Raw genomic sequence first — 144179 nt, 5'->3', positions numbered from 1 at the left:
CAAACAAGTTAGCGGTGGCGTTACTCATTCGCTCGCTCCTTCAAACCAGAATTGGCTTGTCTAAAAGAAGCATAAGTGTCTGCTGGGCATTTGTTCATCTGGTCAGCGTCCTGAGACCTGGGTAGCAATATCTCTAGGACTGACATCTCTTTGTAAGGGAGAGTGGACGATACAGGATGTGTCAGAAATGGTAATGAAGCCTAGATTGGAAGGGTGGCCACCAAGATCACAGGACACTTGCCTGCCGAAGAGATTCCCGTGGAAGATTAATTTGCATGTTGTGCAGAGTTGTTCAAGGATTCTTTTCTAAGGTGTGCTGTATTACTAATGACTAGAGATGAGTGAGTATACTCGCTAAGGCACATTACTCGAGCAAGTAGTGCCTTAGCCGAGTATCTCCCCACTCGTATCTAAAGATTCAGGGGCTGGGGCGGGTGACAGGTGAGTTTCGGCGGGGAGAGAGGGAGAGAGAGATCTCCCCTCCGTTCCTCCCCGCTCTCCCCTCCCTCACCGCTCACCGCCCTCCGCCGACCCCCGAATCTTTAGAGACGAGCGGGGAGATACTCAGCTAAGGCACTACTCGCTCGAGTAATGTGCCTTAGTGAGTATACTTGCTCATCTCTACTAATGACACATATGTATATGTTCAGAAAGTTCCCCTAGCCCCTGTATAGCCCCTATAGTGCTAGTCTGCTTCACTCTATTTTTTTTAAATAACTAATTAAGGCCGGGTTCACATCTGCGCTGGAACCTTAGTTTGGAGGTTCTGTCGCAGATTCGGCACAAAAACAGACAAGACATAACAAAGAGAGGGGTATGCAGACAATATTATCACAATACATATTACACATCATTGTGCAAGTACAACCGGACGTGTCCTAAGAAGGTTTTTGGACTTTCAAGGTGTGACCACATAAAGAAAGTAGGGTATGAAATAAACTATGCAGCACCTCTTATAAACTTTTTAGCCCTATGCCATCAGCACCGCAGGCCTTCTCGTAAGTTTTCCAATAAGTACCATTCCATGACAGTAAAGTGCATCATCAGTTATACCTCATCATCACTAACAAACTCTGAAATAGAGGCCCACCATTTATTGAAGAAATGTTCTGTGTGTTTACTCTGTTCTGACTCAATACATTATAGAGACATTAAAGGGGTTGTCTCGCGAAATCAAGTGGGTCTATACACTTCTGTATGGCCATATTAATGCACTTTGTAATATACATCGTGCATTAAATATGAGCCATACAGAAGTTATTCACTTACCTGCTCCGTTGCTAGCGTCCCCGTCGCCATGGTTCCGTCTAATTTCGGTGTCTTCTTGCCTTTTTAGACGCGCTTGCGCAGATCCGTCTTCTCCCTTCTTCTCCCTTCGGCTCCGCTCGGCAGCATCGACATTTTGGCTCCGCCCCCTTGTACGCATCATCGCGTAGCTCCGCCCCATGATGTGTGCCGGTTCCACCCTCCTGATTTGCTTGAATCGGCACGTGATGGGGGCGGAGCTACGTGATGATGCGTACAGGGGGCGGAGCCAAAACGCAGATGCTGCCGAGCGGAGCCGAAGGGAGAAGAAGGGAGAAGACGGATCTGCGCAAGCGCGTCTAAAAAGGCAAGAAGACACCGAAATTAGACGGAACCATGGCGACGGGGACGCTAGCAACGGAGCAGGTAAGTGAATAACTTCTGTATGGCTCATATTTAATGCACGATGTATATTACAAAGTGCATTAATATGGCCATACAGAAGTGTATAACCCCACTTGCTGCCGCGAGACAACCCCTTTAATTAAAAGATGATTTAAAACTATTTGTATGGTGGGTTTTGTGGGCTGCAGCCAATGCTGTGGTATGCATCTCTTCACCACTTAAAAGTTGGGGTAGACCCTTCTTGTTGTTAGGCATGTCAGTTTCTTCCATCTTTCCAAAATGGAAGCAGTAAGATATCGGATGAAGGGCTATTGAGAGCCTTCAAAAGCTTAAATATTTAATATTTTTCTGGTTAGGCAATAAAGCCATCACCTCTATAATAATTTAGGTTTTTTCATAGAACAGTTTTTAACATTACTCAGATTTTTCTGGCTAGCACGGTACTACACTATTTTTGCTCTATAGACCACGTTAAAGTTTTTGGCACAAGTCAAGAAAAGATAACTTTTTTATTTTGTTTGTCACAGCTCTTGATGGCACAGTGCAGGACACTGACTTTGTCTTCCTGGACCGTGTACTTGGACTAGTCACTCCAACTCCACATTCAGTCATGTTACTCTCCAGTCATTATCTGACCCCCGTTCCTGGTGAATACTTTGTACACAGTGAAACAGGGAAGGTGCTTCCAATTGCTGGAAATGTTGGATATGATCCGGTCACCTCGCAGCTGATCTCAACTGTTGATTCAGCTTCAAGTAAGAAAGATAATCAATCCTACACATTTCTATATGCAGCTGCTGCTACTGGCAGAGTAATGAAGGATGAATGTATAGATATATGGATGAATACTTGATTAATGGGTGGATGAGTAGACGGTAATGGACAGATTGATGGCTTGATCTACGTACGGTTCAAGGGCTGGATTTTTAAATTAATGGATTGGTTCTTCGGTGACTGGACTGGTTAGTTAATGGATGGTTTGATTGATGGCGTGATGTATGGCTAGATTAATGGTTGGATGTTCTTTTGTATTGCTTTATAGATAGTTGGATTAGTAGGTGGAAAGCTAGATGCAAGGTTCAGTAGCTCATTGCAGATCTTCAGGTATTTTGTCCGTAACACATTTGCCTGTATTCCTGTGTTTGCTATTGCCATGCAAATAGCATTCTGGAGACTTGATCACTTGTTCAATCGATCAGAGTACCCAACTTTTCAATGAAGAAGTCTATAGTCTGTGCAGGAGAAAGAACCAAGCCGCGTCACATGCATGTATCCCCCTGCCCAAAAAAATAGTTGATTCAGAAAAACTTTTTTTTTCATAATAGTCTACCCTTTCATGTTAGCTCCGCAGTAAAAGAAATGAAAGCTGCGCTGTGATTGGTTGCTATGGGCAACAAAATCAGATTTTCTTTTAGGCAGCTTTCATAAGAGTGTGGTGCTGGCTTACTTTTCTGTGGCCCACCCTGTACATTTAAATTAATTTTTTTAAATTATTTTTTGTATTATCTGGTCCTGACCATAAGAGAATCAGAAAGTGTAATAAAAGTACAGTGCTCCTATTGATTTCAATGGGAATGAAGTCAGAGCTTTCACTTCCTCCTCTGAACAACAATGAAGACATCCAACCCCGCTGCAAGGTTGGGAGATCAGCTGATCGATGGGGATCCCGAGTGGCAGATTCTTGTCCCTCAACTACTGATGACCTATTCAGAGGATCATCAGTCCGAAATGACCTAGTAACATAATATAAAACTGAAAAAAGACATATGTCTATCCAGTTCAGCCTAAAAGTTTCTAAAAGACTTCTGAATTGGGTCCCTGTAGTAAAATCAGGGACTACCACATCTGTATAAACAGCTCTAATCACAAGAGAGGTAACTAAGAGCTTCAGACATGGCCCATTTATAAACTCATCTGTTTTCTCAGTTGTGGTCACTAAGAACTGCACACAATCCTTACTATGAAAAACTATTGGTTGTCTGTACGGGGGTGCTAAATGATGGATAAATGCCATGCCAATATTGGGCAACTGTCCCAACATCTATGTAGCTTAAATAATCCTGATAGTCAATAACTGTTATAACAATATCTAAGTATTAAATCCAGTACAGTTATGACTGGGAACGTTCATAATGAAGTCAAAAGTATTTTGTATTTAAATAGACAGTGTCTTTTCATGCAACATATAACCATCTAATAGCTTACGCCTGTATCATCAATCTTGTAGTATGTTTGCAGAAAAAACATTTTTACTTTACCTCTGAAAATCATTAGGTGGGCTTCCTTCCTGCTCCTTTGCAATCCAATGACTGTTTTTAGGCATTGGCTTCTCTAGTAACAGGGACATGGGGACACTGCTAGTTACTACATGTAATAGCAGACGTTCAGATGTTGCCTTGCTGCAGGGCTATGCAAGGCAGCATGGGAAGTGTGGGAGAGGACGTCGCAGCCAGTACAATACTGTCAGAAAAGCTGCTTCGGACCTGTCCCTTGCCTGTAGGTGGATTGCAAACAGCAGAAAAATAGGAAAATCTACATGGAAAACTGAATTGATAGAGCTCAAACTTGATGCAAACCAATAAAGCAGAGGCCAAAGGGGACCTGCGCTACTTTTGACAATTTTTAAAAGACTCAGGTATGCTTTAAAGTATTAAAATTGTCAATATTTTACAGTCTGCAGGATGTCAAGGACTTTACATATACATGACTGATATCTCACATTCTTAATCATTTTAGGAAACATCTGGAAGTCGGGTGTGGCCATATTACCATATATCCCATACCCTTTAAATCTGAGTACAGGTTTACCAGTAGAATGTAAATTCACAGATATACATCAAGCTCCATGTGAAAACTATACTGTAATGCTGGATCCAATATCAGGTTTGGAAGTTCCAATTCTCGCGGTAACAAGTCATCCAAAAACGCAGCAATGGCTGGCTCTAGGAGGCACATATCTCCATCCACTAACAAACTTATTGTCACCTATAGAAATTGGAGGTCCTATGATAGGGGCTAGAGGGAAAATATTTCCCATTTTAGGCATTGGCATCGATAGAAACACAGGTGAGTAATTCTCTTGATGCGTGTTACATGGAATTGTACCATGCAGGGTTATTGTTACATATGTCAGGTAAAAGCTTTGTTTGCTGAACCTGAAATATTCTTTCGGTGCAATATTGCTCAATAACAGTAAAAATGATTTCTAACAGGAAATATTTTTAATCACATAGAAGTTATGTCAAATCCTTAAAAAGTGATGCTTTGACCCTAGTGGAATCAAATTAAAACAGATTTCATTCAGGCAGGTTTGCAGATGAAGAGGGCTTTCTTTTTTAGCTAACAGAACCCATTGCATTTAAACAGTTCTCCATTGAATAGTAAAGAATTGGTAATAAAGGTAAACAAAGGTGAAGTAATTACTGACTATAACATGTAATATTGTAACGCTCAAGAAAGGTATCCAGGCGCCTATTACACTCTTTTATCGAATTTGCTATCAGCAAATCCTCAGGCAGAGAGTTCCATAGTCTCACTGCTCTTACAGTAAAGAACCCCCTTCTATGTCGGTGTAGGAACCTTATTTCCTCTAGTCACAGTCCTGCTAATACATAGATGATGGGAGACATCTCTGTATTGTCCCCTTATATAGTTATATAGTCATTAGGTTGACCCTTAGCCTTCTTTTTTTCTAAAGTGAATAACCCCAATTTTTATAACCTCTCTGGGTATTGTGGTCCGCCTCTTCCATTTATTATTTTAGCTGCCCACTTTTATACCCGCTCATGCTCTGATATGCCCTTCTTGAGTACCAGTGCCCAAAACTGTACACAATATTCCGTGTGTGCTCTGACCAGTGACTTGTAAAGAGGAAGAACAATTTTCTCATCATGTGCCCCTAGACCTCTTTTGATGCACCCCATGATCCTATTTGCCTTGGCAGCAGCTGCCTGACACTGGCTGCTCCAGTTAAGCTTACAGTTTACTAAAATGCCCGAACCCTTTTCCATGTCAACGTATCCTAGTGGTTACCCATTTAGTGTGTAATGGTGACATATATTTCCTCTGTCCATGTGCATAATATTACATTGTGTTTAACCTGGTTTGCCATTTTTCTGCCCAAGCCCCCAACTTATCCAGATCCATTTGCTACTGCATTCTGTCATCTTTTGTGTTAACTACTTCACATAGTTTTGTATCATCTGCAAATATTGATATTTTACTGCACAATCCTTCTACCAGGTCATTCACAAATATATTAAAAATGCTGCCCCCTGTAGTACCCCACTAGTAACGGTGACCCAATCAGAGTATGTACCATTTATAACCCCCCTTTGCTTTCTATCACTGAGCCAGTTACTTACCCGATTAGACATATTCTCACCCAGACCAAGCATGCTCATTTTATATACCAACCTTTTATGTGGCACAGTATTAAACACTTTGGAAAAGTCCAGATGCACAAGATCCATTGACTCTGCCTGGTCATAGAAGCTGATCAGGTTGCTTTGACAGGAGTAGTCTCTCATAAACCCATGTTGATACGGCGTTATAAAGCTAGTTTCCTTGAGGTACTCCAGGATAGCATCTCTTAGAAACCTTTCAAACATTTTACCCACAATAGAAGTAAGACTTACTGGCCTGTAGTTACCAGGGTCACTTTACAAATAAAAGAAACACTGGTCTGTCTATCACATCATTTAATTCCCTTAGAATTAGGGTGTATGCCATCAGGCAATTTGTCTATTTTAATCTTTTTTAGGTGGCTATGCACTTCTTCCTGTCTCCCTCATACTTGATGTATGTGGACTGGAAAATATGTTCTGGAAAATGATGACCATAATGTCTCACTAGGAGATATGACATAAGTAAGAATTATATCTTCAAAATTAGGTTATCCTGCATGTAATGAGCCATCCGTTCTCACATGACTCAGAGGGGGTTATGGGGATGTGGCTACAATCCTTTAAAATGGAGCTAACAACCAACAACAAGTATCAGACTCAAGAGCCTGCAATAAACCTTTACAGGACTGCCTGAAACTTCAACATATTTCCCCTGATCTCAACAAATCTAATTAGTTAACGGTCTGATATTCTTTCATTTAGTCTCTTTAATTTTGTAAATAATTTTGCCTTTTATTGTATGTCATTCTTATTTTACCATTTTGTAAGGACTGTAACTTGTGTTTTAAAGCTTAAAATTTTAATAAGCTTGGTCCTTGTATGTTCTATGGAATGTACAGTCGTTGGTGGCATGTTACTCTCTAATTGGTGGAGCATAGTGAGTGCTTATGTGCATCGGTACAGTCCCAGAATGTAGAAGGCATTGGGCTTGCCATATAATTGGAATGTGGTGACAGTATGTGTTTTGGAGCATGTAAGACAGTGTTGAGTTGTGATTTATGCTAAGTCTTGCAACAAGTGCAAGATCGAGGAAGTGGCAGTAGATTAACCTCTTGCAGTCACGTCCACATCACATGCTTGGGAAAGCCTAGTACATGGCACTAAGGAGGATGAATGGTGTTGCCTTTAAAAGGATTGTCTCATGAAGACTACCCCTTTTTAAGAAGAAGTCTATATAGCGATCAGCTGGATCCTAACTCTATTGTAAATGTATTCTGCAATCAAAGTCAATTAATACCATGAAATAAATGAAGTTTATAAAACTGAGTCAGTCAAGATTTATAATGAGTTTCTCTTAATCTATTCCCTTTATTGATAGGTGATGTTATTCCACTGGGGGGTGTAATGTCTTCCTCAGGCTCCATATTTGTTTTAGGGGACACATTCTCTGAGCCACTGAGTGGGAAGAAAGTTCGAATTCAGGGAGCAGTTCTCCATCAGGATAAAGTGGTGCCTCATGCGGGTGGCTTCCAGGCTCTCTTAGATTCAAACCTAATGATGGCCCAGATCACTGTTATTGACGCCATGAAGGCACACAGGGACCTTTTTTCAGAAGAGCTGCCCTTAGTAAAAGACGATTTTGAACATGCACATAATACTCTAACTGAGGCATTGGAAACCATGGAAGACGCATTTTCAATAAGGAATCAATATATGATGGCAAGGCTGCACAATGTTACTGGCCAGCACAAAATGGCAGTAGATATCAAATGTTACGGAGGAAGCTTAGGTAAGTCATGGAATATTATTCTAACTAACACTCAGTGCATATTGTCTTTTATCTGTATATTTATGCATGATGGGACAGCTATTTAAAAACACAAGGCATATTAGAAAGTTGCAAAGTGAATATGCTTTATTAACCTAAAACGTAAAACCGTGTGAGTGGCAAAAAGTAAAAGTTAGGCTTAGATTCAAAAGTCTGCAATCAAAGTTGAATTTTCTAGAGTCTTCCATGAAAGCAACCCTCTGGTTTTGGAAGATCATTCTGTCCCAGGTCCAGAGGGGGAGGTGGCATATTACCTGCAGTTCTTCTTCTGTGCTGTCCCTCTGATCCGTTGGTTTCAGGTCCTGCAAGATGGCCGATGCAATCTTCAGATTAACTAATCCCAACAGTGCATTGGTAGTGTTAAACTACTATTGCACGATACCTTCTCTCATGTGAGCAACATTGGCCAATCACTGGGCAGTGCACAGTGCGCATCAGGTAGATAGAAGTTTGCTGCAAACATCTTCGATGGCCAAAAACAGAGCCCAAAACCAGCAGATCAGAGAGGCGGTAGAGAAGAACACTTGCAGATAATAAACCGCCTTACTCCTCCTGTCCGGGGATAGAAATTTGTCTTGAAACCAGAGGGTCACTTTAAATGTAGTACCAAGAAAGGTACAGTATACTTAGTAGGCCCATAGCCGAATATCCCCATTGAACAATGCCACACATCATATTAGCACTACACTAGATAGTAAACTGTAATTATTTCATACAGCGACTAAACTCAATAAGCACTAATTAGTATTAGTTTTCATAACATATTGTAAAGAAGGTCAATTATTTTCCTCTATGTCTCCTGCATTAGGATTGATTAGGTATAATAAGACAGAACTATGGATCCCTGCAGTACTTGGGATGGAGATCCCGGATCCTGGACCTTCAGACCTGATGGTTCCAGTACTTGGAGTTGAACATGACTTTAATAAAGGTCACTTAATTCCATTGGCTGGTACTATGGAGGATGCCGAAGGCAGAGGTATATGAATTTAAACCTGTAAATCACCATACTATAGTTAGCTATATTTGAGCAAAGAGTTGGAGTGCCTGATCATACACTGCTTCTCCTCCTCATTCTCTATGTATATGTGTACTATATGGGTTTGTTCTCTGATCCTCTTTCTTTATTAATACCTATGGTCTCAGCCACATCATTGCAGGAGTTTTCCCAGAAAAATATTTATCCCCTATCCATAGTTATGTAGGATAGCAGGCAGATCAACCTCTGGGCCCCCCAACGATCATGAGAACAGTGGTCCCCAGGTCCTCTGTGACTGATGGAGATAGCCAAGCATTGTATTCCCTGTAGACCTAAAAAAACAGTCTAAAAGTGAGGAAAAATGCAACAAAAAAACTATGTTTGCACAGTTTCCTAACTCCCTATTGATTTACAGCCAACATCTGGTCATGGCCTTTTTTGCCAAAAGATCTGGGCCATATATGCTTCAAAAACATGACATTTTTGCTAAAAGCACTATGCGTGAAACCAACCTTACACAACTTTTTGAATAAGACTCAAATTTATATCTGCTACTAATCTGGTGTGTCATTAGTCTTCTAGATTCCCGACTAACAGTTGTATCTTCTTTCATGTCCTCTTTCTTCCTCAGTCCAAATGCAACCAGCAACCTACGTACAAACGCTCTCCTCTACTCTACATGCCTTCTTCACTTTTCCTTCCTTTGGAAATCTCTTTAATATGTTATATTAACATATCATATTGAATAGCTTATGCTTTTTTTTTCGCCTTTACCTTCAATGAACAAAGGGGTTTCTATGACCTTCCAACTAATGTTTCCATCTTTACAAGGGCTTATTCCTATCACAATTGGAGGTAAAACAATTGACCCAGTTACAGGGTGCAGCTGTGCAGTGGTGGGTGCCCAAACGAATCCACTAACGGGGATTATAATGCCAGTTCTGCAGCCACATGGGATAAGAAAAGAGAGAGATTATTATCTGGTATGTATTTGGAAATTATTATCTGGTATGTATGGAGTAAATTAATCTTGAGACTTTGTAATAAAAAACCTTTATCATGTACTAATTGCATCTGTGTTAGTTGGAATCTCTTCAGAATGAGCTCAGCGAAAGGGAGAAATATTGGCAAAGACAGAAGAACAAAGAAGAGGAACTTCTGAAGGAGTTAAATATGCTTACCCATTATATCCTCGATGTAGCCAGAGATGGGAAGATTCATAAGGTAACTATCAGTTTTACATGGTTTAAGGGGGTTGTATCAGAATTTCAAGTTATTCCCTACAATGTTCGTGTGTATGAAGGAGCTGGTGGATAAATAATTGTTGGTGCGACAGTTGTTGAAGGTCGAGAGGGGTAACATCTCTCCTTAGGGAGAACACCCCAACAAGAGATATTACCCCTTCCCACCCACTTGATAGGCCTCTCACTAAGCAAGCCAGGATCCTCCTGCCCACTGATAAGGAGCAAAACCCCGAAACAGCTGTCTGTGTATGGAATCTGGCTTGGTTTTCATTTCCCAATCATTGCTCTACAGACCTGTATAAAGGGTCAAGCATTGATTTGAAGGGACTGCAGAGGTATTGTTTCATCTTCCTTCTTTGCATTATAGTTGTTGAACATGTATGGGCAGTTTAAAGGCTCATTTACAAGCAAAGGCAATCTTTCAAATGATTGAAAGATTGACAGTTCTAGCGATCATTTTGCATAAAGTGTTTATGGATGCTAATGTCCATTAGCACTTTATCAGCTTCATGTGTGTGTAAATGAGCCTCTGGGGGCATTTTGAAGAGCCCAGCATGTGAGCTGGGATCTGCACATAGCTGCATTGTTCTCGCACGGGCTGTCAGCTGAATACAATGTAATCAGCCGCTTCTGTGCAGAACACAGCATGCGGTCTGTGTTATCTACTCTCCAGCTGAATGATGTATTTTAAGCTCACCTTAAAATCATTGTTCAGCCAAAGAGTCAATGATAGTAGCATTTACATACAACAATTATCGCTCATGTGCCATCGTTTGAATGAATTTTGAGCGATAATTGTTGTGTAAATGGGGCTTTAGAACGAATTCTTACAATTCTTATCAGCTCTTGTAATTGTATCTGTCAATTGTATTTTCCATTAAGATTAAACTGAGAGACCGAATTCTTTCTCTGGATGAATCCTGTCAATCCCTTGAAGAAGAATCAGTGTCTGAAGTCCAGCGAAGAGCCAACTGCAATGTAAAGGGATTATCTATGAAGACGAGTCATCTCCTTTTTCTAGGTAGAAAAGAAATGATATTCTCTGGATTCCTCTTACATTTTAGGTGCAGTCATTGTACCACTATATATAGCACTAAACTGACAAAAGAAGATGGTGAATGCAAGTTTGTGAACCCTGGGGCATATTTACTTAGACTGCCATTTCATACCTAATCTAGTGTAACGGACCCAAAGAACTTACTGTAGCATGTATGGCCAGAAGGCCTAGTTTTGTCACGGTGATGCCAACACTCCAAATGGACCCACGGGATGGTATGTCAAAGAAATAAGAGTCGAGTCCAGCAATAGTTTAGAAATCCGGGAGTGTACAGATTTAATAACTTTGATATTTGAAATACAAATTGAATTCACAGTTCTCTGTAAAAGTATTTGCAACAGGTACATGAAATGCAGCGCTAAGCAGGCAATTGCACACAATGGAAAATACAGTGATACTGATTTGATTAAGACCTGACTTCAACACTCTCTTTTTCTTTTCCTATGGATTTATTTGTAAGACAATTTCCTCACTAGCTGCTTTAGATGAAGGATTGATTTAGATTTTAGTGAAGTGTATATGAATTAGAGGGACAAGTGGCTGGAAGGCTAATCCTGGCTTTGAATTCACCGGGTAGTTATGACTGACTATTTGTAGAAGGCTGATCATTTTTTCTGTAGCAAGTTAATGAGATTTCTTGAAATCTCATCAACATTACTTAATCAGTAAAATGCTGCAAAGTTTTTGCAAATAATTCCACAGTGAAAGTCTGCAGTGTTTATGATACTCTTGGACTTACCCTATCTCCATAGTATGCTATACAGATCACTATATGGTGACACATGGCATTCATATGGCCCTATGGTATGGAGCCACATGTTAGATCACCATAAAACCCAATTAAATTTGCAGGGGGTATGGATGGTGGTTCGATACAAAAAAGACCCCAAAACACAGTTTTTACTTCCATGTAAAAGCTAACTCATGTAATTGGACTGTGTATCTATATGTTTATAAGGAGGGCTACAAGGAATTAGTGCGTAAATTAGCAATTCCAATTCATAGCAAGCCTATTCCTGATAGACACAGTATAAAAAGTTTTAGGTGTCCATGCTGCAGCAACTGTTTGCTTTCGATATGCTGCCCACGCCTGATGGGCAATAGCTAGTAACTATCTTTCCAGTATTCTCATCAAGATTGCCTGATGATTGGCTGCCACGGGTGAGTGGGATTTCAAACACATGTCGTTACAGCAGCGTGGAAAGTCAGCTCAATCAGTGGCAGCTTGTTTCCACCAACTGCAGGTTCCACGGTCCATCTATAGCAACCGATTGGTTGAAAAACAAATTACAAAAACACAACGTTGTACAGTAAAACACATGCGATTTTGCAGAGAGGGTTTTTGATGTACATATATGCCATATATGCAGTGGAAACGCAGTAAGACCACAGTTCAAATGCCACGAGGAAACCCAGGCTTGAGATTCTATATTTCACATGAGTGAAGTAATTAATTTCCAACAGGTGATAACACGGAAGAGAAGGAACAGCAGCTAATATTTTCCATGGTTGTCAGAAAGACGACAGAGAAATTAATGGAATTCATTGTCAAAATGGAGCAAGAGTCCGAGAGAGTCAATGTCCAGCTAAGAGAATGGCAGAAGAGCAGGGAGGAAACTAGTGATGTCATCATTAAATCAAGACAAGCAATGGTAAGAAACCAGCTTCTTTTTTGATGACCTCTATTGTGCAGTATGTATTTACAGTTTTTGCTCTTATTTTCTCTTTGCACTACAAGTATATAGGGTTTTTCGAATGATAAAGCCCTTGATAATGCGTATAGGAAGAGACCGGTCAATCAAGCTGAGCTTATCCAGAAGAAGATGAAGGGCAGCCTCCCTGCCAACACTTCTTTCTCTATGCGCCACTCCATTTTAATGGGAACTTATCACCAACTATCAGCACCATAAACTAAGTTATATTGCTTGTAGTTTAGGTGATATGGAATCTGGAGTCCAAGGAGGCTCCTTTCATATTAACCCTGTCCTGTCCTGGATACTGCTGGTGTACCAAGAACCATGTTCATATGATGATGATGATAATGATTATCCGTTCAATCGAGGTCGACTTTTGGTCACTTTTATGGATTATTAATTATCATCCTCCATGCTTTCCTATTTTTGACCGTTTCTTTCAGTTCTTCCATGTCCATGTTTGTATCCGCCTTGATTGCATCCAGCCAGCGTGTTCTTTGATGTCCTCTTCCCCGTGACCCACTAACTGTGCCAAGCATCAATGTTGTTTCCAGAGAATTGGCTTGCATGATATGTCCAAAGCATGAGAACTGCTGTTTGGTGATTTTGCTCTCTAGTGATATTTTTTGTTTGATACGCTCTAAGACCATCTTGTTGGTGACCATTGCCTTCTCTGGTATACGCAGCATTCTTCTCCAGCACCATTGTTCAAGAGCATCAATTTTTCTTCTATCTATCTTCTTGAGTGTCCAAATTTCACATGCGTATTTAGATATCGGAAACCCGATTGCATTTATCATTCAAATCTTTGTAGCAATGCTAATATCTTTGTTATTCCATATCCTTGTCATTCCTTGCATCGCACTGCAGCCAATTGCAATTCTTCGTTTGATTTCTGATTCTGATTCTCCATTGCTGTCGATCTTGGATCTGAGGAAGAGGAAATCTTTAATCACTTCAATTTCCTCATTGTTGATTTTTATACCAGTACTTGCTGTCGTCATTACCTTTGTTTTTTGTATGTTGAGGTACAGCTCCATCTACTTACTTTCTTCTTTAAGGCCTGTTTCACACGGACAATATGATTTCACCACAAGAAAATCGCAGTGATATCGCATTGGTGGTTCGTGCAATATCGCTGCATTTTCTCACAGCGATACCGCGATTTTGTGGTGCTACAAAGTCACACATGGTGGTACAAAGCCGCGTGACTTTATAGCACCACATGCGAGGATTTTCGAGGTTGGGCTTTAAATATATATGCCCTTCCTCTGAAAATATGCCCTAATTGCCCCACGCGTCTTCCCCGGAGATGAATCGCTGTGATCAATGATTCAATGAATGGCTATGATTGGTTCCTTGAGTGCTGACTCTGATTAGCTGAACAGCGCACTCAGGAACCAGTCGGCGTCAGAGCTTCCTGGAGGCGGTGATTTTCAAAGTCCCGACCAGGAAGCTCTGCAGGAGAACTTCAAGCAAGTCTGCTGGAGCTTCAGGGAAGATGACAGAGCTGGAGAGGTGATATTTTCTTTTTTTTTCTTTTTTTTCTGCAGCTAGGGCTTAGTTTAGGGCTTTGACAGTAGGATTTCCTAAAAAACATAGCAAGTCTCGTGCATATTGCGAAACCCGCAAGGTTTTTGACTTGCAATGTCGCATGCTACAAAACATTGCTAATGTGAAGGAAGCCATAGGAAAGCGTGGGTTTCACATAAATGCGATTTGTAGCTTTGTTGCAACGTAAGAAAATCGTGCGACTTTGTTGCCCGTGTTAACCAGGCCTAACTCTTCAGATCAGATATTCCAGGTCCTTTTCACTTTCTGCGACAATTTTGTATCACAGTTTGGTATAATTGGGGGACTGTTGTAATAGGATTGCATGCTGCCACACTATACTGCTGTACCTATTCAGATGCCCCTAATAATCATGCGTTTCTCATCCTTTTCTCTTTTTCTGAACATTGTGGACAGACTTACATTGTGAAAGAAAATTCGTCCATGTAAATAGGCCCATTGCAAATAATGGGTTGTATTTTCATGCAAGTTTTGTACATCTCGCAACGCACAAAACTGACACAATTTTCTTGCCCATGTGAAAGCAACTTCAGAGCGAACTGCTGGGCCTGGACAAATAAAGGTGGCCACACCAGCCTCTCTGGCTATCTGGTGAACACTGTGACCTAGTTCACATCATTAGTCTAAGAGATTACACCTGCTTTGATTGGCCAGTGCTGTCCACATGACCAGTTCTGACCAGTCAGGTCAGCATGTAGGGTCTTAGACTACCAATGCATACTATGCACAGCTTGTATCAGGTAGTCAGAGAAGCGGTATGGCCATCTTTGTTTACCTAGGCCCGGAGGGTCACTTTAACCTTTCAAAAACTCTTTTACAGGTCATGCTGCAGTTCATTAATGAGTTTGAAGACCATATCATGAAGAGATTGACAGGTGTTGACTCTGCCTATTCCCGACTGGAATATGTGAGAAAACAGTGTAAGCTACAAGGAATTATGGCCAAGGTAACCAACGGAGAACTACTCTCAGACTTGGTTGGGGCTGATCTGCAATACCAGACTGTGGACACGTGTTTTGCTGTACTTTTGTGATTGTTCTCAGAGTGAGAAACCAAGTAATTTTGTAGATAAGATACCTTTTAGTGGCTAACAAAAATACATGATGTTATAGCGAGCTTTCGAACCTTTTGTTTGCCATTAAAAGGTATCATATCTACAAGATTACTTGGTTTCTCTTACTGAGAACAATCACATTTTGCTCTACTGGCTAACACCGTATTAAAACTAAAAAAGTACAGCTAAAACATTTTTTGTTTTGCTATGCTTTTTGCACATGCAAAACACACACAACCACACTCCCATCCATTGAAATGGACAACCAGTGTAAATAGTTTAATATGTCCGTTTTCCCTGCGCAAATGTGCAGCAAAAGAGAACATGCTGCATATTTTTTTTTTGCGCAAAGAAAATGCGTGTGTAAAATACATTTTTGTGAATGAACCCATTAAAATCAATGGGTTCTATTCACTGCGTATTGAGTGCGCAAATTTTGAATGCACAAACCCTGTGGAAATACGTTCATGGGAACCCAGCCTAATATTGATCGGTAATGGTGAAGTCTGAATGGGCCCTAATGTATGTGTGCATTTCTCATATAATTAACCCATTCCACGCCAAAGACCATTTTTCTGTTGATTGGAGAAAACATGTGAAGCTAATATCTACAGATACACATAGTGCCTGACATGAGGAGGCTTCTCACCCATGGATTGTATCAGTCCTATTTATTAGGTTCATCACATCTGTATATTAATCTTCACGGATCATACTGGAGTATTACTGGCAGAGAGCGGAGAAATGTTGGAGAAACGCTGATTAGCATGTTAAAGCATTTAATTCAACTCATGGAAGAAAATAAGACACGTGTGTTGTCACCGGATACACAGGCCCCGGTGTCAGGTAATCATCTGCTGCCAGATTAATGTCTTCATACGTATTTCTTCAAATATTATCATATATTAAGCGTCTCAAGATTGTCTAATAGTACATTTGACCTTGTTGCTCATGGCAACCAATCAGAGCTCAGCTTTCATTTTACCAGAGCATTTTAAGAAATAAAAGCTGACCTCTGACTGGTTACCAGGGGCAACAAGGATAGTCTTACTATAAGACATAAATGAGGCCCTCAGATTAAAAGTTTTTCCAGAACCAGTGCCACGGTAGTGTTCAGGTGAGTAGGGCTCAGCGGCTATGCCAGACACGGAATGTGACCAAGAGAGGCACTGTTTCTGAGATAATGCAGACCTTTTTTCTTAAAGCAAGTGGACATCCTAGGTCAATGTAAATGCAACATATTGAACATAAAACTCTCTTCTAGACCCCCTACAGACTGGCTTCCACCCTCTACACTCGATACAAACCACCCTTACAAAAGTGTCAAATGATCTCCTAATGGCTAAATTGAGGGGTGACTACTCCCTACTGATCCTCCTCAATCTCTCCACAGCGTTTGACACTGTTGACCACAAACTCCTCCTCAATATGCTTCGCTCCATCAGACTAAAGGACACTGCTCTCTCCTGGTTCTCCTCCTACCTATCTGACCGTTCATTTAGCGTATCCTTTGCTGGCTCTACCTCCTCTCCTTTTCCACTTGCTGTTGGGGTTCCCCAGGGCTCGGTCCTTGGCCCCCTCCACTTCCTCATCTACGCAGCCCCTATTGGACAAACCATCTGCAGCATCCAAGGAGCAGGCCCAATCCGCGGCAAACCCGCCCTGTGTGACCCCAGCCTCAGTCCTGCAAACATCCAATACACATAAAACCATAAGGAATAAAAAATGGATATAGCGCTCACAGGATCCGGGGTAAACGATTCAGAAGTGGACGAGAGATAATAATGAAAATCCCGTCTTTAATAACATGCTACGCGTTTCGGATATTAAAAGCCTTTTTCAAGCATACAGAAACAAAAAGAAGTGCACATATATAATATACAATCAAACAGGTCCTACCTTGCTGGGCACCAACCTCACGTGGAAGCCAGTAGGAGGAGTTACATCAGTGACATCATTTCCTTGTCACATGATTAATGGTTCACATGGTAGCATAGAATGCAGAGGTATTCATTCCATCATTGCATAATAAGGAATGCCGCAACTCGCATTCTATTAGTACTCAAACAGATCAGACCGTATTCATTCATAAAGTGATCATACAATACAAATCCATAGTCATTGTTCCAAACAATATGTAATACTTACAAAGGACAATAAAATTTAAAAGAAATACTATTATACAGCAATCTGTGAGGAATCATTTTGGATGAGGGCAGGATGATGGATGGGGATTATTTCTATATGCCTACTTGGATAACAGGTGCTAGTGGGTCCCCTTTATATTAAAGGTGTGTCCCACCTAGCACCAGGTGAGTTGATTGTCGTCTCATTGTTAGACTTCTCAGCGCTTCACTGAGCGCTGTTTTAATCCTTAGTTTACATCTAGAGATGAGCGAACGTACTCGTTTCGAGTAATTACTCAATCGAGTACCGCCATTTTCGAGTACTTCAGTACTCGAGAGAAAAGTACTCGGGGTCGCCGGGGGGCGGGGGCGCCGTGGGTGAGTGGGGGGTAGCAGCGGGGAACAGGGGGGAGCCCTCTCTCTCTCCCTCTCCCCCCCCCCCCCACTCCCCACTGCAACCCCCCGCTCACCCACAGCGCACCCGAGTACTTTTCACCCGAGTAGTGAAGTACTCGAAAATCGCGGTGCTCGATTGCGAAATCGCCCTTACCGAGTACGTTCGCTCATCTCTATTTACATCCAATACACATAAATCTAATGCACTCAACAAACAAGACATTGACAAGACAGTGACATAAGACAGACATAAAACATTCTGGAGGGGACCCATTAACTCTGGGCCACTACACATCAGGAGACTTGGCTTTCAGTACCATCTCTATGCTGACGACACTCAGTTATACAACGTCCGTTACATCACAGCACCGTTCCTCCAGATCGCCATCAACTGTCTGTCTGCTGTCTCTAATACTATGTCATCTCTGTACCTAAAACTGAACCTCTCAAAAAACTGACCAACTGATGACCTCCTCCTCACATCTCCATCTCAGTGTGTGGCACCACCATAACTCCCAGACAGCAGACCTGCTGCCTTGAGGTCATATTCTACGCCAATCTCTCCTTTACTCCCTATAGCTAATCTTTCGTACTAACATGTCAGCTGCACCTCAAGAACATCGCAAGAATCCGCCCCTTTTTTACCGTGGACATGCTAAAAACACTCACTATAGCCCTCATCCACCCTCGGCTCGATTATTGCAACTTGCTGCTAATCGACCTCCTCTGCGCTGGACTCGCCCCTCTCTAATCCATCCTGAATGCAGCAGCCAGGCTCATCTTCCTGTCCAGCCGCTGCTCAGATGTCTCTGCCCTGTGTCGGTCACTGCACTGGCTGCCCGTTAAATACACAATCCAATTTAAAGCACTGCACCGCCCTACATTGCTTTCCTCATGTCAATCCACCACCCAGCCCGCGCTCTCTGTTCCACTAACAAAATCAGATTAAGCGCCCCTTTAACCCTTTCCAATCCACTGTCTGACGTCTAAAGACATTCTGATTGAAGCCTGTACATCTCTGATGTCGGAAGACGTCCAGCAGGGTATTCTTACTGTATATTACTGGCCGCTCTGTTGTCAGAGGCCTCTCTAGCATGTCCCATATCGCAGTACTGGCTCTAGCCAGCAGATGGTGCCATTGTATAATAGCAGAAAGAGAAAGCCCCCTAGGAAACCATGAATCAAAAACTGGATTGCAAAGGGTTAACCCAAAACTCTCATTCCTGCCTCCAAGACTTCTCCAGAGCAGCCCCGGTCCTCTGGAACGCTCCTGATAACATGCTCCCTGTCCTACTGATTGCAATTCCTGCTAACCGCCATCAACCGCCCCCTGCAGTCATACTGATTCGACCACTATACGGCTCCATTGTCTGTGTATAGCATCCCTCACTCTCCACCTCGCCATACCTGCACATCTCCAGCCCCTCTACCTTATGTATCACCCCATTACTTGTAGTATGTAAGCTTGTTGGAACTGGACCATCACCCCAACTGTTTCCATCAACTGATTACTATGTAACCGTGGTTTTATTTCTGTTCCCACTGTTTTGTAAGCGCTGCGGAATATGTTGGCGCTATATAAATAAATTATTATTATTATATTGAAGGCCTAATACTACAGCTTTTTACTAGTGAGAAGCAGCAGAATCTACTTATTGTCTAAAAGCAAAAAAGGAGAAATACAGTTTAGGCTGGATTGTTGATCAATATTAACCCCTTTGTGCTGTAGTAAAACATAGATGTATGTCCTACATGGGTTAATATTTAAATGGCACCATAAGCAATCACAGTCACACACAATGAGATCATGTGGTGCGTCCGGGTGACATCACAAGCGGGCTTTCTAAATGTCCACAGAACTCTCATGTGTTTCTGACTTTTAGGGCAGCCGCACATGGGCGTAAGCGCATATACGCTCGCTATAGCGTGACATATATATGCTATGTGGCTTTTTACTGTACTCTTCTAAGCTGCCAGAACCTCTCATATCAGCGTGGTCCCAGCAGCATGTTTGAGTATGCGAAGAAACTTAGTAGGCGCAGAAAAAAAAACACGTGTGAAGGAATCCATTGAGATCAATGGGTTCTATTTGCTGTGCATTCAGGGCACAGCTTTTGCAGCCGTAAATGCGCCTGTGTGTGGCCGCCATTAAGATTTCTTATATGTAACTGTTGGAGCATGCTGCACATTGCAAAAAAAGGCCATGTGCAGAAAAAATGCTGAAAAAAACACATTTGTGAATAAAAACCATTTAAATGTATTGGGAATATTTTTAAAATGGGAAAAGATAACCAAATAAATACGGATCCTTAATACACAAGTGTGACTGCGCCCTGAGCATGACTGCTAAACAGGCAAATGAGGAGTTTCTGCAATTTTATTCCAGGTTATTCGTCTAGAAGTACATTAAAAGCATCAGCTGCTAATTCAGACAATTTTCAAGTTTCCCCCAGTACAACTCAGAAATCTAAACCTTCAACCACTATACCTTGGTTTAACAGCACAGAAATATTTCATAGGCATCAAGGATATTTATTCAGGTATCTATCTATCTATCTATCTATCTTTATACATCATATCTATCTATCTCCTATCTATCTATCCATCTATCTATCTATCTATCTATCTCATATCTATCTATATCATATTTATCTATCTATCTCATATCTATCTATCCCATATCTATCTATCTATCTATCTATCCCATATCTATCTATCCCTATACTATCTATCTATCTCTATACCATATCTATCTATATCATATTTATCTATCTATCTCACTATCTATCGATCTTATATCTATCTATCTATCAATCCCATATCTATCTATCTATCTATCTATCTATCTATCTATCTATTAACTATCTATCTATTAACTATCTATCTATCCCATATCTATCTATCTCTATACTATCTATCTATCTCTATACCATATCTATCTATATCATATTTATCTATCTATCTCACTATCTATCTATCTATCTATCTATCTATCTATCAATCCCATATCTATCTATCTATCTATCTATCTATCTATCTATCTATCTATCTATCTATCTATCTATCTATCTATCAATCCCATATCTATCTATCTAGTATCTCTCTATCTCATATCTATCCACCTATCTATCTATCTATCTATCTATCTCATATCTATCTATTAATCCCATATCGATCTATCTCATCTTTTATACTAATTTTAAAGTAAGTTGTTGTTACTGGACTGTTTCATTTAATTCCTACATTCCTTTAGGTTTCTTACAGAGAAGCAAGCAAGTGAGCTCATTCATCTAGAACGCATTTTACTGACGGAGGAGATAAGCCGAATCTGGAACTTTTATGAATCATACAACATTAAAGCAAATATACTGACTTTAATTACTGAGGAGAAACAGGTTGTTATGTGATATATCCAGTTTTAAAGCAGTCAACAGTAAATAAAACTGGCTTATTTACAGCAGATTGGCATTGTGTACCTTGTACTTGTAATATATTGTACTGCATATTTTAGGTGATATGAACCTAAAATTGCATTCACTGTAGCAGGAAAGGACTAGCTCAAAAAGTGCTTCACTGTGTAACTAAGTTTCTTCCTAAAATATAACATTTAATACATGCATTAAAAAATAGCCCAAGGTCAAAAAAACAAGCGAACACAAAAAACATAAATCATGGGCTAAATAGCCAATTCCTGCCCAAGGAATAATGCCACAGGGTATATTAGATTGGTGCACGGAAAATATAAAAGAGAACTTATATATATAAGTTCTAAATATGAAATTAAGGATGATTTTCCGTTACATAATGGTTAAAAAATAGATTGGTCTGATGATAACAGTTCACGGTTAACGGTTCAACGCGTTCCGGTTATGGTCTCATAACCTCATCAGGAACCACTGACCCCAAAAGTTAAATACTTAAGGAATATTATAAATTTCTCTTAGAAAATCATTCGAAAATGTTCAGATATGGGGATGGTACAATCACCAAGGCTCAATATGTTAAGTCTATGGTAAAGGAGAAAATGAACCCCTAACCTACAGTCCCCCCATAAAAGACACAAAAATAACAAACAGCATCTCCAGCCTTAAAGGTAGACTGGGGATGAATGAAAATTGTATTCAGAATTCTGTTGGCTTTTCTATAAAGCTGAGTTCCTAGAAACTTTTGCTGGTTTAATAAGGATGGATTCACACAGGGCATAATGCTATGACACAGACAATTCTACATAATCCAAGTCTTACATGCAGACTTGCTGAACATTTTGCCCTTTGAAAAATCACAACAGTTCCATGGCGAACCTGGATCAAAATCTTAACATATGACATAGAGAAAATTGCTACAGATTTGTCCACGGCATAAAATGACACCCCTGAATACACCCTTAGGGTACGTTATCACATAGCGGAAATGCTGCAGATTTTCTGCAGCGGGAAACTCCTTTGCAAAATCCGCAGCATTTTCGCATCAAAAACAGTCAAAATCTGCACCATGCGCCCACTTCTGCATCACCTAACTGGTGGCCGTGGCACTTTGCAGTGTTTGCCAGGTGAGGGATGTGAGGGCTGCTCTGTGAGCTGCAGTGAACAGCTACTGATTGCGAGGTGAGAGGAAGAGCAGACCAAAATCGGCTGTAGATCCGCATATTGTAACATGTCCGTAACACGGATCTATATTACGGACGAGTGAGGCCCCTTTTACGTCCGCTTGGCGCACTAAAATGCCTTGCCTCAGCAAGGTGATGTCCTAGTAAAACCACAATCACACGCACCGTAATTGCAAGGACCAATTACACCTCTCCAGGGAAAGTTGGAAGGAAACCTGTCTCTTACTAATATGGGGGAGTGGGGCACCCTTGCCTAAAAGCAGGATATGCACCCTTATAAGGACAGCCCCACTGTATTAATCTAGGACCTGGCTATCCCTGATTAGGAACCTGGAGAGATGCACAAATCACAGGACACATCACTGTTCACACAGAATACGACTGTTCATAACTTATGTCTGGCCAACTGCACAAACACTCAGAATACGTCGCTGTTCATACCTATACACACCAGGTAATGCATACCACACAGAACAGCAGAGTTCATACACCACGTCTGGCCACCTGAACAGACTCAATGAACACATCGCTGTTCACACCTACACACCTCAGGTAATTCATACCACACAGAACAGAAACCCCACTCAGAACTCACACGCAAATGGCTGGTAAACAATAGCTAGTTCAAGTGTCCTCAAACCAAGGGGAAAGAGAGTCAGCCACCGTGCTAACATAAGGGGAACCATGTCAGGAATCACCCAGCTGACCACATGTGACATCACACATCTTGAGGCCGCACCTGTAAAAGGTGAAGGGAGAGGGGGTCAGCATAAGATGCAGATGGGGAATACAGGTGTCCAGACTATCCTCGGGGAAGGTAAAAGAGGCACTTCACACTAACATAAATAACACCCAGCTCTGAGTGTATAGAATAGAACAGAATGAGTAAAAAGAGTAAAATGACCAGCATCCTCTAGCAAGAGAAGCTGGTATTCATGTGCACCAGACCATAGGGATTGGCTGGCTTGAGTCCACACCCAGCCAGCTCAATTACGTCACAAGTGAAGGTGTGCTCCTGGAAACCTGTAGAACAACAGGTCACAGCAGCACGACCTAACAGCCCCATTCACTTCTGCTGTATGGCTCCATTAAGGATAGTTTCACCTCCTCCAGTTTTCTGCTCCACGTGCCAAACAGCTCTGTCTTATGATGGAACCAAACAGCACCAAACGAACCCCATTGACTATAATGGGGTCTATTTGCTTTCTGTTCAGCTGCCCGGCTTTTTGCAACACTTTTTTTCCCAATATTTAGCGCTGGATCCTCAATTATCCGGTGGTTCCAACACAGATGTGAAACCACTCTGAAGCTTTTCATAAAACTGATGTAAAATGGAAATAAACGGATCATTTTTTTCCCCGTTGATTTTAATGGGTTTTTTTCAAACAAAACGAAAAATAAACCAAAAGCTTTCAGCTTGCTGCGCTATTTGCTCAGTTTAAAAAACTTAAACCAAATGCAGATGCGAATGGGACCTTACAGATGACGCTACAACCGTATGTCATCAGTATTTTATCAGTCTTCGTATATTTTATTTTCTACTGAGCAAATGCTGATCAGTATTGTATCCCAATAGAAAATACTAGTAACATGGAGGCAACTAAGGGAAAAGCAAGTCACGCTGTGTTTTCACATTCGTGCAAAACACGTCCATGTAAATATTTACATACATTAGCTCCATATTAGGCCGCCTACACACAGGCGTATTTGCATTGCGGAATTCGGACTGGGCTTCCGCCTCCAGATTCCACAGCAAATACTGCCCATAGACATGCTATTGAAAACCGCTTTTCCATGCCCACAGGCAAAAATCAATTACAATTTTCCACTAGCGGAGGGAAAATCACAGCATGTTCTATTTCAGCGTGGATTCTGCATGGACAGCTACCATTGAAGTCGTCCGATCTGCAGCCCATCCGCAGCTGACACCGTGGGCAGACTGCGGAATCCGCGCCGTCACCTAGCAACGGCGCGGCATAATCTGTACTGGGCATGTGCACTGTCTGGCACATCTGCAATACAGATTATGAACAATCCAGACAGGTACGTGGGGGTCACCGGTCAGGCACAGGGTTGGATTCCGCTGCGGGATTCCCCATGCGGAATCTGACCCAGCCACGTGCAGATCAAATACTGAGTTAATAAACACTCATCTGAAAGCAGCTTAAGGCACAGTGTAGATCGGGTAGTCACAGAAGCTGTGCGGCCATCTTTGCAGGGTCCAGGACCAGAGGATCGCCTCTAAGCTGACTCTCTCTAAAAGTAAAATTACGGAAGTATCAGCATGTGCCATCACTGCTGACCTGATGCCAAGGCAGAATGTAATATTTACTGCACCCTCACACACAGGGAGGCAATTGAGTTTTGTTGGTTTTCCCCCTTTTAGATGTTGCCAAGTTTGGCGTAGATATATTAACATATTACAATGTCCATGAAATACCTTGTATTATGTGACCTACACAGCTTACCAAATTCTGTTCCTACGTGCATGAGTTTGTATTTTAGGTGGCCATTATCATATATTTTAGGTGTAATCATCATAGACAGAGAAAGCTTTGGTGGGGGTCCTGATATCTAAACATGCTGTTCTTTATGTCTGTAGCTCCATGCTAAGGACCAAGAATTAAATATGAACGACCAATGGGAAAAGCTGATATTAGAACTGACTGATGTACATGGAACTGCTCTGAAGGCCCTGCAGGAGAAGCATCGGGAGGAAGTTAAGAGTTTGGGGCTAAACCCAGACACTGTTATACCTGCAAATTACTTCAATAGAGATGTTAAAGAGGCCATATTGCAACTGGCCCTGGAGATGCAATCAGTCTATCAGCAGGGATTTAATGACAGTTCCCAGGTACAATTATCATGCATTAGAGTAGACCAGCAATTTCAAAACCAGGGTGCACAGAGAAGCCACTAGAGGTAGAGTTTGCCATCTTTCTCATTAAAAAACACCAGCTAAGGTAATAAGGGGCTTTGGTTTGGGGGTGAGGCGTAATAAAGAATGTTATTTGAGAGTTTTAATAGCACATAGTCCCCCTGTACAGCTACTCAGGGGATGGGGGCCGAGCTCAGGTGGTCACGTCTTAGGGGGCTAAGTTTGGTTGGGCCTAGCCTTGTTCTTTGTAGTGCTTGCATGAGTTTTTGTCAGGAGCGGCTCGCGGGTCCTCCGTGCCCTCACCGCCGGTCCTGTCACACAGGCGGCTGCCGTGCGGCTCAGGGGAGCACTGGTCCTAGTCACCTCCCCCGGCCGCCGGGCTCCTCCTCGCCGCCAGATTGCTAGGGACGCGGCCGGTGCTGCCCTGCACCGCGTCCTCGGCACCATGGTAGCCTGGCACATGTCTTCTTCTCTGCCTCCTGCAGGACTGGGGGCGGGTTCCCCAGCGCTGCTGGGTGTGCTCAGCTGCTGTCAGACTCCCCGCCCCAATCAGCTGCTTGGGCAGGAGCTCCGACAGCATTTAAACCTGTCTGTGTCTGCATATCCTTGCCAGTGTTAATTTGGTCTTCCAGCTGCACCCGCGTCTGCATATATTTGACTCTCGTTTTGACTCCCCGCTTTTTGGATCCGACTTGCCTTTGCCTGACGCTTCTGTACTGCGTACCCTTCTGCTGCTGACCCAGATAGTCAGACTTTACCTTAGTGTTATTTGTTCCAGTGTCTGTCTGTTTGTCAGTTCCCATGTCCCGCTTCCCTAGATAGTGTAGGGACCATCGTCTAGTTGCGCCCTGGGGCTTAGCCCAGGGGGGCAAGTAGGTAGGGACAGGGGTTGCAGGTTTGTCAGGGACTTCCAGTATCCCGGACCCCAGTCCTGACAGTTTCCTTTTCAGCACTGTGACTACTATTAACATGGTGCCTTGTGTTCCTTGTCATTCTCCACCCCAGTGTAATACAGTATCACTGGGCCAGCAGTTGGGTCTACCTCACTTGGCACTTTATGCCCACAATACAGGCACATGACCTCTTCCTTACTGCCATGTGCCTGTTTTTCTGATGCACTGCAGGCTGGACTTTTCCCCCCGCAGGAGTCTCATAGAGTGGCTGATCCACTTACCTATAGGTAGGAGGTTATACGTACTCATATACACTGTGTTTACATCATGGCATGTGCCTAGAAGTCCATAGGTATAGACATTTGCGCAGTCTCTGCTACCTACCTCCATACATATAGTGGGTCCAGAAAGTATTCAGACCTTTTCACTTTTTTACGTTTTGGGGGAAAACTTGATTTTTTTTTAATTTGTACAAGTCCACAACATAACAAAATGTAAAAAAAATTGAAAGAGTCTGCAGACTTTCTGGACCCACTGTATTTGCCAAAAATGGGATTCATTCCCAGGAAAATAAAAGAAAGGTTTCTCTACTTTCCAATTCCAAAATCTGCTCTTGTTTTGGCAAAGGCCACCTGTACTACAAGAGAGAACTCTCTTCTTTGCTCTATTGATGGACAAAGCACAAGATATATATGATGACTTTCTTCTTGGAAGCAAGCAGCAGATCCGTTAGTTGGACATCACTGGCGGAAGACCTTGTTTGACAGGATGTTCATCTGTTTTAATTTCTGCCAAGGCATTTTACTGCAGTAATCAAGATTGCAGTGTGCAAAAATCCTTTTGACATTAAAAGATCCTATTTTAATTATTATCTATTACTGTGTGGGAAGTAAGTAATGTACATTTTTACACTTTGCAGGGAGTGTCTTCTGCAGAAGAGAAATGTCTAATTAATGATAAAGACTCCCAGCATCTGCTCTTCCACACATTAGCTGCCAAGTTCGTAAGACAGGAGCTGCTGCTACAGATCCACATGTACAGTATATTTGATGCCTACAGTAAGATCCAGGTATGTTCATTGGATATACTTAATTGTTTAGTATATTACTTGTCTTATAGAAAACAATATCAATGACGAATGCGAGGCACATGTCCAAGGTCGTTCTGTGATTGTTCCTAGAAAGAGAAACCAAGTGATCTTATAGATAGGATACCTTTTGATGGCTATCAAAAACACATGATGTTTATGCGAGCTTTCGAACTTACTTCGAGGCCTTCATCAAAGCATGATGTTGTTTTCACAGGGCCGAGAAAATCGTGTGAGACGCAGAAATTTTGCAAAAATATGAACCCCAATTTTTTTGAATGGGGTCGTAAACATGAGCGATTTTTTTTTTCCCCCCCACATCGCATCCTACAGCGATGCAGGAAACAAATCGCGGCACATCCTATCTTTGGGTATGCCCTAGCATTGCAGCGCTCATTGTTTTCAGTGGGGCCTGTGGCAGCATCGCACTAGGTGCACGCCAGTGCAATGCGATGCAAGGTCTCCCATTGAAAACTCCGCAATCCTCCACCACGGCTTCCCTGAAGTGACGTGAGGCCTTTTTTTTGCACCCGCGGGGAAAATCACATGATGTTGAGCGCGATATTGGGCCATGATTCATGGCCTGATACTACACTTGTCTGTGTGAAGTTAGCCTAAAGCTACCCATGCACATAAAACTTTGATCGGCAGCAATAAAACATCCATGGAATCGTTCGTACAAACTATCTCACTAGCAATATGCCAGACGAAACTGGCTGACAAGGGACAGGGTTTGAAAAAAAGTTACAAAGCACAATAGGGTTGCACAAAGTGCCAGTTTGATATACTGAATACGGCCATTCATGCCATAGACAGGGGCGTAACTATAGGGGATGCGGGGGATGCGGTTGTACCCGGGCCCAGGAGCCTTAGGGGGCCCATAAGGCCTCTCTTCTCCATGCAGGAAGCCCAGTACTATGAATAAAGCATTATAGTTGGGGGCCCCGTTCCAGGTTTTGCATTGGGGCCCAGGAGCTTCAAGTTACGCCTCTGGCCATAGACATCTATTTTAACCCAACTACGGCCAAAACTTTCCAACTGTACATTCAGTTCACTATTGTCTGCTCTCCCCATTATGAACAAACAATGATTGACCACAATCGACCCTTTCCAACCAGAGTATTATGTGTATGGGCAGTTTAAGCTACAGACGGCCCCTACTGTAAGGAAGCCACCACAGCAGCTGACTGATGCGCTGCCAATAGAGATGAGCGAGCACCTAAATGCTCAAGTCTGCGTTATTCGAGTCGAGGTTTTCGTGAAATTCGAAAGCTCTACAACCCCATTGAATACAATGGGAGACTCGAGCATTTTTGTATGTGGGACGCCAGGTGCCGAGCTTTTTTTTCTTTTTTCCTAGGTTCGTCTCTCTCTCTCTGCCAAAACAGGTACGTCAGTGGGGAGGAGCCAAAAACTGGTGCGGGGTCGAACACGGCTTGATGCTCGTTCGAGTAATGAGCACCATCGAGTACGCTAATACTCGAATGAGCATCAAGCTCGGCAGAGTATGTTCGCTCAACTCTAGCTGGCAACTTTCAGTCTTCCTATTGCAGCAAATACAATAAAACAAAAATTACCAGCGCTCCCGGTGTAGGTTCGCTTTCCACGCCTTATTGTTATATTGCAGCAAATACTAGATTCATCAACAAGTGGCATGTTCTATTAAAGGATATGGTGCACATTTAAAATGATGCCAGGTTTCCAGGCACAACACTACTGTCCTAGAGTGCTAAGGCAGCAGAAATGCAGTTCTAAGCTCTCACTGACGACTTGAAGGTTGGGAGCTCAATCCCTGAATGGTTCAGGTAGCCGGCTCAAGGTTGACTTAGCCTTCCCTGTCAGTAAGGGTCGGTAAAATGAGTATCCAGCTTGGTGGGGGGAAGTAATAAAATAAGTTACTCAAAAGCACTGCTGAATAAGTTGGCGCTTTACAAATAACACAATCTATTTACTTTATTTATATCTGACATGTATATAATAATAATCATATTTGTCTTCATTGTGAAAAGACTGATAACTGCGTTCAGGAAGTGAAGGATATACTATGTAAGATGAACCTTAAGGTCTGCCCTGGAAAATCAGCCGCTGAAGAAGCTGCAAACAAGATGGAAAAGCAGCACATAGAAAAGTTAATAACTTTCTTTAAGAAATCTTATAAAGAACAACAGAATCAGATGTCACTGAGTGAGATGCAGTCTCAGCTGAAGGAAGAACATTGTGCACTAGTAGAGCAGCTGGTAAGCTTTCTATAGGTGTTCGCTTACTAAAATGTTTTTTATATCTATACTTCATGCATTGCTGTTTTACAGATGATGTTTTCCTAAACATACACAAAATATATTACAGAAGTCTAGAAAACTGATACTTTCATCTTATTATTGGCGTCGCACATCATTAAAATAATGCCCATTAAGGTTTGCCAATGGCAATTTCAAGTTTTTTCCAAAAATTTGAATTTTGGCCTTAACCCCTTGAAGCCAAGGGATATAGGTTTGCGTCCTAGCAGGGTGGTACTTAATGCAACAGGACGTAAACTTACGTCTTGTGGATGGCACAGGCTCAGAAGTGAGCCCGAATCATCCTAAAGCGGGAGTCGTTTGTGACTGATAGCCAGCCTCCCACTGTAACGGCAGGAATTGATGAGAACAGCGATCGTTAACCGCCGACTTGCCACGATCAGCATAAATCACGACATGTAAAGGGTTTTGAAGGTGGGACATGTGCATTAAGACCTGGGGCACTTCATGTGTTGCTATGCCTTTCTGAGAACATTACTTATGCTCTGGCCAAACCATTGACTTATACTAAGAAGGATACTTGTAATATCTTTTTAGCTGCAAGAAGAAGATACTTCATCACTGCAGAAGATTTCAAAGTGCCCAGAAACTAATAGTCATATAGACCATGCAGTGTGCTTTGTCTTATCTCAGAGACACTTCCGCAAGACCGTTATCCTTCTACAGGAAGTTTTCAAGACCCAACAACAAGATCAGGACAAACTTTTGAGGAAATGGGATGAGTATGATAATAGCATTGTCACCGTAAGTACTCCTATACATATACAGTCATACAATGTAAGAAGCTGAACATGATGCTAAAGAGCAACTCCAACTAATAGACCCCATGTTCTTAGGCCCTCACATGACGAAGCATAAAATAGAAGTTAAACATCCATGGTGCAGTGCTAGAAAATGGCAGCCATCTTTTATCTGACCCTGTGAGTGTATCCGCTTCAGAAGTATGAAGATCAGGCCGTGTTACTTGCTCCCTATGACATGACTGCAGAATATATACTGTATTTGGACCCACATTAAAAAATCATTGTGGAATTTAAGAGATCCCTTAATGCATAATTTCATTGTTCAGCTTTTCCTATTAACACTGTTTCATTTAACCCCTTAAAAGAGGTTTTTCGAAATACTACTTTTATATAGTTTTGGGACCACCCATGCCAAAAACTATATAAAACAGTCATAACGTGAATCTCCTGGGCCCCAATGCAAAACCTGTAACAGAACCCCCAACTATAATGCTTTATTCATAGTACTGGGCTCCTTATATGGAGAAGAGAGGATTTATGGGCCTCCTAAGGCTCCTGGGCCCGGGTGCAACCGCATCCCCTATAGTTACGCCAGTGATATAAAAGTTATATACTTACCATGGCACCGGATCAGTGTGTCGGCGGTCTGCTGCTATATCAACTGACAGGTGGCATCACCCAGTCCTTCTTCTAATGTAGAAACCTTAAAGGGGTTGTCTCGCGGCAAACCTCAAAATTTTACCTTACCCCATTCCCCCTGTCACCCCCCTGGCATAAAATAGCAAAGTAAAGCGGTTTTTAAGCCGCTTGCTACTTACCGATCCGACGAAATAAGGACTTTAAAAATTCTTCTCCCAAGATGGCCGCCGGTCCTTTCCCAGGGATGCACTGCGGTTTTCTCCCATGGTGCACCGCGGGTCTTCTCCCATGGTGCACCATGGGCTCTGTGCGTTCCATTGCCGATTCCATCCTCCTGATTGGCTGGAATCGGCACACGTGACGGGGCGGAGCTATGCGATGATGTGTAGAAGGGGGCGGAGCCAGAACGCCGCTCGTGCCTGGACCGAGCAGAAGGGGAGAAGACTGCACAGCGCAAGCGCGTCTAAAAAAGCAAGAAGACATCAGAATTAGACGGATCCATGGCGACGGGGACGCTAGCAACGGAGCAGGTAAGTGAATAACTTCTGTATGGCTCATATTTAATGCACGATGTATATTACAAAGTGCATTAATATGGCCATACAGAAGTGCATAACCCCACTTGCTGCCGTGAGACAACCCCTTTAAGGTAGGTTTATAGGACATCACTGATGATGTCCCTGACAGCCTCCCATTGGCTGCAGCAGTCACGTGGGTAAACAACACACCACTGTATAATGGATCCTTAGTTAAAACTAGGGAGTTTTCTGTTCAGGATCCTCATTTCCTGGCCAGAGTGGTGAGAAGTTCTTAAGAGTTAATAGTGGCCCAGATGATCTGTCCTGTTCTGTATTACACAGATATCCTGTGGATGTGAATGGGCACATTGCAATGCTTGATTTCAACTGTGGAGGCAGTGCAGGGGAACTAAACTCTTATTACCATGTTTACCTTCAGATTACACCCAATAGCTTGTGGTCCCACCAGGGGGACACATTGTGATTAACCTATTGTTAAAGAGAACCTGTCACCAGGTTGATTCTGCCTGAACCATACGCAGCATGAAACCAGGACAGCTATGTACATTGCTGGCATGCATGTCTTATTCAGAGCTTGAATAGAGCTTGGAGTTATGGGAGTGGGGCAGCACCATACCAATCCAGCGCCGTTCACATTACCTTAAAGTGACAGCTTGGGTAGGGACTAGTGAGGCCCCACCACCATGACTCCGAACCTCATTTGCCAGCAATGTAGATACCTGTCCAAGGTTCATACTGCTTATAGTTCAGGAAATATGAACCTAGTAACAGGTTCCCTTTAAGGGACCCTTTTTATCAAGTAGGAATTAACCAAAGCAAAGAACCCCTTTAACAGTATTATCAAGGGATTCCAAAAAGTGAAAACTATTCTACCTTACTACACAGACATCAATATAAATCAAAAGGCACTAGGAGTACCACCACCATATCCCAAAGTACTCCATAATTACTATTTTTAACACTTTTGCATTGTAGCACTTGGGTCTTGGGTTCCAATTCAACCAAGTGCAGCCTCTGAATGCAGCTTGTATATTCTCCCCATGTTTGACTTTGGTTCTTAGAGGTTCTCCCACATTCCAGAGGCATGCTATAATCCTGTTTGAAAGACATTTAAAGATGTCTCTGTCACTTTTCTTCTATTGATGACTAATAGGTCATCAATAGATGATTGATGGGGACCCATTCCTTGGATTCCCACCAATCAACAGATTCTTGGCACCGCTGTTGCTATGGTCAGCAGAGGATGCAGAAAGAGCTGACTATAGTGTAGTAGCCCAGGTTGGTATTGCAGTGCATCCCCTATTGAATTGAATACCCCTTTTAATGACTCTTTTGTTACTTATTGTTGAATGATTCAGTAATGAAACTAAGATCACAAAGAATTAAATATATTTATATCTGTATAAAACTTCATCTTCAAGGGGCAAGAAGAAATTCTCAACCTGTTCAACAACAAAGCAGAAGCTAAATTGTTACTTCTAGACTTGCAGCATGTCATAAAGAGAATACAACTAAGAGAGCGCCATCTGGGAGAAATTGCTAGTGGATTGAAAGAATTCTGTTTTGATAAGGTATTCATGAGTTTATTCAAAAAAGTGAACTCTCATTCCAATTAGTTGTTTTCTCAAAATCTCAATGACATAACTGTATCTAAGTTCCATGCTCCCACCCAAATCTTATTCTCCCCCCCTCCCAAAAAAAAAGAGTAGAACATTCTGCAGAGTTATTGGTTCGTTTTTTGAACTCAAACCTATCAGAGGTAGCAACATTTCAGCTGCCAAGGAGGTTTGACCAAGATTGGTAAGGGCTTTTTGAGATCCGGCACACACGGCCTTTAGTAAAACACCTAAACCCTTTAAAAAGAAAAAAACTAAAAATTCTCCGACAATATATCAGGACTTACAAATGTTCTACTGAATTAAGACCCTTTTTATATCCATATTTCACAGGTTCACATCCTTTCATGTGTGGAAGAAGCTCATTACTTGGAATATGAACTTCAGGCCTTTATAAAACAGCAACTGAAGTGCCTAAAAGAAGAACTGGAAGAATTATCTGAATGCTCCCAATCTGACCGACAGGTAAATGGATAGACATAGTGTATCACGCACTAGAGCTCACTCATCATTAGAGTATCCATTAGATTGGTTACAGTATGGTTATACACAGTAGCAATTCTTTAACACAGCATGGCTCTTAGTAGAGAGCATTCAAATTGTTAAAGCAGAACAGCCGAAGTCACCCAGGAACATGGGTATAGGTGTGGAGCCAGTGGTAAGAATAAAACTTTGTACTACACCCAAAAAAATAATTATTTATAACCAGCTACTCATTATAACCTATTGAAACTCTATAGTAACGGCGATGCTCTTAGCACTCTATGCTAACGGTAAACAGCTATTTCTCAAATACAGTCTTTCAGTATTGTATGTCACACACTAAATGCTAAATCACAGTTTCCAAAATGTCTTCATACCCTTCTAACACTTTTGGATACTCCCCACACAGATGGATCATACTTTATGATCTGGCACAGTCCACAATTCCACTTCTCATCCAGTAGTATGTGTGCACACAATGATCGCCATAGACCGATCTTAGTTCCAGAAGTTTGTACCATTGGCAGAGAGAGATTTGCTCAAATCCTCACTGCCAAATGAATTTAGATGGGGAGTTTGATCTGGTGCCTACCCCCTAGGTGGTCACTGGGAGCTTCCAGATTCATAGCAGATGCCTCCCCTGTGTTGCAGAAATAGAGTTCAAGCACCAGCAGTTCTCAGTCGTGGTCCCTGAGCAGATAGTGCTTAACAGCAGCAACAAGAAATACAAGAATAACAGTACATCAGATTGTCCAGCAACACAGCTGAACTAGCCCATAAATCAACAGCAAGAACCACAACAGAAGGCTCTAGAACCACAACCAATACCCTATTATATCCTTCCAGCTGACTACCAGAACCTTCCAGCAGGTTCCTTAGATTAACATTGCTCATTCAGTTCTATTGAAGAGCTCCCTTTTGTGTCCACCCCTGGTGTTGCAGTTTCTCATATATCAACAGTAGCAGAAAGAATTTGCACTCTGTTGTGTTTTTGGTAGAGGAGTAGCTCCGTTTCTACTGTAGTGGCCAGGCTGGGCATTGCAGGTCAAGTTCCCATTCACTTCAATGGGAACTTTGCCTGTAATGCTGAGTCTGGCCACTGCAGTGGGAACAGAGCTGTCTGCTTCTTGCAGAAATTAGCCCAGTGCATGAGCTCCCCAGCCGAAAAAACAGCTGGGCAGCAGGGATCCCAGGCAGTAGACCGCTGCTGATCTACTACTGAAGACCTATCCTGAGGATAAGCCATCAGTAGTTTCCAACCAGATAGCTCCTTTAATTTCACAGGTCCTCTATGTTTCCCCCACCCACTGAACACATTGTATTGACTTGAAAGGTAGCATACAAGTATATGGAACACATTTTTTTAAAAATGGAGAGTTGAATTATCCCATTGCATTGTTTGTATGGCCAGAAAATAGTTTGTGCACGGCACAATGGTTTGTGGTATCTTCTTTTGTGGATTACGTTTGTGTTTTTATTTTGAAGTCTGTGGTAGAGGGAAAACAATTTCCAAAAAGTCTACAAGAAAAGCAAGTGGAGGTAGAACAGGCTCACAGAAAACAGATTTGTGAAGAGCAGCTTAAACTACAGGATCAGCTAGAACGTGGAGAACTCAATGGCTTCATGAAACAGGTATTATGTTTGCAGCGATGAATGGATAGATAGATACAGGTTGATTGGATGCAGAATGGATGGAGCTCTTCAATGGATATTGGGTGGATGGATAGATAGATGGATAGATATTGGATGGATAGGATATTAGATAAAAAATAGAAAGGATATTAGATGGATATTTCACTTCTCATTTGTCCATATACATTGCAGAAACTCATTAGAGAACATGATGAGACTATTGCATTTCTAGAGAAGGCTCTTCAAAGAGACCTTGACAAACTGAATGTAAAATTAGAAGAAGAACTGAAGATAAAGGAGAAACTTGCAGAGGTCACCCATGGCCATCTCAGCATAGATACAGATGTTCCAGCTGTGAAGATCAATCTACAAAACAATGATCAGAAAATCGTGTCTTTACTGAATGACAGTATGTGTACATTTTATTACCTAAGCCTAAGCTATGTATGTCTACCAAAGGAACCTCAAAGGTCTTAACTCTCTACATTACTTTGCATCAATACTTTATGATGTACAGCAACAATAGCATGGCATTGATGTTGTGTTATTCCATGCCTGATGAAGAGACCTGGGTAATTTCAAGAGCTTGCAAATATAATTTTTCTGATTAGCCAATAAAGGTATCACTGCTATAATACTTACAAGAGTAGTTATCACATATACATTAAAAGAAGAGCTGTTGGCACTCTTGACTTTTTTAGTTTTAGTTAATACTTGCATTAGCCAGAAAATAGTAGTTCTGGGACGCATTTTCCATGCATTGTCTTTATTTTGTTATTCCTCATGGAAATGTATAAATAAATCAACAACGAAGTCTTAACCTTGATTCAGTCAAAGGGGCATGACCCTAAACACACTGACACTGTCCAATTAGTAGATACTGTTCAATGGGGGATGCCTGAGCAATAGGTGTCATAAGGTTCTGTCAAGGTGCTGTAGTTTTGTAATTGTTTTTCCTTTGACCCATGCCCGTTCACCCAGCTTTCCCATCTTCTTCTGTCCTGATCTTGCTTAATAGGTTAACCACAATTTATCTGATTATGGCCTGCACTGACTCTCTGCCTGTGTCTCCATTTTTGCAAGAACTCCTGACAATGGCCTGTATAATTGACTATGTCTCTACCTGCCCCTCTGGTACCACGGCATGGTGCCTCTGAGCTGTCCGTGTCAGCCGCCACTGCACCCAAACTACTCTTAGGGTAAAGGCCTGGGTGCCCCTGCAACTAAGACCATATCCCACTCAGAGGAAGTAAAGGGTAAAAACTAGGCCCCCCCAGGTGCAGTCCTCAGAATAAGCCCAAAGTCAAATGGATCAGCGGTAAGTGGATCCACACCCGCTATGTGACACAATAGCAAAGGAACAGCACAATGTAGCCTTTTATGACAAGGTTATTTATTGTTATTTCATGGAGAATTCAAACATTTACTAAAACAGACATCAGGAAAGTTGTGAAGTTCATTTTTAAGCAGACCGCTTGTGTGCATTTCAAATGGTTAGAAGAGTACTTTCAAGATATTTAAGGACCATTAAAGGGAATGTATGATGTATTGCTTACATCAAGTTTTTATATTATACATATATATATATATATATATTTTTTTTTTTAATGGTTGTTTTCTAACTTCTCATGTCATTATCTATAATTCCTGAAATGTTCAGTTATCACTGTGGCCACTAATAATAGTCTGACAGTTTCTGTTTTATATAGTTTACCTCTCAGCAGTTACTATGTGTCTGCTGTAAAGCATATTTGTGAAAGCACTATATATATATATATACACACACACACCGTGTTTCCCCGAAAATAAGACAGTGTCTTATTTGTGTTCAAAAAGGTCTAACTTTTTTACATGTATAGCTGCCTGGACACTATTTAAATTGATTTTTTTAATTAACTGTTAGCAGGGCTTAATTTTGGAGTAGGGCTTATATTTGAAGCATCCTCAAAAAGCCTGAAAAATCATTTTGTATCCTCAAAAATTCTGGAAAATCGTGCTATGTCTTATTTTCAGGGTATGTCTTATTTTCAGGGAAACAGGGTGTATATATATATATATATATATATATATTCATAGAACAGCCTTGTATATGAATTTTCTCATGATGTTCCTTTGTATTTAAATATTCTAGATATAAATATGTTCCATCAAACAGAACAAATTGCAGCTGCGAGAATAGCACTTCTAGGCCCCTACTTGTTTTCCTCCATGTTTCCTCAAGGTACAGTATGCAGAATAAATTAACCTGTACTAGCACTGAATTCTTATATACTGTATAGGGCAAGTAATTTACATCTGTCTTAACTGGAATTAAGTTGATACTCTCGGAAAAAACATTGCTTTAGATATATGCAATTAATGTGAAATTCAACTTTTCATGAACATTGGCACTATGGTCAAGATATGTAAATATTTTTTTAACCCTTTCAACACCAAAGATTTTTTGTTTTTGTATTTTCATTTTTTCATCCCCACCTTCCAAAACCCATAATTTCTATTTTTCTGTCAACATACAGTTAGGGCCAGAAATATTTGGACAGTGACACAAGTTTTGTTATTTTAGCTGTTTACAAAAACATGTTCAGAAATACAATTATATATATAATATGGGCTGAAAGTGCACACTCCCAGCTGCAATATGAGAGTTTCCACATCCAAATCGGAGAAAGGGTTTAGGAATCATAGCTCTGTAATGCATAGCCTCCTCTTTTTCAAGGGACCAAAAGTAATTGGACAATGGACTCTAAGGGCTGCAATTAACTCAGAAGGCGTCTCTCTCGTTAACCTGTAATCAATTAAGTAGTTAAAAGGTCTGGGGTTGATTCCAGGTGTGTGGTTTTGGATTTGGAAGCTGTTGCTGTGACCAGACAACATGCGGTCAAAGGAACTCTCAATTGAGGTGAAGCAGAACATCCTGAGGCTGAAAAAAAAGAAAAAATCCATCAGAGAGATAGCAGACATGCTTGGAGTAGCAAAATCAACAGTCGGGTACATTCTGAGAAAAAAGGAATTCACTGGTGAGCTTGGGAACTCAAAAAGGCCTGGGCGTCCACGGAAGACAACGGTGGTGGATGATCGCCGCATACTTTCTTTGGTGAAGAAGAACCCGTTCACAACATCAACTGAAGTCCAGAACACTCTCAGGGAAGTAGGTGTATCTGTCTCTAAGTCAACAGTAAAGAGAAGACTCCATGAAAGTAAATACAAAGGGTTCACATCTAGATGCAAACCATTCATCAATTCCAAAAATAGACAGGCCAGAGTTAAATTTGCCGAAAAACACCTCAAGAAGCCAGCCCAGTTCTGGAAAAGTATTCTATGGACAGATGAGACAAAGATCAACCTGTACCAGAATGATGGGAAGAAAAAAGTTTGGAGAAGAAAGGGAACGGCACATGATCCAAGGCACACCACATCCTCTGTAAAACATGGTGGAGGCAACGTGATGGCATGGGCATGCATGGCTTTCAATGGCACTGGGTCACTTGTGTTTATTGATGACATAACAGCAGACAAGAGTAGCCAGATGAATTCTGAAGTGTACCGGGATATACTTTCAGCCCAGATTCAGCCAAATGCTGCAAAGTTGATCGGACGGCGCTTCACAGTACAGATGGACAATGACCCCAAGCATACAGCCAAAGCTACCCAGGAGTTCATGAGTGCAAAAAAGTGGAACATTCTGCAATGGCCAAGTCAATCACCAGATCTTAACCCAATTGAGCATGCATTTCACTTGCTCAAATCCAGACTTCAGACGGAAAGAACCACAAACAAGCAAGACCTGAAGGCTGCGGCTGTAAAGGCCTGGCAAAGCATTAAGAAGGAGGAAACCCAGCGTTTGGTGATGTCCATGGGTTCCAGACTTAAGGCAGGGATTGCCTCCAAAGGATTCGCAACAAAATATTGAAAAAAATATATTTTGTTTGGGTTATGTTTATTTGTCCAATTACTTTTGAGCTCCTAAAATGTGGAGTGTTTGTAAAGAAATGTGTACAATTCCTACATTTTCTATCAGATATTTTTGTCCAACCCTTTAAAGTAAACGTTACAAGGGGGCGTGGCTAGCGGATGGCGGGATAGGTAGCAGTTTAAGCGAGCTCCCGCGTCTATCTCCCTACCTGCAGCTTGAGAGGCACCATAAAGCAGCAGAATACGGTCCCCGGACGCCACATGGGCAAGAAGAAACAGCCGAGATCCCTGTCCTGCACGCCGGCTGGCAGAAGGAGCACACTGGAGAGGTTCCTCGGCAGCGGGGGTGAAGCCGCCGCCGCATCCAAGATGGCGCCGGCTCCCACGAGGCTGCAGACACCGGAGCAGCAGAGGAGCGCGGAGCCGCGGCAGCCGCCCAGAGGGCAAGCAGAAGGAATAAGCAGCAGGGACAGAGCAAGCAGAAGCCAATACAGCGGGAAGGGAAGCCTACAGAGCAGGCACCACAGGAGGAGGACCTGGGACATGGAGGAACCATGAGTAGCTCTGGCAACAGCCCCAGCTCCAAGCATGGCTCCCCTCAACTCACCCTGCAGCCTGTTATAGATGATGGAAGTGACAGCCCCTACCCAAAGTGTGGCTCCCCCTCCCAATCCATTTTGCAGTCTCCCATAGCTGAGGGGGGTGATAGTCCCTATTCAAAACAGGGCTCTCAACAATCTACCCTGCAGTCTCCCACAGCAGATAGAGGTGATAGTCCAGCCTGGCCCCACTCCCCTACAAACAGTGCAGCAAATAGCCCACTGCATAAGAGACCTAACGGTTCCTCCGTAAGCATAAGCGAAGAGGCTTGGAAGAGCCGTATTATGGCCATACCAACAAAGAATGAACTTGATGAGTTCTTCAAGAGGTTTGAGACATCTAATAAAAAAGCGCTAGAAAATATCCACAATGACATACAGCACCTAGGACACAGAATAGTCCAAGTGGAGGAAGTCCAGGAAGGAGCCGCAGCCATCCTAGAAACACATAGACAGGCCATTCAGGCGCAGGCCGACCAAATTTCCGGTATCATCACACATCTCGACGATTTAGAAAACAGAAACCGGCGCAACAATTTGCGAATAAGGGGCCTCCCAGAGGAGATAGAGGGACAGCACCTGGACTCCTGGGCGCAAGCCTTTTTTCAACAGCTACTAAACCGCAAAACAGGGGACACCATCGAGATAGATAGGATCCACAGGGCCCTTGGCCCAAAACCGGTGGACCCTAACCGACCGAGAGATGTAATTTGCAGGGTCCATTTCTTTAGAGACAAAGACGCAATACTGAGAAAAGCTAGAGAAAGAGGAGAGCTACAACACGACAGCAGACCCATAATCCTACTACAGGACCTAGCACGCCATACACTGCGGATGAGAGGCGCCCTAAGACCCCTACTAGCAGCCTTGAAAAACAAAGGAATACCATATAGATGGGGGTTTCCGTTTTCCCTAACAGCCAGGAAAGATGGGAAATCCGCCGTGTTTCCGTCAATTGGAGACCTCCCTAATTTCCTAGGTACCTTCCAGTTACCTATGATAGCACTACCAGATTGGCCCACGGTTCCGACGGTGTTGGCTCCCACAGCACAGGAACAGTGGCAAAGTGTACATCCCAAGACAAGACAGGAGAAGCAAAGGATGACAGGCAGAGACACTTAAACCGCTGCAAGAGCTTTTAACATACCATATGCTAATGTATGGTCTACTATACATGCCCGTTATATTTACAGGACTATGTATCTGACCCACCCGGGAAACAGCACGGGAATTGCCAGACCACCAACTCTTCTCAAGTTTCTGGTGCTGTTGAGGGAGGAGACGAGTCAGACTAGAAACTTTCCCCGGCGTCCAGGGGAGCGGATGGGTTTGCCCCCACGAGAAAGACGCCACTTGAGACTCCAACATGGAGTACCAGACCAATCCATACGAAAACAGAGTTCAAGTTAATAACGTTGTATTTCTCTTTCAGTTAACAAAAGATGACCGGTGCCTCGAGAGCTTTGGACCAGGGCCCGACAATGGGCTGTAGCACCTTCGTAATGGTCGCGTTTTGGGGGGAGGCGTGGGAGCTCGGCACTTGTCTTGGCCGGTACCTCCACGTCCCTCTCACAGGGCGACCAGTCACACGTAGTGTGAACCCTGGCAGCAAACATGCCAGTAGTTCTCCCTGAAATTCTACGCAGTAGTTCAATACTGCGCAAGGTTCTCCTTGACGAACCTTCTTTCTTTCTTCTTCTCCCAACCCCGCTCTCCCCCTCTCTACCCAACCCACCCCCCTCCCCTCCTCATAACCTGGCTGACCTGCAACCACTAACGAATAGTATTTATCTAGATCTGTAGCGAATATGGCAGACATTACTTTTTGCACTTTTAATGCAAGAGGATTGAACGGGCCTGCCAAGAGGGGACAGATCATGGACCACTTCCACCGAAAGGGGATCATGATTGTTCTCTTCCAAGAGACGCATTTCCAAGATACCAAAATGCAGATACCGCCACTATACTACGTGGTACCATAGCCCGCACCCGGATAAAAAAGCGGGTGGTACATCAATAGCAATTCATAAAAACCTTCCACATAGACTGATTACCTTGGAAACGGACAAAAATGAAAGGTATGTGTTCCTAAAGATCCAGGTAAACAATGACATAATAACACTTGCAAACATTTATTTTCCCAATCAGGATCAGAAAAGGTTCGGGGTCCGAGTGCTGGGGGACCTGGAAGTCTTCGCGAGCGGCTCCTCCATTATCCTCGGCGGAGATTTCAACCTAACCATGGATCCGGCAAAAGACTCCTCGGGGGGTAAGTCAGGGGTCCCCCCCTCAGCTAGACACAGACTCCGTTTAGAACTAGCAAACCTTAAATTAGTGGACTTGTGGAGAACACTACATCCTAGCGAGAGGGATTATAGTTTCCATTCCCCCGCCCATAACAGCTACTATAGACTAGACTACTTATTTGTCTCCCACGGGCTGCTGGATAGAAGGCCATCAGCGTCTATGGGCCCCTTTTTGTGGTCTGGCCATGCTCCGGTTTGGGGGTCCCTCAGTTGGGGACAAGCTGATAGATCAAACCTTACATGGCGACTCAATGACAACTTACTGGAGGATGGGGCCTGTCTGCAGGACATACAACAGACAATAGACACCTTTACAGATACCCACAAAAACGACCCCACACCTGCACCGACTAAGTGGGAGGCTTTAAAGTGTGTTCTCAGAGGGATTTTTATCTCTCACGGGACACGTTTAAAAAAGACAAGGAATGCAAAGCTAGAGGAACTATTGACACAGCTCAACAGTTTAGAAACATCTAATAAAAACTCGCCCACAGATAACAAAGCAGCAGAAATATCCGCGACCAGAATCAATATCTTACGCATTCTGGATCAGGCATCATTATGTCGCAGGGATAAATACAGGGGACTACACTACGAGCTAGGGAACAAATGCGGTAAAGGGTTAGCAAGGACCCTAAACCCCAGAGAATCACAAACGTATGTATTCGAGGTCCACAAACCCGGGAAAGGGATAGTCCACAACAACACAGAAATTTTAGAAAGCTTTCAAACATACTATCAAGAACTCTACAATCTAGCAGGGAATATGGAAGACCCCAACAGAAACCCCGACACAGTAAAAAACACATACGTGTCCGAAAATTCCACCGCCCGCATAACAAGCGAGGAAGCAGGGACTCTGGAAGAGGACTTCACTCTCCAGGAATTAAAAGAATCAATTGCCACACTAAAAATAGGAAAGAGCCCGGGACCTGACGGTCTCACCCCTCGCTTTTATAAGATCTGTATGGAGAGACTGGCCCCTCTGATGCTGAAAGCGTTTAATGCAGTATCCAGGACAACTCCCTTCCCGGCGCAGGCCCTACAGGCGATCATCACGGTCCTCCCTAAACCGGGCAAAGACCCGTCATGTTGTGGGAGTTATAGGCCAATATCTTTACTTAATATAGATACCAAACTATTTGCCAAATTAATAGCGAACCGATTAAAAGCCCATATTCCCAACCTAATACATGCAGACCAGGTGGGCTTTGTGCCGGGAAGGGAAGCAGGGGATAATACGGTTAGGACCTTGGCCCTGATCTCGAGAGCGGTAGAGTCTGGTACACCATTATGTTTACTATCTATTGACGCAGAAAAAGCGTTCGATAGGGTTGACTGGGGGTTCTTGGAGATGACCCTAAAGCAAATAGGACTAGGCCCCAGATTTCTGGGGTGGATTAAAGCACTATACAGCAACCCGACAGCGAGAATAAGGGTGAACGGCAGACTCTCACAGCAAGTGCAGATCAGAAACGGCACGAGGCAGGGCTGTCCCTTGTCACCGTACCTATATATTTTGGTAATGGAGACCCTGGCAAGTGCACTCAGGGCTAATCCCAGCATCAGAGGGGTACAAGTAGCAAAAAACGAACAAACAGTCGCGCTATATGCGGACGATTTATTAATATACCTCTCGAACCCAAGGGTAGCTCTGCCCTGCATCCTTGACGAATTCCGTAAATTTGGACAAGTGTCCAACTTTAAAGTGAATCTAAATAAATCGGAAATACTGAATATCAACATCCCAGATACCGAAGAGGGGGCACTGAAAGCTTCCTTCCCATTTAGATGGAAAAAAGAAGGAATCAAATACCTGGGCATAAATATTACCCCCAAAACAGAAGACCTGTTTCAAAAAAATTATCAGCCTCTGATAGATAAACTAGAAAAGGACCTGGATAGATGGCGCAGCACGCCACTATCTTGGTTTGGTAGAATTAGCTCAATCAAGATGAACATCCTCCCCAGATTTTTGTATGTGCTGCAGACGGTGCCTATTCGCCTTCCGGGGACCTATATGAGCAGAATAAGGAAACTGATGATGAGGTTCATATGGGGAGGCAGGAAACCCAGGCGCAGCTGGAAGGCCCTCACAGGACCAAAAAATAGAGGAGGTATGGGGATCCCAAATATGGCACTCTATTATAGAGCTACCCTGACCCGGCGTATAATAGAATTGTTAAACAGCAAACCACAAAAACGCTGGGTAATAATGGAACAAGACTCGGCCCCATGCAGAGGTGCAGGCTTCGTGTGGATTCCTGGTAAAGGGAAACACAAGAAATTGGGATTATCACCATTCACAGAGGAGCTGATTTCAGTGTGGCTGGGAGTAGCCTCTGGGATGGGCCTGATCAAGAAACCAGGTCCCCTAACCCCACTAGTGGGCAATGTGGACATACCGACATTTCTCAGGGGTACACCCCTTACAGATATGTTGGCAGAGGACCGCCCAGGAGATATACCCAGAGTGGGGGATATGATCACAGAGGGGAACATAAAAACCTTGAGAGAGATCCTAAGGGGCCGGGGGCCCCCAGCCGGAGCATGGTATCAGTACCTGCAATTATGCCATTATGTCAGATCACTGGGAGAGGTCCAGTTGTTGGGGTCAGCACCCACAGCGTTTGAAAAACAATTTATCCTCAACCCTAAAGCAAAAAGTAAAATCGCCAATCTTTATAGTCATATGATGGAGGCAGATACAGGAAGGTGTGGGATAGCACTAGAAAGAGAATGGACAAGGGAGTTGGGCCACTCACCCGCCGAGGAGGATTGGAGGAAAGCCTACATCTTAACGCATAAAATGAATATATCAAGCAAATACCAAGAGCTCAATTATAAGATCCTAACGAGATGGTATAAAACACCAGAGAGGCTGGCCGGGATCTTTCCCCAGTACTCGGACACCTGCTGGAGATGTCAAAAGGAGAGGGGCACATACACTCACATCTGGTGGTCGTGCACAATGATTGGTCCCCTCTGGCAAGAAATAGGAGCCCTATATTCCTGGATCAGCAGGGAAACTATCCAGCTAACACCAGAAATGGCGCTATTATCAATGATACCGGGGTCGCTGGCGAGGACCAAGAGATCATTGTTAAGGTTCTTTTTATTGGCAACCCGACAAGTGATCCAACTGAAATGGAGAGAGTCAGTGACTCCCTCCAGGTTGATGTGGATAGAAAAACTAGACGAAATCGGGTACATGGAGGAACTATGTGCCAGAGACGAAATGCGTCTCAACAAATACCTAACGATATGGAGTGCCTGGACCTCGCAACGAAAGACGGTGGAGATCTCCAACTGGGTCCAAAATGGAGTAATCCCCGCCCCCAGGACTAACATACTTCAAGTTAACTAGAGACAAACAGAATAGATTTGAACGGAAGAATTGACAGGTCAGTCAACCCCCCCCCCCCCCCCCCTCTTTCTCTGACCATTCTCCCCCCCCCCCCCCCCACTATACTACTTTCTTTACTATTTCTTTACTTTATCTTTTCTCTATCTGTTACGCGATTCTAGATTTTATTAGAATATTATTCGATAATTAGACTATTTACTTATATACCAAGTAGTTAACACTAAATGGCTTAAAGATTATTATTAGGTTTATTGTATTGATTGCAAGCAAGAGCCAGATAGATAGCAGTTAATAACAGTTTATTGTCAAAATACAAAATTGATTTGATGTTGTAATGTGGCCAGAGTTACTGGCCCCTGATGATATAATGCCATATTTCTGTTAAAATGAAAAATGAATAAACACATTTTGAACCATAAATTAAACGTTACAATCTGCACTTGAATTCTGTTGTAGAGGCTTCATTTCAAATCCAATGCGGTGGCATGCAGAGCCCAACTCGCGAAAATTGTGTACTGTCCAAATATTTCTGGCCCTAGCTGTAGCTATATGAGAGTTTGTTTTTTGCAGGACTAGTTGTATTTTTATGTTCAAGAAGTATTTATTAGAGAATCTCACATCGACAAAAAGTGCAAAGACGGTGTGTAAAAATACAATCACGATCATAGAGGAGTTACCCTCTATGTAGTCAAAAAAGGGTATACATGAGTGGGGGTGTGATCGGAGAACCCTAACGAAACCAAATGTAGCAAATTAGGAACAGTAGAAAAAGCAAGAGTGAAAGCAATATGAGATAAAGAAGGAAAGAAGTATTGTGTCTCCGATGGTGTCTGAGCTGACAAGACTGCTATAAGATGTTATCTAGGATGGGAGGCTAACAATGGATAGCCAAGCAGAGAAAGCTGATGAGTCCCTAAAGTTTAGCCATATGGCCCAAGATGAATACGAATTGGAGATGGCTTTATCATCCAATGATCACAGCTCTTCCATATATTGTATTGAGTCCAATGCCTCAATCAACATCACTCTTGAGGGGGCAGTGGACAATTTCCATAAGCTGAGTGATTTATTTCGCAGCCATGATAAAATGTCTCAGGAGACCTTTCTTAAGAAGATGAAAAGAAGGGCCATCTCTGGTGTAATATCTATTGATGTCTTACATAGTGTTTTGTACAGGGCAGAGATGTCCTGCCACAGGGGAACTACCAGTGGGCAGTCCCTCCAAATGTCATACATAGTACCAGGGTCAGTAGAGCACCTCCAGCACAGATCAGAAACCAATGGATACATTTTATGTACTTTGGAGGGAGTTCTATATCACTGAAATAGAAGTTCCTATAGACCCCATGAGATTGATATTTTATGAGTCAAGAGGGAAGGCTTTCTGCCAAAGTTCCCCTGAGAAGGTCTGACCAATCTACCCCTCCCAGGCTCCTGTCCATCTAGGGGCAAGGTCCCTGATCTCCCCATCCAGCAATAGTTCATATATCATAGAAACCACATGCAATGGGGCTGTAGAAGAAAAACCTAGTTTTTCAAAAGGGGTGAGTTCAAGCTTCAGGTTTGAGGCGGGTGTTAATCAGTTAACAAAGCTGCCTAATTGGAGGTTTTGCAAAAGAATGCCAGTAGCAATTCCCATATCCAGAAGAGAGCACAATCCCAAAGAGTCTAATACATTATTTACACAAGGAAATGGAACCTCTGGTTAGAAAGTCAAAAATGTATTGGACAACATAAATGGAAAGTGTGGCTTACTGACCAGAGGGGTAAGGGGGCCATGGGAGAAGACCAGACAAGAGCATCCAGCAAAACTATGCCAGGCCATAGGAGAATAAACATAAATGGTAGAACTCCCAGCTCACTCCAATCGGTCTGCTGGGGAGTCCAAAATATTCCTTGGATAGGTATTAGGTTTAAATTACACCCCATTGTCACTCATAGTTTGACCATTCTATGATGAACGAGATCAAGAACATAGTTACAAATGGATGCCTTATAATAGAGATCAAAATTAGACAACCCTATGCCTCTGATTGACTTACACCGAAACAATAGTCTATAGCTGAAGCGTGGCGTAGAACATTTCCAAAGGAAGCCAATGACTAACTTGCACAATTTATGGAAGTAGCTGCTAGGTAAAGTCCAGGGATCAATCTGAAACACATACAACAGCCTAGGTAGTATATCTGTCTTCAGGGCGTTAACTCTGCTGAACCAGGAAAGTGGTAACTGACCCCAATTTATAAGAACAGATTCAAAAGTTCGAAAAAGAGGATTATAATATATAGTATAGTATATAACAATAATATGAGCCTTTAGGGACTGGGGAGAGAAAGGGCGGCTACAAGTGATTGCATTAAATGCCTAGAGTAACAGACTGGAAAGTAAGTCACCACACAGTTTGTTTTACATATAGAAAATAAAAGTCTGCACATCCAACAAATGAATTAAGTGTGAAGGTGCACAATAAGCAATGGCTGCAAGAAATGCAATAACAAACATGTGCTGCGGCACCCAACACACCTAATATCAGCAAACAAATGCATAATAATTTTTTGTACTAACCGCATAAAAATGCAAGGTTCTTAGTGGCCGATTTGATAAAATCCATGTATGCCCATCCGCCTCGTTAAGGCGAACCTTAATGGATGGGTACCTAGCTCTTTAGACCCTCAGCTCCTGTATGGCCGCGGCTGCTTCATTTGAAGAAAAATCATGGTCTAAAATAGGCACATCACTATGGGGGAGGAAGGGGTGGAGGGATAGATATGTCTAGTTGCATTAGCCTCCAGATAAGTCCTAATATCTGTGTGGATGGAAGCTCAAGGGAAATTATGCTGGTCAGGTATATAATAGAGTTTAGAGTAGTAGGGACAAAATTCCTCTAGAATCTCTTGGATAGAATGTATCATCCCTTTTGTGGGAGAGTTAACCCTTTTCAATCCACCTCTGAACACATTATTATTTAAGGCTGTACAGCTCTAATGTTGGAAGACATCTGTCGGGGTTCTCTTACTGTATCTTGCCAGCATCTCTGCTGTCGGTGCTCTGGCCAGCATTAAGCGCCAGTTTATGGATTCTGCCCTTTTTTATTCGGATACCATGGGATATAACTATACCTCTAATTACACATTTTAAGGATTCCTACTGTAGGAGGACAGGTGTGGGGTTAGACTTATAGTCATATAAGAAGGTAGTAATGGCTCATTTAATTTCCGCCAGGCATACCACATCATTTAACAAATTATCATTTAGACGCCTCATATGACATCTGGTCTCTTTCCCCAGAGTCCCCAAAAAAACATAAACTGGTGCATAATCAGACAATAAAAAGGTGTCCATAGAGCACCTCATGTTACCATCTTAGAGTTCATTGGATATAAAGAGGTGATTTAACCTACTATAACTATTGTGAGCTAGGGAATGAAGACTGAAATATTTAAGGTTTGGGTGCAATACCTGCCATGGAATAAGCAATTTTAAACTCGTCAGTACCCTTTTTAACTTCCTAACTGCCCAATGAGAGACCAAGGATGTGCCCAACGATGTGTCCAGATAGGGATCAAATAGAAGATTGAAATCACTGCCCAAGACGATTCTGGAACCATCTGGTAAATGGGCGAGTTCCTGAAGAGTACAAACCCCAAAAGGAACCCAATCCTGATTGGGAAAATAAATGTTTTTTTTTTTTTAAAAAGCACAGGAGCGAGTATCATTGGCTCACAGTGGGGCAGCTGGAGGAGATTTCACTCCTCACTCTCCCCGGCCCTCTGCATTCACTTAAGCAGCGGCCGTTCAATAATGAATGGCTGTTGTTTACGCGGAACAATCATCGTTTAGAATTTTAAGCTACATAAAATCCTGGACGATGATCATCAGTAATGAATGGCCGCTGCTTAAGTGAATGAAGAGAGGCGGGGGAGAGCGAGGAGTGAAATCTCCTCCAGCCTCCCCGCTGTGAGCCAACGATACTCGCTCCCGTGCCACAGCACGTGAGCGAGCACATGCGGTAACGAGTGTTGGGCATCGTTTGCCCAACAGTTGTCCCATGTAAATGGGCCTTTAATTTTGCATTTATTTGAAATAGAAAAAATACTATATTACACCTTTTGTTATCTGTCTTTTGGGGCGGGATTTGGGGACTTGAACTTCAGATCACTTGTTGACATCATAAGATACACTGCAATACTTAGTAAGTAGAGATGAGCGAGCATGCTCATTAAGGACAAATACTCGAGCGAGTATTGTCCTTTTCGAGTACCTGCCCGCTCGTGAGAAAAGATTTGGGTGCCGGAAGGGGAGAGCGGGAGGGAACGGGGGTGAGATCTCTCTCTCTCTTCCCCCCACCCTCCGCTCCCTCCTGCTCACTCCAGCAACACAGCGCTCACCCCCGCCGGCACCCAAATCTTTTCTCATCAGCGAGCAGGTACTCGAAAAGGACAATACTCGCTCGGGTATTTGTCTTTAACGAGTATGCTCGCTCATCTCTATTAGTAAGGCATTATATAATACTTCTGTAGCCTTTTAAACTTTGCTGCAATAGGCACTTCGTGATCACTTTATTGGTGGGCCAATGTGGAGACGGAGGGGCATCCCCCTGCTAAGAGCATCTAAGTAGTTCATGAACTCTGTGATTTTTACTTAGGTTCAGCTTCAACAAGCAGATGAAATGCTGTTGACATATTTTTTGATGGTTTTATTTTATTGTAATTATGATTCCCAAGAATATGTTAGAGATTCAGGACACCTTGGACGTTTCTTACATATTAGACTTCATGGTAGATTGAGATGGAACCCACCCTCAATTCAGCACACCTCAAATGTTCTTTGTGCACTTGATACCTACTTGGACAGATATGGTTTGTCCAAGCAGTGACTCTTTGTATGATAGATATAGCATCAGCTGACTGTACAAAACCCAATAATAATATATTTGCTTTGCTATTCAAACAGATGGGGATGCTTGCAAAATTCTAGAGTCCTCACCGATGCTAACTCTGCTGAAGGAAGTGGACAGTCAGCTACGAGCCAGCGCCCAGAGTGCAAAACTGCTGCAAAGCAACAATAACCTGGGTATTAAGAAAAGTGATGTGTGTTCATTGCAACGATATTGTATAGGTTTGCGCAGGAAAGTTAAAGTTAAAAAAAGGAATTAAACATCCAAATAGAGGAAAAGATAAGAGGAGTTTAGTGAGCAAAGAAATCTGGATTTTCTATCTCAATACTAAGTATCCAAATGACCTCAGTTTAAAAAGGGAAACTGTGTATTATTACCCGGGGCGGCCATAATTGTCCATTCACCATTCTCATTTTTTATCAAATTTTTCTTAGTCTATTTTTTATATATCTGACTTTTTTCTCATTTCCCTTTTTTCGCAGCTTACCAACCATCGCTAATTGGTGGCTGTGTATTATATTCTTGTTAACTTGATCTTGGGAACATTCATATTTTTATACGACTATATTATTCATCAAGGAGGCACCACATATAGTGATTTTACCCATGATAGTGCTGGGTGTATTTTTTTATTGATAGGATCAATTAATTAATCTCGCATACATAAATTTACATCCACATTTTTGCATAGTCTCAAAAAATAAAATATGCCCTTAATTGGAAATCATTGCTTTCTTGCCATACATGTCATTTCCATTTTTACACCTAGTAGTTAAAGGGGTTTTGTCATTAGGGAAAAAAATCAGTGCTTACCTATTCCTCCCCAGGCAGTCTTCGTACCGCATCTTCTACTTATCGATCTTCTCCTGGCTCCTCGAGTCCCCCGGGTCACCTCACCTCCAGCCTGCCGGGCTCTTCTTTATGTTTTGGAGCATCTATCAGCTCCAGTTTACTTTCTGAGTGATGTAGCGTTCACTGCCTAGCAGGCAATGCCGAATCCTCAGCAGCCTGCTTCAGCACGCATGCGTGATATCTCGCCACTAGTGCACAGTCGCGCTAAAGCAGGCTACCGAGGATCAGCATTCCCTACCAGGCAGTGAATGCTATGTCATTACTGACGTAGCGTACATTGCCCTGCAGGAAGCAGAAACCTGGCCATGTATGTTTCATCACAGGAAGAAGAAGATCTGGCTAGCGGTGACATAACACGGGGGACTGGAGGAGCCAGGAGAAGATCTGGTAAGGAGAAGATGCGGTAAGAAGACTGCCTGGGGAGGAATAGGTAAGTGTAGAATTTTTTTTTATGACAAAACCCCTTTAAATCTGATTGTGCACATTCAATGTACTAGTTCATTGCGGTTTTCAACTTATATAAATCATGGCTGTTCTGAAGTCTGCGGTTTTTCAATAAGTTCTGCATATATTAGATTGAATAGCCGTTTTGTGACCCGGACAGGTTTACATGCGGTATCCCAACTCAAAAGATTGGTTGTGTATTTTTAATATTTTATTGTATCAAGACGTCTAACAGACAAGGATTCATGCAGAAATGCCAAGATCTTCACAACACCAGGTTATAGTATATCCAAATTTTTGTAATCCACTAAGTTAAAAAAGTTCAAGGAGACGCATTTCACAGCGGAAAGCTCCTTCTTCAATCAAAGACACATGTAAATAAAAAATACAATATTATCAATATTAAAAGACTTAAACCGTACTCATAGTTGCACAGTCATAGGAATCAAATAAAGAAAAAAAAACACACAGAAGTGCTGGATTTGGCACATGCCAGACATGATGGCGCCAACAGACCTGATTCACTATAAATGAGTCCAGTTTACAACATGACCTCCAGCATTTTCCTGGATAAACTAGCACAGCATGCTGCCCTATTCTGTCCACTATTTTCTGCTGGATCTGTACTCATGCAGACATAAACGTAGCCTTAAGCCCCCTTTACATGCAACGATTATCGCTCAAAATTCACTCAAACGATGTTTTTGAGTGATAATCATTCTGTGTAAATGCTACCATCATTTACTTTTCGGCCAAGCGATAATTTTTAGGAGAGCATAAAATCCATTGTTCTGCTAGAGAGCTGATAGCAGGGACCGCACGCTGTGTTTCTCCACATGAGTCCTGATTACATTGTATTTGGCTGCAGTCCCTCAGCAGAACAAATAAGCTGTATGCAGAGAACCGATCACATGCTATTCCCAGCATACAGCTCAGGGGGCTCATTTACATGCAAATGAAGGTAATAAGTTTCTAATGGCCATTAGTGCCCATTAACAGCTTATGCGAAATGATTGCTCAAACTGTTAAGGCCCATTTAGATGGGACGAATGTCGGGCAAATGATGCCTGCACATACTCACTCTCGTGCTGCTGCACAGGAGCTAGTATCGCTGGCTCACAGGGGCGGCTGGAGGAGATTTCTCTCCTTGCTCTCCCCCACCCCTCTTCATTGACTTAACATAGCGGCCGTTCAGTACTGAACTTTACTATGTACACTCATCGTTCAGCTCATTGTCCATCATCTGTGCTGTATAAACGATGGACAATGAGCGGAACGATGATCAATCAGTGTAAATAGCAGCCGTTCAGTATTAAACAGCTGCTATGTTAAGTCAATGCAGAGGGGTTGGGGAGAGCGAGAAGTAAAATCTCCTGCAGCCTCCCCGCCCCCCTGCTGCCCATGTAAACGGGCCTTTAATCATCCTATCTTTTGTACTAATTTTGAGCAATCATCTGTGCATGTAAATGGGCCTTTACAGTGCCATAAGACTTGGGCATACATTTCGGGAACTAGCCGCTTCCTGTTTTTTTATTCAACTAAAATGTATAATTCTAAACATGACACTGCGCTGCATACAGCAGTGCTCCGATAGAGAATAAAACGGTTCTTCCTACTTCTGTCACACATTTTCTCATAGGTTTAAAAATCGCATTCAGAGATGTTCAGGATCTACAGTCCAACAGCAAAGGTGACCTATTGCCAGTAGACCCCAAAGAGCTTTCTGCAAGAGAACTTGTCACATATGAGCACGGAACTTACATCTTGGAGCTCCTGAAGTTACATATTAATGTAAGCTCTTGCATGTTCTATATGATCAGTGTGATTATTGGTACCTGTGAATACCAGCCTTTGGTTTCACTGAGTGCCATGTAGAGATGAGCAAGCATACTCGTTAAGGCGATTTACTCGAGAGAGCATTGCCTTTTTCGTGTACCTGCTGGCTCGTCCCTGAAGATTCGAGGGGGCTGCGGGGGGGGTGGGGGTGGAGAGTGAGAGAGATCTCTCTCTCCCTCCTGATCTCCTCAGCAACCCCCCGCTCACCCCCACGGCCCCCCCGAATCTTCAGGGACGAGCCAGCAGGTACTTGAAAAAGGCGATGCTCTCTGGAGTAAATCGCCTTAACGAGTATGCTCGCTCATCTCTAGTGCCATGCCTTTATCCTGCAGCAGCAGAGTGATCAGAAGCGAATATCCCAGTAATTATTATGTTACCTAGCTGATATCGGGAAAGAGTCCCAGCATCAACAATTCCTCTACCAGCAGGTGATCTTCAAATGAGAGGGCTTGTTCAAATCAGCAACCCTTTAATATTACCACTATTCTTAAGGCCGCCTGCAGACGGCCGGGTCGAATCCCGCTGCGAGAATTCTCGCAGCGGGACCCGACCCAAGCCCTTGGAGGGACCAGCGCGGCACTCACCTGCTCCCGCGCCTACAGCTCTGTGATGTTCCGGCTGCCGCCCAGCCAGTGCATGCGCAGAGCGGAGCCAGCGGCCGGGGAGTGACATTTCTGTGCGGGGCCCTGCACAAAAATAGAGCATGCCGCGTTTTGTCCGCGCGAAATGTCGTGCAATCCTATGGCAGCTTCCACGGGTAGAAATTCTGCGGGAAATCCTGCCACGGAATTTCCGCCCGTGTGCAGGGGGCCTTAAAGCATAAACTTTTTTTGGATGCCTCCAAACAAAATTTGTACTCTTAAAGTTTCTTTCTGTTCCAGCATACTTTGCTGTAAGGTTTAAAGTTGTAAAAATAAAATATCCCAAAGGATTTCTGGAGAAAGTTAGTTCCTCAGACTGTTTGATGACTCGCTTATCTCTTTAAATAGTGCTATATCTTTAGTTGGCCTCACACTGACCCGTACTTTTTACTACACTATCTTATAGCACACTTTTAATTGCATGAAGTATAAATTAAGATTTTACATGGAAACTAATAATTTCTAGAAGACAGTAAAACATAAAAGGAATTTATTTCTAACACATACTGTATGACACATTTTTGAAAGTATCAAAATTGAACTTGCATACTAGGTCGCAGTTTTTAAGGTCACCTGACCTTGGTGTATTCCTAAGAATTTATGAGGATCTCTCAAAATGTCTATTAAAATAACTTTCGAATATGAACACATTTCATGATAATACATAGACTCAACTATTCAGAGAAGTTCCCCTTTACAATTGATAAGAGGAAATCTGATAATTGTCCAAAATGCTTAGGGACAGAAGCAGATTGAAACTATTTAACGTGGCACTGGCCAAAACTTTTTAACCCTTGTATGTCCTGCAGGGTGGTACTCAACGCAACAGGATATACAGTTACGCTTTGAGGATAGCATAAGATCAGATGAAATCCTGCACTATCCAGCAGCAGGAGCTGGCTGTCACCGATAGCTGGCCTCCCACTACAACAGTGGGGGTGCATCAGGACAGCAACTACCACTGTACACTGTGCAATCTATGTTGATCGCGACATGTAAAGGGTTCACAGACGGAGTGTGCTCTCTTTGTGACGTCATCAGATTCTCATGATGTAATCGCGGAGAGCCTGATGGGTTGCAATGGCAACAGGAGGCCAGATAGAGGCGTCCTGCTTTGCCATTGCCTATGATTGCTATAGCAAGCGATAACGCATTGCAGGACAGAAGTCCTACAATGCTTTAGAATATTGATCATAGGTGCTATGGTGCACAGGCACACAAATAGTGTAAAAAAAAGATCAAACCAGTGTGAAAATAAATAAAAATGTTAAAAAAAAAGTCAAAATACCCATTTTTTGTACTTGTTTTTCCCCTATTAGTATAAAAAAATTAAAAATTAAAATCGTACATATTTGGTATTGTCGTATCCATAACTACTCGCACAACACAGCAAAAAGCGTAAAAAAAACTAAAAGACTGAGGCAAAATGCTTTTTTAAAATTTTGCCTCCCAAAAAAAGGCTATAAAAGTAATCAAAAAAGCCGTATGTACCCAAAAATGGTACCCATAAAAACTACAGCTTGTTACGCAAAAAACAAGCCCTCACAGAGCTCCGTCCAGGGAAAAATAAAAAAGTTATAGGACTTTGAATGCAGCGATTTAGAAAAACAAATAATTTCCCAAAAAAGTGTTTTTATTGCAGAAAAGTTGAAAATATAAAGATTTTGGTATCATTGTAATCATACCGACCGGCAGAAAAAAAAAAATTCTGCCAGTACTGCTGCACAATTAACAATGTAAAAAAAAAAAACACAAAAAGCAATGGCAGAATTTATGTGTTTTCTCTCCCTGCGATCATAAAAAAAATTAATAAAAGTTTTACAATGTAGTCTATGTACCCAAAAATGGTACCAACAAAAACAACAGTTCGCCACGCAAAAAACAAGCCCTCATACAGCCAGAAAAATAAAAAAGTTATGGCTTTCGAAAAGTGGAGATGAAAATCATCCAAAAATTGTTGCATCCTCAACGCCAAGATAGGCCATGTCCTTAAGGGGTTCAATACTGGGAGGAGGTAATGGGCATTATATATAAAGTTTGTGATGTTCATTTAGATGCACTGACTTGCAGACCTGGGGAGCTTTCTAAGCTAGTTTTGAATTCACCAACCTGCTCTTGTATTGACTAATTTGCAGTTGATAGTTGGATGACCCAGTCCCTTAAGTTCATGAGTTTTGAAGCCGTGCTATAATAATAGTCATACAGAGCCAACATATTCCATAGCACTATGCAAATAACATATTAGATCTGAAGAGTGATCTTCTTTGAAATGGGCTCTAAAATGGACAACGTGAGGTCTATTAGTAAAAGTAGGTTGAGTAGTGATAAGGCACAAACTATCTCTTGAGCAGTGGAAATACTCTGCGGAGAGCAAAACACACATTTAATAGGTTTTATTAATTGGAGGGAGAAATATTGAAATCCTTGCAGTATTGCACTAAGTTTACTTTCCTTCATTGACTTTATGTTGCCCTTTCCCTGTTCCAAACTTCACTTTTTAGACAGGAGATCTCCATCTGCACATCACTTCCTCTTTACCAAGCAATGCTTACAAGGACAACGCCTTTTCTGACTCTTTCTTCTATCAGGTGAGCTGTCTGCCATTGTTTAGTGTGAATACGGAGAGGGGTATTTATTTCCAGAAGGATCCCGAACAACATTATTGGATAAACCAATTAAAGGCAAAATATGGGTGATGAATAACAACCTTTTAAGATGCCCTTAAAGTGGTTTTCTGGGGAAAATACTATTAATTACTTATCTTTGGAATAGATCATAAGTAGTTGCTCTGCTGGGGTCCACACCTCGGGAACCCAGCCGATCAGCTGCCAGCACCGCAAATACACAGGGGCCGGAGTGGAAGCAGCGGAAGTCTCTGCTCTGCTCCCGATGTAGCGGCTGGTGCTTGTAACTGCTAGAGCAGCTGTCATTGTAATCCATCAAGTACACATTAGATGTGTATACACCTACAAGCAGGTGGACTAATATACATATATTATGTATAAAAAATACACCAGGCTCTAGAAAACTGTCAGTGGGTTGTCGGTCATTTCTTGTAGGATGATAATCCTTCCAGGGCAATAGATGTGGACCCCCTTCCGTGTGTTGCCTCACTTTTTTAAAATGGTTTTGATAGTTTTTGTTTTAATGTTTTTTCATTTTTGTTTTTGCTTTTATTGTTTCTTAGCAAGATCTCTCTGCATACAATTTTTTTTTTGTGAAGATTTTATCACAATCGGAAAGTAATTTGCCTCCGTTTGGTACATTGACAATCTAAACTTTTACATCATAGCATCCTTTTTTTTGGGGGGGGGTGGTACACATACTTTTTAAGAAGTTAGTAGTCACCAATATGCCTTTTCTTTCATTTATAACAGGGTCCTGAAAGCAAACTATTTGTATCCCGTGAATATCTCCAGTCTGTTGGAAGCTTTATCCTGCTGCTTGTTCACTGCACAAGTCACATTGCTGCTGGGGACTTCAATGATGATTCCAACCCAGTGTTCATGAGAATGTTTTATCAGGTATAAGCAGGGACAAACCTACAGGGGTGTGGGGGACAAACCTACAGGGGTGTGGGGGACAAACCTACAGGGGTGTGGGGAACAAACCTACAGGGGTGTGGGGGACGAACCTACAGGGGTGTGGGGGACAAACCTACAGAGGTGTGGGGGACAAACCTACAGGGGTGTGGGGGACGAACCTACAGGGGTGTGGGGGACAATCCTACAGGAGTGTGGGGGACAAACCTACAGGGGTGTGGGGGACAAACCTACAGGGGTGTGGGGGACAAACCTACAGGGGTGTGGGGGACAATCCTACAGGAGTGTGGGGGACAAACCTACAGGGGTGTGGGGGACAAACCTACTGGGGTGTGGGGGACAAACCTACAGGAGTGTGGGGGACAAACCTACAGGGGTGTGGGGGACGAACCTACAGGGGTGTGGGGAACAAACCTACAGGAGTGTGGGGGACAAACCTACAGGGGTGTGGGGGACAAACCTACAGGGGTGTGGGGGACGAACCTACAGGGGTGTGGGGGACAAACCTACAGGGGTGTGGGGGACAAACCTACAGGAGTGTGGGGAACAAACCTACAGAGGTGTGGGGGACAAACCTACAGGGGTGTGGGGAACAAACCTACAGGGGTGTGGGGGACGAACCTACAGGGGTGTGGGGGACAAACCTACAGGAGTGTGGGGGACAAACCTACAGGGGTGTGGGGGACAAACCTACAGGGGTGTGGGGGACAAACCTACAGGAGTGTGGGGGACAAACCTACAGGGGTGTGGGGGATAAACCTACTGGGGTGTGGGGGACAAACCTACAGGGGTGTGGGGGTCAAACCTACAGGGGTGTGGGGGACAAACCTACAGGGGTGTGGGGGACAAACCTACAGGGGTTCTAGCGTTTGAATATGATCCAGTTTCTCCTTTCCCCAGGCATTAAAGGTCTGCTTAGCTGAAGGGTTCCTTACCAGATTCCAGTCCAAGTCATGTAATAACTCAGAAAGTGTACATGGCAGTGACCGACCAGAAGCAAGAAAGGGAAAGGCAGATCTACTGTCAACTTTAATATCCGTGAAATCTGACATTGAGATCTGTTACAATAAGGTATGTGGAAAATATATGAACTTGATTGTTATTAATTTCATATTTATTTTTTGTGTTTAGAAGCATAATATGCAATAACAACTTGGTGTTCATAAAGAAGATCTATTTCATCAGTCCTCTATGTATTTAACCCAATAAGGATGAAGCGCTGCTTGGTCCTGGGCTTTAATCCTGCACCATTGTAAAAATACAGTTTATAACAGCTTCTGCCTTCTCTGTTGCAGCTAACATAGTGCTCAGTGAGTGCTATGTAATGAATACAGGAAGCAACAGTGTTATTTCCTCTATTGGACCCGGCGATCAAGTGATCGCCAGCGATCCCCACTGTGGGAGAGCTGCTAGGTCTTAGCAGACGCCAGCCCAGCATTGCCAGTTACAATTGTCCCTATATATAGGTTTTTCTGTAAATGAGTCTCTTATGAATGTCATAGGTTGGCCGGATTCACATGGGTGAGCTCGATATCGGGCTGAGAAACATGCATCAGAGGATCACAAGTGTTTCCCATTAAAATCAATGCTAGGGCCATGCTATTGCATTACATCATACTGCAGGAGCGATCAAAGCATCGCAAGTTGTGGTGCCCTTTAAAAAAAGTAATAAAAGTTTTTTTTTAAAAACTTTTGCCATATTTACAATAAAAGAATCTAAATAATAAAATAAAAATACATATTTGGTATCGCCGCTTCCGTAAAAGTCTGATCTATCAAAGTTATGCATTATTTACCCCATATAGTGAATGTCATCTGAAAAAAAAAAAAAAAAAAAGAACGCCAGAAATGCACTCTCTTGGTCACCCTGTCTCCAAGAAAAAAATGCAATGAAAAGCGATCAAAAAGTCGTATGTATTCCAAAATGATACCATTGGAAACTACAGGACTTACCGCACAAAATTAGCCCTCACACAATCATGGCGACAGAAAAATAAAAAAGTTATTGCGTGCAGAAGAAAATAATTTAAAAACATTAAATGTCTTTTGAAAAAAATAAAAGTAGTACAGCAAAAAAACTATGTTTGGTATTGTAGTAATCGTACTGACCCATAGAATAAAGCTATCATGTAATTTTTGTGATCTGTAGAAACAAAATGCACCGAAAGATGGCGGAATGTTTGTTTTTATTTTACTCCACTTAGAATTTTTAAGTTTTTCAGTACATTGTATGGTACATTAAATAGACTCATAGAATGGTTGAGTTGGAAGGGACCTTCAAGGTCATTAAGTCCAACCTCCTGCTCCATGCAGGATCACTAAATCATCCCAGACAGATATTTGTCCAGCCTTTGTTTGAACACTTCCATTGAAGGAGAACTCACCACCTCATGTGGTAAGCTGTTCCACTCATTGATGACCTTCACTGACAGAAAGTTTTCTTATCTGTGTCTCCTCCCTTTCATCAGTTTCATCCCATTGCTTCTAGTCTTTCCTTGTACAAATGAGATTTGGGCTGATCCCTCTGCACTGTGACAGCCCCTCAGATATTTGTAGACAGGTATTAAGTCTCCTCTCAGCCTATGTCTTTGCAAGCTAAACATTCCCAGATCCTTTAACCATTCCTCATAGGACATGATTTGCAGACCGCTTACCATCTTGGTAACTCTTCTCTGAACTTGCTCCAGTTTGTCTATGTCTTTTTTAAAGTGGGGTGCCCAGAACTGGACACAGTATTCCAGATGAGGTCTGACTAAGTAAGAGTAGAGGGGTTTAATTACCTCACGTTATCTAGACTCTATGCTTCTCTTAATATATCCTAGAATTGTTTTTGCCTTTTTTTAGCTGCTGCATCACTTTGTTGACTCATGTTCAGTCTATGATCTATTAGTATACCCAAGTCTTTTTCACATGTGCTGCTGCTTAGCCCAATTCCTCTCATTCTGTATGTGCCAATAGTACCAATGAAAAATACAACTCAACCAGCAAGAAACAAGCCCTCATACAGCTAGGCCAATGGATAAATAAAGGAGTTACGATTTTTTAAAAGTGGTGAGGAAAAAACGAAAATGGGGGGGGGGGGGAAGGGCCACGTCATTAAGGGGTTAAAGGTCCCATTGAAAACACGAGCAAGGAATTCTAAGGAAAAACCAAAAAATAGAACATATTGTGATTACTATCCTTCCAGCATCTCTGCAAAGGAAAAGAATGCACAAAACGTGTGCGAGATTCTCGCTTATGTGAATGTAGCCTTACAGTGGAAAAGTGTGAAACAAGATAAAAAAACTAAATTGCAAATGCGCCCCAGAGGTCAGATATGACTTCATGGGGCACATAATGTTAAAAAGAAATACTACAACAATTAAGTAAAAAGAAATCTACAGAATAAAATACAAATTGTTAAAAAAACAACAACCCACACCAACCTACGACCCCATTTACACTGATAGATGAATGCTCAAACGTCGCTCAAACGACAGTCTGAGTGACAGTTTTAAGCGATCATCTTTGCATAGTCTATAGTAACTAATTAGCTACTAAAGAGCTATGCAGACAGAGTGACACACCTCCGCAATCACTACGAGAACAATACAGCTGTTTTGCATAAGCACACAGTTGCATTGTTCTCAGTGCTTACAGCTCGCGTCCTACTGTGAACTACCAGCGGGACATGAGCTAGAAGAATCCTACCAGCGCTGTCGACTGTGATAACAGTGATAACAAAGATAGCTTTGAGCGATAATCGTTGTCTAAATGGGCTTTAAACCATCACCATATGTACCCTGTAATCTGAAACTATGCAAATTATATATCAAAACATCCAAAACAAAATGTGGAACCCATTTCTGACCATTATTTTAGCATAAATATACTCATTTTAAAAATAAACTATATATTTCGACTCGAGAAAATTGCAGCGACATCACATCAGTGGTGCGTGCGATATTGCTGCGTTTTCTCATGGTGATTGATCAGACTTCTTGCATTCGTTGCCATACAATTTATACTGTTGTTCTTTCTATTCATTATGCTACTTATGGTCTTATTAGCTGTTCTGTCAGTTCTAATTGCACAAACGCTATGCTCCGATCAACCCCCATTCCCATTACTTTGTCCCAGGTCACTGTCCACACTGTTTCCCTCCCTATTATCCTCCCCCCCCCCCCAGTCCCTAGTTTAAATGCTCCTCCAACCTTCTAGCCATCTTCTCCCCCAGCACAGCTGTACCCACCCCACTGAGATGCAGCCCATCCCTCTGTAGAGCTTGCAAAGTCAGCCCAGTTCCCCAGGAACCCAAACCCCTCCTTCCTCCATATGATGCCCAGAGTTCGGGTCTGAAGACCCACGGTCAGCCTGGGACACACTTTTGCACTCCATATGTGAAATAGTTGGAATAGAAGACAGTGTGGTAGGTCCCTTTTACTTCTGGAACAAAGCAGCTCCATACGTTATAACACCGGCTCCGGCAGTCAGCTACCTACTGTATTTTGACGATAGGTCACCCATCTTACAAGTGGGAAACCCCTTTTACTTATTTTAGATTGCTTATATCCATTTTTCTTTCATATTTCGCAGCCTCTAAAAACCTTTGAAGAAATCGTTTTCCAGAATGAGGTTGAGGCCTCTCTCAAGAACAAGCTGGTTCCATGGAAACTGGAATTCTTTGCAAACCATGAACACCAAGTCTGGTAATATAGCATGTGGTCTAGTTGATATGATTATAAGATTCTCATATTAAAAAGCATTTCTACTTCTAATTATAATTCTCTAATTAAAAAAAAAATTACAAATTTTCATCACTTAAAGTTAAGAGATGAGCGAGCACCAAAATGCTCGGGTGCTTGTTACTAGAGACGAACTTTTCGCGATGCTCGAGGGTTCGTTTCAAGTAACGAACCCCATTGAAGTCAATGGGCGACCCGAGCATTTTTGTATATCGCCGATGCTCGCTAAGGTTTTCATTTGTGAAAATCTGGGAAATTCAAGAAAGTGATGGGAACGACACAGAAACGGATAGGGCAGGCGAGGGGCTACATGTTGGGCTGCATCTCAAGTTCCCAGGTCCCACTATTAAGCCACAATAGCGGCAAGAGTGGGCCCCCCCCCCCTCCCAACAATTTTTACTTCTGAAAAACCCTCATTAGCAAGGCATACCTTAGGTAAGCACCACACTACCTCCAACAAAGCACAATCACTGCCTGCATGACACTCCGCTGCCACTTCTCCTGGGTTACATGCTGCCCAACCCCCCCGCACGACCCAGTGTCCACAGCGCACACCAAAGTGTCCCTGCGCAGCCTTCAGCTGCACTCATGCCACACGCTGGCCTCATAGCCACACCACCCTCATGTCTATTTATAAGTGCGTCTGCCATGAGGAGGAACCGCAGGCACACACTGCAGAGGGTTGGCACGGCCAGGCAGCGACCCTCTTTAAAAGGGGCGGGGCGATAGCCCACAATGCTGTACAGAAGCAATGAGAAATCCAATCCTGTGCCACCTCCATCAGGAGCTGCACACGTGGGCATAGCAATGGGGAACCCATGTGCCACACACTATTCATTCTGTCAAGGTGTCTGCATGCTCCAGTCAGACTGGGGTTTTTTATAAATAGTCACAGGCAGGTACAACTCCGCAATGGGAATTCCGTGTGCACCCACAGCATGGGTGGCTCCCTGGAACCCACCGGCTGTACATAAATGTATCCCATTGCAGTGCCCTGGACAGCAGAGCTAACGTAAGATTAAATGCAGGTGGGCTTCGGCCCACACTGCATGCCGCAGTCTGGCAGGTACAAATCCCTAATGTGAAGTCCCTGTGGACCCACAGCATGGGTGGGTCCCAGGAAGCCACCGACGGTACATAAATATATCCCATTGCATTGCCCATCACAGCTGAGGTAACGTCCGATTAAATGCATGTGGTCTTCGGCCCACACTGCATGCCCCAGTCTGACCGGGGTTTTTAATACATAGACACTGGCAGGTACAAATCCCTAATGTGAAGTCCCTGTGGACCCACAGCATGGGTGGCTCCCTGGAACCCACCGGTGGTACATAAATGTATCCCATTGCAGTGCCCTGCTCAGCAGAGGTAACGTCACATACAATACAGGTGGGCTTCGGCCCACAGTGCATGCCCCAGTCAGAGTGGTAATATGTACCTTAACAGTAACCGCGTTGGTGGGAATGTGGTCGCGACTGCGGACCTAGTAGTGCGGTTTTATTTAGTTGGTTTTCGGAATGTGGCCAGGATTAAAGGGGTTGTCCTGCGCCGAAACGGGTTTTTTTTTTTTTCAATAGCCCCCCCGTTCGGCGCGAGACAAACCTGATGCATGTGTTGGAAAAAAAAAACTTGGAAAAAAAAAACGGATAGTACTTACTCGAATCCCCGCGCTCCGGTGACTTCTTACTTACCTTGCGAAGATGGCCGCCCGGATCTTCACCCTCGGTGGACCGCAGGTCTTCTGTGCAGTCCATTGCCGATTCCAGCCTCCTGATTGGCTGGAATCGGCACACGTGACGGGGCGGAGCTACGAGGAGCAGCTCTCCAGCATGAGCAGCCCCATTCAACACGGAGAAGACCGGACTGCGCAAGCGCGTCTAATCGGGCTATTAGAGGCTGAAAATTAGACGGCACCATGGAGACGAGGACGCTAGCAACGGAACAGGTAAGTGAATAACTTCTGTATGGCTCATAATTAATGCACAATGTACATTACAAAGTGCATTAATATGGCCATACAGGAGTGTATACCCCAACTTTGTTTCGCGGGACAACCCCTTTAAGTGGGCCGTGGCGGGGGGATAGTGAGGGGGCTCTCTTGTTGTGTCGGTAAAGGTGAAATTCTTGGACTGCCACCAGACGGACCAATGCAAAGGTATTTGCCAAGAATGTTTTCATTGTTGGAGGAGGAGGGGGATGTTTTTGAGGCACTACGTGTCCTCTCCACGTGTCCGTGGTTATATGCACCTTAACACTAACCGCCTTGGTGGGAAATGGCCTCGCCACCACCATGTCTTTGGGAAGCCTCCGTTTCCACACCCCAGTGACATAGCATTAGCAGCGGTATAGGTAGAGCCCAGAATTAGTAACATTTCAGCGGTAGCATTAGGGACAGGCCCCAGTAACATATCACTAGCAGCATTATAGGGGGAGCACAGTATTAGTTCCATTTCAGTAGTAGTAGCAGTCCAGACAGGCCCCAGTAACAATTCCGAAGCGGTAGTATAGGGGGAGCACAGTATTAGTTCCATTTCAGTAGTAGTAGCAGTCAAGACAGACCACAGTAACATTCCTGTTGCAGCAGTTTAGGGAGATAACAGTCTCTTTCACATTTCAGTAGTTGCAGTATAGCAAAAGTGTAGGCCAACCCCACACACCTTGCTGTACCATGAGTGCAGGCGAAGCCCATAAAAATTACTAGGATTACACTGTAGGTGAGGGCCCCAAAAAATTGGTGTACCAACAGTACTAATGTACCTCAGAAAAATTGCCCGTGCACAACCAAGAGGGCAGGTGAAACCCATTAATCGCTTTGGTTAATGTGGATTAATTTGTAACTAGGCCTGTAGGCAGCCCAGTTAAAATAAAAATTGGCTCAGGTGCAAGTTTCAACGCTTTAATGAGAATTGAAACGTATAAACATTGTTTACTAAAGTAATATGACTGAGCCTTGTGGGCCTAAGAAAAATTGCCCGTTCGGCGTGATTACGTGAGGTTTCAGGAGGAGGAGCAGGAGGAGGAGGATGAATATAATACACAGATTGATTAAGCTAAAAGGTTCCCGTTTTTGATGGTGATAGAGAACGATGCTTCCATCCGCGGGTGCAGCCTACGTATTGTTTAGGTATCGCTGCTGTCCGCTGGTGGAGAAGAGAAGTCTGGGGAAATCCAGGCTTTGTTCATCTTTATGAGTGTAAGCCTGTCGGCACTGTCGGTTGACAGGCGGGTACGCTTATCCGTGATGATTCCCCCAGCCGCACTAAACACCCTCTCTGACAAGACGCTAGCCGCAGGACAAGCAAGCACCTCCAGGGCATACAGCGCGAGTTCAGGCCACGTGTCCAGCTTCGACACCCAGTAGTTGAAGGGGGCAGAGGCGTCACGGAGGACGGTTGTGCAATCGGCTACGTACTCCCTCACCATCCTTTTACAGTGCTCCCGCCGACTCAGCCTTGACTGGGGAGCGGTGACACAGTCTTGCTGGTGAGCCATAAAGCTGTCAAAGGCCTTGGAGAGTGTTCCCCTGCCTGTGCTGTACATGCTGCCTGATCTCCGCGCCTCCCCTGCTACCTGGCCCTCGGAACTGCGCCTTCTGCCACTAGCGCTGTCGGATGGGAATTTTACCATCAGTTTGTCCGCCAGGGTCCTGTGGTATAGCATCACTCTCGAACCCCTTTCCTCTTCGGGTATGAGAGTGGAAAGGTTCTCCTTATACCGTGGGTCGAGCAGTGTGTACACCCAGTAATCCATAGTGGCCAGAATGTGTGTAACGCGAGGGTCACGAGAAAGGCATCCTAACATGAAGTCAGCCATGTGTGCCAGGGTACCTGTACGCAACACATGGCTGTCCTCACTAGGAAGATCACTTTCAGGATCCTCCTCCTCCTCCTCAGGCCATACACGCTGAAAGGATGACAGGCAAGCAGCATGGGTACCGTCAGCAGTGGGCCAAGCTGTCTTTTCCCCCTCCTACTCATGCTCCTCCCCCTCCTCCTCCTCAACGCGCTGAGATATAGACATGAGGGTGCTCTCCAGGGTGCTATCCAGCGACATACTGTCTTCCCCCGCCTCCGTTTCTGAGCGCAAAGCATCTGCCTTTATGCTTTGCAGGGAACTTCTCAAGAGGCATAGCAGAGGAATGGTGACGCTAATGATTGCAGCATCCCCGCTCACCATCTGGGTAGACTCCTCAAAGTTTCCAAGGACCTGGCAGATGTCTGCCAACCAGGCCCACTCTTCTGTAAAGAATTGAGGAGGCTGACTCCCACTATGCCGCCCATGTTGGAGTTGGTATTCCACTATAGCTCTACGCTGCTCATAGAGCCTGGCCAACATGTGGAGCGTAGAGTTCCACCATGTGGGCACATCGCACAGCAGTCGGTGCACTGGCAGATTAAACCGATGTTGCAGGGTCCGCAGGGTGGCAGCGTCCGTGTTGGACTTGCGGAAATGTGCACCTTTCCGAGCAGGTCTGACAAGCGTGGGTAGCTTTTCAGAAAGCGATGAACCACCAAATTAAAGACGTGGGCCAAGCATGGCACGTGCGTGAGGCTGCCGAGCTGCAGAGCCGCCACCAGGTTACGGCCGTTGTCACACACGACCATGCCCGGTTGGAGGCTCAGCGGCGAAAGCCAGCGGTCGGTCTGCTCTGTCAGACCCTGCAGCAGTTCGTGGGCCGTGTGCCTCTTCTCTCCTAAGCTGAGTAGTTTCAGCATGACCTGCTGACGCTTGCCCACCGCTGTGCTGCCACGCCGCGCGACACCGACTGCTGGCGACGTGCTGCAGCTGACACATCTTGATTGCGAGACAGAGGTTGCGTAGGAGGAGGAGGAGGAGGGTGGTTTAGTGGAAGAAGCATACACCGCCGCAGATACCAGCACCGAGCTGGGGCCCGCAATTCTGGGGGTGGGTAGGACGTGAGCGGTCCCAGGCTCTGACTCGGTCCCAGCCTCCACTAAATTCGCCCAATGTGCCGTCAGGGAGATATAGTGGCCCTGCCCGCCTGTGCTTGTCCACGTGTCCATTGTTAAGTGGACCTTGGCAGTAACCGCGTTGGTGAGGGCGCGTACAATGTTGCGGGAGACGTGGTCGTGCAGGGCTGGGACGGCACATCGGGAAAAGTAGTGGCGACTGGGAACCGAGTAGCGCGGGGACGCCGCCGCCATCATGTTTTTGAAAGCCTCCGTTTCCACAAGCCTATACGGCAGCATCTCCAGGCTGATCAATTTGGCTATGTGCACGTTTAACGCTTGAGCGTGCGGGTGCGTGGCGGCGTACTTGCGCTTGCGCTCAAACAGTTGCGCTAGCGACGGCTGGACGCTGCGCTGAGAGACATTGCTGGATGGGGCCGAGGACAGCGGAGGTGAGGGTGTGGGTGCAGGCCAGGAGGCGGTAGTGCCTGTGTCCTGAGAGGGGGGTTGGATCTCAGTGGCAGGTTGGGGCACAGGGGAGAGGCAGCGGTGCAAACCGGAGGCGGTGAACGGCCTTCGTCCCACCTTGTGGGGTGCTTGGCCATCATATGTCTGCGCATGCTGGTGGTGGTGAGGCTGGTGGTGGTGGCTCCACGGCTGATCTTTGCGCGACAAACCTTGCACACCACAGTTCGTCGGTTGTCTGCACTCTCAGTAAAAAACTGCCACACCTTTGAGCACCTCGGCCTCTGCAGGGTGGCATGGCGCAAGGGGGTGCTTTGGGAAACAGTTGGTGGATTATTCGGTCTGGCCCTGCCTCTACGCCTGGCCACCGCACTGCCTCTTCCAACCTGCCCTGCTGCTGCACTTGCCTCCCCCTCTGAAGACCTGTCCTCAGTAGGCTTAGCAAACCAGGTGGGGTCAGTCACCTCATCATCCAGCTGCTCTTCCTCCGAATCCTCTGTGCGCTCCTTCCTCGGACTTACTGAAATTACTACTACCTCACTGATAGACAACTGTGTCTCATCATCATTGTCCTCCTCACCCACTGAAAGCTCTTGAGACAGTTGCTGGAAGTCCCCAGCCTCATCCCCCGGACCCCGGGAAATTTCCAAAGGTTGGGCATCAGTCACGACAAACTCCTCCGGTGGGAGAGGAACCATTGCTGCCCATTCTGGGCAGGGGCCCGAGAACAGTTCCTGGGAGTCTGCCTGCTCCTCAGAATGTGTCATTGTAATGGAGTGAGGAGGCTGGGAGGAAGGAGGAGCAGCAGCCAGAGGATTCAGAGTTGCAGCAGTGGACGGCGTAGAAGTCTGGGTGGTCGATAGATTGCTGGATGCACTTTCTGCCATCCACGACAGGACCTGCTCACATTGCTCATTTTCTAATAAAGGTCTACCGCGTGGACCCATTAATTGTGAGATGAATCTGGGGACACCAGAAACGTGCCTCTCTCCTAATCCCGCAGCAGTCGGCTGCGATACACCTGGATCAGGAGCTCGGCCTGTGCCCACACCCTGACTTGGGCCTCCGCGTCCTCGCCCGCGTCCACGTCCTCTAGGCCTACCCCTACCTCTCAGCATGGTGTATTACGAGTAGAGCAGAAACAGAAGGCTGTAATTAAATGTGCCGCTTATTGGCCTGTAGTTGGAGGCTGACTTCGCTTACGGAACGCACAGCAGAGCCAGGAAACAATTTTGTAGTGAGACGTAGGTGCGTATGACTGAGCTAGTGGAATTCACAGCGCAGAAGCAGTCAAGTGGCCAAAGGGCAGTGGTAGGCCTTAAGTATTTTGCTTCAATTTTTTTAAATGGTGAGCTGAAACACCAGACAGATACTGTATGCAGCGTATATTATGTATACTGTTTCCCTCTGGCGCTATGACGGTGGTGATGTAACGGAGACAGCAGAGCCAGGAAACAATTTTGCGCAAGCCTGCTGTAACGCTTAGCTGTGTATTAATTAGGACTACTACCCCCAGCAGACACGCAGTACACTGAAGACGGTCACAGGCAGCCCAAATATAGTATTTTTCCCCAATTTTTTTGAAAAAGCTCACTGCCTATATAGCCTGTATATCTCTTTCCCTGCCTCACCAGTACTGGCCCTATACTCTGTACAATGACTGCAGACTGAGGACGCAATGGTCTGCACATCCGATATACAAAAAAAAAAAATTGTGCAACACTGCTAAAAGCAGCCTCAACAGTACTGCACACGGTCAGATGTGGCCCTAAGAAAGACCGTTGGGGTTCTTCAAGACGAATATAACACCTAACGCTCTCCCTATAGCAGCTAAAGCAAGACAGCACTTTCCCTGATCTCTGTCAGAATGCATCTGTGGCGAGCCGCGGGCGGGGAAGATTTTAATACTCGGGTGACACCTGATCTCGCCAGCCACTCACTGCAGGGGGGTGGTATAGGGCTGGAACATCACAGGGGGAAGTTGTAATGCCTTCCATGTCTTTCTATTGGCCAGAAAAGCGCGCAAATGTCTCAGAGATGAAAGTGAAAGTAACTCGAACATCGTGTGGTGCTCGTCTCGAGTAACAAGCATCTCGAACACCGTAATACTCGAACGAGCATCAAGCTTGGACGAGTATGCTCGCTCATCTCTAGTAAAGATCCATTTCATCCATTAATTGGTTGTTTTCTGGGACACCTCAGTGAACAATATGACTAGCACTACAGCTTTGACAAGTGTTATACGGCAATAAATAGTAGCGCACATAGAAGATAAGGGGCTTGTACCAAAGATCAAAATGGTTCCCTATTATGGTGTGGCGTTTTGCTACCCAAGACACAAGTGCCTGGTGTTTGCTTACCGCTTCAACAACTTTCAGTGCCCACTCAATTTTCTGCAATCCTGCAAAAAACTGCAGTTCCTCTGGAGAGGAGAGCCTGGTACAGGTTCTTGCCACCTAGTAAAGGATTGGACCAAGGAGAGCCGGCTGTCTCTCTTCAAGGGCCCTATAGCAAGTGCATCATTAACATTTATGGTACCATTTGTATACCATTGTTAATGGGAATTGTATCAGTTATCTTATGTTCAGGAATTAGCGAAGGCAATATGATAACCTCAATGGAGGCTGTATTTGTTGTTACCGAGCATTACAGAATTAATAGCACATTAATAGGCCTTTCAACCATTGTACAGAAGATGACAACTTAAAGGGGCTTTCCAACCTTGGAAACAGTGCCTGAGGAAGGCACAAAATAACAAACTAAACCATACTCACCGGTCATCCTCCGGGGCCACTGCAGCTGCTCTGAAACAAGGAAGTTACTGTAGTGGTAACATGCTGGTTATTGTGTGCGGGACTACTTAGCCAATCACAGGCTTCAACAGTTATGTGCTGTTCATGGCAGAATCACCGCTGAAGCCAGAGATTGGCTGAGCAGTTACAAGTTCAGTAAATGGTATATGACTGCTGCAGCAACTCACTGGTTGTAGAATGGCTGCAATGGACTGTGGGGAGGGAATCCTTGTTTGTTATTTTATGTCCTCCCCAGCTCTTGGCCGAATTTTTTCATTGGCGGAAAAGCCCTTTAAGAAATTCTAATTAGTGTTTTTTTTTTTAATCTTAGCAGAAATATTTATAAAATGCAAGAGGAAATAATGATTTCTAGACGTTATATGTATGCTTGTAACAAAATAAAGACAATGTGTTACAACAGACTGTAAAATAACGGAGAAGAGTAAGAGCAACGGCAAATTTATTTTCCCTCCTCTAATTTGCTTTATAGTTGAATCCAATGTTTCATGTCTTTGTAGCGCTCTTGAGAAAGATGATAATGGATGGATTAAAGCAGAAGATCTTCAAGAAGAACTGGATCAACTCCATGCTGAACTGGCACTATTACTAAAGAAAGAAGTGGATATGAAAAGGGACAGACGTGATGCAGATGGGCCGTGTTACCAATTACAGATGATACTAGCTGAAAAAGACTGCTTGACAACTAAGATCGTGAAGATGGAAGAGAAGATTCAACTCTTGAGCAGCATGGTGTAATTCAGTGCTTAATGTATCGATTTACTATTTAGTAGCTTTATGATCAGTTGTTCTGTTCATTTTACATTATCTTTGAATCCAGTGGCATCAACAAAGGACAGTGGTTCGCAATGGCAAAGATAGAAATAAGGCCTTGGCCGCTTCAGTTGCACGTTCTGGTGCCCCATCACATATCTATGACTTTCTTGTTGAACCATAGGAGATAGCATCCATGTCCAGCTACTCATCATCCTGTAGAATAAGGACTAGACCAACCTGCAAGGACCACCCACACCCATCTCTCCAAGGGCCCCTACAGGAATGGCAATCCTATAATACTTCAGTGGTAATTGCAGGGAAAATGCATTTCTGACGGCAGTGGTAAAATCAGCTGGTTGCCGGAAGTGTAAAGAGCAGGCCCCGCATTGTAGGATGGATTGTGTATGTTGGCACAACCCTTTTTAAAGGGGTTATCTGGTTTGTTAAAAAAAGCCTAAAAAGAGCCACAATGCGCTAGGTTAGTTCCAAGGTGTTCTAACTCCCAGTTTGCAAAGTTTTCATGCCAGCACCGTGACTTTTCGAATGCTTGTATAGTCGAACATATCTTCCTAATGTGGAAAGTTAAAGTATACACCTCTTACTTGACCAAAAAAACGTTTTTATTACTATTTTACAATACATTAATTGTTACAGAACAAAGCATCTTCCAACTCCTGGTCTTCGCTTACTATTTGATATGATGACTTCAATAAGGACATTACCTTCAGTTCTGAAACGATAACATTTGCATACAAAGACGCTGCTTATACGGGAGTTATACATTGTTTCACAAGTACTACGAGTAACGCTAACTGAAAAGTAACTCTAAACTCTTCAGAGGAGCCTCCAACACACCCCGTGCTCTTCACAAGTGATTGTACAGTTTCTTAATGCCTCTGACTTTTAGCTTATCTACTTTGGGTTGGTTAGTCTTCAGCTTTGGAACTAGCAGAATGTTTCCTATCACGTCACATCTAGCTTTTATTCCGTTCACAAAGTTGACCTACTGGGATTTCAAACCTTCTTGTAGGGATATCTTGTGCATGAGAAAAGGGCAATTTTTTAGTATAGTCAGTTTGGCCTGCGTATATAGAAGTTTTTGGCATGATACAAATTGGGTTACAGCTTTGTAATTGTTAAAGTCCTGAGACTGCTGCTGAATGACATTGTATTTCTGTTTAGCAGCATTGATGATAATTCTGTACACAGCATGTGGGCAAGGCTATGTGGTGCCCAGGTTCTTGGAACTTTTGTTCTATAATCTTCACCTTATGGTTATCTTTGTGCAACAACTCTACTAGTACCACTGACATCAATGAATTTTGGTTCTCTGAGATGCAGGAATCTGACCATAGAATGATTTTTTTTCTAGATTGGGCCTTTTTGTGAGGAGTTACAACACTATGGCTCGGATGATGCAGTAACCTGGGGCTACCGATCATTCCATTTTGCATTCCTTGTAGACATATGATCCGACCTGACACAATACTTCTCAAACTACTGGAGTTAGAACCCAGATGTCTACTTAACAGAAAATCAGCCAAAAGTGGAGTTACAACGGAATGGAACCTAAGCCTCAAATGCTATAAAATAAAATAATCCACACACTACTACTCACCTCCTCAGTTCCCTAATGATCCAGCACTGACACTTAGTCTTTGTTTAAAAGTATACGGCCTATGACTTAAACAGCCATACTACTGGCATCATGGCTGCCATCGTTGAGTAGTGATGCAAGTAGTATGGCACGTGACCGCCGATTGGCTGCAGCGCTCACATGCTGACTATGTAATGCAAAGACCAGGGATACCGCTGGCGCATCACCGATGGATCCGTGGGGGACTAAGGAGACAAGTAGTGTTTTTCTTTAGTTTATAGCCCTTTTTAGTTTTATTTTTAAACTGGATATCCCTTTTAATGCTCCCTTAACTGTGACAGTTATACTGTAATTTAAAGTTTCCTTGCATTCTCCAGTTAATTTCGTTTAATTGCAGAACCTCTTAAAATGCTTTCCGCTGTGTAGTTTTGTGCAGGTCCACACTCGCCCTTCATTATTAGTGTAGAATATTCTCCCTGGGGCATTTATTGTTACTATTGTAGTTAGAAGTCTTGGAACACCATGTCGAAAAGACTTTACCACCTGTCCATAGATCAGTAGAGGCACAATGCAATATACATATAATTATCCATCTGTAAAGTCATTGTGCTATACACCTGGAGGCATTTTGTGGGTCCTTCTCAGTTTTCAGTGAGGGATTGTTTGTTGTAATTCCAGCTTTGTTCCTATAAGTGTCCTATATGAGAAGCATACTGTACGAGTTTTGTTAGAGGATGCTGTTCCACACTTGGCCTGAGGACTTTACTGTGACCTCAGAGAAGCAGATACTTGTACTGAGAATAATTATATCTTCGCAAGCGTTCACGAACAGCCAAGAAAAAGAGTTGCTGCTAATGTTGTTGTAACACCTGTGAGGAAAATTAATGAAAGGGATATGATTAGAATTAACGACGTTCACTTGCCATTTGGAAGACATAGTGTAGATACTTGCCACCCCAATTGACATGGCTTCCTACATTATAAAGGACAAAATAAATATCAACCGCAAGTCACTGAATGTGATGTTAATTGTGTCTTGATCAATATAGTATAGCTTTGTCCAGTGAGCAAAGTGGCGGTGACTGCAGACCACCTGCATGCCCGTTTTTTGGCAATCATAGAATGGTAGAGTTGGAAAGGACCTCCAGGGTCATCAGGTCCAACCCCCTGCTCAGAGCAGGATCGCTAAATCATCCCAGACAGATGTCTGTCCAGCCTCTGTTTGAACACTTCCATAGAAGGAGAACTCACCACCTCCCGTGGCAACCTGTTCCACTCATTGTCACCCTTACTATCAAAAAGTTTTTTCTAATATCTACTCTGTTTCTCTTCCCTTTCAGTCTCATCCCATTGCTTCTAGTCTTTCCTTGTACAAATGGGAATAGGGCTATATTAGGGCAATAGTTTACATCTGTATGAGGTTTTTGTTCGGTTACTATTGGAGATACTATTCAGCGTAAGGTATTGGTGATATTTTTCAGACACTGTACTGTTATTTAGATATAGGTAGGTGCTCATACTCTTTTTGCACTCTGCAACTCTATTCAACAGCACATGGCTCTCCGCTGAGATAGTAAAGCCATTGACGAAAGCCACGGCAGACAAGTCTTGGCAGAGTCATTGTACCGCTTTGTTCCAAAAACTAGTGGGGTTTTCGGTCTCTGCCCTCTCACACATAAAAACATCTCGAACTTCTTGTGGAGGAGATATTAAATTTTCTCTCACAATAAGCCCTTATACACTGAATGGCTACTTTATTAGAGACCCCCATCTAGGAGCATGTTGGACTTCATTTGGCTTTCATTTCAGAAACTGATCCAATTTTTGAGCTCTTTTGCCCACTCTGGTGTGACCTTTCTGTTTCACTTAAACAGCAATTGTGCAGTCATTATAGCCCATCTTTCCTAAGGAAGATGAGTTGTGCATTTGGACACATTAGTTGGCCTGTCTGTGCTCTCACTGCAGATACACAAGATGTGTCCTGTAGAGGACACAGCCACAACATCCACCTACCTAAGGCAGAAAGGGGCGAGTTTTTGAATCAATCTCCAGTCAAGAATGTTGGTCCAGCTAACCCACTGGACCACTCGAAGCACAATTTGCATGCAGCGTGGGACATTTTAAACATTTACTTCTGTAGGTATAGATTATACAACAGGCATAAGAAAATGAGTTTGTAAAATAGCACTAAAGCCGGTTTCTCATGGCCGAGATTCTCATGTGACATTTGTGCTTTGCGAGACGTGCAAATATAAACCCTATTCTTTTGAATCGGGTCATACAAATGAGTCATTTTTTATCACATCCCGATGCAGGAAAAAAAAGTCGTGGCATGTCCTATCTTTGGGTGTGCCCTCGCATTGCCCATTGTTTTCAATGGGGCGGGCAAAGCATTGCACTGCGTGCTAGATGTAAGGTAGTGCAGTGTTTCCCGTTGAAAACAATGGGAAAGATTCGGCGATCCCCTACCGCAGCAGCAGATCACTACGTCCTCAAAGTGATGCAAGACATTTTTGATACAAAGACACATCAACAGGAAAATCGCACGTTGGAGAGCGCAATATCAGGCCGCGCTTCATGACCTGATATTGCATTCGCCCCTGTGAAATTAGCCTTAGACTGTCTTCTGGAGGTGGGGGAGGGGTGAAATAAATTTAAAGAAATTTTACTATTGATTTACATTAAAAATAATGTTACGCTTCGCACTCCACTTTTTAAAACTGTGTAGAAAAGGGAGAGGAGTTTGAGTGGAATGAGGTTGTTAGAGACTTATAACACGCATCTTTTTAAAAAGTGTAAAAAAAATTGTAGGTCTCTCATTCCAGTAGAAAAATTTTGTTTTTTACTCTGAGCGTGATGTCGCAATGTATTTTGTGGGACGACCGCATCCACATAGGTAAAAATAAGCGAATTAGATGTTGACAGTGCAGCTCAACAAGCCCATCGTTCACAAAAGGTACCTTTACACAGATCAACTATCATTGTTTCAAAAAGTTGTGCAGCCATTGATCGTTGTATCAAAAAGTTGTTGCCCCATACTGAGGCGCAAGTTCTTCATCTACAAATGGCTGTGACTTTACACTAGAGAACTTCAGATCAACCAGCGGGGATTTTTTCTGTACGCTGAAACAAAATGAACAACTTCTGCTAAGGCCGGATTCACACGATCATATTTGCATGCACAATACACAGAGAATAGAACCCATTGCTTTCAATAGCTTCATTTACATACGTGTATTTTGCGTGTACATTTAGGTTGTGCAAAAAAATACACAGCATGGCCTATGTTCCTGTGCAGAGAAAGCACGTATTGTACTCATTACACTAACTGCCCATTCCAATGGGTGGGAGCATGGTTGTGTTTTTTGTTTGTTTTTTTGAGTGCGCAAAACTACTGTAAAAAAATCCACTTGTGTGTACAAATGCAGAACGCCCATTGCCCCAAAACGTATAAATCTGGCCTAACTCATCACCGGCCACGTTTACACTGAACAACTCTTGTTTGAATTCGCTCTTTCGAATAATTATTCTGCCAATGGTCATGTTATGCAGAGGTAACTAAACTCTGTTAAAACATGTCCAGAGATGAAGACTGGCTCTTGCTCTCCATTTGAAGTGGGGGAGGACTTCTAAAACAGTCTTTGCTGCCCATACCCACAAATCACATAACGGCTTTCACTTTTCAAAGACAGAATACGAACTGAAAGTTCTGCTGTGATTGGTTGCTAGGGGCAACAAAGACAGTTGTCATTTTAGAGTTTTATAAATCTCCCCCATTGTTTCCTTCTCCATAACATGCAAGTTTGTACATTGTTTGTAAGCTGCTTACAAACATTTTGAAAACAAACCCCAAACACATTTAATCTATTCATAGAAACCTGTCACAACTTGTCTGCAAAGAATGTTTCGCAGTGTGGACTAAGTTTACAGACTCGTTCAGACTGTTACACCTTCTTCAGGGCTTTCTGTCTCTCGCTCTCTCCTGTTTTTGGAGCAGAGAAATGGAATTACAACTGAAATAAATGTTTCCGTTTGCTTCTGTTGCATTAGGTGCCCGTTTTTTTAACGGAACAGAGGGACTTGCAGCCTGCACTATTTGTTCCAGTAAAAACACGGAAACCCTGATGCGACATAAGAAAACTGAAAGCCTACAGCTTAAGAAAAAAACAAAAAACACTGAAATCAATGTGGAAAAAAGGGGGAACATTTATTTAAGCTCTAATTCAGTTTTTCTGCTCCAAGAACAGAACAGAGGAAAGAAAGCCCTAACGGAGGTGTGAACGAGCCCCAAGATCAATAGGCAGAGGGATGGATAACAGTCAATGCTACATCCACCGGACATCGGCAAGGACTTGCTTTATCCATCCCTTTCGATATGCCCTATCAGAAACCGGCCTCTATTTAAGAAAAAAAAACCTTTTCTTCGTGAGTAAACCATTAGGCTAGGGTTACATGACTACTTCAGCTGCATGACCACAGATGGCTGTGTAGCTCTACGACCTCCTACTGTCAATGAGGTTGCAGAACAAAGCACAAGATGCAGTGATAGACCCGCAGAATGCAGAAAATCCAACTTTAGTGGATTTCTTACAATCCGCAGTTGCAGCAACTTGCAAGTCACAACGCGATCGCATTGACTTTAGCAACAGCGTGAGGTCGTAGGGCTGCACAGCGATCTTTGGTTCACTTTAATATGGGATTAAAGAGAGATATGAACTGAAAAGAGAACAGCATCACAAAATACATGAACCAACACACATCCTCTGCAATTTTGTAATAGATCTAAGATGATATACGGGTCATAAAATTTGAACAAAACAGTGGTGCTTGTAACAATAACGTAAACTAGTTATACACTGAATAACCATACAGCCATCTTACAGTATGTACACCGAACCAGCCGAATATCTCCTACCAAAGCAAAACCTATACCTGTATGATTGTTAGACCTACCGCTCATAATAGCCAACCCTAAGAACCTTTGAAAGGTCTGTCATGTTCTTCCTTTCAGAAACCGCACCACTCTTAATCATTGGTCAATGTCTAGTATGGCAGTTGAGCTCCACTCAACTAAAACGGACTGAGCTGCAATACCAGACACAACCAATGAACAAGAGTGGCGCCCCGTCTGGAGAAAAATAGTTCATCTTCCCTAATCTTATGCAACTTCCTTGGGAGTATTACTATAGAGACACTATAAATGTAGAATATCATGTCGTTTAGTCAAGCACAAAATAGTCAAACATTTTTAATATGTTTCTAGTAATAGAAGTCTGAAATGAACATTTGTTATAGTCACTAGATACTTCAGAAGGATTGTTGAGTCAGGGATCCATTCCAATTACAAGATTTGGAGTTGGGAAGGAATTTTTCCCTAAAACGAGGAAAATTGACTTCTACCTCATGGGGTTGTTGTTTTTGCCTTCTTCTGGATCAACATTGCAGGATAATAATTGTATGGACGTCTGTTTTTCTTCAGCCTTATGCATTATGTTATAAGCCAGAACGACAATAGTGCCCCTAGGTTTCACAATTAATAACTTGTCATGCTCCTGTAAGAAGTTACAAGTACCCGCCAGCACACTTGTAATTTCATGCTCCTGTGCTGAGCTGTACAAGTATCTTCGCAGATAATCCAATCCGTGACAGAGCTGCCAGAAGTAAAGGACGAGAACATGTTTTAAAACAGAAGTTATTTTGTGCTCGAGTCCATGTTAGCACAAGGGTAATGCAGAGATGACACTGGGATGTGTGTCCTGGATATACAAGGAGCACGGATCACAGGGGGCAGATAGGCAAAAACATTTGCAGTTACACATTTAGAATAAAAAATTAAAAAAGTACATACTTTTATAATACACATCATATAACAGTACTCAATAGATAGATGAATAGACACAAAAATAAGATTAAAAGGGGTTTTTCTGAGGCCTGTATCATTTATAAAAGCTATCCGAGCATACAGAATCAGCGGCCCACAAACCCACCCAAATAACGTTTTTGCTGATTTTTAAAACAAGCCATTCCCAATCCAACTACATCACTTCACGAATCCCCTAGAATCAATTACCCAACGTTCCTAGCATAAACTTCTCACTATTCGGCAAGAATCAGAATTAACCTCATTACATTTAACCTGCTCATTCCACTCAATCACACGGTCAACTATGTCCAACAAGACTCCACTCATGAGCAGGGTCCCGAAAGGACTGTACATGCCTGTAGAGTTATTAGGATAGTCTTGGCATCCATCCGGGCCATGTACGTGCCATCTCTAGTGATGTGCCATGTATTTCCCTGGCCTGAAGAGAAAACACCAGGGAAGGAATGGGATGTTAACAAAACTTCCGAATTCACCATGGGACAGGACATTGTGACTGATAGCTATTACAGAATCAGCTGAATTGTAGGTAATTTACGAAGTGTACATTAACAGGGTTGGCCACTTTAGGCTTAAATTTAAGTAGAGTATTTTTTACACTTATTTATACACTTTTATGTCAGCCTCTAATAGGCCGCCTGCAGACGGGCGGGATTTCCGTCGCTAGAAGCCCGCATAGGATTGCGTTAACAAACGCAATCCCATGCAGATGGCCGTGGTTTGGCTGCGCGAAATCTCACGCGGCAAACAAACCGCGGCATGTTCTATTTCTGTGCGAGGCTCGCAGAGCCCCGCACAGAAACGTCACTCGCCGGCTCCGGTCTGCACATGCGCCAGCTGCCGGCACATGAAAGATCCGGAGCTGTGGGGCGCGGGCGAGTACGCGCTGCTCTCTGCAGGTGCTCGGGGCGGGTCCCGCGGCGAGAATTGAACAAGATTAGAATATGCTGCAATTGTTTTTTTACTTGGACTACTCATCAGAGTGAAAAAAAAGTCCTTGTAGATACAACCATTCAAATAAATAGATTCCAGATCAGTCTGAAACTCAGACAGAAACAAGATTATTTACCGGTATTCAGTTTTCCATGAGCCCTTACCAGCACCTATGAGACAGCCCACCTCACTCTAGACATGAAACAGGAACCTCCTAGATCTCTAACTCTTATCCCAAGGTCCATGGACTATCTGAGGCACTTTTCTATTTTAATTATGTTTGAAACCAGACTTTTTTTTTTTAACCATTTCTACACGTTAACAGAGCAGTAAGGGGAAAATTACACCTATGACAGCACCTGAAAGAGTAAACTAGATAACTGGGTGGGATGGGGGGTTGCTAGTACTATTGTACTGATGGCTTATACCACAATGTATTGGACAATCCACTAATAAGAGCAATAGTGAAACTCCAAGCATTGTCTTACAGATTTGATAAGTGAAAATATTGGTACTCTACTCCTGATGCAGAAAGTAAAAAGACTGTTTAGGGATTGTTAGAAAGGGATCATTTGTCTCCCCAGCTCCAATCAGTGGCGATACTAGACATTAACCAGATTAGTACACATCTGATTGTGTTAAGTGGGGCACCACAAGACTCGGTCCTGGGCCCAGTATTGTTCAACATTTTTAGAAATGATCTGGATGAGGGAATCGAGGGAAAACTGATCAAATTTGCCGAAGACACAAAGCCAAGGGGGGATAGCTAACACTAGAGAAGAAAAAGGATTCAAAAAGATCTAGAAAAGCTTGAACAGTGGGCGGCGACTAGCAGAATCGTATTTAACAAGGAGAAATGCAAAAAGTCCTACATTTGGGGAAGAAAAATGAAAAACAGCACATACAGAATGGGAGGAATTGGACTAAGAAGCAGCATATGTGGAAAAGACTTGGCTATACTAATGGTTCACCTACTGAACATGAGTCAACAGTGTGATGCAGCAGCAAAAAAAGGCAAACACTATTCTAGGATGTAGACTCTAGATCACGTGAGGTAATTACCTCCCTCTACTCTTCCTTGGCCAGACCTCATCTGGAATACTGTGTCGGGTTATGGGCACCCCAAATTTTAAAAAAGACATTGATAAACTGGAGCAAGTGTAGAGAACAACTACCAAGATAGTGAGCGGTCTGCAAATCACGTCCTACAAGGAATTGTTAAAGGATCTGGAATGTTTAGCCTGCTAAAAAAAAAAGAGGCTTAGAGGACACTTTATAGTGTCTGCACTGTGACAACCCTTCAAAAATTTGTAGAGGGATCAGCCCTATTCTCATTTGCACAAGAATGAGACTAGGAATGGGAGACTAGAATTGGCTAAAGCGACTATTTCCTGGGAAATAAATACAGGCATATATTTGCATAAAACATTCATAACTGTTTTTCATTTAAAAAATAAATCTCTGTACATCAAGGACACTCATCCCTGATTAATATCTGCACTACACGTCTAACATGGAGCTGAGGAAGGAGTCCTGTTTCGAAACACGTTGTCTACAATAAAGGTGTGATTAAACTTCTGGCTTCAGCAGCACTTCTGCTGGCAGCGGTTCTTCTCCAAGTGTTTGCATCAGATGATCCATTCCCTTCTCCATCTGCATTCCTTGTATTATTATTATTAATCTCCTTCAGAACAAACATACTATGTTACAAGATCCGGTAGATTTTTCATCCATTGGTACTACATTGGTAATACGAATAATTCTGTTGTGGCCGAGCTTCTACTTGACATTTATTCCACAGCACAATAACTTGTATACTACAAAAAAAAATTCTTAGGAAGGAAACACTTGTAAAAGTTGCATGCTGACCTAGATGCCTTTGTAAATCTCCTTCAATTCAAAGACTCAAATTACCAACAATTGGTGGGGATGGCTAAAAAAAAAAAAAATTATCAGCATTGTTCTCTATCAAAAAAGTCATATTGCACATATGAAATGTTGTATAAGCATCAGCTTATTTATATTGTTTGTATTCGCCTAAACCAGTCTGAGGTGGAGCAGCTTATCTAGTCGTCATCAGAACTTTCCGAGCTCTCGTCTTTGGCCACTTTCCAGTTGGTCCTCCTGCTTTTCCTGGCTTCTGTTTCGGAGTCTTTTTTCGATTTTGATCTTCGCTGATGTTTCCTGCTGGATTTCTCTGTCCATCGTTCCTTATGCTCCTCTGGATCATGATCTTCAGTGCTGCTCATCTCGTTGCTGGAGGTGTCACTGTCTTGTCCGGACGATGATGGTTGCTTTTTCGAGTTCTTTTTCCGAGTCTTCTTCTTCCGCTTGGACTTCTTTGGTTTCTTTTCCACATGCTCTGAACTGTCACTTTCACTTGAGGATTCTGTACTATCCTCCTGTTCTTTTTTCCTCTTCTTCAGCTTTTTGTGTGAACGCTTCTTCTGCTTTTTCTTGTGAGTCTTTTTTGACCGCTTGCGTTTATGGGATTCCTGCTCCTTCTGCTCTTTACGCCTGGTTTTCTCTTCTCCATTGGTTGTCCTTTTGCTTCCTCTTTCCTCTGCATCACTGTAAAAAGGAAAGGTCATCAGCATCTGATTAAATAAGCCCACACCATTTAAAGCACACTTAGATACTAAGAACAGTTTCAATGCTGTAATAATATTTTAGATCGATGTCAGAGGGCGGTTGCAATGTCCTTCTCCTTGGGACTCCCTCTACGAGCCAAAAAGGAAAGTTGCTCTTATATACCGTCGTTATCCACTTGTATAACCCTAAGGGTTCTTTAATTTGCGATTGTTTATAAAGTATAATGTAATACTAGAGTATAATATTTTGACAGGAATTCTATTACGACATGCCACAGGGACATTCAGAAAGCCCCAAGCTGCCATGACACCTTGCAATCTCACCGTGGAGAAGGGTGGGGCATTCGAGACATGTCAATCCCAATCCTGATATTTGAAAAGGGAATCCCTTTTACTCGTCTGTCCCATTGGGGTACACCGTTATATCCCATGGTTTAGAGCTGTGTACCCCAGTGGACGAGACGAGAAAGAGACTTTACGGTGAGTACCAAAGTCTAGAAGAAAGTACAAGCTGTAGAATAGACCTGAACAGGTTATATTACAGACTGTCACTAGGTTCGCTCTTAAAGGGGTTGTCTCGCGGCAGCAAGTGGGGTTATACACTTCTGTATGGCCATATTAATACACTTCGTAATGTACATTGTGCATTAAATATGAGCCATACAGAAGTTATTCACTTACCTGCTCCGTTGCTGGCGTCCTCGTCTCCATGGATCCGTCTAATTTCGCTGGCTTCTTGCTTTTTTAGACACGCTTGCGCTGTGCGGTCTTCTGCCTGGTGAATTGGGCCGCTCGTGCCAGAGAGCTGGTCACTGCGTCGTCATCGTAGCTCCGCCCCGTCACGTGTGCCGATTCCAGCCAATCAGGAGGCTGGAATCGGCAATGGAACGCACAGAGCCCATGGTGCACCATGGGAGAAGACTGCAGTTCATCCCTGGGAAAGGACCGGCGGCCATCTTAGGGAGAAGATTTATATAACTCCATATTTCGTCGGATCGGTGAGTAGCAAGCGGTTTAAAAACCGCTTTAAATTGCTATTTTATGCCGGGGGGGGGGGGGGGGGGTGACTGGGAATGGTGTAATGTAAAATTTTGATGTTTACCGCGAGACAACCCCTTTAAGGGCCATTTACACATAACGATTGCCACGCAAAATACGTTAAAATGAAAAAAAAAATGTGCCATAATCGTTTCGACTTAATGCCATCAGTCGTTTACTTTTCGTTTGTCGCTCAGTTTCAACCAGAATAAAAATCATCGCTGGCTCGCTCACTTCTCGCTGTGTCTAAACGCTCCTCGCTCAGTGTGTCACATGGAATACGAAGTGCTGAGCGAACAGTGAGCAATGGTCTGCCTGTCTAAACATTGTGCATGAGCGCAAACAACTAGCGGTGATGTCACCCATCGTGGGCTTGTTTAGACCAGTGTTCCCCAACTCCAGTCCTCAGGCACCCCAACAGGTCGTGTTTTCAGGATTCCCTCAGTATTGCACAGGTGATGTAATTATTGTCGGTGCCTCAGACATTGCCACAGGTGTTCTTACTATAGGATATTCTGAAAACATGACCTGTTGGTGGTCCCTGAGGACTGGAGTTGGGGACCCCTGGTTTAGACGACAGTCGTCCTGCGTAAATTAAGCATTCGACTATAAGGGAACATGATGCATTATCCTGCAAATTCCGTAATATGCAATTCACACATATAATAGTATAATGCAACATGAGTGACAAAGGAGTGGGGGTAGGCTGTGCCTTATAGGAAGTGCAACAGAGAATATTATGTTTAGTGCTATTCTCCTTCGTACTGACTGACAGAGATCTAAGTCCTACTGTGTTTCATCACACATACCTGTCTGTGTCAAATTCGTCAGGGTAGAGCTCCTTATAACCACTATGTCCCCACCTGGAAAACATACAAATGCAAAAGCTTTATGCAACTGTATTAAATGATTTACCAATGAAGAACAATAAGTGACTCTCGGATGGATATTGCCTGTAATGAGCAATGACTGATGATATAACAAGTCTACCTGCACTTGTCAGTTTTACATTTATTACATGCCACAGTTCATATATTGGCGTAAAAAGACTTAGACCATTTATTCTAAAAATATATTTCTTCATATTATTCAAAGAAGAAACAAAATTGCAAGTTATCTCCTATCCACAGGATAGGGAATAACTTGCTGATCAATGGGCGTCTCATCGTCCCCCTCACTGCAGGCTTACTGCACCTCTCGCAGTGAGGAGGAGATTGAATGCAAAGGCACTGTCACTCCATTCATTTTCAGTGGGACTGTGGAGCTAGCAAACTTACTGTTAGGTATTTCCATCGGCCCCTCTGAAATGAATGGTACAGCAAACATGCATGTGTGGCCAACACTGCATTCTGTGTGATGTGACAAAGAGTGGGAAAAACAGGACCCCTGTTCTCAGGATTAGTGGAGGTGTTAGTAGTGAAACCCCCACTGATCAGCAAGTTATCCCCCATCCTGTGGATAGCAGATAACTTGTTATTCTGCTACAGCCCCTTTAAAACCATGCACAGTGTAAAGGGGTTTTCCAGGTCTTTACTACTGATTGTCAGAGGTCCACCACTCAGAATCCCCACCGATCAGCTGTTCTCTGTGCCGCTGTCAGTGTGGACAGAGCAGGAAGCAGACAGCTTAGTCCAAACTGCAGCCCAGGTTACATCAACTGAACACAATGGGAACAGTGCCTGCAATAGCAACCCAGGCTGCTGCAAAGTGGACAGAGCTGTCAACTTCCCGCTCTTACTAATGACAACGGCTCAGCAAACAGCTCATCGGCAGGGATCCCAAGTAGAAGGCCCCCCGCTGCTCAACTATTGATGACCTATCCTGACTAAAGGACATTAAATAGTTAAATCCTGGAAAACCCTTTAAACGACTGTGAACAAATAAAGACATTTTGATTGCATACGAATTGGCCTCCTTTAAAATATCTATCTTTGGTGCTCATAGCAAGCGATCAGGAGAAATCATTCAGATTTCACTTTTGCCCAGAACATTTAAAGAAAAAAAAGCTGACCTCTGATTTTTACTATAAGATGTTAGCTTTTCTGTTAAATTACAAACCTAAACTGTTCGTAACGTCATTAATTCTAGATACTTCCCCCTGAAAAATTCACAAATGCTGCCAGGCGATGCAGCATCAGTCATGACTGCTTGTCTGCCAATGCAACTGTATGATGCCAGGTGGACAGAGATAGGGCATCGCACAGCCGCCTCGGCAAGCAGACTGCACCGTCTGAAGCTGCGTCTCCCATTGTTGATAGCGGATTTTGCCATGAGATTCATCTAGTGTTATTGAGAGTGGGACTTAAAAGTCAGTTCTATTTTATACATTCCCATGCTGCCACCTGCAGGATGACAAAGGTAAAACACTCACCTGTCAGCAATGCTGGACTCGCACTCATAGTACTTCTTGTTCAGGGCGCGAACACTCAGCGCATTTGATCTCAGAGCCGTTTCTGCCGCGGGTTCCTTTTTTGGACCTTCTTGACTTCCTTCGGCATCAAAGCCATCAGATCTCATCCGGCTCCTAAGATTAAATATTGATTTGAGACACTAGTAACTCCACCTGATGCACATATAGAATAAATGCGAGTCCCATGCACAACTGGGTTTTAACTCCGTGCTTCACGCTTTCCAGCAAACTGCCAACTTGATACAATAGAAAAGAGCTGGAGGTAGCCATCAAAATGCCTGCTTTTACTCATCTCACGCTTTACAAAGAGAAACGTTTTGGGAATACCGGCCCTTCTCCAAGCCACAAAATAAGACAAGTGCAGCAAGGGGAGAAAGACATCTCAAAGGGAGGTTTCACAGGATTTTTAAGGTAAAAAAAAAAACACCTGTTTTGCGCATTTTTGGCAAAAAAAATATCACAGCCCACGTCAATAGGGAGTTGTGAATTGCACTACAGGCATTTTTTTATGTGGCACTTTTTGGGTCCATTTTTTCTTCTTTTTTTCCCTTAAAAACATCACATGTTCTAGCTGGTCTAATTATTCAGCATTTTCCCATAGATTTCTCTAGAGGTAAAAATTAATCTACCTGGAAAAAAACGCCTGTCCAAAACATGTAATAAAAACTAAAAAAACACCAAAAATGAGGGAAGAAAAAGGCTTGCTATAAAAGCATGAATTTCATAGTGTTTTTCACGAGTCCAAAAAGCCTGCAACAACAAAATTGCGTATGGGAAAGAAGCTGAATACGGCATCCATTCCAGCACGGAATAGGTCTCTTCTATCGCAGGCGCGTCAGAATCATTTTCACCAAAGCCTTATAGTCGCCTTCAGATGGCTGATTGTAATTGTATGTTAAGGGCTCGTTCACATGAGCAGATTATGCGCACATTGATTGTGAGCGTAATACGCAGTGAATAGAACCCTTTGATTTCAATGAGTTTGGCATGAATAGTTTGACTGTGGTACAGGGGGGTAGGTTGCCTACCTGCTGTCATGAAACTCCTCTGGATACAGCTCCTTATACCCATTGTGATCCCACCTGTACAGGAGAGAGGGGCACAGTTACATTGTGTTCAGACAGTTGCAGCATAACTTCATGGAGATCTCCAGACTAAAGCTGCAAAGGAAAAGCTTCTAAACTCACAGAAAAGAAATTGTAACAGCACAATGACAATTTGAAAAAGTACAATACATTACAATAAAACCACAAGTACATAAAAAAGGTAAAAAAAAAAAAAGCTGAGACCGGCAGAAATTAAGGAGAATCTGTTCTAATAATACTACGTTTTTGCTTTGCCACTTCAAAGTAACCCAAAGTAAGTTCAAAGTAACAGAGTGATCATCTCATCACAAATCCAACTACTAAAATCAAAAAATCTCCAGTAGAAACCAAGGTCACCTTTGGAACCATTGGTATTGTTCCAAATCATCAGAAATAATGCAATTTTGCAAATTTTTAATCGTTTTGGGGGCGGAGCCAAGCAGGGATGTGAGCTGATGCCAGAAAGCAGGGATGTGAGCTGATGCCAGAGTTTAACCTGCTAAACTCCTGCAAACCATCCTGTAACCAAGAATACCTGGCTATCTTACCGCTGCAGTGACCCCTCCTGTAGCCTGAACACTCTGGAGACCGTCCTGGCACTCCAGACAGCCATGACTTGCCACAAAGAGGAGAAGAGGAGCGGGAAAACAAGTGGCCAGCATATCCAAGATGGCGCCGCCCCCACGCGCAGAGCGGGAGCAGACGTCGAGAGGAGACCAGACACCGCGCTCAGAGTGGAGCAGAGAGATGGCTGCAAGACCAGCAAAGTATATGAGGGATGACCTATCGGAGGACGGGAGTATACTGTGCTAACTCCTGAATTTCAGGCAACGGCGAATAATATTGTACAAAGAAACAAAGGAAAGTAATTTTTTTTTTTTTATTTCTTCCTATATGGCAACAGGAAAACAAAGGACTCTATAAAATATGCTGGGACAGTACAAGAGAGACTTATGGAAAACATTCACTTGGGGGTTTTGTTTTTGTTTTTCTTCTTCTTTGTATTGTGTGTTAAAAGTGTCTTCAGACGCAAAGAAATGTATCTAATAAAAAAGATTTGAAGTAAAAAAAAAAAAAAATGTATATATCCTAACGTTTTGTGTCTACAACCCCTATGCAGACCTATAGGTCTCCATGGTTACAGGCTCCAAACAAGCCTTGTGTAGTCCGATTTCGCAATCACAGTTTTTAGCCATTCTCTGCTTCTTGCTACCATGTACATTTGATAGCTAGAAGGTGGATTATTTGGCGTCTGCAGCTATGGAGACACACACTGTAGGTCAGCATAGACAATGTATACACAAAACAGTAGGAAGCTTATCAAGACTATTTGCAAAGTTGTTTTTTTGTTTTGCATTCAAGAAATAAAATTTGGTGGATATGGTCTTCAAAAAACTATCGGGGAGATTTATGGAACTATTTAAAAAGAAAAACTTGGTTGCCCATAGCAACAAATCACAGCAAAGTTTTAATCCCTTATTCTGCACTTTAAATATAAAAGCTGTTCTGTGATTGGTTGCTATGGGTAAAAAAAATACATTTTTTACTCACCGTAGAATCACTTTCTCGTCTCTTTCATTGGGGGACACGGCTTTGACTGTGGGTATAGCTACTGCCGTTAGGAGGCAGACACGAAGCAAAAATGTGTTAAACTCCTGCTACTAGCTAAATGCACCCTCCCTCCCCCCCCCCCCCTCGGCCCATGTCAAGATTTTCACTGCTTCTACCATGACCTTCATGCTGCGGGTCCCGCCTTGATTATTATGTACACAACGACCATTAAAATATCAGTCTTGGGTTGCATCTGAATTCACAAAAAATGCAAACCAATAAGGTCCCTGCTCCTCCCTGGCATTTCTGCAAGGCAGAAGAGCATAGCTGTCTACACTATACTACCTGATACAAATGCTGGATAGGATCAGGAACCTGATCAAAAGGAGACCTAATGTTATCAGTTGGCCCTCCAGAAGTGTGTACTGATCACGGTAGGGCTGCTTTCACACTGGCAGGATTCGCTGCAGAAGTCGTGTGGTGGTGGGGGTAAAAAAATCCTCTTCACACGGTACTGAGAATTTCTACAACAAATTTGCAACTTTTTTTTTCTTTTTTTTTACAAAATGCTGCAGATTTTCATTCCGCAGCCTTCGGGTGGTCATTTATGTCCTGGGCACGCAGGTTTGTAAGGGAGTGGTTTCCTGGGGAAATCAGTTTAGTGAATTAGCATGATTAGTGGGGATTTAGGGCGGTGGACTTCTGCTGATCTACTATTAAAGACCAATCCTGCGGATCGACCATCAGTAATTAACAACTGGACAACCCCTTTAATGCTGAAGACAGCTGTAGTTTTGAGTATCTATGACTTACCTGTTAAGATCAGGTGACGCACGCCTCCGCTTTGTCCCACAAGCTTCCGTTTGCTTCTCTAGTTCCCTAATCTTCCACATTTCAGTTTCTTCTTGGATCTGTCCAAGCATAAAAGTGGATTTAAAACATGTTTTTAGGATATAGGATCTTGTAATTTGCTAGGATCTGAAATGGAGGGTAAGCACTTGGGAGAATAGCAAGCTGGGGAAAATAATAACAGGGCGGAAGTGTGCCTGCATCTGGAAATTGGAAGGCAGCATTCCTGCAAGTCAATGTTAGACTCTTTATACAGGCCTTTACAACAATGTTATAAAGAGTCTAACATTGACTTGCAGGAATGATGCCTTCCAAGAGGTATTGTTCAATCTAGCTTATTTGCATTTTTCCCAGAGGAGCATAGATGGCCTTTTAAAAGGTGCGTTTACACACACAGATGATCGCTCAAAATTCGTCAGACACTGACAGTTTTGAGCAATCATTTTGCATTAGCTACTAATGGGCAAATCAGCCCTTTAGTGCTTCAGTGCATGTATTTAGAAAACAGTGGGTGGTCTGTTCTCTAAATACATCATTATTGTTCTCCAGCGGGACAGCAGCTTTAAAGAATGTTATCAGCGTGCGGTCCCTCTTATCAGGGATGAGGATTTCATGTTGACCGGAAGTCAGCGATGGACGAAAAGCGCACACATTTACACACAACGATTATCACTCAAAAGCCATCTTTTGAATGATAATCATTGTGTGTAAAAGGACCTTAAAGGGGTTTTGTCATTTAAAAAAAAAAGAAAATCTATACTTACCTATTTCTTCCCTGTCAGTTTCCTTAGCACATCTTCTCCTAGCTGAGCTTTTCCAGTGTCCTGGGTCACCACACCACACGCTGGGCCCAGTTTGTTATGAAGGCTGCACTCCCCAAATTCCTTCCTGCTGGTCAGTGAAGGTCACATCCCTGTGCTGTAGCTTCACTGCCCCGGAAGAAATTGTAATCTATTTCGGAGTCAGCTCGCATGAGCAATTTCTGAAGAAGATAGGTAGTCCCCCTGCTGTCCTGTGAGCTGTGACGTAACGTACATTGGTTGGCAGGCAGAAGACTGCCAACCAGATGTACATAACCTCACACGAAGGAGAAGAATCAGGCAGCTGGAGGTGAAGTGACCCACTGGACTGCAGGGGACAGGTGAAGATAGGGGAGGTGAAGATCTGGTGAGTAGACTGACGGGGGAGGAATAGATAAGTATAGAATTTTTCTTTTTTAGTGACAGAACCACTTTAAAGGGGTTGTCTCGCGAAAGCAAGTGGGGTTAAGCACTTCTGTATGGCCATATTAATGCACTTTGTAATATACATCGTGCATTAAATATGAGCCATACAGAAGTTATTCACTTACCTGCTCCGTTACTAGCGTCCCCGTCGCCATGGTGCCGTCTAATTTCAGCGTCTAATCTCCCGATTAGACGCGCTTGCGCAGAAGGGTCTTTTCCCTTCGGCTCGGTCCGGCAGCAGCGGTGTTCTGGCTCCGCCCCCTTCTACGCGTCACCGCGTAGCTCCGCCCCATCACGTGTGCCGATTCCAGCCAATCAGGAGGCTGGAATCGGCACACGTGACGGGGCGGAGCTACGCGATGACACGTAGAAGGGGCGAAGCCAAAACGCCGCTGCTGTCGGACCGACCCGAAGGCAGAAGACCCTTCTGCGCAAGCGCGTCTAATCGGGCGATTAGACGCTGAAGTTAGACGGAGCCATGGAGACGGGGACGCCAGCGCAGGGAAGGTAAGTGAATAACTTCTGTATGGCTCATATTTAATGCACGATGTATATTACAAAGTGCATTAATATGGCCATACAGAAGTGCTTAACCCCACTTGCTTTCGCGAGACAACCCCTTTTAAGTCTCCTCACTCACCTTCTAGGTGCTCTCCTTAAGGAGAAATAATACCCTTTCTGATCTGCATCTGGAAAGTGACAGATATACAGATGCACAAAGGAGAGAGGGAGCATCAAGGAGACATACAAAATATGTATAAAAATTTATAGCGCTTTCTAATAGCGCATGTATATGCTAAAGGCACATGTACAGAGCCAGTCCAGTGCCATATAGAGTCCCTCTGATATTGCATTACAGTCCCATAGGCCTTTGAGAAAATATCTATATAATGCAGAATGCAACTGGGCACCACACAATTTTTTCCTATGCACTTTGTCGGAATCCGTGAAGGAAAAAAAATGCTATGATGTCAGAGGTACAGTATGGGCCTATAGCGATCTATTACATGTTCATGTAATACAGGTCTGTAATACTGCCATGTGCATGAGCTCCATTCCTGACCACAGCAGGCTTCATATTTTACTAACTAAGGGTCCTCTCATACATGGACGTGGCAAAGCGCCGCGATTTTACTTTTGTTTTCGGCCGCAGCATGTTTTAGCGCACCCCATCATTGTGATGGGAGATGAGGTGCACTAAATGTCGAAGAACAGAGCAGACGGCGCTGGAAAGTGCCGTCCAGCGCTGCGGTCGAACGCACGTCTGCAAGGCCCCATTGAAATCAATGGAAGTGTTATACCGCGGCATTCAAAATGCCGTGTTAATCGCTGTAGAAAGCTCCTGTGTGAGAGGCCTTACCCGTTTCAGAGGAAGCAACACGTAGAATTACCTATTAAACAACTGTGCAGAACAGAGTAACAAATTGTTGGGCTTACTAACCTTGTTATGTGCATCAGTGTGCCGAATAACATTTCTTAGCAGAACTTTTCCAAGTGGAACCCGGGACATCTTACCATCTACAAAACATAAAGTGGAATTAGTGTTGTTGCATTCACTCGGCGGCTAATCACTTAGAGTAAAAGGGTTGTCATTAGATCTCATCATCACGCAATCTTACAAGGTCATGAAACCCACACCCTCGGTCATAATTTCGTTAGGAGCCTTTGTCCGGAGTTTTTCTTCATGAGTGCCGGAAATAATTAAGTGTGTGAGATTGATGATGGAAACCATGGCGGAAGCCTAAGAGAACTCATTATAGACAATAGGTTCTGTCAGGCCAATTGTATCCATTATCTGACGGGTCTGGCATGCTGTTATTTTAGTCTTTCTGTTCCATAAAGGGAAGACTGTGCCTTCTGTAAATTGGTGTATTCATAGATCAGAGGATGGATAATCATCATCTAGTCTGATGAAGACTGATCAGGAAGAAGCTGTGTGTTAGTTCTACAGGCCTATAGGTTGCCTTTTAAGTAGTGCCCATGTTAGGAGTCTCATCATAGAAAACCATACTATCCTAACTTATCTGTTGCCTCTGAATACCCCCAACCACATACTCCATTTATACTAGGAGGTTCTGATGCAGATGTGCAACCGGCCTGAGACATATTAGATTCAGATTATGGTTATACCCCCTACCACAAACTAAAGTTGTGCCGCCATCACATAAACTGAAACTATGAGTGTCAGCTCTTACCCTACACCCTGCCACATAGAGCCGCACACAGTTGCTTCGTGTAAAGTTGCCCGTTAGATAGTCGCTTAGAAAAGTCACTGAAACACACAAGTAATTTCAAGGCTGTACACAGAGCGACCATCGCTCGTTAGTAGTTCGCCGAGATAGCATTCTTAGATTGGACCTCCATGCAAATTTGTTTGCAAGTTGCTCAAATATAAATGACCGCAACTTTACACACAAGACGACTTCTAGAACTGAAAATAAATGACTAGTGAGAGAATTACCGCTCGTCACCCTGTTGGTGGCCGTGTTTGCACAGAAGAATGTTCATTTGTGTTCACTCTTTCCAGAATGAGTTGGATGATAATCATACGGTGTAAAGCCACCCATATGCATTTGCCATACACCAGAGTGCTGTACACTTTATGTCCCCCCTGCCCTATATCAGTCATATGTGTATGCCTCTCGTCATATAACAGAGTCGTGCACGTAGGTGTCGGCCATATAAGGCTAGGTTCACACCACGATGTTATGCTACTGTTGTGGCATACGTCACCAGCAAGAGAAAAGTGGATGGAGCCCACTGATTATGTTTATGTGCATGAGGCCTCCCGGCCGAGGACCCCAGGGGGAAAGGAAGGCTCAGGCCAAGGACCCCGGGGGGAAGGAGAGCTCGGGCCGAGGACCCCGGGGGGAAAGGAAGGAGAGCTCGGGCCGAGGACCCCGGGGGGGGGAAGGAAGAGCTCGGGCCGAGGACCCCGGGGGGGGGGAAGGAAGAGCTCGGGCCGAGGACCCCGGGGGGGGGGGGAAGGAAGAGCTCGGGCCGAGGACCCCGGGGGGGGGGGGAAGGAAGAGCTCGGGCCGAGGACCCCGGGGGGGGGGGGGGGAGGAAGAGCTCGGGCCGAGGACCCCGGGGGGGGGGTGGGGGGTGGGGAGGAAGAGCTCGGGCCGAGGACCCCGGGGGGGAAGGAAGAGCTCGGGCCGAGGACCCCGGGGGGGAAGGAAGAGCTCGGGCCGAGGACCCCGGGGGGGAAGGAAGAGCTCGGGCCGAGGACCCCGGGGGGGGGGGGGGGGGGGGGGAAGGAAGAGCTCGGGCCGAGGACCCCGGGGGGGGGAAGGAAGAGCTCGGGCCGAGGACCCCGGGGGGGGGAAGGAAGAGCTCGGGCCGAGGACCCCGGGGGGGGGGAGGAAGAGCTCGGGCCGAGGACCCCGGGGGGGGGGGGGTGGGGGGTGGGGAGGAAGAGCTCGGGCCGAGGACCCCGGGGGGGGGGGGGGGAAGGAAGAGCTCGGGCCGAGGACCCCGGGGGGGGGGGGGGGGGGGGGAGGAGCTCGGGCCGAGGACCCCGGGGGGGGGGGGGAGGAAGAGCTCGGGCCGAGGACCCCGGGGGGGGGGGGGGGGAGGAAGAGCTCGGGCCGAGGACCCCGGGGGGAAAGGAAGGAGAGCTCGGGCCGAGGACCCCGGGGGGGGGAAGGAAGAGCTCGGGCCGAGGACCCCGGGGGGGGGAAGGAAGAGCTCGGGCCGAGGACCCCGGGGGGGGGGAAGGAAGAGCTCGGGCCGAGGACCCCGGGGGGGGGGGGGGGGGGGAGGAAGAGCTCGGGCCGAGGACCCCGGGGGGGGGGGGGGGGGGGGGGGAGGAAGAGCTCGGGCCGAGGACCCCGGGGGGGGGGGGAGGAAGAGCTCGGGCCGAGGACCCCGGGGGGGGGGGGAAGGAGAGCTTGGGCCGAGGACCCCGGGGGGTCCAGCTGGAGCAATATATGATCTCCTCGTAGTAAAAGCATTCACACCCCTTCAATCGCTGCTGGTCCAATGCTCATTTGCATGACAGCTATTCCCCGACCGCCATCAAACACGGACGCACACAGTTCGGACAACCACGATAAGTTCTCAGTGGGAAGAAAGCTATGGCCAGAGGCGAATCTTCCCCGAGAACAGCAGGATTGGACGTCTACAATTCAACATGACCAATAAAAGGCGTTCGCACTCAGCGACTTTGCTACGTTTTTTAACATTAGCAGCAGTAAAAAAAAAAAAAAGTGCGCTTTTTTTAAATGTTTTTTTTCTTCTTTTAGCTGCAGTTCATAAACGTAGCAAAAATTACTGAGTGTGAACGCAGCCTTAGGAGCGAGTCAGGAGGCTCCATGCGCATAAGGTGGCTTTCACATCTGCGGCAGAGGTTCTGGTTTCCTGCTCTGTTCGGGGAGCAGAAATGGGGAATCCCCTGGCCGAGGGGATGCCTCTTATGACGGAACCAAACGGACCCCATTGACTATAATGGTGTCCATTCGATTTCCACTCAGCTGTACAGCTGCACGGCATTTTGCTGGAAGAAGTGCAGCACGCAGCGCTATGTCTTCCAGTATTTGGTGCTGGATCCACGATGGTTCCAGCGCCGATGCGTTCAGTTGACCTCCAGCTGCTCCCACACAGCCCACTTTTTAGAGGGTTTTGCGCGGCAATTAAAACTCCGCCGTAAACGCTGTAAGATACTCTCATTAATTTTTACAGGGCCTCGCAGACTAGCGTTCGAAACGCCATGATATTCTACGCTGTTTGCTCTACATTTTAACGCATCTCATCACCCATCACAATAATGGGGTTCAAAGAAGCCCCACAAAATCGCAGTAACAGTTTCGAACGCAGCGTTTTGTGTGGGCACGTGTGAGAGCGGCCTCAATCTTGCGTGTAAAGGGGTCACGTGTGCCGCAACGGCCCCGACCGCATGCTAGAGCGATACACGTATGTCACTGCCGCATACTAGCACGACGTACATAAGCCCCTCCCACAGTAAGGCTATACCTGCTCCTGTATACGTCATATATAATAATACATACTCCACCTATATAAGTATACATTCACTAACATATATACTGCTCCTGCTATATACATTACTACACAACATATGGGACACCTACACACATAGAACTACATGCTACATATCAGCCCCCAACATGACCCCTGCCACGTACTAAGACTGCTAATCCCTCCTGACTGGTGAGGTGTCGGGCGGACATTGTGATTACACGGTCACTTCCGCTCGGGGCTCCACGTCCTCAGAGTCATTCTCCGTTACTCCTCAGCTGTGGTCACACTACGTACATTACATTTGTGATGAGGCCACACAGGATTCCCACCTCACTGAAGAACAGAGTCGGCGCTTCCCCTTCCTCCCGGAAATAGCGCTAGTACACAGGTCTTGGGGCGGAACGTCTTGTGTGCGGCTTTGTTGTTAGGGGGAATGATTAGGATGAAGCACTGCCTTCTGGTTTCCATAGAAACCGCCGCGTCTCTCAGTTCAGGGAGCGTGTAATAAGGACTGACTGATCTTCTGAACGTCTCCAACTACTGTATGTCTGTAACCAACTCTGTAGCGCATCACAGGACAGGCGACATTAGAGAGGTGAGTCCGGGACGAAGGTTTAATTACCAGTTCATCCGCCACCTGTGTCACGTGATCATCCTCTGTGTGGCGTCGTTTATGTAGGGCTCGGTCACGTGATGCTCCTATGCTGTGATGAAGCAGAAAAGGCGGGAAAGTGAGAGGGAAACATGGCGCAGTTTTTAAAGGACCTTCCATCCCATAATAAGAGAAACGTTAGCAGATTCCAGTCAGACCAGCAGCTATCAGTTCATCTTTCTACGGCAGAGTCCTCCTTGGAGCAGGTCATAGCGGCAGACCAGACACATCCTCCTGCGCTATCTGCAGCAGCTAGAGGGTGAAGACAATGCTGCTCTGAAAGGAAGTCATAGCCTTATAGAGATGGGGAGACGTCTGCACCCCTGCTGAAGGTGGCTTGGACTAATAGCCAAGCGCTGAATCAGGACCAGTGATCACAACCGGCGTTGGTGCAAAATACCCCAACGGTGATGATTCTGTTGCACCAGTTCTGATAGCAGTGGAGCAGTTGCCCATAGCAACCAATTATGGCTGCTGCTTTCCTTTGGCAAAAAGTGCCTGAAAAAGTAGCACTTAAAAACCGATGCGTTATCATGGCTGAGGGGCTTTTTACACGGGACGGTTGTTGGGTGATCCCAGCGATCATTGCTCAGTGAATGGAGGCGGGTGGCTCGCAGGTCACTTCAGCCGTCCGCCTTCCTTCGCAGTACGCAGGCCGTTGTAGATGAATGATGTGCGGTTTACACGGATAGAGCGTCGTCCGTTTTTTTTTGCTCGTCTAAACTGAACGACGAATGATAAGCGCACGAATTTTGGTTCCGGGTTCAGCGTTTATACTGATTATTGTTCAGATTCCTGCGACCAAGTGAGAATCCGAACTATTATCGTCCCGTACAGCGGGGCTCTACGGCGCTGGTTGATGATGGAAGCGTGATCGGACTCGCTGCGGTCAGTGCGTTCCGTCATTTACGGGTCCAGCACGCTGCTGGTTTTGTATTTCTGTCCCATAAAGGAAGTGTGAAGAGGCCCTAACTCCTCCAATTATCCGCCATTAATGGGGGGGGTGCCCTGCTTGGCATGAAGCATTTTTCTGTTATTTTTTTATATTTTGGGGTGAGGGGATTTGTTTTGTACGTTTTTGGCTAGACCCCACCCAGATGCCCGGTCTGACGTTTCGGGGCACTCTTGTGCCACATTTACCATCTCTCTCCCACGGACGCTCTGGGCTGTACCACTATGTGGATGTATCCCGTTAAAAACAAGGATGGAGAAAACATCCATGTAAATGGGCCCCTGGGGAATGTTCACACGTAGCGGGATTGGTGCAGACAAAATATGTGAACGTACCCTCGGGCCTGCGTCAGGCGAGCGTATTGAAATAAATGGGTTCTATTTCCTGTGTATTGCGTTCGCAAATACACCTGTGTGACACTGACCGTAAGGGGCGTTTCATAAGTATTGTTTTTATGAAAAAACGCAAGGCCAGATATGAGCGTAGCTGTCCATCAAGAAGTTAGGAGGTGGTGTTTTTCCTCGCTTTTGGTGCGTGTTTATTTTTTTGAACCGCAGCCTGCTCTAGTTTTGGCGTTCTTTTTCATCTGTTTTCCCGTAGACTTCTCTCTGCCTAAAAAGAAAACCAATCGGTGTGTATAAAAATAATAAAATTTCATTGTGTTATGAGTCTCAAACCCCAAAAAACTTTGTGAAAGAAGTCTAAAGGGGTTTGTAGGTTTAATATATTGGTGGCTTTTCCTTATTGGTGGCTTTTCCTTATGCCGCTTTGTAACAACCACCATATATCTGAATTTTACTTGTTTTATGACCCAAAGATCCAGTACCCTTGTCCTACTGAGCCAATCGCCATGGGGTCCTATATTGTGGTCGCCTGAATGCCGCTCCAGCATATCCGAGGTGCTCGCTGCCCCTCCTCTAAGCCTCATACGACACCCGCGTCAGTGTCACAGAGCTCTGTCTAGGACTTCATGTGGAGATGCCACGTTTTTATTTTTCTCCCGGGTTTTGTATGAATCCATGAGAATATAACCTGTACGCCTCCACGTGAAATCAAGTGCCAATGAAAATACCGTACGGTCCGTAGGAGGATTTGTATGGACAGATAATCGTATGTTCAGGGGGTCCGTCCGGAGATTCCATCATAAGTGTCAGAGAAAGATACTCAGCCTTGACAAAGTATGGACAGACATGAAAGAGCAGTCGGCCGTTCCCTACACGTCTCATTGCCACGTGTAAGATGGCTGGATGGTGACTGCTGCAACATTTCTGCAGTTTTGGACTGGATTATGATTTGACTGTGAAGTTGACCACAAAACCCCATGTTTGTAGCAAGTCTGGGTGAGACTAACCTCTCTGGATCTACCTGGTAAAGTGTTGGGGACGGCCAGTGCCAGCCTACTTGTCTGTACCAACGTATGGTCAGGCTGTAGTCACTCCTTGCTTTCCTGTTTGTAGAAAGTTTCTCCACTTTTGAAAAGCCATTAGGCTGCCTGTCCACTGGCGATGAATCGCCCGCTGATCACTCTCTGTAAAGCTTTCCATGGGATTACTATGGAAAGCGCAGCGCCGGTGTCCACGAGCGGAGAGTCACAGCGATTCTCTGCTCGTGGGATTTAAATCACAGCATGCTGCGATTGCCGCGATTCTCTGGTGAGCCTGTCAGTTCCCCTAACCCCACCAACACCCCCCCCCCCCCCCCACCCCACCCCATGGTGAAATATCGCTAGCAGACCCTGACCAGCTCTTCCAGTGACTATTATCACTACAGGGGATGTTTTCCCTGTAACTGGGCTCCTATGGATGCCCCAGCTACAGTGGGAAAGTTTCAAATAAAAAAAAAAAAACATGTGAATGTCCCCCAGAGGCTTTATAGGACGACATGGGGGACATAGGCCTCCTGCACAAGGGCGGAAATTCCACGGCGGCATTTCCGGCTGAATTTCCGCACGTGCCCGCTGGCATAGGATTGCATTTGATATTGCATTCATATGCAGATAGCCGTGATTTGACCGCGTGAAAACTCGTGCGGTAAACAAATCGCGGTATGTCCTATTTCTGTGCGAACCTCGCAGAGGCCTGCGCCCTGTGATCCAATACATATTATATACATACATATTATATATCAAAACGCCCGAAACAAAATGAGGAACCCGTTCCTGTACTTTATTTTTGCGTAAATATGCTAATAAAAAAAATGTTTAAAGAAAATTTTTTTTTTTAGCTTTTTACACCCAATAAAACTAAAAAACGGAAAAAAAATGTCAGTGAAAAAGATATAAAAAATATATCCCTATATGTCACGGAAAAAAAAACACAGCAGAAATAATTTTGGTAGCTGAAGGAAAAAATATAGGGCAGCAAAACCACCACATGGGGAAAATGCCTAAAAAAGTGTCTGGCTCTTTAGGTACAAAACTGCCTGGTCCTTAAGGGGTTAATGGGAACAGTGGCTGCAGTTACCAGCGCCGGCCACTACACAGAGGTTGGAGCGATCTGCTTCTGCCAGTGACAGCGGGCGCCCGAAGAGCTCTATTGGCCGAGGGGCGGACCCCAGCCGATCCACTGTTGATGTCATTTCCTGAAGCTAGATCCTCAATATAAGTTGTCTGCACACCCGCTTTAGGCCCCTGCACACGGAGGGGTCGGATTTCGCAAGCAGATTTTTGCCACAGAAGACCTGTGTTTGAACATTAAAAATTATTGCGATTTATCGCGGAATAGCGTTTTTCCCGTGCGGATACACAGCGTATTATCTGCGCTGGAAAAACCGCAAGCGCACTCCTTATCAGTAGAACAAAGATGTTCTTTTGTCTCTGCCGGGTCTTTACTCTGAGGCTGGACAGACCAAGCGACATTTGCGCTGCCGTTTTTATATTGATGTCTAGGTAAATTGAGGTCAGTGCGGATTTCTTTATATGCCGTATCTTCTTTTCATCTGTTACAGAAAGTAGGTCACAGAAATCAAGATGAACACTGAAATCCCCCCAAACCAGCTGTTGTCTCAGGTCAACCAGTTCTGGAGCTTGTTGGATGACATGGCTGAGAGCAGTCCGCAGAGCTACCAGAAGTTCATACAGCGACATCTGGAAGAAGGGAGGGAGTTCATGTCACCGCCTGACCCACACTTGTGTCTTCAAACTAAAATACTGGTAAAATCATTTTATTGCAGTTTGTGATTACACTTCTTGATAAATGTTTAAAGAGAACCTGCGCTTTCACTTCGCAGCGCTCGTGCTCCGTCAATCATTTTTGGCTCCTTAAGGCAACTGAAGACGGCCTCATATAGTGCTATATGGGCCATCTTCAGCTGCCGGAAGTAGCCAAAAACGGCAGACAGAGCAGGAGCGCTCCACCGTGAAAGTGCAGGTTCTCTTTAAAGTGAAGATCTGGGTTAATAACCCCATAGCGTTCAATACTGTGTTAAAATACCGCCCCGCATGCTTGGGGTTGTTGAAGGCGTTGTCGAACATGTTTTTAAAATAAAAAAATTATCTCCTTCATCCCAGTAAATAACAAACAAGCTTATACACACCTCTCCCACTCCGGGTCTCCCCTCTGATTACAGGCTGCAGCAGCGCTCGTATGCTGAGGTCTGCGGGTGGCTGCAGCAGCCCCTGTACACAGACTGACAGTAGATGCAAGTGCGGTACGGCCAGTCACCGTGTAGTCCTAGACTTAAAGTGAACCTCTTAACTAAGTTATGGTGCAATTCGGGGAGGTGAAGGGGAGCCATGGGGTGTTTTCATTTTTAAAATACTCATCCGCTCCCTTGTTCCCATGGTATCTGCTGGTAAAATTCGAGTATGGTCTGAAACTTTCACTCTTCTTTCAGACCACTGTGCACATGCTCTACCATAGAAATGCAGGGAAGAGCGCTTACACAACAGTCAGAAAGGGTTAGATTTTCAGGTCGTGCGCAATCTTCACTGGTTGACACCTTGCGAACGGGGCAGTAGGTGAGTATAAAAAAATACATCCCATCTCCCCAAAACGGAACCATAACTTAGTTTACGGTACTGCCCGTTTTGTATACGCAGCTCCTATGCAGATTTTGTCTTCATGGGTATTGACTGCGAAAGAAAAAAGCCCTTGTTGGTTACCTGACACTGCAGTCCCTTGTTCTTGCTAACATACTGTCTGTTGGGGATTTGAGAATAAAGTATTTGGTCTACTGATAACCCGAAAAGCATTTCCAGGACTGCCAAGTTGACAGTTTATGAAATCCCGCCCCCGACTAGTCTAGCACTGATCCCAAATATATAAAACGCCCGTGACCGCATATAAGGTGCAAAAAAAAGATTTTCTATATTCCTCCATATAAGCGACGTTTCGACACCTAGAGGTCTTTATCGAGCTTTACAGACCTCTAGGGGTCGAAAACTCGCTTATATGGAGGAATAAAGAAAGAATCTTTTTTTTTTTTGCCCCTTATATGCTGTCAGGGATGATATTTGGGATCATGGTTGTGAGTCATAGGCTCTGACTCTTATCAGTGACGTTGCATATGGACTTAGATGTGCTGTTTTATCCTTTGATATACCGGGTGCTGTTGGCAATACCATTGTGAGGATTTAGACTAGTCTAGCACTGATGGCCAGGCCAGGATTGAAAGATTGCTAGATTTTCCCATTCTAATGTGGATTCACACTGAAACTGAGCCACGGAAGACTTATCACTTGATTTCATGCTGACTCCAGGGGTCACGGGTCTAATTTCCATACAAGGAAGCTCCAATCGTGAAAGGGCCTGAGTCTCTGATAAAGTGGCCATTCAGTGTATCATCCACATTATAAACCATATTTTATGTATTCTGATTTAAACTCTGGTTGGTTTTATTTTCCCTAATGCTCTACATGGTGGTTGATCCAAGGATTATTCCGATTGCCTGATTGGAGTTGAGAAGGTTTTTTGTGCCTTCTTCTGAATCAACATTCAGGGGTAATAGGTTAAACTGGATGGACATATGCATTTTTTCAGCCTTACATAGTATGTTACCGCATTAGTGTATCTATATATTGAAATCTCTCCTCAAACTATATTTGTAGGATCCGGAGGAACATATGTTATTTATTAACATTTGTGGATGGAAAAGGGTCCCGTGTCCTGAATCTGATGGCCATCCTGTGCCTCTCATAGCTGGGAAACTGAAGGACACATCTGATGGAGCAGGTGAGTGATAACCTGTACAATCCAGAAGCATAAAGAAATTGTTGTTTGTGTAACCAGCAAATATAAATCAAGGCTCATAAACCAATTTTCTTATTTCTGTATTAAAAATACATTGAATACGTGTAAATGAATAAATAAGTTTCTTAAATTTGCTTATCACAGATTTCTACCCTATTTACGCGCGCTGACTGTCGGCTAAACGTTCTGCACGAGCAGGTGATGTCACCGCTAGCTGCTTGTGCAGAATATTCAGACAGATCATCGGTGACGATCGCTAACTTCTCGCTCAGTGCTTCGTATTCTATGTGATGCACGGAGCGGGGAGCGTTTAGACGCAGCGAGAAGTGAGTGAACCAGCAATGCTTTTTATGCTGGTTAAAAGTGAGAGACAAACGAATAGTAAACAACGGCTTTGCATTTAGAATAACGATTATTGCTAATTTTTGTTCGTTTGACTTTCACGCGACAATCGTTACTTGTAAATGGCCCTTTAGAGCGAAACTCTGATCCTTTTGCCGGCTAATAACAAATGAGACAAGATGTACCGGTGTTGTGCAGATACTGGTCAACCCTGCGGCTTAGGAGAGTATCTGATACCGGGTTACACCGGGAGCTTCAGGGCCGACAGCACTTGTTTCCTGTCACTTCCATTTGTTAACAGAATGACTACAGATAGAAAACACAATGCTGGAGATCGCTGGGAATTCCACCCAAGGGAATTATGAATTGGTAAATCCTCACACCACACATTTCAGTAATATTCAGACTTCTGGTACTGGAAAAAATGACACAAGATTCTAGACAAAGGACTGCGCACATCAACGATATTTGAATGTTAGCTTAGATTTTTGTGTCAAAACCTAAAAAGGGGATTTCTTTTTTTAATTTATCCCTCTTAACCCTTAGAGGACACTGACATTTTTCTATTTTCATCTTTGTTTTCTCTTCCCTTCTTTTAAAAAAATCTAAAAAGAAATTGTAACTTTTTTTTTCCATTTACATAGCCATATGAGGAGGGCAGAATGAGTTAATCGTACATTTAATGTATTATAATTGGAGATGAGCGAGTATACTCGCTAAGGCTAACTACTCGAGCGAGTAGTGCCTTAGCCGAGTATCCTCCCACTCGACTCTAAAGATTCGGGGGCCGGCGGGGGAGAGCGGGGAGGAACGGAGGGGAGATCTCCCTCTCCCACCCCACCCCACCCTACCTGCTCACCGCCGCAACTCACCTGTCACTTGCGCCGGCAGCCGAATCTTTACAGACCAGCAGGAGGATACTCGGCTAAGGCACTACTCGCTCGAGTAGTTAGCCTTAGCGAGTATACTCGCTCATCTCTAATTATAATATACTGAAAAGCCATTGGAAGAAAAAGGGAGAGAGCTACCACTGTAAGGCCTCATGTCCGCGACATGTGCAGATTTTTCATGTGGATATCCGCAGCGAATTCACTGCGAGTCATCGTTGCTTGTGGGAGATCACCAATCGCGTTTTTTCCCGCAAAATCCGCAACCCCACCTCCCAGCCTTTTCTCCACCTTCCTAATTGATTTTAACCTTCAAATCTGCAGTGAATCTGCAATTTGCAGATGCACCGTGGATCATAAACTCTCATAGGGATGAATAGGGCACATCCACGTGTGATCCTCGGTAAAATGGAGCATCTACACGTGACATCTGCAAATCATTTAACACCTGTGGATTTGTTTTCTTTGATGTGCGGACGCCCAATGCTTCCCTATAGGCAGCTTGATTTGCGTATCTCACACGCAAGTGCCACGAGCAGATTCTGCAAATCAAATCAGCGCACGGACATTGGGCCCAAGCGCTCTGGGTAGGGTGATTGGTGTATCCAGCTTTGGCTATGATTGGGTTAGAGGGCTGTCACTCAGCCTATTCAACCAATCAGAGCAATCTCTAGCAATAGATGCTTTGCCACCTTGACAAGTAGCCGGCCCAGATCTCCGAAAACAACGGCTGGGACCCCGACGGCACCTGCAAGGTGAGTATTGATTTTTTTTTTGTTTTTTTTCAGCACCCTTGCTGAAAACGCAGCCAAAACGCTGGCATATCACATGCCAGCGCTGCTGAAACTGGGCGAAATCTGCAGTAAATGCAGCGTCAAAAAACGCTGCGTTTCTGCAAACACCTGTGTAAGGCCTTAATGGTGCCATTAAAAAAAGACAAAATATCACACACTGTCTAATGCACCTGCACACAGACAGACATGGTGCTGGGATGCTAGACACAGAAATACTTTATAATTTTGTTCCTTAAGGGTACGTTCATATAATGGAAATGGTGTGGATTTTCGCAGAAAATTGCAACACAATCTAATTCAAAACAATTCCAAAGTGATTCGGACACTGATATGCAGTAGACGTCACCCCTTCAGGTAAAACAGTGAAATGTGTTGTGGATCTGCATCAAGAACCACATCAAAATCAGAACCATTAGTGTGGATGTGGACAAGGTTCTCATGCAGAATTTGGTGTGGATTTTCCGCTGCAGAATGTCAGCACCATTTCTACTACATGTGAATGTACCCTAATCAACTATTCAACTGTTACATACTGGGAGAGTGTTGGCGGAATGTCAGGGGGTCACATCAGGAGGGGGGGGGGGTCACATGACTGACGCAATCTCTAGTCCTGTTCTTAGCCCATGGCTTCACTACAGTCTGCAGTATTTTTTGGTGCAGAGACAGATGCTAAAGTGCTGGTAAAATACAGGTATATCAGCAGAACTCTGAATGCATATTAGTAAATGGCTATAGCCTCTTATTCTATAAATAAATTGAAATATAATCTGAATAGTTACTGGCCATTATGTGACTTGTATCCTGCATTTATGTATAATTCTAAGTTCCTCTGAGCTGGTGGGTGGGACCTGCTGTCATGATGTCTTCTATGAACTGCACATGGAGAAAAGAGCAGAATCTGCTCTTTTCAACACCCTGTAGCACATACATAGACATAACATAATCCTGGAGGACGCTGGAGAAGTACTAAGCAGTGTAAATATGATTTTAGTAGGTAAAAAATAGTAAACAATCACGATTAGCAGCATGCATATTTGTGTGAGCCTTTCCTCATACCCCTCCCCTCTGCTTTCATAGACTTTAATGAGCAGGATGACTCATCCTCTTCCTCTACTTCCTGTATTGCAGTCCTGCTGTCTCCAGTAACAGAGATAACATCACTTGACAGCAGGCAGTGGACAGCAAGCCAGAAGGAAGTAGGTCCACTAGTGGCCAGCACTTTGACCAATTTGTCACCACAAAAACATAACTTTATGAAATTTGCAGTTTTGCTAATTATCACGTTGGCTATCATATAAGCACAAATTGTTTAAAAAGTTCGTGACCATTTAAGTCCGGTTTTGTTCTTTGTCTAGCCTCACAAATGTACATTTTACAAGTGGTTTGATGACTGGTTACTAAGCACACATGATGATGTTTTCTCTTCTGCTAGTTATTAGCATTGCCTACAGCCCAGAAGTCCTGGCAAAAGCCGACAAAGACCCCACAGAGCAGGACCAGCTCATCCGCCTGGCAATGAAATACATAGAACAACACCACAAAGTCCCCCTCTGTCATTCTTACCGGGTTGCTCCATTTAATTTGAAAGGCACCATACAGCAAATGAGGAACGCCTTACAAGCAACTGGGGTGAAGCCGGAAAAGACAAAGGAAAAAACGCAGGATGGTGAGTGAAACCTGTCAGATTTATTCATTATATGATAAACCAAATGGTTATACCATAGTACTCAATGTACATGAATTATCTAGTCTTCACCAGAAATATGCCACATAAAGAAAATAAAACAATCGATCATTTTAAAAATAACCAAAGTGCTTATAGTTTCACTGCTTCAATGCTGAGTGGTCAAAGGGGTCCTACACCACTGACCATAGACAGAGATCGGGAAAAAGAGTTTAAGTAGTTCAGCAGGACAGCGGACATCCCGCATGTACTCCCCTACAAGAACTGAGATCTGTGCAGAATCAGCATATTAGAAAGTTGTATCCTGCCCCAAAATATCAGTAAGTAGAACTCTTTACTTTAGGCCATTTATAAAATGCCCTACTGAGGGAAAGATCAGGTAGGTAAGTATAGCTGTGCGCACAAATGAAGGCTTCGGGCTCTCTGCTGGTGGAGGGGGTTTTGTGACCGTTTCTAGCTCCTGAAGTGCATTAAATTCGTGATTTGTTCCAAGTATTCATGTTGGCTTTGCCCTTCAGATCCTGACAGATCATTGCTGGAACAGCTAAAAAACATGGCAGTGAAAGGAGAAGACAAAGAGGAACCTAAGAAACCTCTAGAGATAACAAACAAGACCAAGCCAAAAGTCGGCCTGATAGAAGTGATCTCCAGCACAGAGCTGAATGAGGAAGAACCGCTCCCTTCACCACAGCATGAACTATCTGTGATGAAGGACAACTCTGGGAACCCACAAACTATAATTTTGATGGCGCAATTACAAGGGGTGTGCTCTATTTCCAGCTGTGATCTAAATGTATCCAAGGTAAGTGGACAGATCTGTGTACTAAATGTATACTTCAGCCACTAAGTGCAAAGCACTCAGTAAGGCCGGGCTTACACAACCATATTGGAATTGCGTATTACGTGGGCTCTGTCTGCCCATGTGATACACGGTAACTCGCAGGCAATCATTTACATTCACTTATGCAGTTCAGCTCACATTAATGTGTCGGAGTTGCGTAATCCGTGAGCACAAAAAAGAAAGCAGCATGTTCTATTTTGATATATATAGACTGCGCTGGAAATATTTAAAAAAAAAAAGGTCTGGTGCGCATGACCGGGTGCGGTTATATGCAGGGTCACTGCCTGATTCACAGCTGTAAACACTGCGGGAGCCCTATTGGTTTTCACGCTTAATGACATGTGGGCTCGGCCTTAAAAGGGGTTGTCCAGGAATGCCACAAAAAGGCAGCCTGTGGCCACCCATTCAAATACAGGAAAATGCATGTGCAGACCGGAGGGGAAGGTGGGTGAGAGTGCTCTAAATGCAAGCACTGTTACATGCTTGTGGAAGTAGAGCACTGTGTCCAGCCTGAATAAGAATAGTGGGGTGGGAGAAATGCTACTGTTCCTAAACAACTGAGTAAAGGCCCTTTTACATGCTATGATTATCGCTTAAACAACTGCACGACATTTTTTTTAAATAAAATTACACGTGCAGATAAGGGCTTTAATCATCTGCATTTTCCTCCATGAGTTGTTTGCTATGGTTATCACATAAACACATGCCCAGCTGAGCAAACATCTGGCTGGCAGATTCCATTGTTCTCCTCCTGGCAGAGTAAATAGTGTACTTATTATGCATGCAAACACAATAGCTACACTGTTAAAGTCTTTTGAATAGCCATGGAATGGTTTTTATGCTGGCTAAAAACCAGTTCTAAATGACAATTGAACAAATAGTGCACAACTGCCCATGTTTACATGTAACACTTTTCGCTCCCTTTCGGCTGTTTGAACAAATTTTGAGATAAACAAAGGCTCTTTTACATGCAACGTTTAAGTCCTGGTGTGTGTGTGTGTGTGTGTGTGGATTTCACACTGCAAGTCTGCAGCAATTTACAGTAGAATACAGGCGGTACAGTTTTCAAAATGCTATTCTTGTGATCCAGAGGGAGCCAAGTTTTAATTTTCTTCACATCAGACAATTAAATTAGACCTATGTTTACTTTTTAGGATGATTTGATGCTTGAAGTTCCTGGAAAATACAGACTGCACTTAGATCTACCTGAGCTGGTCAACGAAGAAACTGTCACTGCAAAGTACCACAAAGCAAACGGCACTCTGACTGTCACAATGACTCTACTATAGTGCAGCGGTATGATTACGGCGGCATCATGCAACACTGGCTGTACGGTGAGGGAGACGTGGCTGGCAAATAACAAAAAATGTCACCATTTAGGGATCTGGAACCCATAACCTAAACCTATATGAAAACCAGAAATGTTGTGGACCTCTCACATGGGACAGAACAGGATGCACGACAAGACGCGGGGAATTCAGCACCAAAATCTGCAGTTAGACTTGTGCATTTTGGTGTGGATTCCGTAACTGCGGATTTAGCTGCATCCTGCAGTGTAATTCTGTCCTATCTGAAAGGTCCCTCATGGGCTAAAGTAATCCTGCAAAGACTCTGTGCCATCAGTGGTGTAGATTTCACTACCTGTGCCAGCATTTACAAGGTGCCCTGACTGTAGGTTTATAAATATTGGTTCTGTTCAAATCCAGGGTGAAATAGTGCTGCATGCAATACTTCATACAGGAAAATGAGTCCATGTTCCACATAGATTTGTGCACTCCCACGTGCATACAGCTTTAATTGGTGAACTAAATAATCCTGAACACAGCTCCGTAGTCTCATGTAAAGAGCGAGCAGGGCGGCCGGTGGTTTTGTGTCATTTTAACGTGCAGTTCGTTGGATATACAATCTAATGTACTGCACACACTTCTCTAACCAGACATAGGTGGTGTCACTTGTGTGAGCTGAAATAAAGTAGAATTTCTTAAACAAACCTGGCTATTTATATAATACACATTTATGAGCAACTATTAACCCAAGCTTTCTGGTAAATTATACCCCAACGTAAACTGAAGCAGCTGTAGTTTGCTAGATGATAGCACTGAGGATGACAGACTCTACTTCGAGTGCAGGCAAGAACTAGACCGCTTTCACTTGATCAGAATATGGGGAAATTATTTTTGTTCCTATATTAAAGAAGAGTATCTGAGCCACAGTCTACATGTATATAGGGTACTAGCTGATATACCCGGCTTCGCCCAAGTTAATTTGGTACTGGTGTTTATCTGGTGTTCACACGGAAAATCTTATGAAGTCGTGGTTACTTTTGAGATACCGAGGAAAAAAATATGTTCCCCATTTTGCATGGTTCTTTGCGTTACCCAGGAAACACCACGTGGAGGTAACCATGCGACGTCTCCTTTATATAAAATGACATCAGGAAGTAAGAGAATTAGATTCCGTACGTAAAATTTGGACGCTAATTCTTTTGCGCTTAGAATAATCGAGTTGGGACCTCTTAACTTTTTCTATTTGACATAATCAATGCCCGTGCCAAATTTTATGTTTCCCAAGTCGTCTCCACGACAGCACCACCTGAGATAGCCTCCTCCTGTTTGGACAGGAACACACCGAGAGGTTAAAAAGCTCCCACCTTCCTCAGTATCTTCCTTTCCTGCCAGGAGGCAGGATCTCCGAGAGGTGCTGGTGGAGACACCAGCATGAAGACTACTTACTGCGGATCGGAGGGCAGTGAGTCTACCTCTCCTCCCTTGTGACAGACGACTCCCGGGATGCCACATGGGATGGTATTTCCCAGGCCAGGTTCCTCCGGCGGCGGCCCATGGGGGGTTCAAAGCGGGAGCCCCAACCCTCCTCCTCCTCCGGTGTGTAGAACCCGGCGCGGCGCTCCTGTAGTCCCTTTGACACATCGGAGGGGGCAGGGCGTCGCGTCACGTGTCCAGTGTGGTGATGTCATCACACAGGCGTCGCCGAACTCGGAGGGGGCGGGGCTTGGTGCGGAGGCACCAAATTTTAAAATTTAAAAGGAACCTGAGAGAAGACGAGAAGTTGTAAGGTGAGGTTGCTATTGGGGCTGGCTTAAGATTGCTCCCAAAAGTGTCTGCAGCACTAGTATTTCAGATGAGTGCTCCAGCACTGGACATCGCTGAATCCTCAGCCTCAGCGGGGGCCGTAAGTACCCAGTGCGGCAAAACATTTATGCAAAAGATCCAATGTTTAATATTGGGAATGTTGCATTCTTATCCGGAAAAACTCTGTTTGTCTGCTAGGGGGATAAAAAAAGACGCCCCTCCCAGAACAAAACCCCCAAAGTGTGCAGCGTGCGGGTCAAGGCTGCCATCTACGTATGAGAGACTTCTATGCAAGGCATGCGTATCCAAGCTGATTAAGGAGGAATTGGGGGGATTCCTGGAAGACGTCAGGAAGCTGGTTAAGGAGGAGGTGCGATTAGCTCTGACGTCACAAAGAGCGCCACCAGCGGGGGCATCCAGGGCTAAACGCCAGAAAAGGGCGTAAAGCCCGGAAGAATTGTCAGACTCTGAGAGTTCAATCGGGACAGAGCAGGAAGAACTAGCGCCCGAAGACTACTCAGATGATGAAGACTATAAAAAGTACTTATTCCACCAAGAAGATTTAGCGGAGCTCATTGTCTGTTAGGGCTACGCTTAAGATGGAGGAATCCAGAGAACCGTGTACTATACAGGACGAGATATTTGGGGGACTAGGGGAAAGACGTAGGCACACCTTCCCAGTCCATAATAACATCTCTAAAATGATTCAAAAAGAGTTGAAAAAGCCTGATGCGGGATCGTCCTCCTCTAGGGGGGTTAAAAAAAGATACCCGTTTGAAGACGAGGTGTGCAGAAGCTGGTAAGAAGTACCCAAGGTGGAGGTGCCGGTGGCCAGGGTGGCTAAAAGAACGACCCTGCCCTTTGAGAACGCCATGCAATGGAAGGATCCAATGGATCGGAAGGCTGAAGGCCTCTTGAAAAGATCATGGGAGGCAGCAGCAAACATACTCAGACCAGGGGTCGCAGCCACTTGTGTGGCCAGGACCCTAGGAGTGTGGTTGGAGCTCCATATAAAAAAACAAAATTCCGAGGGAGCAGATTTTAAATTCTCTCCCTATCCTAAAGATGGCCACAAACTTCTTGGCGGACGCATCGGCGGAGACAGTAAAACTGGTGACAGCCCTGTCTAATTCTGGCAGAAGGGTCCTATGGCTAAAGTCCTGGTCGGTCCGACTTAGCCTCTAAAAACAAGCTGTGTTCTCTTCCATTCTATGGGCAATTTCTCTTCGGCCCAGATCTCGACAAAATCCTCGAAAAAGTGGCCGACAGGAAGAAGGGATTCCCAGAAGAAAAGCAACAGAGGGGGAGGACCTTTTTTCGGGCCCTAGTGCAACAGCCCGAATTTTATCGAGCCAAAGGCAAGACAGGCCGCTGGAGTTACCCCAAGGGGGGTAGAGGGAGAAAGTTCCACGATCTGCGAGGGCGCATGGATCCCAGAAATCCTACAGCGGGGATACCAAATAGAACTGATGTCCCTCCCCAGAAGAAAATACGTTACTACAAGGGGCTCAGCACAACAGTTACGCCTACTATAACAGAGCGTTTGGGAACTACTAAGGTCAAAACGCAATATCCTCTGTACCTCAGAACGAAGAGACCCGGGGCCACTACTCCAGACTCTTCCTGATAAGGAAACCTTGCAGGAAACCTCGCATGATAATAAACCTGAAGCCTCTGAACGCCTTCATCAAATACCGGAAATTCAAGATGGAGTCAATCTCAACAGTAAAGCTGATACCCAAGGGAGCCTATATGGCGGCTATAGATCTAAAAGACGTGTACTTCCATGTGCCGATCCACAAGGATTCTCAAAAATACCTGAGGTTCACACTGGATATGGGCAGAAGAACAAGTCACCTGCAGTTCAGATGCCTTCCCTTCGGGATCTCCTTAGCGCCCTGAATCTTTACGAAAATCATGGCAGAGATAGCTGCCTACCTGAGAAAGAAATCCATCCTGATTGTAGCAGAGTCCAGAGAGCTCTTAACAGAACACCTGGCGATGGTGCTCGATCTGTTCCAATTCCTAGGATGGATTATAAATGAGGAAAAATCCAGCTTAGATCCCAGCAGAGAAAAAGTATTCCTTGGCATAACGCTCGACTTGGAATCTCAATGCTCTTTCCTTCCCGAGGTGATACAAAAGTTCTGTCAGCTGGTCAAAACCTTTCTGCGGAGACGGTCATGTACAGTCCGAGAGGCCATGTCTCTCCTAGGAAGCCTGATATCATGCAGCCCGGGGTTAGCGTGGGCCCAAGCTTATACCAGAGCCCTGCAGATCGCAGTCCTTTCAGTCTGGGACAGAAGAAAGTTCTCATTAGGGACAAAGATGCGCATCCAAAACGCAGTGAAGTTAAGGGTGGTGACAAGGTACCAACCCTCAAACAATTTAGTTACGCCCCCAGCTTCTGATTAAATTTAGACAGGGCAGGAGGACAGCGGCGAGGCAGGGAGTGGCGGTGTAGGCAGAGCCAGAGGTGCTGGAGGAGACAGCAGGAAGTCACCTCGGTGAGCCTGGGACCTCTGGCAGAGGTGCTGGAGGACACCGGCGAGCCTGGGAGTGGCAGCCTGATGAATCCTCCAAGTGCCGTCCTGACATGGCAGGAGGACTGCAGCCAGAGCAGGCGCGGCGGCGGCTGAGGAACACGGACAGCGGATCCTAACAGTGAGTGACTGGAGCAATTGCCGGCCGGGACGGAGCTGACAGCCGGAACAGCAGCTGCAAAAAATTGGCCGCACGCACCACTGAGGGAGAGCAGGGACAGCTGCAGCGTGTGCAGTGATTTTGTGCCCATGCTGGAGGGTTAGGGTTCATTTTCCTATTAGGCTTACATTTATAGCTGTAAAGGCTTCTGCATTCACAGCTAATAATGTAAGCCTAATAGGAAAACTAACCCCTAACCCACCAGGCCAGGAAAAAAAATCACTACGGACGCTGCTGCTAGGACCTTACTGAATTCACCCAATCAGGAACTAGGGGTGTGACAGGGGCGTTTCTCCATCCAAGCCCTGTCAAACCACCAGCTTCCAGTGGCGTTAAGATACAATTATATATGAGTATTATTGTGAGTAAATGAACCTTTCTGCATTGATACTAATAAAAAGTGATGTGATTGTGTTTATCTAAACTAATAACACACAAGCATTTGTACTGTTCATGTCTTATTTTTAAACCTCCACTGTACAGAGAAAACGCAAACCCTTAAATCTAATGTCTAGATCCCTTTTAGCAGCAATCACCTCCACCAAATGTTTGCTGTAGCTACCAATTCCATTTGAACAATGTTGGAGGAATTTTAGAACATTCCTCCCTGTAAATGTTTCAGTTCAGCAATATTTCTGGGATGTCTTGTGTGTACACCCCCTTTTCCTCTCAGCATCAAGATGGAGTTAAACTGAGTCATGGTGCTGTTAGGGGCCATGACATGGAACCATGTGAGGTATTTTTATATATTCCTCCTCCCCTCCTGTAATTCCGCTGCGTAACCCTCTGAAGATTGCGCTGGCACTGTAAAGCAGACTTTGCTCTGTGTGCACGCTTTCCTCTACAAGTCAATGGAAGAGCGTGTGCATGCCCTTCAATAATAAACGCAGAGATACAAGTGATTCCAAAGGGTCCCCTTACTATTCTTTTCAAATGTACATGTCTTCTCTTATAGTCACTTCCACGTTTCGCTCAAAATATGGACACAACCTCAATGGTTATAGACACTTTTTTTTTGAAAGAGGTGGGTCTTTTTTTTAAATTTGTTTTAAAACATGCATTTATTCTTGGCTGCCAATCATTTTTGCAGTAGGGTTGCATTAAATTTTACGCTGTTTGTCTTCTATGTATTACAGCATATGCAAACTGCAAAATGCAGTTAACTAGCCAATTCGTCAAGGAGCGCATCTGACAGCACAGACGCCAGTCACACTCCTGTCAGGGACCAAAAATCAGCAGGGCTGGCTGTATACCTCTGCAGTTGCAACTGCACTGACTTTTGCTATTTTTTTTTAATATACTCTCCTCCCTTTCCCTATATGTCTGTCAACTTGTCAGGGGGGGTGGTCCCCACTGCTCATTCTAAACTAGTGACGTTGGACTTCATGGATAGTCCGAACAGTATAAGGCTGCCTCATTCAGCTGTTTTCTCCTGCTGAGGTGATCAGAAAACCAGTGGTAGGTTTCTGATCTCAGCCAGAAAGTGCTGAGAAGTGCTTAAAGGGGTTGTCCCGCGGCAGCAAGTGGGTCTATACACTTCTGTATGGCCATAATAATGCACTTTGTAATATACATTGTGCATTAATTATGAGCCATACAGAAGTTATAAAAAGTTTTTTACTTACCTGCTCCGTTGCTGGCGTCCTCGTTCCCATGGAGCCGACTAATTTTCGCCCTCCGATGGCCAAATTAGCCGCGCTTGCACAGTCCGGGTCTTCTGCAGTCTTCTATGGAGCCGCTCGTGCAGAATGCAGGCTCCGTGTAGCTCCGCCCCGTCACGTGCCAATTCCAGCCAATCAGGAGGCTGGAATCGGCAGTGGACCGCACAGAAGAGCTGCGGTCCACGGAGACAGAGGATCCCGGCGGCCATCTTCAGCGGTAAGTATTGAAGTCACCGGAGCGCGGGGATTAAGGTAAGCGCTCCGGTAAGCTTTCTTTACCTCCCTGCATCGGGGTTGTCTCGCGCCGACCGGGGGGGGGGGGGGGGGGGGGGGGTTTGAAAAAAAAAAAAAAACCCGTTTCGGCGCGGGACAACCCCTTTAAGAAGACCCCAACAGGTCTGGAATTGCTGATAAGGCAGGACACTTGTGCAGTGCTAGTGCCTCCCATGTATGTAGACAATGTTTCTGCAGGTACAGCAACTACTTCTAAAATCTTAAATGAATAAAGAATCCAATATCTCAGAACTGTCACAAGAGACATTTATTCGTCCAATGGCAAAATATGCAGCACTCCTGTATATATGCAGCAGGCCGCTCTGAAGACAGCTAGGATTTAAAACCATTTTAGGAAACATTGACCTCTGGAAGAAGACACTGAACATCGAGGACCTTTACACCGCACAGTTGTCAGGAGATCCAGCACTGGTGATCTGTACATGACGGGGAGAGAACTAGCTTTCTTGTCTCATTTGTTCGTTTAAATAAAAAAAAAGTTATGTACTTTTATTATGAGTGTTCAGCAATAGGAGTTATATAAATAGTCGTAGAGCAGAGGAGATAACCCACGGAAGAAGAGATCCACCGATCTATAGCAGCATGGTGGTCGGCTTCTCCAGGAACTTCTTGAATTCAGCCAACCACTGAGCACCAACTGCTCCGTCCACCACACGGTGATCACAGCTCAAGGTGACCGACATTATATTGGCCACATCAAACCTGCAAGAGAATCACAAATAAGAAATGGCCAAGAAGCTTGAAACACAAGCTGTAGTCTTCATCTTACTACATTCTGCAAAAAAGCATATGTCATTGATCAGCATGGAAAGCGGCCATCTAATGGAGCATAGACTAGTAACAAGGTCATATTTGCCAGTTCCATCTAACCTAGCTTCTATTACATCCAGCATATCTATAATGAAGCATTCCATAGATATGCACAAAGTTTGGTCCCGCACAAAACTCCAAATTAACCTGTCAGTTTTTTTTTTTGGAGTGTGGAAAAAAACTACACAAATATTGGGAGAGCAGACAAACTAAACTACTACTAAAGTGTAATCCTTTGCCATACCCATTACATAGGCATGTTATTTAGTGTCCCAATGGATGGTATCGGTGGGTTCAGAGAACTAAACTCTAATGTATATGGGGGCCTTAATAGACAGAAGTACAGGGTGATCATAATTAAAGTATCCCTAGTCAGAGAGGTCTAGAGAGATATCTACGGGGTGTAATTGAGCTAAACTTGGTAATACTATCCAGGACATATGGAAGTGATCCATGTGAAAACAAACCCCCAGTATTTTCAGCACTGTTGCCTGGGCCAGGTCTAGCAGCCTTAAAACCGCATGTGCACGGCTTGCCCCTTGAAGATTCTACACAGATCCTTCAACAACAGCTGTAGCAACATTTTCTGGTTGTTGATTAATTTTTTTCTTTTCACATGGATTGCTTCTGCATCTCCTTGATATGAGAATTATATCTTAGGAGTTAGGCAAGGGAGATTGTTCCTACATTTGGCATCCGCCTTATTAAGTTTGATCCATGATGAGTTTGGTTCCTTTGACGAACTCACATGGATTATAGATTGGTTATAGATATTCAACACAATCTAGGGATTTAATATGTATGAGATCAGGGTGTAATATTGGTGTCTTTCAGTTTTCTAGCTGACACCTCCAGATAAGGTTCAGGTGAACATCAGTTTCCTGATGAAGTCGCTGAAAGCGATAGAAACGCGTCAAACCTATAACTCTATCCATGAACCTATATCTGTGAAACAGTTACACCAAATCCATATGAGGGGTTAATACTATCATTCCCCACTAGTAAAGAAAAACCTTAACTAAAAATAAACATCTGGGTCTTGAAACATCCCGCTTCTGCAAATCTAGAAAGCATCTGGGAACATCTGGATAGTAGAAGAAACCATATCCTTGTCCTGTTCACTCACAGATGTATGGGATACGATGCTACTAATCGTCCTGGGTCCTACACTAATGACATTGGGGTTCGACGGTGATGCAGGCTTTTCCGACGGTTGGCCTAAAATGGCCTGGACTGGAATTTCCATTTAATATCTTTTGAGAATATGACCATTTATTTTCCAGATTTGGTGTCTGCACCTCCAACCATTTTAAGGTAACAGTACACCATCTATACACCGGTTACATTGCAATTGAAGTGGTGGTGACACTGGTTCATGTATGTGTGGGTCATACTTTTGAGTTATTTTGAGAAGAAATTAATAAAAGTTATGTTTTAGCGATCTGCCCTGTGAAAACGCATATCCTGGATAGTATTACCAGCCGGTTTGGTGCAATCATGCCCAGAAGATGTCTCTCTACACATCTCTGAATAGGGATACCTAACTTATGATCACCCTGGATCTGGTCTATGTCCAGCCAAGCCTCCTAATCAATTTTTGACCATAGGCTTGGCAACAAATCCGAACCGAGTGATGGAAGACAGGTAGTTTAGGATGTGGGGGATTAATGCAATGACCATCTCTAGAACAGACTGATATTTAGACAGGTAACACTAAACTGAGTGATATGATGCAACCCATGTCCATCCCTCTATCACTATGATATCCTTTACAGAGACCAGTGACCATGGAGGAGAGGCCCTATAATCAGAAGCATAACATTTTAGCAAAACGAGGCAACAACTTTTTGCTAGAAGGGAATCCCTGATAGCCAGATATTATGGCCATACAATCCCAGACTGTATTTTATAGCCACGCAGCAATATCCTTACCCTTTTTCGTTATCTGCTGGTATTAATCTGTTCTCCGACCCGCCGACAGCAAGGATACACGCCTGAGGTGGGTTAATTATTGCGGAGAAGTTCTTGATTCCATACATGCCCAAGTTGGAGACCGTAAAAGTGCCACCCTGGAACAGAGCACATTGCAGATAATTAAATGGCTGACATCACTGCAGAATTTTATCATCAATTTCATGGATTTTACAGGATACAAAGCCAGCTACATTAACCCCTTAAGGACAAGGTGAAAAAAAACTGCAATTCTACCACTGTTCTTTAGCTTAATTTTTTTACTGTGTTCAAAATACAAAATAAATGACAACTTTTTTTCTATGGGTCGTTGCGATATCAGGTTTTTTAAAGACTTTACTACTTTTGCCCAATAATTTTTTTTTTCTTTTTCTTTTATTAAAACAGGATTTTTTTTTGTTATCATAAAATCCTCTTCTTGGATGTTCATTGGGGGACACAGTGAAGACCTTGAGTATAGCTCCTGCCTAAAGGAGGCAGGCACTAAACAAAGTGGACTACTAGCAGCTATACCCTTCGTATAAGTTTGTACACAAGCAGAAGGAGAGAAATTCCCCTGAAACAATGGTTGGCTGCTGTATCAATGAATGAACATCCAAGAAAAGGATTTTAGAGTAACAAATTCAGTTTTCTTGGCTGTGTCAATGGGGAACACAGCAAAGACTTTCAGACAGTTAAAAGCAAGTCTCTAGGGGATGGGCCAAAAAACTCTTATAATGTGATCAGAGTACTGGCACCTGCAGAATCCTGCGTCCAAGAGCAGCATCAGAAGATGCACAAGTATGCACATCGTAAAACTTTGTGAGTGCATTAAGCAAAGACCAGGTTGTGTCCTTACAAACCTGAAGAACAGACGTATTCTGGGACATCGACCAGGAGGTGCACACCATGCATGTTGAGCGAGCGTGTTGGTAAGCCTCCTGATGTGAACCAGTGGGTGGTTGTGGAATTAGAGGTCACCAGATTTCGACAAGGGCAGTCAGGGATCAGGAACAAGGAATCCAGACAGTGGAAGGATTCTATACAGGAGAGAGAACTTCAAGCTTGTGTGGCCAATTTTACGTAGGGTGTGAAGGCCCCAGACAGAATGAAGGCAGAATAATGTCCTCATGGAAGTGGAAGGACAAGCCCAGCTTGGAAAGAAAGGATGGGACAGGCCTGTCCCGATGAAGTACAAGAAAAGGAGATCTTCCTGATAACGCTAAGTTCAGAGACCTGGCAAAATTGAAGTGATGGCAGCCAGAAAGGGGACCTTCCAAGTTGGCAGATGGAGGGAAATGTCACACATTTGTTTGAAGGGAGACAATTGTAATGCAACCAAGACCAAATTGAGGTCCCTAGGTGCTGTCGGGAGACGGTAAGGAGAGCGCCACTCTTTGAAGAAAAGTACGCACCTGTGGATTTGGAAGCTAGGGGTGTTCGAAAAGGACTAATAGTTCAGAGACTTTAAGCAGCTGAGGTTCAAGCCCATATACATGCCTGATTGTAAGAAAGAAAGGATTCAGGCAACAGAAAAATGCATGGGTTGGAGACTATTGTGCTTGCATCAGGAGGACTTCCACACCCTATGGTTGATGCACGAGGAAGGTTTCCCGGCCCTGAGCATAGTCCATACAACGGGGTCTGTGAACCCCAGCACTTTCAAAATTGCAGATTAAACAGCCACGCTGTCAAATGTAGCGTACGCAAATGCAGGTGAAGAACGTAACCTTGTCGTAGTAGATTCTGTTCGAGTGGCCAAGGCATTCCAAGTTGGCAGATGGAGGGAAATGTTACACATTGGCTCGAAGGTAGACAATTGTAATGCAACCAAGATCAAATTGAGGTCCCAAGGTGCTGTCAGGAGATGGTAAGGAGAGGCAGGATGTGCCAATCTTTGAAGAAAAGTACGCACCTGTGGATTTGGAAGTCAGGGGTGTTTGAAAAGAGAATGACAGATCAACTAGCCAGTAGGAGTAGAGAATGACAGATCAACTGAAGGATCAAGAGCCAATCCAGAGACTCGTGTGATCCGTTTCAGTTGACTAGAATGGCTCATAGTAAGCGAGTGTAGAATTGAACGTATGGCACTGCCTCAAAGACAGCTACCGTCAGCCGCAGCACTTGCATGTCTTGGTGGATGGAAAGTGGAGTCTGTGACTGCAGAAGGTGGAGGTGCTGTTGGAGAAGCACAAGCTGGTCTCTTGTAAGTTGTAACTTTGCCTGAACCGCGTGAAAGAATAGACTGAGAAAAATGAGCTGACGTGATGGGGCCAGGTTGGACTTCTGGTGGATCAATCTTGAGGCTCTCCTCATTGGCCCCGAGTGAAGGAGCCTTGATCAGCATGTCATCCAGATGAGGGATTGCTACGATTCCCCTGGAATGAAGAAGCGCAACAAAAGCTGATAAGACCTTTGTGAACACTTCGAGAACTGTTGCTAGGCCAAACGGCATCGTGACAAACTGTAAATGATCCGACTGAACTGTAAACTGAGGAAAACCATGGCGATATGGGCAAATCAGATTGTGGAGATAGGAGTCTTTGAGGTCTAGCGATGATAGGCATTCACCTAATCCATAGAAGCCATCACTACTCTGATGGATTCTGATGTGCTTTGACATCAGCAAGGGCGTGATGCTTGTGGCTAGGGCTGACCTAGTTTGAAAATTGGGCATTTATTTTGCAATACTTAGGTGACTGGCGGGACTTCGAGAGCCATTTGCTGGGGCATTGAAAGGAACGAAAAGTAGGCCTCTTCTTCTTGGCAATGTACTGACAAATAAACATATATTGAAAAAGACAATAATTTCTTCCGCCTATCGTCTAGGTGGCTGCCAAAGAGGTGTATTCCAGTAAAGGGGAGACTGTTTAAGAGACTTTTTGGAGATGAAGTCTGCGGACCAACACTTCAGGCACAAGGTTCAATGAATTGTTACAGAAAGCACCGAGAAACTAGCTAGTAGCCCGGAAGCATACAGGCGGGCTTCAGAGGAACTTTCCTGCATGGGAGAATTGAAGAGCAAGCTCAGCTAACGCCTCTTGGGGGGCAGAATAGGATGCCTCGGCCTAGTCATTTCGCCCATTCGGATGTGGCGACGAGCTGGTGATAGACCGTCCCGGTAACCTCAAAAATGGACTTGAGAAAATGTGTGTAATTTCATAAAAGTGCATAAAAATACATGCAAAAGTGCATCGAAGAAAACGCACTTACCTGGTGCTCGGCGGGAAGTCCCTATAGGGGTTAAACCCACCAGCAATTATGTGTCCCAGATTACTAATCACACTTTCCAAGGATAGGGGTAGCAGGAAATCAATGTCCCAATAGCTAAATGGTTTAGTTTATCATATTTATGGGTAAACTAAAGTTTTCCTCTGCCTTCGCCTCCACCCACAGCATCCAACCATGCAAGTTGTTTTTATGGCGTATATACTGTGGCAGAAATGACATAACTTTATTTTGTGGGTCAGTGCGATTCTGTCAATACCAGGCTGCCATGGCAACCGAACAACACTTCGCAATCTCATTACCGGTGGGCCCACTGAACAACGATCAGAGAATTTACATTCCGCTATCAGAATTGACAGCGGCATTTAAAGAGTTAACAGTAGCGATCAGTGTTCACAACTGGCACCTGCTGTATATGGAGCTAGATCGGCTCCCGATCCATACAGACCCCGCATCTATTAAAGGGGTTGTCCCGCGCCGAAACGGGGTTTTTTTTTTTTTTTCAATAGCCCCCCCGTTCGGCGCGAGACAAACCCGATGCAGGGGTTAAAAAAGAAAAACGGATAGTGCTTACCTGAATCCCCGCGCTCCGGTGACTTCTTACTTACCTGGTGAAGATGGCCGCCGGGATCTTCACCCTCGGTGGACCGCAGGTCTTCTGTGCGGTCCATTGCCGATTCCAGCCTCCTGATTGGCTGGAATCGGCACGTGCCGGGGCGGAGCTACGAGGAGCCGCGCTCCGGCACGAGCGGCCCCATTCAGAAAAGAAGAAGACCGGACTGTGCAAGCGCGTCTAATCCGGCGATTAGACGCTGAAAATTAGACGGCACCATGGAGACGAGGACGCTAGCAACGGAACAGGTAAGTGAATAACTTCTGTATGGCTCATAATTAATGCACAATGTACATTACAAAGTGCATTAATATGGCCATACAGAAGTGTATACCCCCACTTTGTTTCGCGGGACAACCCCTTTAAGTCTCTTTCAGACACTATTGATAAAATCCAGTACTTCTCCATGCAAAATACCCCTCACTGCTGCCCATAATCAGATATTTAGGATACCGCAGAGAACATACCTGAAATTCATGGGGCTTCAGTTTGCCGTCTCGCGCTCGTGTAGCCAAGGACGCCACATCTTTGCTGATTGATGCAAGGCCCTTTATGTGTGCATTGAAGACTATAGGTGTAATGAGCCCGGCAGGCGTGCTGACAGCCACACTGACATCCACCACGTGGTTTCTAGAGAGACGGATAATTAGGGATTAGACAGACAAAACTATTCTGACCCGTTTAATCTTTGGCCTTCTCATACTCACTGCCTAATGACTGTATCCATCCAGGAGGAGTTCGCCTCAGGCACTTTCAGACATGATAAAGCCGATGCCTTAATAATGAAATCATTGACCGAGAGCTTGATATTTTCAGACTTTGTAACCTGCAAACAAGAATATTTTCTCAGCCGTCACCGGTTAATCACGGACTACCGTAATGTACAACCTTAATGTAAGGATTTGCCCCGCAGTCCTATTAGTGTATGACATTCACACTGACCTCCCTTCATACCAATGTACTGCAGTCTGAGGCTCCCCACTGCTTGCCCCACTGCAGCAATGTCTGGGACATACGAGGATGCTGCGTTGTCCACTACCATTAGTAGACTATGATGTGTTAAAGCACGAAGAACTGGAACTTGTATAGGATGGAACTTCCTATAATTTTAAAGGTTGCAGAAGATGGAGTCATACTGTCAATGTTACAGCCCTGTGGACTATGGGAGACTAGATAACAAATACTGGCTCATTCATTGTTGTGTGGGCAGCGGGTCCACATTATAGGACTGCTAGATCAGAGACAGCCAGGTACAATGTCCGTCGAAGGGAGCGAGAGAACACAAGGTGTAAGATTTGCTTTGATACATTTTTAATAAAATCTTATAAAGTGTCAATATATCACTGGACTAGACTATCGCTTTATAGTCTGTAGGGCCTGACCTTGGGCCTTCACCGATCCAGAGGATGAAGGGGCTGCAGCATTGGTGTACGGTTGTGTCCCTCCTGGCCACCCACTGTGCAGAGGTACAGCTTCAATCGAGTGAACGAGGCCAGCAACACCAGCGCTGCAGACCCCTCATTAATTTACAAGACCAGTGAGGAACCCAGTTATTGAATCCCACAGATCACAAAGTGATGGCATATGGTAGTGATATGCAATCATTTATAAACTGGGGGGAAAAGAAAAAAAAAAAAAAAAAAATCGCTTTACTTAAGAAATTGTCTCCTAAAGACAACCTGTGTCCATACACCTTATTAAAAGCATAGGATTTCAGAAGCTGGTCCCCTTGTACGTGACCCTCTATGAACCAGAATGCTCGCAGCTATTCATTTGAATGTCCGCCATATAATACTACATCTCGCTGCATAGAGAAATGTCTGGTCAGAAGTCTCCGGCAGCCCTGGCTGGTCATCATAAGATTCATTTAATCACATTTTAAAGGGGTTGCACCAAGTGTTAAAATTATCCCTTATATACAGATTAGGGGATAAATATCTGATTGGTGGGGGTGTGGAGGGGGAGGGTCTAACCCCAGGGGTCCCGGGTTTCCTGTGTGAATGGAGCTGTAGTCAACCTGTAGAACTAGAGATACAGAGTACAGTTCCACTGGAGATCATGGAGAGGATGGGGGGTCACAAACTAAGCCAAGAAATGTAATTCGCCTTACCTCATTTAACTCTTTCCTTAAATTCAGTATTTCTCCCATGTTGATATCGATGGATAGATAGTAATGAGGTATCGTTTGTTTGGACTGCATGAGCCGCTGGGCAATCACCTGCGGGAGAAGATCAGCGAGGATGTTACAGAGAAGTCTGATACCTAATAGTCAATGCAATGTTTCACTGAAGCCACAGATGGCCCCATCATAAACCTCCCATCACTAGAGGTAAAGTGCGACCCACAATGGTGAACTCATCTACTACATAAAGGGGAAGACATTTTGAAACAGTAATAGAATTGAAGGTATAAAACTATCTTGAAATCCACTGTAAATCACATCTCCACCCAAATAACAAAACTCAGACTAAACATACATATAAGATAAATATCAGCAGAAATGGATAGTTTTAATAGCCTCCCATCTCGCGATTTCTCCCGGACTCTGTCCCAGAGTTATGGCGGCAGTGACCGTGCATGTGCAAAGCTGCTCCATTCACTTCAATGGGATTGTCTGAGATAGCCGACAGCTTGAACTCAGCCATCTTCCACAGCCCTACTAAAGTGAATGGAGCATCAGTGTTAAAACCTCAGGATGGGCAAGGGTTATATCTCAGGATCAGTGGGGGTTCCAGCAGTTGGACCTCCACTCATCAGCCTGGTATCTCTTATCTTATGGATAACCTGCTGAGATGGGAATAACCCCTTTAACTGTCCACCTTTAACAAGGGCACCCGTCAGCTGGAACTTGCTGTATAACCTGCAGGCAGGATGTTATAGAGCAGGAGGAGCTGAGCAGACTGATATATAGTTTCACGGGCAAAGATTTGTGTATATCTGTGCTCATGACAGCTATGACTCTACATATAGGGCAGGCTATTAGTGATAGAACTGCCCAATGGACCGTTCAGGAGTATTCCCATCTCAAACATTCATGGCGGATCCATGGAAACATTTTTAGGGCCACTCCAGTGATATGTTTTATTCATTCATGATGTAGCCATTCCCCCGTACATATAAGTGGGCTAGTGTTACCTTGGTTAGTTGTTTCTGTCTGAATCTCCTCGCCTTTTTCTCCTCAGATGGTCATGTGATGTCAAGTCTGACCAGCTCAGATCTACTTGGGTTATGTATTCATTTTCTAGTCAATTTCTGAGTCTGTGTGATGCATTTACATGGATCTACCACTGAAACTATGTTGAAGGGGAGATAGGCACTCCTATCACAGTTACTAATGATCACACAGGTATAATAGAGGAGATCACAGATTGTGCGCCTGACTGTATAATTATGATCTGTAGCCTATTTAGGTGAATATAAAAAAGGTAAGATAATTAAATTGTCCCACATGCGGGTAGAATGGTATAACCCTGGCTAATGCTGGGCTCATTGCATCATTGGATAGATGTGAAAGTAAAAAAAAAAAATCTAACTTTCAAAACAGTGGCTGAAGGGAGGCTGCACCGCATGGGAGAACCAGGAATTTTATAAATCCAGTCATCTCTCCTCTATAACAACCCGAATGCAGCTGGGAGTCTCCCGTTCTGGAGATAGGTGTGAGTCCCCCCTCTTGGACCCGCACCCATCAGACATTTATGTTATATACTCTGGATAGGCCATACATGTCTAAGATGGGAATATCTCTTTATGCATGGACAAGAAGCAGCAACCAAAGACAGTCGTGTTATGAAGTAGAAGGTGTAATTATATAAGGTCAGGTATAATACAAAGTCTAAAGCTCCCCACTCACACTCGTCATAGTGAACAGCGGTGGGAATGTAGCCCCATCACTTCAACAGGTCAGAAGGAAAGAGAATACAAATGCACATCACACAGATCTTACCTTCCTGATATTACTAATGGGGATATCTGTGAAAACTCCAGTAGGAACAGCGGCCACAGCAGGAGATGGAACTGCCGCAGTTGGGGCGGCCGCTGGAGCCTAACAGTGTAAAAACAAATCACATAGTCAGTACTGAGCGGTAACAGAACGCATCTGGATACAATGTACTCAGCCCTTCAGAAGATAGTTTAGTCCAAATTTTACATGGAATCTGTCACCTCTCCTGAGGTAAATAGTTGCAATCCTCAGGAAATAATTCTGGATCATCTAATCTCAAAACTCCATGCCATTTCTTAAGTTATTCCTCCTGGAAATGTATGATGGGTGGGCGTTCCCACACAGTCGGACACTGGAAGAACTGATTGGACAATGCCAGTGCGCCCATTTACACTGAAAGATAATCGCTCAAATGACAGTTCGAGTGACAGTTTTGAGCGATCATCTTTGCCTTAACTCTAAGTAGTTAATTAGCTACTTAAGAGTTAGTGGAGCAGGATACCGCCGCGTTGGCTTCAAGAAGAAAGCAGCTGTTTTTTGTATATGCAAACAGCTGCATTGTTCTGGGAGCTTTCAGCTGGTGTCCCGCTGAGAACTGCCAGCGGGATACCAGCTGAAAGAATACTATCAGCACCGCCCGCTGAGAAAAATCAGCTAGAAATCAGTGATTAATGAATAGTGCACAATGGCAGCGCGTTTACACTCAAAGATAATCGTTGTGTCTAAATGGGCCTTAACACCTTACTCTAAATTTATTTAGAAATTTCTAGGAGGAATAACAGAGGAACTGCACAACATAGAGATATAAGAAAAGGTAATGCAGAATGGTTACTGCATGCTTAATACAAGTATTTGCAAAAATAGATATGTCAGGCGAGCAGGCAGATCCTGTCTCAGCGCACACGCTGTATTATATGCGCTACACTTGGGTGGATATGGAGTAGAGATAACCAGACATCAGTCCATGTATATACTGTATATTGTAAGGTTGGTTTAGCTATAGACACTGAGTCTACCTGTAATTACCCCAGTGACTTGTCATGCAGAGACTAACGACATTTACATGACTTGAACTATTATTCTGCATGAGACCAAGTACAAGAGGGTGAAATAACCGAGCAATACTTACAGGAACGGCTTTGGGAGGAACAAAGGACTCAACATCCTTCTTGATAATTCTGCCATCCGGCCCAGTACCTGGAATAGGACCAGAAAACCAAAATCTAAATCCTAAGTCCCAGTAGATACAGCACAAGTGATGTCAGAGCAGGAAAAGACAGAACTCAGTGAGCTGAAAACAACATTTTATATGAAATATAGGATTTCACCATTTTCTGCACCCCTGATGCTGCAATATACTGGGTTAGGCCTCGGTCACACGGGCGTTTTTTGCTGCGATTTGCGGATCGCATGACGGATGCTCATCCGCAAATCGCGTGACCGGGGCCGGAAAAAAAAAAAAAAAACGCCCTAAAAATCTGCTCCTAGCCGCGTTTCATTAGAAACGGGCCGGAGCAGTGCAGCACTGTCCACCGCATTGAATTCAATGGAGCCGGCAAAACAGCCGTCTCCATTGAAAGCAATGGGCTGCGGGCGATCTCAGGATGAATTTTCGGGAAGGGCTTAAAAATATAAGCTCTTCCCTGAAAATCATCCAAAACTGTAAAAAGTTAAAAAAATATATATACTCACCTTGTCCCGGCAGACAGCTGAAAGCTGCCCCTGATTGGTCCCTGCGCTGAGCCAATCAGAGGCAGCACTCACTCACCCATTCATGAATTCATGAATGGGTGAGTGAGAGCTGCCTCTGATTGGCGAGGGCTGTGACCAATCAGAGGCAGCTCATTCAGCAGGTGGGGATTTTAAATCCCCGGCTGCTGAATACTACTCACAGCAGTTCAGGAGAACTACCGGCCGCGGCTGAACTCCGTCTGCTGGGACAAGGTGAGTATATATATTTTTTTACTTTTTACACAGTTTTGGATGATTTTCAGGGAAGGGCTTCTATTTTTAAGCCCTTTCCAAAAATTCATCCCGAGATCGCCCACAGCCCATTACTTTCAATGGAGCCGGATATATTGCCGGCTCCATTGAATTCAATGGGCAAACATCATTCTTCTCCGCCACAGCTGTTACAGCTGTGACAGAGGAGAATGATTTGTCTACTATATGTTCTCAATGGGGTCGGCGCTGCTGCCGCCGGCCCCAATGAGCGCATATAGAGAAGAACAGGAATCGCAGATCGCAGATAGGTGCGATCTGCGATTTCTGTTCTATAATTAATCGGACGAGCGCATAAAAAGTGCTCATGTGTCCGATACCATTGCAAAGCAATGGCTCTATAAAAAAAAAAATCGCCGGACGCATGCGCAAATCGCGCGAGAAAACGCCCGTCTGACCAAGGCCTTACTCAGAAAAAAGGAGCAGATTTGGGGATTTAATTACAAAAACATACTATAGACAGGGGCGCAATCCACACATCACTGAAAAGAGGAAGGTTAAAAGGTTTTAGGACATTCCAGTAAATTGCATTTTGTTCCCTTCACAGTTATATGAAAATGGTGACACCACAGGAGAAATTACTTAGTGCACTTGAGTTTGCGAAGTGTGACGTGAAAAAAACAGCAACTTTGAACCTTCCTCTTTTCAGTGATGTGCGGATTGTGTCCTTGTCTTTTGTAGATTGTTTAAAATTAAATCCTAAAATTTCCTCTATTTTGAATAATCCTGTATTTTACTCGGTCTCATAACTCCTGAAGAGGAGAGAAGACCCACCATGACAGAAGGAACTACTACCGCACCCTGTCTAGAGACCGTGGGAAGGTTTAGACTACATCAAGCACTGGAAGTGAAATACAATAAGGCTGTACAAGTAGCGGGGAGGCCGGTGTCCAGCACTTACCTCTCACTTGCTTTACATCGATTCCTTTTTCAGCTGCCAGCTTCTTAGCCAAAGGACTCGCAAACACTCTGCCCTTGGCTGCAGTAGGAGCAGGGGTGTGAGCGGCCATGGGTGCAGAAGGAGGAGGAGGTACGGCTGGAGCTGGTCCTGTAGCCTTCAGTAGAGAGAGAGATGAGTGAGGGGATGAGTGAGGGGATGACCGGGCACACACAACTGTGCACAGCATTAGTACGGCGACGTACTGATATGTAATGGATGGAAGCGCGTCGCATCTTTTATATTTTAACAATACGATGCCACAGGACATCACCAAAAAGACCTCCGTTTTTTACCCCAAGATGTCAAAAAGCACAATTCAGCTCTTTACTGGAAATGCCTGTTATTTACATGTAGCTGATTTGCTGCAGATTCTGTCGGAGATTTTGTTGCAAATCTGCACCGAATCAGCGATGTGCGAATACACCTTTAGGGTGCGTTCGAACATCGTGAATTTTGGTACGGATTTTGATGTAACTCTGCAGCATATTTCACCCTTTCAATTGCAGGGATGAGGTCTGCTGCAGATCAGCTTTAACATAAGCACCAAATCATGTGGATCTTGACATGGATTTTAATGCAGATTTTTCTGCTGTGGACAATCTGCTGAATGTGTGAATGCACCCCATTAATAATAATCTTAATTTGTATAGCGCCAATTTATTCCGCAGCGCTTAATTAATCCTATTGATTCATGTTTAGAAAAAAAGATAAAGAGTGTTTTTCTCCCTCCTCAGGCATGCACTTACTGGCGCAGGCTGGGGTTTAATATCCACTGTTTCAGCCGCTTCCTTGTAATCCGCGAAGCTACCAACATCTGACTCCTTCTCCACTATTATACAAAGAGGTGTCCCCAGAGGTACGTCCCGAGTGCCCTCAGATATCAGGATTTTAGCCAAATACCCTTCTTCTTGCACTTCAAAACCTTAGTGAGAGAATATATGTTATTAACCCTTCATCCAGACCTGTAATGTTGTACAAGTAATGTAATCAGTCACATTGATCCACAAACCACAGAAGCTTATAATCTTCCTTCTTTACCACAAAACACACAAACCAGAAAGGGACAATTACTTGGGATGGAAATGTACCCGTCAGTATGTTTTTGGATGGCAGCAATGCACTTAGAGGGAACCCACACAAGCCCACGGTTGATTGTGTAATAGTAAAACCCACTGCTATATTAATGTGGGCAGCAACAGCAATCACTATAGAGCGAGTGGGCGCCAGTTAGTGGTTGATCTCTCCATTGGGCTGTGATTTCGCAGTACAGTACATACCAGGGGCACCTTCCTTTATTCAGATGAGGCAGCCATATTCTGTGCTGAACTAAAACAAATAACCAAAAAGCTCATGAATTCACCGGCAACTTTCATACTCATTCTCAGGTTGCTTAAAGAGGGTTCTCAGATTTGGAAAACTCATTCTCATACAGTATTTCCTAATTGGGCAATTTTGAGTTAATACAGGGACAGGATCCTCATTTCTAGCTTCAAGTGGAGATGGGTTACAAAGAGCGCCTCTTGCTCTGGAGGACTTGTCCAGTCCTGTATTATACAGACAACCCATTGATGCGAGTAGACATTGTGTAAAGCTTCATTTCTCCTGTGGAGGTGCTGTAGGGAAACTCAACACTTACTACCTGGTTTCCGCACAGATTACAGCTGATTGCTGGGAATCCTGGGAGGACGACACTTTGTGAATAGCTTATTATAAAGTGAATCACCTAACAAGGAATTGTAGAAAAAAAAATGGGGGTGCGAAGCTGAATGGATGTAAATACACCTACATGATAAAAGTAGGGCTGTCAAAGACAAAAAAAAAAAAAAAGTGTGTATAGCTATGGCCAAGAGGGTATGGAGGTGCTGCTGAACCATACCACCGTCTTACTGGAAGCAGACATGATATGACAGGGAGCAAACAAAATGGAAAAAGCTGGTGGAATGGTGCAACCTTCCAAAAGATAAAGTGGAAGCGGCAAGTCTGCAAATTTATCACCAATTTCTCATTTATTATGCTAAAACCAGCAAATAAACAAGGTTCAAAAGGTACAGGACGGCTGAGGCAGAGAGCCAGGCTTGACGGTCAAAAAACGCCAAGAGCGCTTTATCCGAATGAAGGCAGTCGGGGTCCGGTCAGGCCTGCTGCTCCAGCTGACTGTACCCCAACTGCCTCCATTCTGGTGCGGTGCTCCTACATATTTTTGACAGCCAAGCCAGGCTCTCTGTCTCAGATGTCCTGTACCCCTTCAGTACCAAAGAAGAGGTCCAGTACCTTGAAATGCGTTTATTTGCTGGTTTTCACATAATAAACGAGAAGTTGGTCATGAATTTGCAGACATGACACTTCTACTTTGTTGGAAGGTTGCGCCATTCCACTGACTTTTGTTTATTTACTTCATGCACTTAGCAAGAAGGGATCTTTCAGAGAGGAGAACCCCTCTAAGCAGCAAACAGACTGCATAATCCCCCAGGAATTGTGGGCCATGAGTGGTGTGTATATTCTACTGGTAGATACCTATGGTTGCTTTGTCCGTTTCAATCTCTGCTAGAAGGTCCCCCTCGCTGAGTTTGTCTCCAACCTTCTTTTCCCACTTTTGTACTGTGCCCATGGTCATGGTTGGTGAAAGTGCAGGTAACATGATCTGTGTGGCAGAAAAAGAGAAGAATTAGCGTAACTGAATCACAAATCCACAAATCACATTAATATTAAAAAATAGTTTGACAGTTTTTCAATAAGCAGCCAATGACAGATGAAGGAAGTCATCACTAGAACGTCTGCTTATTTCGATATGGCCAGGCACTGCAAAACCCACAGCCATATATCAATAACTCGGATTACGGGTGACACATCTAACGTCACATCCATATGATACAGCAACATGGCGGCATAGTCGTTGGGCCCCCAGGTCTGCATGAATATATACCAAAGGCTCTCCTAGCAATCTTTGCATTTGCAGGGGAGCATTCAGAGCCAAACACGGTGGGGTTATGGTCACCAGATTACATCTAGATATGAAGGAAGTTTTAGGACCTTCAAACAATATGAAGAATATGGTTTTTGGGAGCATTTACTGGTGGCAAAAGTAGAGCAGCCATAATGATACGTCCTCATGTAGTGGGGAAACTGTAGAGAAAAACCTGTTCTTATGGGGTCATATCAGAGAGAATGTGAGCGATTTTATATAAGATTAAGCAGCTGCCCTAACAGTCTGACAATACCAGCATGTGCAGCATCTAAGGAAGGAGATCCGCACACATGCCTAGAACAAGCCTACTGGTTAATGCAAGGCATGGTGTCACTGCTTAAGAAGCAAACGGCTATAGGTTACCGTTACATGATGTTACACCTTCAGTAATACAGGAGGACCCTCTTGAACACTTAGAAGAGCCACTTCAGTGTTATATATAAGTGAGTTGGTGCTACCTTGGTTAGTTACTTAGTTAATCCTCAGAATATCATGTGATCACTGACCAGCTTTGGTCTACCTAGTGGTTATAGTCATTTTTTAGACAATTTCTCCTGTCACAGTTATTGATGATGATCACACAGCTCCTGTCACACAGTTATAATAGAGGAGATCATAGCTCAACCTCCTAACTGTATAATTATGGTCTGTAGCTTAATTTTTAGGTAACTATAGAAGGCAACGATAAACAAATGGTCCCGCAACAGGCAGAATGGTACAGCCTCAGCTAATGTGGTGTTGATGCATCATGGGATAGATGCGAAACTAGAAGTAAAAAATCTCACTCCTCAAGATGATGCCTGATCAACATCAGACAGGAAGTTGCACTGCATGGAAGTAGCTGCAATACACATAGGAGACCTTCAAAATGTTATGGGCAATCAGGTGAGGTGGGCAAAGATGAAAAAAATGTATTTTTGCTGGAGTGGCCCTTTAAAGATACACAGCATCCCAAACAGCTTGGGTTCTGCTTGGACAAACGATAACAGTGCCTGATGGACAACGGGTTCCGTTGGGATCCACAACATGATGGAATCTGCAACAGAGCCTCCGACACAGATGTGAATATACAGGTTACCTTCATGTGAGGGGGATAGGAGCTGCCGGGGGCTTGAACTGGTGTGGGGGCTGGCTGTGCAGCAGCTGGTGGAGGAGTTGCTGGAGCTGTAGAAGCAGCAGGCGCTGCAGACTCCAAGGTGTAGTTCTTGAAGGCATCAATGAGTTCTGGCCTGCAGAATGAGAAATAAACACGATTGCATTATTATAATGTCACCGTCTTCCTGGACGTCTGATCTGAAGGCATGGAGCTTTCCTTCCACCACACAGCAGTGAGAGGGAACCGAGTCTGAGAACATTACGGCTGTTAAAGCCGCAGCTGCTACAAACATATTAGGGGTAAGGGGTCACTGACCCTCTTCTCCAGGCCAGAATATAAGCACGCTGCCCCTCACTCACTTCTCTACTGTGATGCAGATTATGCAGCCGATAGGAACATCTCTCGTCCCTTCTGCCACCAGGATTTTTGCCAGGTAGCACTCCTCCAACATCTCAAATCCGACTGTGGCCTTGTCAGTCTCTACCTGCGAGAAAGATCAGAGCAGAATAATGTTACCGAGAAAACAGAGGACTACGGAGATTGCAGAATATGTAAATCACAGACAACTCCGTCCGGTTCATACAAGTCACACCATAATGGTTTTAGACATCCCATGCTTTGCATCCCCCTGTTATTCATTGTAACAAGACTTCTGGCATTGTATACTGTCCTAGGATATGGCACTGCCTGCTATACCTGCTTTGTCCTCTAGGGGCAGTTTTAAACTTTGGGCAGCAGTGCCAAACATGATATGGCTGAAGGTCACACTAACACTGTATTTTTCTGATTATAAGAAGAAGTTTTCAGCAAGGAAAAAGAAAAAATCTTACTAAAAAGTGCCCGCATCTTATATCCCAAAGTCAGGAGGGTCTGGCAGTGCCACACTTCCCTGACTGCTTCCTTAGCAATCTGGAAAGGCACTGATGAAGCGCTCTGTCAGAAATCTGTGACTGCACGCTTCTCTCTCCTGTTGACACTGGTCATTGTCCTGCAGGAAATTGGGACCTGTGTCCTGCATTTCTATAGGGACCTGTGACAGACCTCTCTCCCTTCTTGCAGGTCTTTCCGACTTCTGCATGCCAGGAAACACAAACAGGCAGCATATTAACCTTTTACTCCGCACTGCTACACGAGCCAACCTAATCAACCAATCACCGTGAAGGGGGCAACCCAAATAACCAATCACCGGGAATAAGGCAACGCAAATAACCAATCACCGGGAATGAGTAAATCCAAACAACCAATCAGGTTGGGAATGGTGTGGATTTGCGGAGTAATATAGATATACGCAAACAGCAGCACTAAAGAGCAGAAAGATCCTGATGTGAAGGACCTTTCTAACATCATGATCAGGTGACCAGTGCCTGGGGGGAGTTAGACTAGCACCATAAACCTAATTATGGGACTGTTCCTGGTGGTGACAGGGCCAGGAGGTGTGTGTTTTTTTATACTTATTCGCTGTATGGTACTTCCAGTGTCCCTCTCTGAAATCCGTGCGCACTCTGAAGATTTGTCCACTGTGTGCGCCCTCTCCCTCCCATATAAGTCTATGGGAGAGTGTACACACAGCAGTCCTAAAGGAGTCAAATCTGCAGACCGTGGACAGATTACATGAAGGGACGCCACAGGAAGCGGCAGCGAGTGAGTTAAAAAAAAAAAAAACACCGCCTAGCTCCCCGTTACAACTTTATAACTTTGTTTATGATGCCGTTCCGTGGTGACAGCGTCCCTTTAACAACTGCTAAACGTCTGCTGAAAGTTGTGTATGTGATTTGTTTGTGTAGTTGAGCGCTGTGTTATAGCAGAGCTGTGTGTGTCATGTAGGGAGTAAAAACATACTTAAAAATCATTTTAAAAAATGTCAGTATAGTAAAAAAGGATAAAGAAGGACGTTACATGGAAAGCAAAATGTAAGTTATTTGTGTGCGTCATTGCAGATTTTTTCAGTGGTCAAAAGATGAGGAACTCGCCAAATTTAAAGGGAACCTGTCACTAGTTTACTGCTGCCCAAACCATAGACATAACGGACCGGGGACAGGTATGAACATTGCAGGGGCTTTTCCATGCTGGTCTACCTCCGCCCCGAACGCCTGTCCCTCTAGATGTGGGTGGGGATAGACCAGTGCGGAGCCGCCACCGTGAAGAGCCACTTGGATCAGAGTTCAAGGTCAAAGTAAGTTTATTCTGAAATGCCAAAGCATTTCAGAATAGAACATACATGTCCAAATTTACATACGTGTTCCGGGTTCATTATGTCCATGGTTTGGGCAGCAATAACTTAGTGACAGGTTCCCTTTGATGACAGGGCTTTTGGCCATTACTCCCCTCACCCACCCTAGAATACCAAGAAAGGAGGCACTAACCTAGACCACCAAAGTTACTGATAGTGACCCCTCCAATTGCTTAGACCACCGGAGAAATTTTAATCAGTGGCAAATATTTTTTTCCTATTTTTCGTTGTCTTCACCTGGGGTGCGTCTTATAGTCTGAACAATACTGTAATACTTTAGCAGAGGCACATTGTCCCTTACTGACCAGTCAGACGGTTATTACCTCAGCAATGAGATCGCCTTCATTAATTTTATCGCCTTCTTTCTTTTCCCACCGGGCAATGGTCCCCATCTGCATTGTGGGAGAGAGCGCAGGCAAAGGCACCTAAAAGAGAGAGAGGGAAGACACATCACGGCTAAATATACCCCAACGTCATAGAAAACATAGGACTGTAGTATAAACTAGTAATAAGGTAGGATGCAAGCAGCGGCGCTTCGCGGGGACGGACGGGTCATTTGGAAAGTTGCAGCGCGTTCTGCTCAGAGACCTCGCCAAGGACGGGGGAAGAATGAGACGTGGCAGCAAAGATGGCGGTGAATGCCAAACATCAGTGGCCTGAGCAGACTATGAAAGCAGTGAGTGCAGAACAAGAAGACAGGAGGCTTTCTTGAAGTCTGCTCTGAAGTGAGCCAATCACAGACCCAGAGCGATTACTGGGAAAACAGGTCAGCGCTTCGTACCGACAACCCGTATAGCATTTATGTCTGAGGAGCGGACACTCCACGCTCACGTAGGTAGAGATAATTGATGAAAGCAATGCAGACTAAATGGCCTTAAGAGCAGTCTGGGACACGAAGGGAAACGTTATAAATGGTTTCTTCATTAACTTGGGTCAGGAACACTGTCTTTTCTCCTTAGGGAGAGAACCTAGACGGTGAGTGAGTGAGGAGACGTATAAGGCCATGCATGCTCCTCTGGGTAATATGCAAATAAGGTACATCTCTGGATGTCTGCTGGGAGAGGAAGACGAAAGATACGTACATCTGATGGATGCCATCTGTCACCAACGGGGGCCGATGTTGTTATTTTTTTACTGGATGGCACAAGATCATATTGATTCTGTATCTTATAGGGATCTTATAGGGATTATCCCACAGGATAGGGAATAACTTAATGACCGCTGAGCCCCCCCCATTGATCTTGAGAACCGGGGTCCTATTTCCCTCTTCCATCACTGCGGGGTCACTTCTCCCCTACTGTATGGAGCGATGGCCGATCATGCACGGACGCTGCTCCAGTCATGTGAGTGGGGCGGACTAAGCTTGCCGAGCGCTTGGACTCCGGCAGTCCCACTGACAGTGAATGGAGCGGCACCGCACATGCGCCAACATCACTCCATTCAATCTCCTCCTCACCGCGGGGAATGCAGTAAGCCTGCAGCGAGGAGGAGAGCGGAAACATCTAACTTGGGATCGGCGAGTCGTTTGCTTGAAAACGCCGTCAGTTTACACGCAGATAATCGTTTTAATTCTTCCGTTCTTCGCGCGATTGTTGGCCTTACCGACCGCTGCGGGACGGAATGATCGCTTTATACGGAACGACTTGTCGGCGACTGAACAATGATTGTTATGCCTGCATGAAACGAACAATTACCATTGGTCGCTCAATCGCCGGCCGCGATTCCCCCGAACGATTGGCGCTCAGTTTCTCACAATCCAACGATTTCTGGAACAATAATTGTTCCGTGTAAAAGGGTCTTTCAGGATCTGCTGCTGCCGAATCCCCCGGAGAATCCGGGCCAGCGCGGGGCAGAAAGGAGTAACGCGTATTAGATGTGCGCTGTGCGTCCGAGTGATAACAGGCAATCAATTACATTGCCTTACGCTCTTCCCATCTCAGTAGCATGTTGGAATTGCGCAATACGTGAGCGCAAAAACGCAGCATGTTCTAATTTGCCGCGTATATACGTGAGATAGCGCCCATTGTTCTCTATAGATTCGTATATATGTGCGCCCATACGCAATTACGTGAAGCAACGGCCGGGAAATATAAAAAAACACTGCTGCACGCGACGGCATGCGATCGGGCTCCTGCACACGGCCGACGCGGATTTCAGTTAACAATGGCAGCGGATGATGATGGATTCTACTTTTTTTTCATGCGGGCGCACAGCAGATCGCTGCGCGGAAAGACACGCAAACACAATCCAAACAGACGCCCTGCCAAGCCCCACCGCCGGGTCTCCAAGCAACCTGAGAAGTATCGCCCACACATCCGCAATGTGATTGCGGATCAAACCACCCATAGAGATCAATGGAGCCCGTCCGCGCCAAAATGGGGCATGCTGCCATTTCTTTTCCGCTCTGGAATCCGCAATTCAAATGCCCGTGTGCGCACGGAGCTGCGGACGCTCGTCCATGTCTGTGGGTGCCTGAGACCGCAGATCACGCCTGCTGGAAGCCGATACCGCAAATACTATCTGCCCGCGCGCAGGACCCTTATGCCATCATGCACAGTACAATTTCGACCGCCACACGCGACAGAACGCCAGGGCACCGCCAGCTGCACAGCGGTAAAACACTGCGTGACCCACAGCGGTTTACGCAGCATACATGACAGAAGAATCGCATCTGCCCTGCGGATTCCGGCCATTCTGCGGCGTAAGGACGCAGTTTATTTAAGTGCGCAAAAAATAAATAAATGGATCAGGGCCCGCTGTTTAGATGTGCAGATCTGTGGGTTTCCTGTATATCTGTGCAGGTCCGCTGGCTACAGGGACATATTTTGGCGCTTAAGACATGCGCAAATCAATGGGGGCGCGGCGCGATACGCTGCACTAATCCGCCAGTGTGAGCGCGGCGTCAGGCAGCTGGGGACCCTACAGCATCAGGTACATATGGCCGTCACCATGACAACAGCGCACAGCCCCACTAGCAGGGGGTATATAACTTCTGTACATCCAGCCGCTGCCCGCTGTGCCCCCCTGCCAGCCTCCTCACCTTCTGATGGGCAGGTAAGCTGTACCACCTCCGCCCGACCTCTTGCAGTCCTGGCACCCGGGCAGCAGACACCCTGGCAGGACCCCCCAGCAGGGCTCGGAGCCGGCTGCCAGTCCCCATGTGGTACCGCCGGAGCCGCCCCGCTTGGCCCCCGCTGCCCCGGGCCGGTAGGGCGGAGCGGAGAGGGCCGCGGAGCCTTAGGCACAGGCGGAGCATGGCTGAACTCTCAGGGCCTCGGTCCTCTCCTTCTTCAATGACCTCCCCGGCGATACGGGAACACTCACGGCAAATGCTTTAACCTCAACCGCCCTCTAGAGGTCGCGCTGCTACCATTCCACCCACAGGACGCCATCTTGGAACACCCACGGGAAGGAAAAAGATTCGAGCAGTTTCACGGAAAATGTTTTTTTTTCAGGAGTGACGTCTAGTTAGTGATCAAAATAACGAAACCGGCTGGGAAATGTCATGCGCGATATTAGCACACTGCGATATTGTACTCGAAAGCTGGAGGACAAAGATGGCGGATAGAGACTTCCGGTGACCTCAAGCATTCATTGAGGTGAAGCAAGATGGCGCCTGCTGACGTTCCTGCCAGTGATGCGCGCACGGCGGGGAGAGCTGCGTGAGGTCGTTAGGAGGGGCGGGGGTGTGTCAGTGAGTGACAGCTCACGTGATCCGATGTCCGCGTTCTATTGGACGGTGCTTCTAGTCTCTGCTAACTGTCTCGTCTGGATACGACCAGCAGGGGGTGTGGCGCTGACTAACGTTCAAGGACATAGGAACAGCTAGGATTTCTATTACTTCATGTGGGCGCAGCAGAACACAGATGGGAGTGCAGACCCTTTAGTTCTACACTTAAAGGGGTTTTCCAGGAAAATACTATTGGTGACCAATCATCAGGTCATCAATAGTTAATTGACTGGGGTCCTCTGCTCGGGATCCTGACCAATTGGGTCATCGGGCACCCGCAGTCTGCACAGCAATACGCAGGGGTTGAAGAGGAAGCTGATGTTAAAACCCATGCAGTGGCCGATGCTTGTAACTGCAGGCGGGGGTCTCATTAAAATCACTGGCAGCTGTGTCTGCAATTACAAATGCTGGCCACTACACGGACTGGCGCAGCAGCTTCCACTCTGATCCCTGTGTACTACAGTGCTGACAGCGGGTGCCCGATCAGCTGAGGTCCAAAGCGGCACACCCCGGCCGATCAACTATTGATGACCTATCCTGAGGATACCTCATCAATAGTATTTTCCTGGAGAACCCTTTTAAGGAGGTTGTACCAAAATTGCAAGTTATCCACTATCCACAGAGAATAAAGTTTTGATCGGTGGGGGTCTCACCGCTAAGACCCCCACCAATATTGAGAACGGGGGTCCCATGTCCCCCATCCGCCTTATTGTCAAGTTACTGCACCTCCCACAGCAGGGAGGAGACAGAATGAAGCACTGGTCACACCAGAACTCCAGTCACTGTCAATGGGACTGCGGGGACACTCAGCGACACCCGCGAGGGGGAAGAAGCACTGCGAGGGGGAGGAGCAGCACCCACCATGACAATCAGAGCAGCACACGGGAGCTCCATTCACTGTCAATGGGACTGCGGGGACACTCAGCGGCACCCGCGAGGGGGAAGAAGCACTGCGAGGGGGGAGAAGCAGCCCCCACCATGACAGTCAGAGCAGCACACGGGAGCTCCATTCTGGAGATCTATGGGGGTCTCAGCGGTAATCCTGTACTGGTGGTTCCCAAGGATCAAAATGACTTGTGTATTGGTGCAGCACGGAGTACTGCAGGGAGTAGGGAGTACTGTGCCCCGCTATCTCTGGCAGACCCATAGAAATGAACGGAGCAGCGTGCACGCTCGAGAGCTGCTCCATTCATACTGGGGGGCTCAGGACTCCCCTTCTCGTGATCGGTGGGGATCCCAGTGGTTGGCCCTCCACTGATTAGACACTACTGTGTGTAGTCTCTATCAGGTATTATACAGTAAATCTTCCTACATAGATCACCCCACAGCAGTGATTACGGAGTCTCCCATTTTTCCCCCAACACCCTTCTTATGACCTTTGGGTTGGTGCTCTTAATTGCTTACAGTGCAGTTCCTCTGGAGAAGCGGTCCATTGCAGATTCTTGCCACCCAAAGACTTTTTACTTTCAACAATCCCTACTTGTTAGAAGGTCCTTTGACAATAAGCTGATGAGAAAGTGTCCACAAGCTGGCACCCTGTGATCACCAGTAATCTATGGGGATACCTAGCAGTAGATGTTCTATTTCTCTGCAGCACCTCCACAGGAGAAATGAAGCATTACAGGGTGTTCATTCAAATCAATGGCTGTTCATGCAGTGTAGGACAAGGCAAGTCCTCCAGTTTCTTGTCACCGCCCTGAGGATGCTGAACAGAGGACCTGTCAGGATTCCCTTATCGCATATATGGAAATAGGTTATTAAAACCCAGCAGCCTCTTTCAATTCTGATGTTTTAACCCCTTAAGGACATGGCCTATTTTGTGCTTAAGGACCAAGGCTTATTTTTCCAATCTGACATCTGTCACTTTATGTGCTAATAACTTTTGAATGCTTTTACTTATCGATGTGATTCTGAGACTGTTTTTTCGTGACATATTGTACTTTATGTTAGCGTAAAAATGGCATCAATACATTTTGTCCTTAGGAAAAAAATCCAAATTTGCTGAAAATTTGGAAAAATTCACAATTTTCAAACTTTGAATTTTTCTCTTTATAAGACAGATAGTCAAATACCACAACATAGTTAATAATTAACATTCCCCATAGGCCTACTTTATACTGCTATCATTTTTTAAGTGTTATTTTATTTTTTTTTGGTTCAATTAAATTTTATTGTACATATCATTTGACTGACAACAGATTGTTTTTTTGTTTTTTTCGAAACTGTTATAGAATCTCGAGATTTGGACAATGTACATTTAACGAATTAAGATACATAAAAGAAAGGGGGGAGAAGGGGATAAACAATAGAGGAAGAGGAGAGGAGGGGGCTCTCGCCATGATCCGGCAGTGGAGAAGGGAGTGACACTCGGTCACCCGTGTTGCGAGCCTCCCATGCTTGTACCCTTTTCCTCTACCTCTTCATGCTCTCCCGGAGTGGGAACGATGGGTAGTAAATTCCCTTAGCCTGTGGCTGGGTCAAGAATTATGGTTTCCCCTTCATATCAACAAAACTTAACCTATTTGGTAACACGAGGAAAAAAGGGGGAGGGGAAGGGATGGGAGGGGGGGGAAGAGAATCGCCACTGTCTGGGGGTCATGGTCCTTTGGGGGAGTCTCGGGGGGTTGTCTCTCTGCTGGAACCTCCCTGTCTATTAATTGTTGTTCTATACCTCTCAGCTTTGGCCTTGTTCCACCCATCTCTTAAGGTTGTCCGAGTCCGTAAACACTACCCACGGCTGCCACGTCTTGTAGGTGGTCTCCCAGGTCTTGGGGTCCTCCGCTCCCAGCTCATCATATCTCATGAGAGTGTGGAGCTCCTCTATCCACATACCCCTGGTGGGAGCGCGTGGGGAGCGCCAGAACCTCAGGATGAGTCTCCTCATTGCTATAATAATAATAAACTTTATTTGTATAGCGCCATCATATTCCGCAGCGCTTACATAGACAGGGGATACAGAAAGACAAAAGTACAGACATTACAGAACCACAGTTACATAGTAATCAATTGATGGAAACAATAGGGGTGAGGGTCCTGCTCCAACGAGCTTACATACTACAAGTAATGGGGTGATACAGAAGGTAAAGGGGCTGGAGATGTGCACAGTATGGCGAGGTGGAGAGTGAGGGGTGATACACATAGACAATGGTCAGACATTTAGCCGTGTGACGGCAGAAACAGTATGACTGCAGGAGCGGTTTATGATGGCTAGCAGGGATTGCAGTCAGTAGGTCAGGGAGCATGTTATCAGGCGGAGTACAAAGGGGTTTGTTTAGGGAATTCGGTATGCCTCCCTGAAGAGGTGCGTTTTTAGAGCACGCCTGAAGTTCTGCGAGTCCTGGATTGCTCGGGTAGCCTTTGGTAGTGCGTTCCAGAGGACCGGTGCTGCTCTGGAGAAGTCTTGGAGGCGGGAATGAGAAAAAAGAATAAAAAAGAATCTCAGTAAGCCTGTTTTGGCTTCCTTCACTGATCCTGGGAAGAGTGAAAGCAGGGCCAGTTTTGGCGACAAGGTCACCCTTGCATGGTTAATTCGGTTGAATAGGGTTGTTATATCCTTCCAGAGGGAAGCTACTAGTCGGCAATCCCACCAAATGTGGATCATTGTGCCTCTGCTTTCACTACATCTCCAGCATAAAGGTGAAGTCTCGTGGAAAATCCTCTGTAGCTGGTGAGGTATTCTGTACCATCGTGATAATATTTTGTAATTAAGGTCTTGAACTTTGCCTGCTGAGGAGAGTTTATGGGTTAGTGTCCAGATCTTAGACCAGTCTTCCTCCGCGAGGCCTACACCCAGTTCTTGTTCCCATGCCTCTCTGTATCTCGGGATTTCGTTCCTCGCCTCCCGAGACAGCAACATCTTGTACAACCTGGAGATCATGTGTCTATGTTTCGTGTGCGATAAGTATAGTTGTTCGAACGCAGTAAGTGGGGCTGTTAAATTTTCCTTAGGTGTCAACGAGTTCACAAAACCCCTTAATTGGAGGTACTGGAGCCATGATCCTGGTTGTGGAGAGTTCTGTCCTAGAATTTCTGTCATGGGTTTTAGGCCCGACTGAGACACTACATCTCTTAGTCTGGGAATCGGAGAGGCTGGTAGCGTTAAAATTTTCTGGTGTAGTAGCGTGGTTTCAAATAAGGGGTTCGCTATGAGCGGAGTTAGCGGGCCTGGAACGTTGACCAGGCCATAGTTGGGCGCGAAGCTTGCCCATGTTTTGGTTAATTGGAGGCTGAAGGGGGAGATGTTGGGAATAGAACTAATTCCCTTTGGTGGGATCCAGAAGGCTCCATCTAGGCCGTCTATGTCACCCGAGTGTTCTATTTGCACCCAGAGTCTAGAGCTCCTGTTTTTCAGTATGTCTAGGTCGCAGGTCGCGATGTTGGCCTTATAGTATAGGGAGAAGTCCGGAAGACCTAGGCCCCCCCTCTCTTTTTCCCTCGCCAGCAGGGAGAAACGTAGGCGAGGTTTGCGTCCTCTCCATACAAAGTCCGTGATTAGGGACCTAATTTTTTTAAGATAGGAGCCTGGAAGTCTAATCGGGATTGTTTGACATATATAGAGGAATCTGGGTAGCACGTCCATTTTTATTGAGTTCACTCACCCGTTCCAGGATAGGTATAGAGGGTTCCATCTGTCGAGGTCTCTTTCTAGTTTTTCGACAAAAGGTGTATAGTTTAGTTTGAAAGCCTGTGCGGGGTCTGTTGGAATCCGGGCTCCCAAATATTTGATGTGCGTGTTAACCCAGCGAAAGGGGAGTACCGACTCTAGATGGGAGACCTCGGCCTGCGGGAGGGAGATATTTAGGGCCTCTGACTTCTGGGCGTTGATTTTGTAGTTGTTGACCCTCCCGAACCTCTCGAACTCCCTCAGCAGAACGGGCATGCCCACCCGGGGGTTAGATAGGTAAAGTAACAGATCATCTGCGAAAAGTGACATTTTGTGCTCCTCTGAGCCTATCTTTAGGCCTTTAATTGAGTCATTTCTCCTAATTGCGTTTGCCATGGTTTCCATTGTCAGTATGTACAGGAAGGGTGAGAGCGGACACCCCTGTCTCGTCCCGTTGCTCACTTTAAAGGGTTCTGACAGTACTCCATTTACCCTGATTCTAGCTGTGGGGTCGTGATATAGCGCCATGATCCTCTTGAGCATCTGTGGGCCCATTCCAATTTTTCCCAGCGTGGCAGAGAGGAAGGTCCAATTCACCCTATCAAAAGCCTTCTCGGCATCAATTGATAGAAGGCATAAAGGAGTCTTGGATTGTTTGGCCCTGGCTATTAGGGACATCGTTTTGATAGTGTTGTCCCTTGCCTCTCTGCCTGGGACAAAGCCAACGTGTTCCAGATGGATCAGCCGCGGGATGGCGCTTTGCAATCTGTTAGCTATCAGTTTAGCGAACATTTTGATGTCAACATTTATTAGTGAAATTGGTCTATAGCTCCCGCAGGCCGAGGGATCCTTGTCTGGTTTGAGTATGACTGATATGTGTGCTTGGAGAGCCTGTTGTGGGAAGGGGCAGCTTCTGTTTATCGTGTTAAATGTCTCTAATGCCATAGGAGAAAGTTCCTCGGCGAAGAGTTTGTAGAATCTGGCTGTATACCCGTCCGGACCCGGGCTCTTGTTTACTTTCAGATTTTTGATTATGTCTGCCAGTTCCTGGGGGGCGAAGTCTAATTCTAGGTCCTCAATTTCCGTAGGCGTCAGGCGCCTGGGGGCGTGATCTGTCAGGTAGGCCTCTATCTCATTTTTTTGGCTCATTGGGGGTGTTAGCGAGTCAGTTTTGATATTATATAGTTTATTGTAGAAGGTTTTAAATTCCTTTAGGATGTCCGTGGTACTGTGTACTATTTGACCTCTGTTGGTTTGGATTTTGGGGATGTATGTGAGCGGTGTCCTGGGGTGTAGTGTCCTAGCCAGGTGACTGCCGCATTTGTCGCCGTATTCGAAGGAACCTTTTTTGAGCTTGTCTCTGAGTGCCAACGAACGTTGGTCCAGGATCTCAAGGATCTGCTGGTGGGTGGCGGATATTTCCG

At 44.5% G+C, this 144179-nt stretch overlaps 3 protein-coding genes across 5 annotated transcripts; 1 reads left to right on the top strand and 2 right to left on the bottom strand.

Annotated features, from left to right (window-relative positions):
• Positions 1 to 77776: 77776 nt before the first annotated feature.
• NKAPD1 (NKAP domain containing 1) lies at positions 77777 to 95945 on the bottom strand. 3 transcript variants are annotated; one of them, XM_066606985.1, is made up of 7 exons: positions 95891 to 95945; positions 92023 to 92099; positions 89320 to 89417; positions 86899 to 86952; positions 85832 to 85984; positions 84270 to 84323; positions 77777 to 82402 (listed from the first exon to the last, which is right to left on the bottom strand). In XM_066606985.1, exons 2-7 carry the CDS (start codon positions 92089 to 92091, stop codon positions 81898 to 81900), a joined length of 933 nt encoding a protein of 310 aa, XP_066463082.1. In that variant the 5' UTR covers positions 92092 to 92099; positions 95891 to 95945; the 3' UTR covers positions 77777 to 81897. The 3 variants fall into 3 exon arrangements, with proteins under 3 accessions (XP_066463082.1, XP_066463080.1, XP_066463079.1); XM_066606983.1 differs by having other exon boundaries at positions 95856 to 95929; XM_066606982.1 differs by having other exon boundaries at positions 95726 to 95923.
• Positions 95946 to 96030: 85 nt separating this feature from the next.
• Positions 96031 to 109141, top strand: PIH1D2 (PIH1 domain containing 2). Its single transcript, XM_066606981.1, has 6 exons — positions 96031 to 96156; positions 100112 to 100316; positions 102213 to 102336; positions 105810 to 106043; positions 106580 to 106863; positions 108057 to 109141. Exons 2-6 carry the CDS (start codon positions 100134 to 100136, stop codon positions 108189 to 108191), a joined length of 960 nt encoding a protein of 319 aa, XP_066463078.1. The 5' UTR covers positions 96031 to 96156; positions 100112 to 100133; the 3' UTR covers positions 108192 to 109141.
• A 5731-nt stretch (positions 109142 to 114872) lies between these two features.
• DLAT (dihydrolipoamide S-acetyltransferase) lies at positions 114873 to 137828 on the bottom strand. The gene is made up of 14 exons (XM_066606980.1): positions 137463 to 137828; positions 134746 to 134847; positions 132552 to 132676; positions 132175 to 132325; positions 130646 to 130772; positions 128878 to 129053; positions 128093 to 128246; positions 126320 to 126387; positions 125194 to 125292; positions 123361 to 123468; positions 121958 to 122076; positions 121718 to 121880; positions 117392 to 117528; positions 114873 to 115351 (listed from the first exon to the last, which is right to left on the bottom strand). Exons 1-14 carry the CDS (start codon positions 137676 to 137678, stop codon positions 115222 to 115224), a joined length of 1875 nt encoding a protein of 624 aa, XP_066463077.1. The 5' UTR covers positions 137679 to 137828; the 3' UTR covers positions 114873 to 115221.
• Between the last annotated feature and the right edge of the window lie 6351 nt (positions 137829 to 144179).

The sequence above is a fragment of the Eleutherodactylus coqui genome, chromosome 6 (genome assembly GCF_035609145.1).
Source record: "Eleutherodactylus coqui strain aEleCoq1 chromosome 6, aEleCoq1.hap1, whole genome shotgun sequence".
Lineage (NCBI taxonomy): Eukaryota > Metazoa > Chordata > Amphibia > Anura > Eleutherodactylidae > Eleutherodactylus > Eleutherodactylus coqui.
The sequence above is the reverse complement of the archived record's forward strand: the minus strand, read 5'-3'. Positions and strand labels throughout refer to the sequence as shown.

Bases quoted from the DNA above. Each gene is read 5' to 3' on its own strand.
- NKAPD1 (XM_066606985.1), bottom strand. From the start codon at position 92,091: ATGTCCCGGGTTCCACTTGGAAAAGTTCTGCTAAGAAATGTTATTCGG. The intron at 89,418-92,022 runs GTTAGTAAGCCC...ATGCTTGGACAG, and splicing joins ACACTGATGCACATAACAAG to ATCCAAGAAGAAACTGAAAT. The intron at 85,985-86,898 runs GTAGGCAACCTA...ATTTAATCTTAG, and splicing joins GAGGAGTTTCATGACAGCAG to GAGCCGGATGAGATCTGATG.
- PIH1D2 (XM_066606981.1), top strand. From the start codon at position 100,134: ATGAACACTGAAATCCCCCCAAACCAGCTGTTGTCTCAGGTCAACCAG. The intron at 100,317-102,212 runs GTAAAATCATTT...CTATATTTGTAG, and splicing joins GTCTTCAAACTAAAATACTG to GATCCGGAGGAACATATGTT. The intron at 102,337-105,809 runs GTGAGTGATAAC...CTCTTCTGCTAG, and splicing joins GGACACATCTGATGGAGCAG to TTATTAGCATTGCCTACAGC.
- DLAT (XM_066606980.1), bottom strand. From the start codon at position 137,678: ATGCTCCGCCTGTGCCTAAGGCTCCGCGGCCCTCTCCGCTCCGCCCTA. The intron at 132,326-132,551 runs GTGAGTGAGGGG...CTCATTCTGCAG, and splicing joins ATCTGCATCACAGTAGAGAA to GCCAGAACTCATTGATGCCT. The intron at 129,054-130,645 runs GTATCTACCAGT...TCTCTCACTAAG, and splicing joins AACGGACAAAGCAACCATAG to GTTTTGAAGTGCAAGAAGAA.